The sequence below is a fragment of the Myripristis murdjan genome, chromosome 6 (genome assembly GCF_902150065.1).
Source record: "Myripristis murdjan chromosome 6, fMyrMur1.1, whole genome shotgun sequence".
Lineage (NCBI taxonomy): Eukaryota > Metazoa > Chordata > Actinopteri > Holocentriformes > Holocentridae > Myripristis > Myripristis murdjan.
In genome coordinates, this window is record NC_043985.1 from 6624233 (window position 1) to 6736136 (window position 111904).

At 41.5% G+C, this 111904-nt stretch overlaps 1 protein-coding gene across 1 annotated transcript; it reads right to left on the reverse strand.

The window, feature by feature from the left end:
* Window positions 1-15317: 15317 nt before the first annotated feature.
* On the reverse strand, window positions 15318-97831 carry spon1b (spondin 1b). The gene is given in 17 exon segments (XM_030053678.1): window positions 15318-17878; window positions 19205-19292; window positions 19295-19461; window positions 20287-20445; window positions 21396-21563; window positions 22109-22279; window positions 28075-28257; window positions 29325-29400; window positions 30201-30341; window positions 33884-34085; window positions 36254-36318; window positions 70391-70539; window positions 71098-71220; window positions 72191-72264; window positions 83463-83596; window positions 95746-95852; window positions 97250-97831. Coding segments are annotated over 17 exon segments (2394 nt in total). The 5' UTR covers window positions 97473-97831; the 3' UTR covers window positions 15318-17714.
* Window positions 97832-111904: the final 14073 nt, after the last annotated feature.

Consider the following 111904-nt stretch of genomic DNA (forward strand, 5'->3'; position numbering starts at 1 on the left):
TGTGAGTTATTGTCATTTTTCAAAATTTCTCTGTTGTGAGATACTAATCATATGGTAAACACAAAATGTATTAAGAAACTAAGGCAGACTGTGTAAATTGTCCATTCAGATGTTGTTAATAAATATTTCTATATATAGCATGGATTGATTTATGGGGGACTATAAGGACTGTTGGGACACTCAACCAGGCAGGCAAAATATAATCCAGTCTGAAATATTTATAGTTTGGAAATGTTTTGAACAGAGCCAGAGAGAGCGAGGGAGAGAGAGTGAATGAGACAGATATAAACATAAGCATATCTCCCATCAGGGCTTTCTTCATCACACACCTGTGCTGGGAGATCTCCCACCAGACGCCTGTGATTGAAAGAGCCGTGAAGAGGCGCTGACAACAGTGGAGGCGCACACACATTTTCTGAAACACACTTAACATGCACACCTTCGAAACAGTGACACTGATGCAGGGCCTAGAGGTGGTTGGGGAGGAAAACGTGTGTGCATATGTATGTGTTTGCGTGTGTGTGGCTTATGAGTCACTGGGATCTTGTCCAATCAGCCAGGAGGACAGCACTGATTAAGAGACAGGAGGGGGGGAAAGAACAATATAATAATCTCCCAGAGGTTTTTCTCATGCAGACACTAATCAGACTTCTGACTGTCCACAGCCTCGGTGGTTTTCAGCTTTTTGGATTGTGAACTTTAAATAGCATCTCCTTGCTACCTGCAGCACCCTGATATGAAAAGTCAGCAGACACGGGGCTAACAGTGGCACCAGATAATGATTTTTGCTTTGCCTGCTCCCCTTGATTAATTACTTGCCGCAGCCATAGAGGTTGAAAAGCATCTCTGACAAATTTTATGAGCAAGTTTTCACTTTCTAATTTAGTTTCAGCATTTTTCAGCAGACTGCTCTGCTGCTCAAACCTGGAGTCAGGACAGTCCGAATGTTTTCACACCACACTTTTTGTTTCTGAGAAATTTGCCTCAGCCTCCTATCAGCATTTGTTAGCATTGTTAGTGCATCAGTTGGGTATGAAACCATTGCTTTCAAAATAGCATGCAAGCCAAGTTATGTGCTAACATAACTGAAATAATGATAAGTACTTGAGTATTGAAATGGTTTGCATGCAGTTTTGGAAGTAACATCCTCAGCTTGAGAGAGAGCTGTGAAAAAGAACTAAAACTTAGAGAAAAAAATCTGCATTTGTTTGATGGCAGAAGGCTGCCACCAGTGAAAATAAGCAGTAAATTTTTTGAGAAATTGGTCTGGAGACCAGCCACTCAAGAGACAGACTGAACCAAAGACATCAGAGACTCAGGAGCATTGTTGAATATTGTATATGATTGCTTATCATATACAATATTCACATGGTGTCAGCTGATGGATGAGACAAATTAAACAGGGACGAGCTCATCTATGGTGATGGCACTTGTCAGTCAGTCATTCTCCCACAAGAGGAAAAAGTCCCTCCTTTAGTGCACTGAGTACTAACTACAGTCATAACAAGTTTAATGTTGAATGAAATGGAATTTATTATAAATTGCCAAAGCATGACACAAATAAAGATAGACATATAAGTGGAAAAACATATACACTGTGAAAGTGAATTAAAGGCAGACAATACAACAAGGAAAGGGCTCTCTTTTGGGTGACACACTGTATCTGGTATGAAATTCATCACACTTGATATGGATAAACACAGCTCTAGGTAAAATGGATCTAGATTAAGATGCATAATCTATAAAATCTCCCTGATACCAGTTTTCAAAGCATCCTACACCCACAAGTGACGGACACACAAAGGAAACAGGCTCATCATCTCACATATGACACTGAAGATTAGTTCATAAAATATCTGAGTGAAACAGAGCACATTCCATAAAATTATTTTTACCGCTCCTAAAATTGCTCCCATACAGAGCTGGGTATTCTGTTGGGAAGATAAAGTACAATGACAAATAAAGGAATACACTGAATATCAGTGAGCTCTTCCCCTAATTTATTGAGTTTAATAAGAAAGGAGGCAAGGAAGTGACTGAAATGAGTGACGCCACATTTCATAACTATAGCATATCTCCGATCTCTGCTGTAACTGATGCACCTAAGTATCAACAGTCCTTGGCAGTGTGAGTCATCTATGCAATCTTTTCAATCTATGGTGGAAATCCACCTTCCGCCTGTTATTTTGGATGAAGGAGGGGAATATGATTCTCCTGTCGGGAGGCAGCTCAGCCAACATCAAGGCCAAAACCAGAAGAGATGTGGAGTCTGAGAAGTGCTTAGGATAATATTCTATCTGAAGCTTCCTGCGATGCAACAGGGGTGACACTTCACATTTTGAAATGAACCAAAACACCAGGGGAAAAGAGGAGTGCTTTGATGATGAGGCTACTGTAGACGAACCAGCTAAGAGAGAGTGCTAACATGGTGTTTTGTGTTTTATTCTGCCACTAACAACATCCGTCATTAAGAGTTTACAGCCTCAGCAGAGACCATTGAGGAATTTGTGGCTGATGAAAAAGTACTGGGCATTAGCGCATCGTGAATGCAATTCGCTCATCAAGAGGTACTTAAATGATCTGACATACCAGTTTTAAAATAAAGTGAGACACCTTCTGGCTGCAGGCTGCCAATTTTCTGCCTAATTTCTCCCTCTTGAGCTCTTGAATGCAATTTGCAAAAGCCTGCTGCAAAGCACTTTTGGAGAGGCGTGTATTGCTCCGTGGATATTTTGCAACCCTCCTTTGAAGGCTGCTGTGAGCGCTTATTGGTGCTTTTGGTGAGCCGAAACCTCATAAAAACATCTAAGATCCCTAATGTCCCAAGATGGGTCGAGTAGCCTTGCAGTGGGTTTACCTTGTTTTGTTCAAATTTTCCTCTTTAAACTGCTGCAAGGCACATCGCAATGACTGCTCTCTTCACCACTGGTCATTTCATGCCCCTTTTCCACCAAAAAGAACCTGGTGCTAGTTCGGTGCTGGTGCTAGAGCCAGTGCTTAACTGGTTCCAACAAAGAACCGGTTTGCTTTTCCATCAGCCAAGAGCCAAGTCAGACCCACATCATTATGTCATCATAAAACGTGATCACGTGGGTGTATGTGTGCTAGACGCTCGCTCGGAATCACAATAACCAACATGGACGACAAATGGACGACCCATCGTAGTGCTGCAAATATTGCTCATGTCTTTACAAGCCCACATTGCGATCCAGAGGCGAAAAACGCAATTATTTCTCGCTACCCGTCGTATTCGTGGTCGGAACAGACGACGACTACGATTAGCTATATGTTTAAAGCGTTCGCTGTTCCCGTTTGGGTCTGTAACCCCGCCCACCAATGACGTGGTGGGTCGCGTCATCAGTTCTTTCTCTGGCCCCTGTTTAGCCCCTGTTCGAGGTTGGTGCTTGCCTGGAACCAATTTGGAACCAGTTTGGCCGGTGCTTGGGTGGTGGAAAAACCAAGAACTGGTGCTAAGTCAAGCACTGGCTCCGAACCAGCCCTGGAACCTCTTTGGTGGAAAAGGGGTATCAGAGACATGAGTTTGGTGCCATGACATGCCAGCTTGCTGCCACTTTACCACATTTGACGAAGGCCCAGCAGCTGTAGCCACTGCAGCACTAAAGCAGGACAAAAGACAGACGCCACCACAGCTGAATTAAAAGTTTTCAGTGTACATCGATGGTGGAAAAAGAACTTGAATTTGAGGCTGTAAGTGATTGCAAGTAGTCTCTAGAATGTATAAGGTAGCTGCTACAGCGTACTAGGGCGGTTTGAGAAAGTTTCTAGGTAGTTGCTTAGGTGTTTCTAGGTGAGTGCTAAGGTGCACTAGGGAGTTGCCAAGGTGTTTCCAGGTAGTTGCTTGCATGTTTTTGGGGGTTGTTTGGGTTTTTCTAGGTGGTTGCTAAGGTATACTAGGGTGTTGCTAGAGTGTTTCTTGGGTGTTTCTCTATACCATTATGGAAAAGTATTCAAAAATGTTACTGTAATGTTAAATATGAAAAATATAAACTAGTTACTGTAAAGACTGGTCTTTTACAGGCTGTTAAATTATTGCTGCATTAACCTGCAACAAGTTTTTTAATGTTGCAGCTCCAACTGCTCCACTTCCTTTTGGCGAAATTATGCTCTAACAATGCATCATATTTTATGTTTCCGCTAAGGTACTACTAAATACAGATAAATGTAGTGCTGTAAAATGTATTTCCTTCTGCAGTGTAGTGCCGTAAAAGTCTCACATAGTGCAGATACTGAGGTGCTGTCACGTTAAAACGGTGCAAATCAGCAAAATAATACACAGTGTGTTTTTCTGAATCAGTCAGATTGTGCTAACGCGCACACTGTATGTTGTTTGCATTATATTGTGTGCAAACAATCCATTTATTTTCTGTGGCACATGTGTAGTCTGCGTGGTGTGTGGGAGACTTGAAAGAAGCGTAAAGTTCAGGTCAGGAGCCATCTAGGTCAGGATACAGCAAAGGGGTGGGGGAGGCGGCATCAAAGGAGAGAATAAATCAGAGGACATGGACATCAGCTGCTGCTCATCTGTGTTCCATGCGAGGGGTGTGTGTATGTGTGTGTATATGTGTGTGCTCAGATGTGTAATATGTGCCTCATCGTGTGGGCAAAGAGGGCTTAGGGTTAAGTTGCTCCTGAAAGTTCCCATCCCAGTTACATCCTAGATGTAAGGATGTGCCTTAATATTTCAAGGACACCACAGACTTTATTCCATCATTCTCTAACTTTGTGCTCTAGACTTTATTTCAGCTGCAGAAACAGGAATCTCCAAATTTATTAAGCAGCATAACACGCTCTCCATATTTTGCACTGTAAACCCACACAACCAGCAGTGGCTTCTGATGTATGGGAATGTTAACGCATGTGAAGTGGGGGGTGGGAGAGTTCGACTGACTCTTCAGCTGCACCTGTTATCTCCATGCTCAGCCCATGTTAGTGGGTAATTGCTAGTTCATTAGCACAGCATGATGATTTTGTGCTTTTTCTGCATCCACCATTTCACTGAGGATTATTGTACCAAGCTAACACGCTCACAAAACACTTCAATCTAATATGGAGGTTTAGCGAGTGGTGGGGAACTAAAGTCCACCCCGTCCTGCTGCCCCTGAAACTGGGTTTTATTACAGTTCTTGACTCTCAAATCTTGGTCAGTGCCTCTTTAAAGGGTTAATTGGGTTCTCATTGTAGTTTTTAGGGGCTGGATTCAAGAAATCTTCTTAATTAAGTGAAATACTCTCAAACTTTTTTCGCCCTTTAGTCTTTAGGGGGGGGAAAACTGGTAACACAACACACAACAAACAGTTTGTATCTCAATTTTATTCTTATTTTTCTCTTTAAAGAAAATAAAGACATATTCTTGAAATGTGGTCTTGCTTATCTTTGTCTTGAAATCCCCACAGTGAAAAGTTCAGCCTCATAGGTACTTTTCAACAAATTTCAGACAACTATGGGTTGTAGTCTTAATTTTACATTTACACTTACAGGCTTTAGCTAAAGACTGCAACCACTATTTAAATCTGTTCCTATATTTACTTGTTTAATACTGAAAACCGCATGTTATAGTTGCCTTGAATTGTTTTTCTCCCCATTTTTTTTTTTTGAAGATGGAAGTACATTGGGTTGCAGTAAGAAAAGAAAATCCACCAAGACAGCTGACAGATGGAATCGATCCACTTACACGTCCTTATCATGTACTGAGACTAAGCTGAGACTATCACCTTCACTTCCTCTATTAACTGTAATTAATTCAGCAAGAAAAATTAAAAACATTCTTAAAAAATAAGATTGTTACCAATAAATATACTGAGGACCTGCATATAGGATACTAAAATTTCTTCTTATGCCATTTCAAAATCTGGCCCCAGGTTCACAGTTTATGATATACGTGATCTGTATTTTATGCAATCAATGGGCAAAAACTCAAGAAAATGAATCATCAAAATGGAAAATGAGAGCATGCTGGGTAAATTTCTCCTACAGATCACACCTTGTGGTGCCAGTTCTGCTTTTCAAAGCTTGCCTCCACCACGCAGATACACCAGTATTTACATGAAAATATTTTCCACATATTTTACTTGGAACACATGAAGACACATATGCAATGCATGTAAAAATGCATAATGAGACATGTCAGCCACAGGCGCAAATGCCCAGCACAAAGACTCTTAAAGATGCATGAGAATAAGAGCAGGAATGACTTTGAAGGAAAGCAGAGGGAGGAGGTTTTACAGGACAGAGATTCCCAGGACAGTTTATGGCTTACCGGCTGATACCGCCCTGACTGGTGCACAGTAGCAAACCCTCGCTGCATAATATTAATACACCTTGTAAGAAATAATAAAAAACTAGGTGTGTGGTCGCTGTGCATTCCTAAACTAATAGTTGCATACTCTCAGTGGGGAAGCACACACAGTAATGCAAGAGTAATGTTCAAAGTTTTACTCAGCACAACAGCCGACACATCTAAAGTTTTGGGTTTAAAGTCTTCATTAGGGTTGTACTGTCAAATGAACTAATCTGAACCTAATTCATAACTGAATGTGCTTCCCCATTAGGAAACCCAGCTACACTCTTATAGCAGCCATTTTACTTTTATGGCGTCATTATGTCACCAAACCTCCAGAGGAATGCAGAAGGCTGAAAAACACATAACGTGAAATACGTTCAACACTGCCTCTTAACAAAGCAGAACAACAGAACAAGACTATGTGAACCTACTGCTGTCGTGCTATTCAGAATTAGGTGCAAAATGTAATAATTTGCATGCTCAAATGTGCATTTAACCGTAACACAGCACTGGGGTTCACAAGTGCTCTTGTTTTATACCAGTTTCTCTACTGTCACCGTCACGACTGCTGAGATTCCCAGCTTTGAAAAAAACAAAAAACAAAAAAAAACAAGCCAGTCCAACTACATCACGGGTGCATCACGTGAGATGCAAGGCATTTTCTGCATTTCCATTCTTTTTACACTTCTGGTCCATGTTTGATGAAGCCACTTGTGTATGTGGAGAGTGGGAACACACTATTCTGACTTTTGGATGTGCTCAAATGGAAGAAACAGGCCCATACAATGAAATGTCTCAAATAATTTAGCCAATATTTCATTTTCCCCATCGAAACAATGAATAAATGGATACCCAACAATTAACAAATGTAGTGTGCAGGCCGGTCTGGGTATAATTCCAGTTTTGATTTTAATAGTTTATGCTAGTCCATCTATGATTGCAACATTTTTTAAATTTGTCTTTATCTAATAGTTGCTGTATTCAGATTATTTGCCTATTTAGTGACTACAGCATTATGTTATGTTTCATTGTGCTAACATACCATGTGATCAACTCTACATGAAAAAATATGAATACAAGGACCATCACTGGCTGAGGAGCTTGAAGATGCGACAGCACAGGGAAGAATGCTGCTTTGATGCCTGTTGTGATAAGAGGTGATAAATGGCTGCTCTCCCAAGTATTATGCAAGATGGTTTTTGTCCCATCGGCTTTCCATAGTAGAGAAAAGTGAGCAAGAGCCCAGATGCGAGAGGAAGAGCTTGAGAAAGTGCAAAGACAGCGCCCACACAAGAAGAAGAAACGATGCGAATACAGTTCGCAAGAACAAAGTGCTTACTGTGAAGTTTACTGTGAGGCGTGCTATCACACAAAGTTGGGACGCTTGAAAAATGTGTCTCTCCAAGTTATTTTGTGTGGTGAAGGAAGGACTTTCCCCAAGGTTTGATAAGTCCTGTTCAATGGCCATGCCTTTATTGTAGTGTCTCACCTTGTGTTGGCACTGTCTGTGTTCCAGCACTCTGCACTTATCTTTGTCCTCCTGTGTCTCGTCCTGCTCGTTTGAGAGCTCTCACAGACTTTGCTCAAATCGGACGCTTAAGACAGGCTGTATTGCACCTGATGCAAACTACAAAATTACCTCTACTTCTGCAGAGCCCGTTCAAAACAGCAGTCACTGCCTGTTTGGAACGGGCCGATCGCTTGGCCTGGTGTTGCGGCTTGCAGCTTTCTGGAGAATCGCACATCCAGACAACTTCACACTCGACACTGCGCTTCCTCGTGTGAAGTGTGACGCTGATCAGATGAATGGTTGTTGAGGACAGACACACAGACAGGGAGTCCTTCCATTTTAGCTTGATTCATAGCATATGTGTGTGTTTATGAGATTTTAAATGAGACAGTGGGCAGCGGAGAAAGCAAAGGAGTATTTGAAACTCGGTCCTAAACTCTGTCAGCAACTATTAGGCTTGTTGTTAATTCTGCTTATGCAGACGTGTAGGTGGGCAGCTATGGGCTAATTTGAATACACTCCCACACACTGTTGCTTTGCGCTGTATACCTCCCAGTTCCCATTTTATCAGATCACTAAGGATACCACATTGACTCAAAGAGAGAGAGAGATCTATCTAATTCATTCAGGAGGGCAGAAGCAAACATCACATGGAGCAACAAGCTCAAGAATATCGAGCTTTTATAGCTGGACAGAGCCCTCGCCTCAAACCCTCTAATGGATGCAAACGAAAACAGGCTGGGTCTAATTATTGTTTTTCAATGAATGGATTTTCCTGATTGATCTTTTCAAGTGCATGTGTGTGTGTGTGTGTGTGTGTGTGTGTGTGTGTGTGTGTGTGTGTGCGTGTGTGTGTGTGTGTGAGTGTAACCTTACTGTAAGTCAGATTGTGTTCCTGGTCAATGCACTGGCTGAAACAAGGGTTCAAACAAACCTCGAGCTACACGAAAAAGCAGAAGGTAAGGACTGATGGAAGGAAGGAAGAAAGAAATGAATAATATACAAATTAATGAGGCAACAGACAAAGTAAGGACAGAAGGGATGAGAGAGCAACTGTGCTTAGGTTTCCATTCATTCATTCATTCATTCATTCATTCATTTAGTCACTCTTTCATTCATTCATTTATTTGTTTGCTCTGTTTGGAAGCTCATCACCAGAGGAGAGGAGAAGCACTGCCCCACTTTCACCATCTCATTTAATGGAGATAGTATTCCCTCAGTGTGAGCGTGTGCATGTGTGTGTATGTATGTGTGTGTATTTGTGTGTGTGTGTTTGTGTGTGTGTGTGTATGTTTGAGAGAGAGAGATCGAGAGAGAAAGACAGTATGTTTGATCTCAAGCAGAACAAGGAGAAAGTCAGAAAATGGGGTAGGTGGGTGGGTGGGTTGTGCTGGTGGAAGCAGTGTGTGTGTGTGTGTGTGTGTGTGTGTGTGTGTGTGTGTGTGTGTGTTGAGGGGGTGGGGGGTATTGAGATCATCCCACCGGCAAGAAGCACTTAGTTGAAAGTGTGGCAAACGAGGTCACTTAGGCTGCAACCACACCACCGCCAAGGGGATTCCAACAAGCATCAACTAAGATATACACCATGTACACACACACACACACACAGACAATTACTCTGACTGTACTGCTGCATACTGATGGCACCACTACGTAGCTGTAACCTCCTCCTCCTGTCATTGAGTGGTGAGTTACTGACTTGTTTGTGATCTGGAGGCGTACATTTGCATAAACATGAGTGAGATGTACTAAAATAACAAATGTGCTGTTACTGAACATACAGTGAACGTACTGAAAAATGACTGCTTGTCAACATAATGTGAACAACACCTTGGTAGCATCCTGCGGTGAGATAAATAACCCCCACTGTCAGGTTCACACAGGTAATGCATGCCTTTAAAATGCCTTTCTAATTCTTCAATAACATCCAACCATATATGATTTTTAGTCTGGTTAAAAACAAACTTCTGTTAAGGGTGCATATGCAGCATTTTCTCACCCATGATGCAACTTGTTTGTATGCGAACACTTTGCAACTGTTTGCCTCTACTCTCTTCCTCCAAGCGCTCCCCACCTCATTAAAGCGGTACGGATGCCAGCCGAGGACAAACTTCGCTAAGCTCTGTGCCTGCAGGCCCGGTGACAAATGTAAAGGATTACTAAAGGGAGCAGCAAATAAATCTTGCAGGTTACCTGTCTCCTTTCGCCATGCATTTCCCCCACAGACAACGTTCAGCCATTGTGAAGTTTCAGCCGTCGTGACGTCTCAAAAATGGGAGGGGGGAGAGCTTGTATCAAACAGCAGGAGAAGCAGTGGGAGCAGCTTAATCAGGTGCTGATTTTAGCAAAAAATATTGTAGAGGAGGAGAAAAGGGCTGAAAATGGCAACATAGCTGGTCCACCTGAATCGACCCTGGTTTATATCGTGTCTCAAAAAAAGTCTCCACACAGCACGTACATTAGTTTTTGGATTAGGGCAGGTTTGATTTTTTACATTAAGTTATCTTAATAATGTTAAAGGTTGTCATTGTGTCATATCTCACAGTGCAGGTGTAGCAAAATTTAGTTTAGTTATTAGATCAGAACTGGACTTAGACTTGCTCAGCTCACATCAGTAATCTTTTAAAATGATTCCATCATTCCAATCAAACATTTTTATTTTGCTTTTATTTTGTGGAACGTTATCTTGTGTGTTGTTTTGTGTAGCAATTAGCAAGTTGCTGTTTTGCTGCTTTTTTGCTCAGATCACAGTTGAAATTGAAATTTTGAACCATAATGTGTTTTTTACCTGGTTAAATAAAGGGAAAAAAAATAAATAAAATAGCAATTGCGTTATTTCCAACACAGGTCATGCAGCCACCAATTATCATCATCTAGCCAACAGGAATGCTACCACCAAATTTCATGTCAATGCAAAAACATTTAGAGATTTTACTGTGTGGCGTTAACAATTTGACATGTTGGTGGTATTAGTGGGACAGTCATTGAGTCTTCCAAAATCCAGGTTTTATGTCCTATAGTCAATATGGCTGTTGTCACAAAATTTCAACTCTGGCAACCACCATTTCCTGTCTAACAACATTTTGACCTGCAGGTGATGCTACAGGAAAGGTCATGATCACCTACCCAACATGAATGTGGTGTTAGTGTGCAAGACTAAAAATGTTGCCTGCTGGTGGCACTAGATGGAAGGTCACAGGTTCACCAGACTTGACAAATTTCAGTTGGAGGTATGTCCAATGCAAGATTAAGATATTCACCTGCTGGTGACGCTAGAGGAAAGGTCATAGGGTCACAAAAAATGACATATTTTATCCTCTATGCAACATGAATGTTGTCACCAAAGTTCATGGCGATCCATCACATAGATTTGGAGACCCTTTTTGGAGATATGCCCCCCTGGACCAAACTCCTGACCAGCCACAGTGACGTATAGGCCCCCTCCTCCCGAAAGAGCAAAAAAGGACTGATCATGAAAACTGAACAGCACCTACACAACTGTAAGTTGCATTCTAAATTTCCAAATACTCCAGCGTTTACATCACCTACATATTGCAGACATCCTCCTGATATTGAGTAGCAGCTCCTTTTGCACAATTCACATCTCAGTTGTCTCAGATCTTCAAAAACAGTCTGGAGCTGCAGTGCTTCTCTTTATTTACATGTCCTCCTGCCTGATGGCTCTAGATTTAATAAGTGAAATCAATAAAGGACAGTGGCTTTTACCTGAATTCCCCTCACCAGTGTACTTCATGAAAGGTAAGTGCCCCTATTACCTCGTACATTCAGCATAGCATTAAAAAGTAATGCAAAGACAGTGACATGTCATGTTCTACTTTTTAAGCCTGACTAAACATTCTGAAATCCCTCATATTTGCTAAAGCACACACCTCTCTTATTTAGCCATCGCCTAAACATGACTAGACTAACTGACTAGAGGTCATCTTCTTTCTGTTTATACAGGCTTAAAGAGGAGAGTCAGTTACATCCTCCAAATGGTTTTTCAGAGGCCTTTCTACTCCACCAAGACAAATTACACGGCAACAGTCTGAATTAGCCAGTAAACCATTCATACATCCATTAGTCTACACACCATGAATCACTCTTTCAGTCATTTTGATTCACTTGCTTACTCAATTGGTCATTAGTAACTACCACAAAATCACTGGGAGGAATTCATATTTTTAGAATATGATATGAAAGCGGCTGAAAATAGAGACTGATTGAGTTGCATAGATGAGATCATGAATATTTCACATGTGCTGGGAAAATTTGTTACTGTATTCTGTGAGCAACACACTTCCAGCTGTCCACCAAGGCTTGCAGCTGAACTAGCCAAGGCTGAACCTTCAGAGACCAGCTGACTGAATTTTCTTGAAATTGCATATTTATATGTATGTATTCCGCTGTATGTGCCTGTGTATGTGTAGAGACAGGCTGTTGGAACTGTGCTTTACAGCTGTCACTGTTTTCTTGGAGCTCTGTACATTTTTTTTTTTCAGTTTGTTTTGTTTGCATTCCATAACCCTGAACAAAAACACAGGCACAGAAAAAGAAAGAGCGACACAGGAATATGCAGAAAAATTTGTTTTGCCAGCCTGTATCACATAGTTGAAGAGTAGCACAGAGGAGGGAAGTTTCCCGTCCTCCCAAATGAACATATTTGAGCTGCCCTATCTGCCCAAATTAAATATGAACACTGGCGGGGAATTTTCTCCACACAAAGGAAGTGACAAACTGAAGCCCCTCATCACATTCACTCCTTCAGCCACCAAGGGAAAAGACTTAGCTCATATCACATGATTTCTGCTTAATGAACTCCCTCAAATGTTCAAAAATTCAAGTAATTTTTTTCTATTGTCACTTGGGATCACTAATGTGCAATGTCACCTAGTAGTGCTGCTTTATACAGGCTTTCCCTCGCTTAGTAAAGCCTTCATCCAACCAGATATTCATTTGTACAATTTAAGTTGTAACTTTAGTAGAGTGTTGGATTTTTATCATTACCTTGGTGTTACCTGAATTTGCTCCATGCTCCTCTGGGCTGCTAATTCAGAATAATGTACTTCTCTCTCGCCATTCATTTTATGTAGCTTCCAAAAATAACAGCCCAAAATAACACTTTTAATGCATAAACAAACGTGGAAAAAAGCAGAATATGCCAATTAAAAAAGCAACAAGTTCCGGTTCCCATTTTTTTAATTGTTATTTTCTGTTTGAATTGCTGGAAAATAAACTGGCAAATAGAGTCTGCAGGTAACCTTGTGCCAGGGAGAAATTAAATGATCGGATTTTCACAAATAATTGTAATTACACACATAGAAAAAATTATGAAGAGATAGAAATACATGACACTATGGAGAGATGGGGTATTGCAGATTAGGAGCCCACTGAAGCGTGGACTCATACCACCGCGGGAACTACACAAGCCAACAGTCTACCAAAGTTGGATTTTTGGCTTAAGTATTTTATATTCCTCTAATTTCTGCATCTCTCAGTTCCCATCTCCCTCTCTTTGTTTCAACCTCAATTTATGCTGAAACATTTCCACATCGTTGTAAATCTTCATACTGCACACACATATTTTCGCGTTGTTACTTTATAATCCACCTACTTTACCTTTAATCCATTTATTCCATTTATAATCCGCTTAATCCACTTACTTAAAAAAATAAACATTGTAAGGTAAACATAAGTAATCATTTTGAGTATATCCATACTCCCATAGCTCCTACACTGCATGTTCAAATAGGCTGCGTACGCTCATGAAACCCTTATTGTTTATATTTTTATATGTATATGCTTTTTTCTTTGCTGTATCCTATTACCTTTGATGTTGCAACGTCCCAATTTCCCCATGGGGCTCATAAAAGTTTCAGCATATTTTATCAGGAAAAAAAAAAAAACAGAACACACACACACACACACACACACACACACACACACATCGACAAGCAACCTCAGTAACTAAAGTGATCGTCATTCTGGGGCAGTTTTCTCGATCTGTTGTCTATCTATCTGTCCCTCATCCGTTCATCCTTTCATCTATTCATCCATGCCACCAGGGCATCTTACCCTCATCGATGGTGCCCACGTAGGACTACAAAATAAATCTTTTTTCTATTTCTACCATACTGACTGTGAGTAGACTATAGAAGCTGGCAAGGCATCCTGATTGTACACAACACAGGAATACCCGAGGGTCATTCCAAGGGACGGTATCTTTGATACTGTCCTTTGTAGTCCCTGGAAAAGTCCTGGTAATACAGTTTGGTGTGCAGAGGCAGCAATAAATCAGACCCAGGACTGCAGGGATCAGAGGGAATTATGGTAATAAAGGAGACAGAGATACATGTGGATGAAGGACAGACACAGCAGAGGACCAAAAGAGAAGGGGCAGCAGTGCAATATAGAGTATAAAGAGAATACACTCCTGCTGGAAACATTTTATTCTTACAATTTTTGCATCATAAAACTGGTTTGTTGTATGTCATTGTTACGTTTTTACCCTCTCTGGCCCCTGTGAGCTCTCTAATATTCTTACAAAAATAATATAATAAATATGGGCTACTGGCAGCATTAATACAAAATATCTGCATTGGTGAGCAATGTTCAAGCAGAGCGAGAGAGGAAAGGAGCAGAAGGAAGAGAGGAAGCGGTTCCAAACAAAATAGCGTGTCTAAAAAGAGCTCCACTACATCAGGACACACTTCTCCGTGTCCCGAGATAAACTTTTCAATCTTGTAGGTTTTAAGGGAAACGGACAACAGTCATTATCATGGGAACTGTTGCAAAGTGCTTCCATCTGATGCTCAGTAGAAAGTTGAAAGCATGTCTGAATTGTTACTACTGCTGTGCGAGCTGAAATGCCATACCCGCAATCCAGTCACTGCAAAACATCATTCAATATTGATCATTAGCAGATAAAAAGCTATTGTACTTTGTTGAGCATTCATTATTCATGATGATACTTTACTCATGGCATGAGGACTTGACTTGGTGTTTTTCAAACTCTTGTGATGAATTAGGCATGCAGTGTTGAATAGCTGCTGAAGAGGCCCAAAATTAACCTCACAAACAGACTGCCAGTGAGACTCAAACATACAGTGGCTTGCATCTGGGTGGTCCAAATTAATGTGAATGGAAGGTTTTATGGAAACATTTTTAAGATTTAACTTACTTGACCTTTCAAACAGTGCTATTTTTTTGTGATTACTAAATAATAAAGACGCACCATGAACTTTGAATGTGGCAAGCTGCGTACTGTCACTTCCAAGCAGTGCCGCCTCACAGCTTTTTCTCTGTTCGTCTTCCTCCATCTAGTGGAGCCAAAGGGTAACTACATTTTATAAAACTAACCATTCCTAAGTCTGAGGAAACAGACGGACTTTGGGCTTGGATGCCGCCACAACAGATTGCCACACCATCATCTGTACGAACAAATCCTTTACTTCTTTCAGATTCATGGCACCATAAATGGAGATGAAAGCATCGAGTTCAATGACATTGTGTTTTTCACATTTACTCTTTTATTGTAAAGGTGGTTTATTACAAAATAGTCACGTGATACAGAAGCAAAGAAATAAAATAGAGAGAGAGATAAGCCTAAAACAGAAAGCATGAGGGAGAGAACATCTAAAGAGGACTTCAGAAATGACATACTTATCAAAATACAAGGGAAAAAAACGCATTTCAGGATAAATGACTACCTAATCCCCACTCCCCCAGAAAAAAAAAACAGGTAATGTCTACAAATCACTTTCATCATGACAATGCAATAAAAACAACACATTTCGCCTTGATAAGCAATAAAGCTTGGAGTGCCTCATCTTTGTCCTATGAGCATTTTTCTCTACCAAACCGGGTTAGTATAAAGCTCTACTGTTAATTACGTTGGAATAGTTTAACTCACAAGATTTGATTACAGTCAAATAAGTGTTACATTAAATAAAAACACTACTCTGTAACATGGAAGAGTGCTCGTTTGTGTGGAGTCACTCTGGGTGGGTGTGAAGTGTCGTGGTAAATACGATGTAGGAAAAGGCCTATTTGTTGCTGTTCCCCTGTAACAAATTCCCGGCTTACCCTTATTCCCAGCGCTCAGGGTGGTGGGACTCTCTATCCAGAAGACTGACATCAAATATAGTGTTGACTCAACACTCGAGTGGGTCGTCAGAATGCAGATAACACTTGTCAAATCAACTTGCAATCTCAGGAGCATCTCAGTAATCTCAGTAATCTCAGTATACAGGCTTTATTACAGTCTAAAAAAACTATACTTAGACATATGTTTTGCTTCATAATGCGAACCTCTTGTAACATACTGTAAGTTTGATTAATTTGTTTAATATGTTGCTCGGTGGGAAAATCATAGTTTTGTGATTTTGAGCACTTGTATAATGTGAATCATAATGTGCATTTTGGTACACAGCACTAGCCATAACTACCATAATAGCTGTTCCTCCATTGCAAAAAAGTGAAACTATTTTTTATACCGTAGTACTAACAATTAATTATATTTACCATACAATATCTTTTAAAAAACATGGTAGTACTAAGGTTATGGTTGCCTTTAACTACCATGGCAAAACAGTGGTAATACCATGACTAGGAGTATGGTAATCATTGTGAATCGTTGTGAAACTGTGGTTACTACATCAAAACCATAGGAAAAGATGGTGAATTTTGAAAAAGGGTTGTTCTTCCTGGCAGAGTTCCCCACCCTGAAAATGACAGAACTTTAGAGGAGCCACACTGGGAGTAAGATGGGTTGTAACTGAGGCCTCAAGAACGTGTTTGCTGTTTTTCAGCTGCTCCGTCCTGCAGTTTCCCAAACAATTTCTTTTCCGAGTGGAACTACAAACCGACAACATATTGCAGCACATGTGTAAAAGGGGACCTCTGTGGCTCCGTATGTGTTTCCAGGAACCGGCAAATGGCATACGTAGTCATTTTTCTGTCTGTTGAAAGACGACAGCTACGACGGGGAAAGCATAATGTCGAAAGAAAAGTGATCATCTTTACACATGCTGAAATGTTCTGACAGAGTGAGAGAGGGCTATCATAAGATTAGTGCTACATCAGCTGAAACAACAGTTAAACAGCAGTACAGTATATAAAGACTAATTTATAACAGTATAAACCATCTCCTTTTATATCTGTGTATTTGAGAAAGTGTTTCTGACTAATTACATAGGCCTAGTAGTGTCATTTTATAAGTGTCGGTTAGATAATAGTTATACATCCATAGGTCTAAGACTCCTAACTTGCTGTGTTATCATCTGTGTCTTGCAAAAAAAAAAAAAAAAAAAAAAAAGAAAGGAAAAAAGAGAAAAAAAATCCTACATCTTCAGTTTAGATAATTTGTCATTTTTGGTGACCAGTTTATATGTTTCCAGGACTCAAACTGAAAATACATTGTAAAATGTTAAAAAAATGTGTGTCTGTCAATGGTAAACTGGTCTGATTTTGTTGAAACTCAGATGTTTTTGCAGGACACAGACGTTACTCCAGTACTTCCATTTTGGTCAATAGTTATGTCAGCCCTGTCAGCTACTAAATGTCTACAATGGCTTCACTAGACAGCACATCATCCTCTCCTCCTGTCCGTTTATGTCTTCTGGGTTTCGTCTTCATTGCCATCCTGTCCTCCTCTCCTGGCTTCTCTCTTCACCTCCTCACCCCTTCCTCTCCACCCTCCTTTCTCTCCCTTAAGCGATTCGCCTCCTCCTCCATGCCTTCTTCCCTACTCCCTGGTGTCAAACCGACTCTTTCTCTACTCCTCAGCCACTCTTATATTCAAGTACATCCCCATCAGCTTCATCATATAAACCACGTTTTGAAAACTTATAAGCGTATACTTAACCTCCCTCCCTCCCCGTGCCCCTGGCTCAGTAGTGCCCCCTAGCAGGGATGTACGTTACAGGCACGGATCTCCTTCCTGTCCTTGCAGCTGGTCAGCGGTGGGCTCTTCACTCTTTTCCTCACCAACATGAAGCGCTCCTGGATCCCCCCTCCGCAGGGCTTGGTACAGTCCGTCCAGCTGGTCCACGGCTGCATCCTGCAACCTGCTGGAGTAAACATCACAGAGCGGGGGGGACAGGGAGGGTTCAATCAATCAATCAATCAATCAATCAATCAATATATAAGATTATATAAGTGACTACCAGGCAACAAAAAACTTTTTTTTAAGTTTGATGCCATGTTTCTGACCAATCAAAAGTGCATAACACACTTGGTGCAGTGCCAGAAAAAGATAAAATAAATTTGACTATTTAACACCTTTAAATAAAGATGTGTGCATGTGCATAATTGATTGTTTAAAGACATATTTTACTTTCATATTTGTAGCTGAACAAATGGATTATAATGTATCATAATAAAATTAGGTATGACACTGTAGTAATTAAAGGACCATACCAGTGATGAATGTTTGGTTTGTTTGCCAGAATTTACCCACATTTTACATTGCAGCAAATCATGTGGGGTTACTCAAGATTTCACAACATATAATCAAAACCCCACAAAATAGATTTTTTTCGTTGAAACAGACGCCCTATGATGTTCTACTTCTGCAGCTAATGAAGTCATCAGTATTCATATCATCACAGAACTGATAATTGGTCAGGGACTTTTTTCCTTCAGAGAAACCGTTTCACTCCGTCCAGTTTCAAGTCATCAAAACCCAACAGTGCTGCTGCTTTTAGGAAAACTGATGTGGAGGGCTTTATTCTGGTGATGGAATACTGCTGTGAAGAAAGTCTCTGAGAGTTCATTTTCATATCGTAATGGAATGTATGGAAACCAATGGCTGGAGAAAAAGGAGGAAAAATGTTATCAGAGTTTTAATATCTGACTGCTTGCTTTGGGAAGAGATTAGCAGAAACATGCAGTATGGACATTTTGTAGATATGCTAAACATGCAAAATCACTGCTACGGTCCTTTAAAGATGCTTCATGTAGGATTTAAACATCAAGAAATCATTAATTTTGAGATATTGGTTCAATTCCTACAAACAAATGGGACCATCGCCTCTGTGCTGCATTATATATATCGTCTTCCACCAGACTGGACTTTGTGGGAAATGTGTAGCATTACTTCACAGCACGCTAAAATTTGTGAGCGTCTCAAAATGCCAGATGGTGGCTCGAGTGAAAATCCAGTGGAAAAATCAATTCTAACATATATATCCCCTTCAGCGAATCCAAAACGAAAAGCTATTCCTGGAGAAAGCAACGTCTTCTTTGCATGTTTATGGGAAAAGTGGTGTTAATTTTGTCCTGTCAATGACCTCACCTGATAATGAGAATGGTTCAAGCCATTCACCCTTTAATAAGTTAATGCTGTTTAGTCTTGTGGTAGCTTATCCCCACCCACCTGGCTGTTCTTCCACCGCTGCATCTCTCCCTTGCTTGCCCCTTCTCCTTCTCTTCCCACCTCCTCCTCCTCCTCCACCTCCTCCTCTCTCCTCCTTTGCTTTTGTCCGGCACTTCCTGATCTTGCACTTCTTCCTCTGGACGGTCTCGGGACAGGGGCTGCCCCCAAACTGCGGCTCCAGCTTGACCATGCGGGTTCGAATGGTGTGCCCTTTACCGCACGACTTGTTACACTCCGACCACTCCGACCACTCCGACACCATGCAGTCGATGGCTGGATGGGAGGAGAGAGGGAGGGGGGAAGAGAGAAAGAGAGAATGAGGGCCAGAGAAGGAGAAAGGAAAAAAATAAAATATGAGGATGATATGAAGCGAAATATCTCACAGCAAAAAAAAAAAAAAAAAAAAAAATCTTTATCTTGACGAGTCATTTAGTCTTCATTTTCAGTTCATATTCATATTCAGTTTTAAAAATGTTGTGGAAAAAAAAACAAGTGAGAAAATCTGCTAGTGGAATAAGCTACAGTACCATTTTTGCTGAATAATGCTGAAACAAGGCAGAATGGGCATTACACTGTTTGAAGAAAAACAAGATTTTGTTGAATTCAATTAAAAAAAGTCACTCAGACTCATTAAAATTGTGATTTTTTAAAATTTTTTATTTATTTATTTTTTTTGCAGTGTAAAGATCAGGGGGAAAGCTTGGGTGGTTTGGGCACACTTCTCAGTTTGGGCTGACACTGGAAACAGGTCAAGCTGTGATTTGACAGACCCAGGCCAGGGAGAGCTTCTGCTTCAGATTTATATTTACTGCTCACTTAGTCACAACTGGATTGAGTGGAAGAAAACAGGTCATTTATCACTTTCCCAAACTATGTTTCTTCCTATTAAAATTATATATGCAAAAGGTCATATCAGTGATGCTGGAAAATCGATTTCTTGTGTTTAAAGGCTGCATTCTGACATCTTTCACAAGCGTTTAAAGTAAAATTAAACTAGTCCTCATTTTGCTGAAGACCCCACGGAAGCCTCTCATATTTTTTCTCATGTAAAATATGACCTACATGGTGTGAGTTTGAACTTTATCCTATCGCACTTACGACATTCGGGCAGCATGCACTTCTCCGTCTGCTCCAGTTCCTCGGTGCACTCTGCAGGGTCGGACTTGAGCATCCTCTGGCGTGTTCGGACGCCCCTCCCGCACGTCACGCTGCACTCGCTCCAGTCGGACCACGGCGACAGCATGCACGGTATGGTGTCTGCAAACACACACGAGGGCTTTCAGAAAATGTACATCATGTTTTCTTCCCATTGCTGGGATTCTCTGGCTCATTTTTGCATTTTTCCTGGAATAAGTGAAGATGCTGCTTGCTGTCTTTTATTATTTTACTGTAGCCAAAATGATTGCTGTCTTTCCTTCACTATGACCCTATGACCTGTTTTTACACTGTTAACTGGTTTTACTTTTTTAACTATTGTATTGCTCTGCTTGTTTGTCCATTTGTTGTCTATTTTACTCATAATTCAATTAATTGACCAATAATAAACCCTTTTTGATTGTGTAAAGCACTATGTAACTGTGTTTTGGAAAGGTTCTATATAAATAGTTATTGTTATTATTTATTTAAATACTTATTCCCAGAAAAATTCCTGAAACAAGTGAAAACTGTGTTGGAAACAAGTGGGATCATCTCTTCCCACTAACAGATTTTGACAAGTTTTTTTTTTTTTTTTTTTTTTTTTTTTTAAATATGACACTAAATGACTTGTTAAAAGCTGTTGATTGCTCTCTGTCAGGATGTATTTCTGTATTTGAAGTAATTAAGCAAGTACAATAAATCATCAATTGATACAGAAAAATTGTTAAGCGATCTACATTCATACTAAATACTTTTGGGCAGTCCATTGATAAGTTTGTTCACTTCACAAGAATGAAAAAAAGTACTGCACATTAAAGAGTAACTAAACCCCTCTAGTGGTGAAGTGGTGGTTTATCATGGCAGGTGATGTCACCACCTTGGTTTTCACTGTATGTGCTAAGGCTTCACAAAGAAAGTAGGATCAACCAACTCAGTGGATGTCAGGCCTTGAACAGATTTGAGTTGGTTTGGTTAAATTAACTCACTCAAGTATTTTCACAGCCATGTTAGTCTGACAATATGCATTTCTGCACCTATAATATCAAAAATAGAGAACAATTCCTACTCACGGCAGTCTGGCATCATACATTTATCCACTTCAGCCACCTCAGCTTTACACATAGATCCATCTATGGGAGGCATCTTCACCATGCGTTCACGTCTTCTCATGCCTAACCCGCAGGTGACACTGCAGGGGTCCCACTCCCCCCACTCAGTCACCACACAGCTACTGGGGGCTGTGGGAAGGATAAAATAGCACATAAAAATAATATCAGCAGAAGTCATGTCAGAGGTGAGATCAGTCTTGAGGGAGTCAGAAGGCGGGACATGTGTTTGATGTGGTGACGTCAGCATGTCAGGTTCCAGGTCAGAGACTTCCAGTTTCTGCTTGATTAGACCCGTCAAGATATGTCAAGTCAACGCAGCTGCTTAACGTCCAAAAAATCAGATATATGAAAATCTCTTTTGAGAGGATAAAAGCCATGTGTAACAATGCAGGTTAAATGAAGTACCAGTGAGTAAAAGTCACACTTGGAACTAAAACTGATCAGACACAGTGTGTTGACATACAGTTTGAATGGACTGTTACATGCAAAACAAGGATCTGACTGGTGCTCTTTCTGGTTTGGCCACTTCATGTGGTCATTTTGGAAAATTCCTCTTTTGCAGGTTCTTGTAAATATTGTGCTGAGCAGCTGAACTTGCAAATCACAAACTCCTGGAGGGACTGGCACACACACAGAGACACAAACACCTACGCCAATGTGGCATAAGGACTCACAGCATTCATCGTTGACTATACACTTCTCTGTCTCCTCGGTGTGGAGCTGGCAGAGGGAGCCGTCCTCAGGATACTGTTTGACGTAACGCTCCCGAGACCTCATGCCCATCCCGCAGGAGACACTGCAAGCGGACCAGCTGATCCACTCTGACATCATGCAAGTTGACGGCTCTGAACACCAGGGAAAGGGGAAAAAAAGACTTTTGTTCACAACAGATATTATTAGAAGAACTTCTCGGCATTTTTGAAAATATTGTTTCTCTTGGCCATATGGTTGTCATATCACTGGGATAAAAATCTCCATTTGCCCTTGAGCCTCCTTCAAAATGTTTACATTGCAATGGTTTGCAGGTGCAGCCATATTGCGGCTGTTTCTCATTATAACCAACAACTCCTGCTGGAGTTAACCACTGATTTCAGGAGCTTTTGTGGGAGTAAATTCGCCTGTAAGTGCAGAAGCTTCTCCAGATTTCGACTGGTGTCTTGTGAGAAATGAAAGAAGAAGAAAAAGATTTTAAAAATGAAAGTATTCCCTACAGATCTTGAGATGAACAGATGGCTGCTGTCATAAAAACGATGTGTTCTTTGTCAACTTGCTTGGTGTGGATCTATAGATGAAAACAATAGAGAAACAAGAGATGGAAAGAAAGCCAAAGAGCCAGACAGATGAAAATGTAGAAAGAGAGAAAGTAGGAACAAATGCCTTCAGCCCAGAGCCTCATTTACTGCAAACTCGTCATGATCTCCATGTCTTTGGATGCTGAGGAGAGTTTAAGAATCTATTTCCGAAAGCTCTGTTTCAACTCTTGCTTGATGAGGCAAGTTGATTGAGGGGACAGTCCTATTCACAGCATGAGCCTGTTAGTGTGAGAGTCAATATGTCTGACCGTGGCTTTTGTCAGCTAAAAAGTGAACTCCAGGTTCTCGGGCTTAACGAGGCTCCAGTAGTCTATATTCTATCACTATTAGCCGGCATGGCACCTCCAGAGTCCCTCATCTCTCATTTACAGCGGGAGCCACTGTCCCTCACACATCCACTCTGCACTATCACTGTAATCTTTTCCAAACACGTCTAATCAGCATGGAGTAATGGTGCAAAAAGTATATTAAATGGGGAAAAATGAGAGTCCACCAGAAAGAGACTACTGTGTCAGAGCAGACCTTGTAAATAGATTTTTTTTTTTGTTTTGGAGAGATAGATGAACTTTGAGCAACCTACCGTGGATTTTTCTTTCTCTCAACACATTTTGTTCTCTCTTTCTCCCTCGCCTCTTGCTCTCAACAAACTGTAGCCAGCACTGCTTACCAGCTGTAGCCTAATAAAGCAGAACTAAGCGAATCATTAATAAAAGTTACAGGTATCTCCAGCCCAGATGAGGCTTCTGGAGAGCCAAAGTGTTTCCCAGGAATATTAATCAAGCGCCGCATCAGCCCCTTCCTGCCCCAGCCTGAACCCCACAATTATCAATCTCCCGCTGAACGCTAATGGAGCACTAAATGAAAACAAAGGAGAGGAGCTCAAGAGCAAAAAGCTGTCCATGTTGCTGTCTGATAATCGATAAAAGGAGCAATGGAGCGTGTGTGAGAGAGTGATACAGAGAGAGAAGCTCCTACAGCCTTGAACAGTCTCAACTTGACTCATTTGACAACTGGTAGACATCCTGGGAGCGAGGGAAAAAGAGTAAGGAGAGAAAGACAGACACTGACTGCGCTGCCTCTCAGCATTTGTTCCAAACTGACAACTTCAATGGAAATTGGACAAAAGCAAGCTCCCAGGGGTTTGCGCTCATGTGTGCTTGCTTTGCGATGGGAGATGTAACTTGAAGTAAAACAGAAAGAGCTACAAGCTGACAACTTTGATGGCAATTGGACAGGAGAGTTTGCTTTGACAAACACGCGAGACAGAGGGACTCAGAGAGTCAGAAACAAGAGAGATTGTGAGAGAGGTGGGAAGGAAAAGAGTGAGAAGGCCTTGATGCTAATTTGGTTAAAATACATCTGCCATCATGCTTTTGTATTTGGATTATTACTGTGAACTCAACCGCTTGGTTAAATTATGTTTGCGCCTTTGCATCTGCTCTCTGTCTCAGCTTGATTAGCTTCCTGAGAATATACGCTACTTCTGTTGATCCTATTATCTTTGAGATGATGGTGAAGCCAAAGTCTGTTGATTTCTCCGAGTCAAAGATAAACACAATCAAATCCTGGTTTAAGCATCTTGGGTGCAGGAGTTCAGTCAGTATTAGCAGCTAATCCTCACAATTATTTATGTTTCAGTGAATTTTAGGTAATTAGAGCAACCAAACACCGGTGTGTGCTCAGAGTAATTAGGGATTTACAGTCAAGTCCATGAGTACTTGAACAGTGACACAGTATTCATAATTTTGCTTTTGTACACCACCACAGTGGATTTGAAATAGAGTAATAAAGGCGTGATGGAAATGCAGACTTTCAGCTTTAATTTAAGGGGTTGACAAAAATATGGCATTAACCGTTTAGGAATTACAGCCAGTTTTATACATTGTCACCCCATCAGAGGCTCAAAAGTCATTGGACAAACTATACATAACATACATAACTCTAATTATAAGGATTATATTCAATATTTGGAAGAAAATCCTTTGCAGTCTATGACTTTCTGAAGTCTGGAGCCCATGGACAACATCACCAAATTCTGAGTTTCCTCCCTTGAGACGCTCTGCCAAGCCTTTACTGCAGCTCCTTCAGCTGCTGCTTCAGTTTGGCCCTTAGTTTGGTCTTCAGCAGGTGAAAAGCAGCTCAGCTGGGTTGAGGTCTGCGGACTGACTTGGCAGCAGTCACATCATCAGTAAACACATGTGGCCCAGCTCCACTGGCAGCCATACATGCCCATGCCATAACACTGCCTCCACCATGCTTAACACATGATGTGCTCTGCTTTGGCTCCTGAGCTGTTCCTTTCATTCTCCACACTTTGCTCTTCCCATCATTCTGGTACAAGTTCATCTTTGTTTCATCTGTCCAGAGATGATTTTTTTCAAAGTCTACTCTGGCCCTCCTGTTCTTGCAAACATCTCTTGACTGTAGATTTGGACAATGATATGCCTATATCCTAGAGAGTGTTTTGGACTTCCCTTGATGTTGTGAATGTTTTTTTTTTTTTTCACCAGGGAAACAATTCTTCTGTCATCCACTTTAGATGTCCTCTGTGGTTTTCCAGGCCTTTTGGTGTTGCTGAGCTTATCACTGCATTCCTTCTTTTTCAGGATATACCAAACCATTGATTTGACTCCTCCTGAAGTTATTACTATCTGTCTGATAGATTTTTTTTTTTTTTTTTTTTTTTTTTTTTTGAGCCTAATAATGTTCAGAGTTCTGATAAACAGCTACCAAATGCAAATGCAAACACTTGGAATGAACTCCAGACTTTTTATTTTTGTAATTTGTCATGAAATGATGAGGGGAAAGGCCACACCTGGCCAAGAAACTGCTTTTTATTCGTGTCCAATGACTTTTGAGCCTATGAAAATGGGGTGACAATGTATAAAACTGGCTGTAATTCCTAAAAAGTTAAAGGCATATTTGTGTTCAACCCCTTAAATTAAAGCTGAAAGTCTGCACTTCAGTCACGTCTTGATTACCTTTTTTCAAATTTCAAATTTCAAATCCACTGTGGTGGAGTACAAGACCAAAATTGTGTCACTGCCCAAATACTTATGGATCAAACTGTATTTTGTCACATTTTCCCCTGATACCTGCAGTAACGATACTGCCTTCAGATCAGTGTAAGAGCACTGAGTGGAGCACTGTGGGCTGCAGCGTGTTGTGCTCAGGTGGACACTTCGACAGGGAGCGACACTGCCTTACAACAGGGTTTTAATCCAGTGAGCTTGTGGCTGCAGGACACATTTTCTATCCGCTATTTCTCCTTATCCATCAAAGCGTTTCAAAGTTCCTGGGATTTGCTCTGGGAAGTTGGTTCATGAGAAAAACAAGCACATTAGCAACTTCTGTACGCACATTTCCACCGCACCCCAAGAGCAAGGAACTTTACGCAAATGAGGATTTGCAAAAAAGATTAAACATTGAAGATATTGAAGCCGTCATTATCTCCATGATGATTTACTAATGTTTCACTATGATGTTGCATTTTGTTTCGAGGAAGAGACGCGAGAAGTTCGAAAATGGGATTGAGGGCACTAGAAAAGCATTCTTAATTACTAGACGAAAGATGTCTTGATAGAACGATCTTCTGAAAATTTGTGTTTGTGGTTGTTAAGTTCATCTAGAAGTGGTGTGTGTGTGGGGGGGTGTACTTTCATGCTGCTTGCGTCATATATTTAACCAACCAGGAATGTTCAATGCTAAAACTCCAAGGCTCAAAGGATCTTGCAGAAGACTACATTGGTGGCAAGGACCGATTTAGGCCCCAGAACTTAAGGGTTCCTGGTTCCTGTGCTTATAGGGACAGTTCCTACGGTGGAAAAGGGGTATAAGCTGTCCTACTGCCGCCTGCTTGTTTCTTTCACCTGTTTCGCCAGAGTTTGCTGTCACACATCTAATCTGTCACTTCACAGCACCAACTTCGGCTCTTGCCGAACAGCTGTAAAATTAAATTTTGAATTCAAACAATTTCACTAAGTCGTAAAATATGAATGAGGCAGCAGCTTTGTATTTTCATGACAGATTCCATCAGTCTGAACCAAAGTGAGCTATCCACAATCGGTCCATTTGTCAGGATGAGATAAATGCCTTGGCTTTAATCTGCTTATCATTTTCTGGGTTTATTGATTGCCTCTCTTGTTGATAGGAAATGAATGTCATTATGTAGGAAACGCTGAAAGGATTAGAACATAGGAAACACAATCTCTGCTGTTTGAAGCTTTTTTTCAGTAAGGAACTGCTTTCAGTAGCCAAGGATAGCAACGTGCTCATACTCGCCCTGAGTAAGATAACATTTTGAAAGGACTTTACAGTTTAACAGAGTTTGAACACCAAAAGTTATAGCATATCTCCTAATGAAACAGCAATGAAACAGCACAATGAGCTAAGCTGTGTGTTCACCCACCTTGAACTTTTGGTTCAAGTGTGACTTGTCTGAATGCATGGAAACAGATGTGCCGAGGTATGTGTTTGTATGCATACTGCGAGGAAAAACATGTTTCATTATGAGGATTTTCTGCACGCCTTACAGAGTTTTCAGCTGAGTAATGCAGTTCTTGTTGACAGATAATTAAATATGTTGTGCAGTTTGTTCATTTTGGTAATTGTTGTACTAATACTTACAAGTTACACGGTATCAGTTGTCATGAGTGTTAATGCTCCTCAGTGAGATAAGGGTGCTTTCTTGGCTCCGTTTGCGAGTATTAAAGAGCACTTCATTCCAATCTAATGAAAGAAATAAAGACTTATCTGCCCTTCTTCACCGGCTGTACTGCTGGAGGACTTTTCATGCTTCAGGGGAAGCTTAGCAGTAGTTGTCAAAGGAAGGGAGTGCTACTAAAGACGGTGGTGGGTCCTTCAAGGGCTTTCAGGTGGTCCTCAGCTAAATAAGAAAGAGCTGATTTTCACTGTTTCACTATGATGTCGACATCACTGGGAGTCAGCTGCCTCCACAAAGTGTTTGCTTTGAATTATAATACCTATTCTGAGCATCTTAAATCTTGACAAATACCACCCTTATAAGGATGATGATGATGATGATGATAATAATAATAATAATAATAATAATAATAATAATAATTCAGAACAATTTACAACAATTAAAAACTAAACTGAAACAAGCTAACCCACACTGGAAGCTACAAATAAAAACGAAATAAAAACAAAAACTAATGAAAAATACAAAATTGTAATAACTCTAGTCCGCAGGCTAAGATGACTTCTTCAAATGGGGGTAATGAAGGTCTATTTCAGGGTCCGGACTGCTGCTGTCTCCATGCTGCAAATCCCTGTGTGTGTGTATGTGTGTGTGTGTGTGTGCTTACCCTCCAGACTGCATCCTGGGCCCATGCAGGGCTGGAAGTCCTGAGTGTGTGGGCAGGGCACGCTGAGGTCCAGCTGGGCCTTCAGCATTCTCTGCCTCATCCTGCGGCCTTTGTCACAGGTCGCGCTGCTGCACGCGGACCAGGGAGACCAGCCTGAGTAGATGCACGTCTCTGGAGTGTCATCTGACAATCAAAGAGGGAGGGAGGGATGGAGAGAGAAGAAGAAAGGCTGACATGGATTATTCAACATTTTGTCCAAAGGCGATTACTGCAGGTAGTGGACCGCAGGGGACCAGGGAGGGACATCAGAGTGATAGAGCTGCAGGGGAAAGAGAAGAATTTGATTTGTGAACGTCTTGTCCAATTATCAGCACTAGCAGAGCTACAAGGCATCCAGAGGGCAACTAGCTTAAATTAATAATGGCTCTATGGAGGGTTGAGTGAGGCAGAGAAAGAGAGCGCGTGAGAGAGAGAGAGAGAGAATGAAGAGACCTCAGGGATGAGCCTGAGTGGATGCACTTCTCTGTAAAGACAGAAAAAAGAGAAAGGAGAGGAAGTTTGGCCGATGGGTGAGTGAAGGCAGTGAAGCTCCAGGCAGACAACAGGGAGCAGCCTGAATAGATACTTGTTTCCACAGTGTCATCTTACGAAGAGATGAGGTGAAACGACAGAGAGAGAGAGAGAGAAAGAGACAGACAGGACAGTTAGAGGAAGGAGAGGGAGCAGGGAAAGAAGCAAATGGTTCATGACTGAGTGTGGAGGGCGTTTATTAGGCGGCATGAGATCCTTATTAAGAATTTTGCAGCGTGGGCAAATCCTGCACCCTACCCCAGGCTTCTTAATAACAGGCGCAAAGTGGGCGAGCACAGAGCACAATGCAAACAATGTCATGCACCCGTCTGCTCTGCTTCGCCCCGTCTTACTGGGTGGGGAGGATAAACTGCCCCGATCATGGGTTTGATCCCAGGAGCAGCCGCTGAACCCTGTAAGCAGCCATGAGTCCGTGAGGACAATGAGACACTGAAGGCGGTAAGCTAGATAAGTCAAAGAGACTGTTTAGCAAACACAGCAGGAGCTGAGAAAGTTCAAAGAATGTAAAGGAATGCAATCTCATGTAATGACAGGGTGCGGTCGCTTAGTTAGACAGCCTCTATCTTGTTCATCTGTCTTGTTTGGGGTTTTTCCCTAACAAACTGACATCAAGGAAGTGTGTGTTTGTGTGTGTGTGCATGTGAGTGTGTGTGTTATACCTTCCTCCTTCTCCTCCTGTCCAATGTCAGCCACGATGTCATCCACTGTGTCTGGCACCACGTTACACTGTTCTCCCTGAAAGTACGGGATATTGCAAATGTTGTAATTTCCTAGCTATAAAGGCTTCATAAACAGATAAGGGGATGCAAATTTTTGAATTTATTTGACTGTTGTAGCTGTTCTGTTATTTGTCTCTACCTGCGTGGCCATCATATCCACATCACTAATGAGCGTTTATGAAAAATCTTGTGAAAGTACCGATGGTCACCCCTTCAATAGCATCACAATATCGTTATCAAGGTATTAGGTCAAAAACAGGTGATTCTGCAATATGCGATATATTGTCAGAGAATCAGCTATGATACCCTTGAAAAGGCAAAATAATTTTTCAATTGGTCAGGACAGGAACAAATATGCCTCATAGTAGCTCAAATGTAAGTATAACACTCTACTTGTCACATATTTATCATTGCCATATCATGATATAGAAAATGATTGAGATTGAGGTCAAAAACATTGTGGTATTTGATTTTGTCCAGACCTAAAACAAATTCTGCAATATGCAATATATTCTAAGAGAATCAGCTATGATACCCTAATTTTTCAACAAATACACCTCATAGCAGCTCAAATGTGTTATCTGTGCAAATTAAGTGGAAAACTCCAATAATCCTATATGCCTATATCGCGATATAGAAAATTATTGCGATATATTGCATAATTGATTTATTGTTCCACACCTAGTACAAACACTAAATTACTAATGCAACCTGCATTTTAATATTGTAGACTCTGTTCTCAAGTGATCAAAGGTCCTCTGTTCTGCACTTTTTCCTCTCCCTCTGACGCACAAACACACACACAAAGTACAGTACCTTCCTAGCAATGCGTTCCACCAGCACCCGGGCCACAGGGGTTATTGGCCCTCCCTCGGGGTCGTAGAAGGGGCTCTGAGGGTGGTCTAAACTCGTCAACGGTCGGATCTTCTCTTGAGGGTTGGTGGGCTTGTTGGGAGACTAAACGAGGCCCAAAGGGAGGGAAGAGTTCGTAAGCAAATTAGATCAAAAGTACATTCAAAAGTTAAGTAGCATATATGTAGGAAAGTTGCTGCCTCTGGACCATTGCAAGCCCTCCTGGAAGTGAATGATGTTTTTAAGCAAAATGAATCAAAGCTCTGCCCACCGGGTGAACATGAATTTATTACTCTGCAAAAGGCGGCCTCACATCGCTGGAAATCCTATCAGGGAGTTTTAGTGCCTCTTGGATTTTGCTGGCACCTCTCTAGGTGTTAGGCCCCACGTTTGTGATACGATTGGGGAATGAGGGGGAACTGCCTCTGCCTCATCACACCTTTCTCTTTGGGTTTCGCTCGGCTTTTCAAGGGGCTATACTGTAGAAATACAATGGTTAGGTGAAGACTGGGTCATGATTTACCCCCACAGTCCCACATTAGCATTAAACAAATCACGCGCTTGGTGCTGGAATGACAGGTGTCCCAAAGGAAAACATCTGCTCTGGTATTGGGCTTTGAATATGCCTACGGAAAGAGAGTCTTACTCTGCCACTGAGGAATGGTTAGAGTAATCAAAATTTAACAGCAACATTTAGGGCATGGGAATTATTTGTAGGACAAGAATACTAATCTAGCACGAGCACATGGGTGTCTCGCACAGTGCAGGCAAGCTGAAAGAGACCACAACATTTTGTGTGTATCTCTTCTTGTACACACGATAATTAATATAAATAAATTCCTCTGTGTTGGCCAGATGTACATTATAATCTATCATGCCCCAAAATGCTCAGTTGAGGAAGTTATGTCAACATTGAGAGCAACAGCGAAGGCCTGAGAGACTGATTCACCTGTTTCTCCCAACCACCATCTGGTCCAGGGCCTCCTGTCTGTTTGATCTCACTATGCATCATTTATCAACCACCTAAAACCCCTTTAATAAGAGATCCATGGCATTGTTTCCAGGTGTGTGTGTGTGTGTGTGTGTGTGTGTGTGAGAGAGAGCATGCATTCCCCGGCATGTGTATCCATGTATTGCTACAGCTTTAAAAGAAAAAAAGAAAGAAAAGAAAAGAAAAGACAGAAAAAAATCAACAGGGGAAAGATTAAACAAATGACAAATGTTAATCATTCCCTTTGTTGTCTCAAGTTTGCTTAACTTTGTTGTCTCAAGTTTCGGATCTCGAACCAATTTTTGATTTAATACATTCACAAGTGATGAATAAGATAACAGGAAGACATCTACAAAGAGATTATTAGAGGGATATGACGCTGGATCCTCCGCCACTGTGCTGTAGACTATTCTCTTTGTACTTACAAGTTCACTTAAAGTTTCCTCTCTGACTTTAGGTTTGAAAATATTTTGTAGTGCTAAATAAGGCAAAGCAGACAGCACATAAGAGTTGCCGGAGACGATGAGAATCAACAGCCTCACTTAAGCTATATTTGTTATGTGTTTATTACATTATATATGTATATTGTATATGCATATTTGTTGTTATGTTATATTTTAGTGTAATTGTAGACAATAAAGACTTTGCTGACGATTTGCAGAACAAAAAGCATATCTCCGCTGTTCAGAGGGAGGTGTACTTGCACGTCTCTGCCTGTAGGTGGCAGTCATTCAATGTCTAGTGTGCAATACACAGATGCAAACAGTTTCTGACTGGTGGGGGAACTGGTTTTAATACTTACATGCTTTGAGGATATGAAAACTCTTTCCAGCATAAGAGGACTGCAAGCACTAGTTTGTCAACAAGTAAACAGTATAAATATTGCAGCAGTGTGTTTCAATGACTTCTAAAGACCAAAACTGCTGGCAGTAGTGGTGTCCGGGCAGTACAAGGCTGCAATTTTGTTATACTTTCCAATGTGCTCATATCCAGGAAACATATATTTACAGGTAAAGCATGCCCATTCTACCTACATCCATCAGAGCACACATTAACGCAGGTAATCGTGTTTTATAATGCATAAATTGCATTCTTTATGCCTATATGTTGTTCCCTGTTCCCCTTTATGCTCAGTAAGATCAAATTGGCCATAATGACGTACCTTATTAGTTTCATCGCTTATAATCAGGACATTTTATAACAGACACACTGCACATGCTGTACAGAATACGAATAAAACCAGCATTGGTGTGATTGTGAAGACTAAAGGAAACCACACTCTGTGCTACCTTCAGTGTACAGTACACAGCACACAACACAGGGAACAGGGGAACATATCCACCTTCACTTTTGATTGAGGCCACACTGAAAGACGGCTGGCTTTAGGTTGGCAAGGTTTTTGAAAGATATTTGCTGCCTCCCCTCAACGGGACAGGCTCCTTGCTTATTCATGAGGTTGTAAACTATAAATAAATAGCTGTAGCCTCAAAACAGGACGTGAATGTGGATGAGCACCTTTCATTCCAACCACAGGAAACGATAAAGTTTGTGACACGAGTGGAATTGATGTGCGTAGAGATGTGAACACCGATGGATAAATTATGCTTCTTTGCACTGGTAGTGAGAGAGTCCAGCTGCATGATATACATTTGGGCGGGGACGATATGCTTATAGCTCCTGATATGTATTGTGATTCTTAAATATCGAAATTCTATCAGTATTGCGATTCAATATTGTGATTTACTGCAATTTTTGAGTTTTGAATTATCCTCTGGTTTATACAGTTCCAAAAAATGGTCTCACTACAATGAAATGGCTACTATGGGGGCTAACATCATCACTCGTGAATAAAATTTGGCTCATTTAATCCACAAGAGTCTCAGCTTTCCAGTCATACCAAGGCATGTAGCAAATGAATGTAGCAAACTAGGGCCTATAGTATTAACATCACTTATTTTATTGGAATTGCAATTTCCCCGGCTTGAAGTGTTCATGTGCACTGGACTATACAATAAACCCAACACCACATGATGGGACATAAGCCTCACGAGTGTCTGAGTAGGGACTATAGAGCTAAATACAAGACAGTTTTGTCAGCCAACCTGGGATTATCAGACTTTTCACTTGATAGGCCAAACTGCTTTACCTTACAGCAACACCAACAACATTTTTCAGGTATTTTCATTTTCTTTTCCAGTTGTTACATAATTTGTTATTATCCGTATAAAGCCAATTCTCCACTGGACCGCCACGATCATGATGGCTCTACTTATTTGTACTTTTTGTATATTGTTGTATATTGTATACAGGTTGTTCATTGTATATAGGAATGTCATATATTCTTTCTATTTTATCTTTATTTTTATTTTATTTTATTTTATTTTACTTTATTTTATTTTATTTTATTATCGTTATTATTATTATTTTTATTTTTTATTTTTATTTTTTACTTGCACAGTGCTGGAGTTGTTGCAATTACATTTCACTGCTGCTGTACCTGTACATTCATGCATGTGACGAATAAATCTTGAATCTGAATCTGAATGGCTTCTAGGAAATTTGCGACTCATCTGCAAAACTTTTATACTTATTCAGTGTCGCACCTTTGGACTCATGATGATCTCTACCACAATCCACGCTAACCAGAACGGCGTACCTCATACGTCACACCACTGTCAGTGCCGGCGTCCCAGGGTATGAGGTCCGTCTCCAGCCTCTGGACCCAACCACACTCCTTGGTGCAGAGGTCCTCTCCCGACAGGCCCACATTCCAGTCTGGGCTGGGCCCCAGCATCGTGAGGAAGGACATGAGGTGCCGCGTCCGGTCCACCGAAAACTCTGCTGATGGTGCTGCTCGTCTGGTGAGTGTGGTGAGGAGGAAACAAAGTAAGGTAAAGCCAGTGCTGACAGTCAGCTCACTATGTGGTGATAAAAAAACAGTTGCTCAATATAGTGTCATTTAGCGCTGGGCAATATATCAATGGTATGTTGATACTGTGATATGGGACTAGATATCATCTGGGATTTTGGTTAATGGCCATCATATTCACCCCCACATTATAGTCACAATATCAATATTGAGGTATCCAGTCAAAGATATTGTGACATTTGATTTTGTCCATATCGCCCAGCCCTTGTATCATTCCACTAGTTAGTGATTTAACACTAACGCTGACCCCATTTTAAAACCAGACCCTCTCTCTAACATCAAGCCCAACCCACACACTGATCACACCAACTCCTTTAACTCTGTAGACTTTTTAGTGACACATGATAGTCACTTGATAGGAAGCTAAGTGACATCGGATCATCCAAATAGAGGGTGATGTCCAACACATTCCCACTTTCAGGTTAATTCTAAAATCATTATTATCATCATTCCTGCTTTTAATTCTAAAATACAGTAAAAAGTGAGGAGATCTGAAAACAGTGCAAAAACTCACCTTTTGACATTATAGCAAGGAAAAAAAAAATATAAACTCTGCTTTGGAAAAACAGATTTGAGAAAGATATTTAGGTCCTGATTCCACCCAACATCTCAGGTAGTGCCCTGGAAGAATTGCTCATATATCATTAGATCCCCATTTCCAGAATGATTGGTTAATTACTCACCTAGTGACCTGTGCTGAAGCCATGGCCTCTAACCCCAGTAACAGCTGACTGACAGCAGATGGTTTATTTTCTGCATATGCAATGAACTATCTCATTAGCCTGAGAAAATTACACAGCTCTTAATGAGACATTCTCTTTGAATGGCCAAACATTTACAGTAGAAAAGAGGAACCGGTGTGAATAATAAGATCATTTTAAATGTGTCAAAAAAAAAAAAAAAAAAAAAGCTGTAAAAAAAACATCTTCAGAAAAATCATAATTACAACAACGTGTAAATATAAAAACAATTCTTTTAGAGCAATCTGGCGAGTTTGCATATAAAATTGGACAAAATGAGTTTATATTTCAGAGCTGGAGTGTGTGTATGTGGCTCCGTGGGCGTGCATGTGCGCGTGTGCATGTTCTCATTAGTAAAAATAATAGCAGTACAATATATCGCAAACGACAGACAATGCTAGGAGGGGGTAATTAAACAGATGCTTGGTGAAAGATATGTTAGCGTGTGTGTGTGGACCCATGCAGGGGCTGAAGGCTAGAATTGTGATAAGTTTCTAATTGCTCTCCAACTACTTCCAGAGAGGACACAGGACACCAGTGTGTGTGTGTGTGTGTGTGTGTGTGTGTGTGTGTGTGTGTGTATTCAGACAAGCCACCATCTGTTTTATGAACAGCAACAGGGGAGGTCTCTAAAATGAAAACAATTTAAAAGTAATCGTTAATTCTTACAGTAAAAGCAGAGTGTAAATTATTATTTGCAAAATACAGTATCTGTCAGAAGGCAGCTTTAAAGTCCTTATGCGGGCACATTACACCTTTGATTAAAGGACTGTCCTGATATCTTTTTTTCTGGAAGAATAAGAACAGGTGCCACATATTGTTTCCGCTGGTGCTTCTCTATGCCCCAAATCATACTATTTCGGCTAAGAATTTTTAGTTTTACCTCCAGCGAAAAATACTCTATTCCATTCTCAATCTCTGAAATGCAACTATCAGCCGATGGGTAAAGGAACTCCCTCACTCTGCACTATCCAGCGTGTCGGGCAGAAACCTTCTATTTCCAAAATGACAACTTTTCGGGAAAAAAAGGTTTCGTGAAGCCAGAGGCTGTACAATTTGAGGACGTAATCTTTCAAGTGAATTTGATAATTGGAAAGCACCAAATTGGAGTTAAAAGGTTTTCACCTGAGAGCAACTAATGAACTTGATAAAGGACAATTACTCCCTGAAGACACTGTGAAATAATCACCAGCATCTGTATCACATGGCTCTTTGATGTAATGCTCATGTACCAGATAGATAGATAGATAGATAGATAGATAGATAGATAGATAGGGGACTATCTAGCAAATTTATTTTTTGAATTTTTTTCCAATAATCATGTGTCCTTCTAAAACTGACATGGAGTGATACTCACAGGTTGAGTGGCTGCCACGCCGGCCACTGAGCCTTAGTTTTAATGACAGTCAGCACGTCATCTCCCTGTGGAGAGATAGACCAAGAGAGAGAGGGAGAGAGAGAGAGAGAGAGAGAGAGAGAGAGAGAGAGAGAGAGAGAGAGAGAGAGAGAGCAATTTGTCACCAAATGGACAGACCATAACAGGAGAAAAAAAAGAAAAACATTGACAGAGAAAAGGCCGAAATTGACAAATTGACATGACTGAGGGTGAGTACTCTCATCCAAGGACACCACAGTGTATTCCACTTCACTGCAAAAGCTTAAGAGCCTGGACAAAGTGTATCTCTTATCAGGACAAAATGGGCCTTGCGCTGTTTTATAATGGCAGTCTGTCTCTCTAAAAGAGAAGCTCGCTCCACGCTGACCGCACGGCACCCGGCCCGCTCTATAGCCTCTCTGTATGGCCACTTTATTGACTGTACAGCCCATTTTCTATCATAATGCAATGGATGTAATTATTCAGCCAAAAGCAGCATAGTAAGTGATGGATTCAGTGCGCTGAGACTTGATTAGAATTGAATTGGACGGTCTGAATGTGCCCTTTCCGATTTAATAAGTGCCTTATTGTGTTTTCTCCTTTTTCCTCATTCTTTTCTCACCCTCGCTCTCTCTTTCTATACACTGACCTGCACACAAACACACACACACACACATATATAACACACAGCAGCCTCAGTTTGGGATATGCCCAGAAGTCTGACAAAAAAAGAGAAAGAAATCCTTTTTTCTGGTTGACTGAAGGTTCCACAGTCGCCTTGAAAGCCTCCACTCTTCCCTAGGGCAGTGTGTGTGTGTGTGTGTGTGTGTGTGTGTGGATGAAAACAAGTTTACAAGTCAGTGTCCATCTCTTCCTCAGCGCAGCCAAGGGCTCTGCGGCCTCTCTGGACTCACCTCACCACGTCCTCGCACAAACACAAACACACACACACTTGCGGATGGACAGATATAGAGGCGTGTGAACACAAATAGAGAGGCAGACACACAAAGCCAAACGGAGAGAGAAGAAAGACCTGAAAAGAGACAGAAGGACAAACAAGCAGATGGAGTGACAGACAAATAGCCGGGCAGGTGGAGCGGCAGGCAGGGAGACGAGAACCAGACCGGCATAAAGTGACACCTGAACTCAAAATAAAAGGTTCCATATTTGACCTTTTACTTTTTTTAGTGGTGTCTTTAAAAAAAAAAAAAAAAAAAAAAAATCACCAAAGTCCAAGTTCTGTAGTGCATCCCAGCCTCCTAGTGTTTCTTCTGGTTTTCATGGGTGATAATTGTCCGCTAATAAACCTCTGCTCTGATTGGCCACTTGATCAGAGGATTCGGCTTTCAGCTGTGATGACAAACGCTGGAAAAACTTCTTTATTCATATTGGAGCAGGAAAATGCGAACTGCCATTCCTGAGTGATGTCACCAAGCTCTCCAAATCAAAATGTTTGGGAATCGCACTTTATTTGGGCTGTCGAATGTTTATATCCGACTGAATATAACCTCTTCAGCTCTGTGACTCCCACAGGTGGCTTTGTCACTGCTGCTGCCAAGCTTTGTTCAAACCCAAACAACTTTATTTGAATTTCTAGTGGAGGTCCCAAGGTTGCCAAAGCTACCAAATATGTCTTGCTGAATTCCAGGGAAATGCGTATAAAATGATGCAGAAGACATGGAGATATTTTCTATCTGATGTGATGCTGCAGCCATAAAACATTGGCAACATTGGTTTGTATATTTCACTCAGTATCAGTGTGATGTAGCTTCAATGAAGTGCTGCAGCCAGCAGATACACAATATGGATGGGACATTGTTGTACAATATGGAAAAACATGTCCTTTCTAACTCTGAAGCTACTTAAGGGGAAATTTAAGGGAAGTCAGTGTAGACAGAAGCTTAACTTCATGTCAACATGTGCAGCATAAATACTTAATACTTAATATTGATGGACTATCAGCGAACTTTGCATTGGTTAGGGTTTGGCTGATACTAAGTGAAATATTAACACATGATGGAACAAATAAATTGTGACCTGTTTTTGAATAAGGAAACAACAGCAAACAGGAAGTTTCAGAGTTCACATTTTCTGTCAAAACATGCCTGTATCTACAGAGGGACTGGGAAATATTTCATTTTATACAATACCTTTTACTGCCAGAAAGGAAAAAAAAAAAAAAAAAAAACTTCTGTAAAATGTTAATTGCTAGGTTTCTGTGCCTGATCAGCATACAAAATCAATGGAGCCATGGCCACAAGGCAAATTTCAAATTAGTTTACATTTAAAATAAGAGCAAAATTAAGCATTCTGCATTGTGCTGCTATGTCTTGGCAGATCTCCAAAAATGTCAGGGTCTAAAAGGACACTTAGCGACCACATGATAACCAGATTATACAGACGTCCAAACCCTGCAAAGCTTTTTTTTTTTTTTTTAGGTTTTCTGTGACCTCTGTCCAGGGTCTACTAATCTCTTGGAGTGTCTAAAAACATCTCCGAAAATGGCCACAGGGCTTCAAGATCCGCGGGTATACAAATTATTTATTAAGTGACTGAACGACACTGTCAACCACAAGGTATCTAGGATGGAGTCTCCTAAAGCCCCTACATGCCCAAATACCATCTGAAACCGAGACCAAACTTGAATCAACACCCACAGAGCAGAGTCACACCAAAGAACTAAATAGCAGATGTTCATCTTTTATTTTTTTTCAATAGCTGCCTCAAGTAAAAAGACAAAAAAAAAAAAAAAAAAAAAAAACAGAAAGAAAAAAGCACAATACAGTGGCATGCAAGTATTCCACAAGGCAAAAATGCATAAAAGTGAAAACTCGGCCTAAGACAAGTTGTTAAATATAACGGAATATAAAAAGTGCCCGTAAGTAATAGATTTGTGGCATACTAAAAACTCTCAAGACAAATTCCTTTTAATATTGAAAAGTTAAATGAAAACTGAATGAAAAACTGTGTTGAAGCAGCAGGAGAGCCAGAGATTGGTGTCGTCGTGCCAGACGTTGAAGCAGTGTCGCCTCGCCACCGTGCAGGACGGCGCTTTGCAGGACACACACTCCAGCCCAAGTTCCTGGATGGACATAAAGAGGCTATGGTTACTCACAAAAGCAAACAGACAGGACCATTTTATTAGGTCTATTGACTCTCAGGGATATAAACCTTGGTGGATTATGAAGATCAGAATCCACAGTAATACTAAGAAAATCCATCTTTTAACTTGGTTTACCATCCCCTTTCAACATGTCTCAAAAAATGATACATACCTACTGTAATCCTTCACCACTGGGATGGGGATATCCAAGCAGCTCCACTGTCTGTCACTGCCCTTCATACTACTCTGGATGGCGTCTCCTCCATGTGCTTGGTGTAGGGTGGAGCAAATGTTCACCTCCCTAGTGTCCTTCCATTGCACATACAGCAGCCCTTTGTCTGGGATCCATCGCACACTGCCCCTGGGAGCGTTTCTACACAAGCAGTTCACCGCTGTCTTTGGGAAATCAGGCGCGCTCACACGAATGGTGCCGCGAGCATAGATGCTTTTTTGCACGTCTTTTGAAAAGTGTGTAGGCTGTGCCTCGCAGCTTCACATCAAGGAGTGCCATGGCAGACTCACAGCTAAGTGACTTGACTTCATTGTGAAGGGCTTCCCCTCATGCACAAAAAAGTTCAGTGTGTGGGCAGAACAGGATTCTGCAAGCACGAACAGGGTGTATCCCTACTTTTTTTTTTTTTCTTGATTCCAATTCTTACCTTAGATGCCACCATTCTCTCATCTCATCAATACGTTCTTTACAGGTTGGAAATGGATCGTGCAAGCTTTCTTTGACTTGAAAAAGATGGTCATAGTCTGGTGTTCCCCTCTTTTTGTCGTCCTCTGCATCCATTTGGATCTTTGAAATGGAGACCATAAGTCATGGATGTAAATTTCCTGCCTGACATGATTTGGGCGGGTGGTGGCATACTGTAGAGCTGGGACTTCTTCCAGTAGTTGGTCACCGAAACCACTTTAACCAGATCCATTTAAATCACAAGAGCCAGGTCTGAATGTAAGTCTTTAATGGAAATGTCCTGCCACAGCCTGTCTTTGCCCTCATGGCACCAGAGGCATTTGTGTGCACTGCAACTGTGTGCCTGAGAAGAAGAGCTGGGACAACTGCAGTGGAGAGCATGAAGAGGTGGTTGACAGCTGTGGTCCTGGTGTTCTGGCAGACCTGAAGGTTGGCTGTAGTAGTTAAACATCTTCATGCTCATCTATAATATGTCATATCTCCTTAGACGTGTCTAGGAAAAGCCTGGAACAGGACCTGTAACAGCCTCCTTTGCTTGCATTCCACTTTAAACTTTTGTTAAGACTAGCAGGGGAGGTTGGAGAGAACCCCTGCTTCTGAATGTGTTGTGCTGGCCAGGTTCTCAGCCTCTGGCTCCCAGTCCTCATCAGATACCTCATCATCCTATGAGAAGCTACTGCACAGAACATGCACAACAAAAAATATTTTTAAAAAAAGGAGAAAAATGTATTAGGCATCTAGTTTATGAATGCACTGGTTTTCAGAGTGGGCTCAGGGAACTTCCATGGGTCCTTGAGGGTCCTCCAGTAGGTTCTCAGCAAAATAAAGAGTATTTTAATTCACTGCAAATGGTCACAACCCCCCAAAAGTGATTATTTTAACACTGTTCAAGTTTAACCACTTTGAGTCTAGTTTTAATTGTTCAAATACAACACGGAAACAATTTAATACTTAACAAAAACAAACAAACAAACAAACAAACAAACAAAAAAAAACTTTTCATTATAGGGTCCATGTGGGCAAAATCAGTTAAAATGGGCATCTGTGGCTTCATAAAATTCACTTGTGTGTTATGTATTTGAAAAAATAAAGCATTATTTACTATGTTTAAGATGGGTACCATTTTTCTTTGGTAGTATGGTTATTATTCTGTTACAAATTTACTAGACGTGCCTGCGCAGTGATATGATTGGAATTTAAACTCAATGCTAATCCATAGGGATATCACTTGTCCTGAACTACTGAAGCATTTCTATAGACTCCATGACTCTTTTCCCCCATCATAACCCAATACATCAACGCAGCATTTCCTTCCATTGTTTCTTTAAATGTACTTTGGATATTAAAACATTAGATTCAAGACATTTAAAAGTGCTACATTAATCCTATGGGTTATTAGTCTTGGTATTAACCTGATGGTTTTTCCTCTTCTTCTTCTGTCTCTTCCGTCTCTTCTCCTTCTTTGGGACGCGTGACATAAATCTTGTTGCATTAGCGCCCTCTACTTGTCACTGTGCCACAATGATGGGGCATGGACTGGACTCACTCAATACTTGACCAGATTAAAGCCACTTTCTATTAACTCAGTGTTATTCGCAGCTTCTTCATTGTTGTGTCATTTCTTTTCTTTTCTTTTCTTTTCTTTTCTTTTCTTTTTACCGTCGTCTGAGTTTTTGTCTTTCTTCTTTGTACCAACTGCATCGGAATAAAATAGGATATCTGTGCTTCCTGTCAGTGGAAGCCTATAGGGGACTACATTAAAACCTGAAAATGAAAATGTGCTCCCACAATAGCATTATAATGTCCTACATATATATGTATTATTTGAGTCTAAATTAAAATGCTAATTCAACGATCCAATTTGCATTCTCTGACCATATTGAAATGAAAATGGGAAAGCCATTGGATGTGTAATTTTCAAAGACTTACCCTGCTGGATGGTTAACAATATTCATATGTTATTTCAAATTTGAAAATTAAAATGCAATCTTAATTATATCACCTTTTTTCCCCCTTTTATGCATGCCATTATTTAAATCATATTTAAAATTAAAATTGAATGAAACATTTCCATTTGAGAAGTCATCGGCTTCTCTAACATTTCATTTCTGACACTTCATTTTCAAAGACCTTAGCCTTCTGTATACTTAAATGTTAATTCAAAAGTAAAGATGAAAACATATCCCATTCATTTGCAATGGCATTTCAATGCTCTTCATGCACTTGTGTTTTTATTTTCATGTTCTACTGACCTGTCAGTCATTCTCTGAGGGTGGAACAACACTCAAACCGGAAGCAGCAGCTCCAGGTAGAGTTACCTTATCATTTATTCATCACCAGAGCACAGGGTGTAGGGGCTGGTTTGGGATTGGGCCAGTGTTTTCATTTCACGCACCCACTTCCCCCGCATGACAGTTTGGACCTGGCAGTAGCCTGTTCATGGAACATGGATGCAGCTGTTATGATTTCAAAGTCGCAACAACATAATGGTTCTGGGACCAGAAATTTAAATCATTTTCCGAATCATTTACGTAACCTCAGTGCATTTTTTCAGGAACATAAGTCATATTCTGAAATGCAACTATATACCCTTAAATCTCCGGAGTATCTGTAGATGTTTTTATACTATCATCGCCTCCTACCTGGCCTCCTCCCTATCAGAGACCCTGTGTCTATCCTGATGAAAACGCCTATGCACATGTGTGTGTGTGGAAATGTGCAGCACAAGGTCAAGGTTTGGGGTTTTGAAAATATGGTCGCCGTACTGTTACCGCCGTTGCTTTTACCTGGATGATTTCATAAAAGCTTGGACCCATTCTTGCAATTTGTCCAGGAACTAAACTGGAAAGTTCTGCTGTCTTCTGTTTGTGTGCAAATGAATTGGTTTACTGGCATAAAAATACACCATCAGCCTACGTTATTCTGTTATAGCAGCAAGAAATTTGATTAAAAAAAAAAAAAAAGTGAAAAACTGATTGCTTTTTGTCAGTGACAAAAAAGAAACTATGAAACACACATGTTTGATAGTGTTAAGGTATGAAGCATAGACAATGTTTAGCCTGAGTTTAAGCTTAGTCTGGACCAAGCTTGTTCTCAGGGACTGGACAGCAGGTAAACGTAGGTCCTCATGGGTTTGCTCTGTGAAGGTTGATTTATAGCTGCGTGTCAAAATGCCACCGTAGCGACGCCATCGGTGTCTGCCCCCTGCGTAACCCACAGAGCGTGCCGCCGTAGCTTACAGGCACCTCTCCAAAAGTGTAACTTCACCTGGGGTGATGCGAGACTGCAAGGTCTGTGATCCATTAGACCGCTTTGTACTTTCGTGATTTATTTCTGCAGACTAAAGCTGTATCCCAAAAGCATGCCACATACTAATACCTATGGCATGTGAGAAAAAAAGAGAAAAAAAGGGGGGAAAAAAGAATCTCAACAGATATTTTGGATTATTTTTGGTTTTCATGAATTTCTCATTTATTCTTTCCTCCTGAGTAGCTCTTCCCTTTCCACAACCCACTGCATTGTGGGATCAAAACACTGAGCCAGCTGAATATTTGCATTGATATTATTGAGTAAACTCCATGTTCATACTTTCAGCGTGTGAACACAGTTTTGAGTATGTATACATACTCAAAACGTGCGTAGAATGAGTACAGAGTGTGCATTTGGGACACAGCTATGATACTGGGTGCCATCCCTCTTCAACCAGCTTGAACTGGGGAGGTTAATTCAAATACCTTCTGATGTTGCCAACCCATCCCCACATTGCACAGACTGCAAGGTGGGACAAAATTCATGCTGAGAAATTGCTTTGGACAATTGTCCAAGTGGGACCCTAGTATTCATTCAATCAGTTTAAAGTTCTGAAATAAAAGTCTCTGACTTATAAGGAAAAATGAAAAAGTAAGCACATCAAATTTCTCTGTTGTTGGTAATGATTTTTTTCATGTTAAAATGCTCCATGCAGCACTATTAATTTCAATGTACACATCATTAACTGAAAAGTAGATTCTGCACAACAGCTCATATGGTCCAGTCAACATTTAGTTGTGTGCCGCCATGTGATGTTTCAGATGCAAGCCCTTCTTCAGACATTATGAACTCTGTGAAGTTTGTGCAATGTATACTTCATTCCCATAAATGTTCAAAGCACTTATTTTGGCTGAAAAAGGTGAGGGGGAAGGCAGCGTCAGGGAAGATGGGCAGATGAGGGAAGAAAAGGCAAGGGTAAAATTGTAGAGGGAAGGGGGGGGGGCAATGACAGGCATGACTACACAAACTAAGACAGCGAGGAAGAGAGGGAGGGTAAAGAGATGGGGGAGGAAAAAGTGAGGGCCGCACAAAGAGCAGTCGAGTGATAGGCAAAGGAATCAGAGGCATGAAAAGGTTAGATGCAGAGGGAGGAGGAGCGCGGATACCAAAGATAGAGGGATCACAAGCCTGTGGAGGAGGATGAGAGAGAGAGGAAAATAGACCTGGAAGGAAGAATAGTTTGGACGGAGGCAGGAACAAATGCAACAGAGGGACAGTGAAGGCGAGAAAATGCCAAGAACATGTAAGACTGGAGAGAGAGGCTCTCCGAGGATGAAGCGGAAAAGGAGTAAAGAACCGGAATCTGAGAGGGAGGAGAGGAATGGAGGATGGAGGACACGATGGCAACGCATGCAGGAGCTGCTGACCATCGACCCTGCTTACAGGTCGCAGTGACACACACACACACACACACACACACACTTGTACTTCTACAGTTATGATGACCCTCCACTTGAGTACATTTCCTCCATACTCCCCAACATGAAGAGGAATCCTCACCACTTCTTTCCCTCCGTTTGATAAAATAACCTCAACCGGTTCAGCTCGGTGGGTTTCTCATCACAAATGCATGCTGCTGTTTCAAATCCACAGAACTAAATTCTAGTAGAGATTTCAAGGTGTCCAATGATACCAAAAATGCCCTGATGAGTTACAGGGAAGCACATGTGCACACACATGCACACACACACAGGTCAAGATATTCCTGTGGGATTCCCGCGGGATGGGAGATTATTTGACAATTCCTCGCATTACTGGGATCGAGACAGGAAAAAAAGAGCAGATGGGAGAGTCATAATAACAAGTTAGTTTTTATACAGGAATATGCAGTTTTAATACAAATAAATGCTGTTTTCCTTATTTCCAAAGTAAAGCTCTTGTCTTTCTTATTCTCTCCCGTCTGCTCTGGCCGCTGGCTGCTGGTTAGATGCACTCACCTGACCAGTGCATGACATGTGTAGATTGATGACTGCAGACTGTATGAAGCTGTGGGCCAACCTGCTGGCCAAATGATGTGAATCGAAAACTGTCCTGCAGAACACACGTGGCGTGGGACGGGAGTCATTCTTCCAGGACTGGGACGGTTCAGGAGTATTTTTGTGGGAGTGGGATGGGACAGGAGTGAAAATCCACTTCCATGTCATCCTCTAACACACACACACACACATACATCTCTCTACCGCTGAGCAGTGTTTGAGCTCTTGCCACAGTAATTGGATTCTGCTAAGGTGATACTCCCTCACACTGGAGTGACTATTTCTCTTTTAGCGGTCTGCTGCCACTCTTTCTCTGTAAGGCACAGCGTGGGCAGCAGCAGGCATGACACAAGGCAAAATGAGCAGGGAAAAGCTGAAGCCCCGGATTCTTTTTTTTTTTTTTTTTTTTTTTCCAACAAAGAAATAGCACGTATTTGTAAGCAACACTGCCTGTCAGCACTATATGCTCAGGTGCACACGGGATAAAGACGCTCAGGCATGAAGACTGCTGGGTTTCCATCCAAGCTTAGTTGTTTTTTTTTTTTTTTTTTTTTTTTTTTGTAAATTATGATGTAGTGAATTAGAAAGGCTGAATAGAAACAGCGACAAAACAAACTGAGAAACAAGAAGTCAGTGAAGAAACTATGTTCTAAATATGATTCGAACACATTTTGCAAATGAATTTCTGAAGTTGGCGTGGTCGGCCTGGCGGACGGCTCGGTCTCTTTGCACAACAGTTAGAAGTGGAACTGGAGGTCTGAAACAGCCTCCAAGAAATCTCAAACATGCCGCTCCGTCCAAGTTTAAAGTGCCCGTGATGGTTATGCAAAAATTACTTGATGCATTAAAAATATTGCCAAGTACATTTCTTTGTTTTGGTCTTCAGATAAAAGCATGAAACACAGCATTACCAACAATAGCTAAGCGCTAAAGAACAATAACAAGTTGCCAGATATTAAATCATTTATTTGCTTCTGCCCAGCAAATGGAAATGTGCCTAAGTTAGATTTTTTTTGTGACATTTCAAAAGTTTCAAAAGTAAAATTCTCAGGACAATAAGATGGAAACATGGCTGGCGAAAACAAGAGAGAGAGACACAAAGAGCGTCTCCAGCAGTCCTTCTCAGTCCCTCAGTGGTCTCTGCCGTGCCCACTTATCACTCACTCACTTTGGAATGAAGTCTTGCCTGGTGGGACTTGGTGCACGGCAATGTGAGGCACTGTATTGTCTTTCCAGAGCCGCTCTAATAAAGGAAAATGAGCCTGGGGACTTTGGGAAAAGGTGTCTAATAAAAAATCAACACTGCACTAATGCAATTACAATTGCATAGGGGCTGTGGAACAGACGGCCGTCCGGGCTACTATGTTGTTACTCAGACAGATAAAACTCACGGCTTAGGTCAAAACAAGGGAACACACGCGCGCACACATACACTAACAAGCACTCACTTACACCCACACGCTGTAGGGGTGATTACATGGTGAAGAAATCTGCCCTTATGGAAATATGTCTTAATTTAGCTCATCAGCTAAGACATTTGTACAGCATAACTGTGTGTTCATTAAATCCACTTGCACATACAATCTCTCTCTCTCTCTCTCTCTCTCTCTCTCTCTCTCTCTCTCTCTCTCTCACACACACACACACACACACACACACACACACACACAGTTGCTCTGCACTGCAAGTCATTTATCAACCACCTGTGACACGGTTATGAAGCCAAGAGCCGTGCTGTATCATCTGTCCAATTATGTTGTAATTTACTTGTCCCTCTGGCGAGTTGCTGTAATTGTACAGTACAATGTAACAACCTGTGCTCCCTTATCGCTGGATCATAAACACAAACTTCAACTGAACAGGCCTGAAATCCTCCTACCCTGCAATACTAAGTAACTGTGGATCAAAATTTTACATTTCATAATCAAACATTCAATATCTGGTATTTGTTATTTCAGTTTCACTAGTTTGAAAACTTGGCTGTTGAAATGCTGTTTTTAGTTCTTGTAATAGTTTGGTAATTCCATGAATTTACCACTGGAGGTATGAGTATGTGCTGTCTCTCCTTTATAGAGTGGTGCTTTAATGGCGTATATACCAACAAGAAGCATAAAAGTGCCCAAATTATGAAACATAATGTTATTACAATCTATCAGTTATGACCAAAGATATTCCTCCTACAAGAGCAGGTGGTTCTACCTCCAGGGGGCGACGCAGAGCGCTAAAACAAAGTCAAATGAACAGTGCTCAGTGGAACTTTTCCAGAAAATCAGCTCTGAAAATGATATTTTGGGTGAAAATTATACACAATGGTGGTTAAGATAATACTTAAGATGACACTTTTGTACTTTATGCTTAAATGAATAAAATCCGCAACCATTTAGGGCAAAAAAGGCATTTTCTCCTATGGTTATAATGCTACTGCCACTAATTTTGTTTGTATTGCATCATATAAGAAATGCAGCTCAAAGTGCTCTGCGATACAGAAAGACGTGCTTCATATGTAAACAGAGATACAATGAGCATAAAAGCAGGGATAGATTGCCATAAGTAATGTAACATAAGATGGAAAATCAGTGTGTTTTTCTTTAATACTGCATCCCCAATTAACAACATTGAGGAGCAAGACAAAAATCTCTTATAGTATTATCACAGTTTTAAAAATAAAGTTTAAAAGAAGCAATACGCAGAATGCCAAAAATCAAAAAAAAAAAAAAAAAAAAAAAACTTGCATAATCAGTAAATGCAACAGCAGCATCACAAGTCTCCATAATTTTAAGCAAAAACTCTGAAAGTAGACGTATTTCGCCGCGTGTGCACAGTTTTCGGTTTGTGCAGCCGTAAGCACAACAGAGCCTCCCTTTCCCGATGGACACAGATTCACCAGCGGTACTGATCAACCGAAATGAGCCCATTTCAGCTGATCCCAGAACGTCGGCCCACAGGTTTACCCTCGCCGCGGCTACGCAAGCAGTCGATAGCACAGCTCAAACTCACGCACGGCCCCCCAGTGGCCACGTGACTGTACTGCACTCAATCTGTCAACAGTCATGGTTCAGCTTTCTCACTTTCAAAACTGTAACTGTTTTCATACAGCAGGATATGACGGCATATGGGTAAAATAGGAATGTCAAAGTATTAAGATGTGGTGTTTTATTGAATGTGATTGATTAAACCCCTGGAAAACAGAATAGAGAAATAATGCCCCAGTGATTTAAGATTTGCCATACCTTCAGTATTATTATATTATAGTCTCACATCTGCTGCTACACCAAAACATGAGCGTGTGTGTGTGTGTGTTTATGCATTGGTTTCCTGCATGTATTGATATGTCTGCAGCATGTCCTCACATGCATGCAGCTTTTGCGTACATGTATTCGCAACCATACACACCCTTGTTCTTGTTTTGAGTTTTTTTGGTTCATGCACTTTCACGTGTGTTTCTGTGTGCGCAAAAATTGATAGCGTGTCTAAGTGTGTGTGTGCGCTCCCTCCAAGATATTGTAACCCGGGGGCTTGGTAATCCATCACACCGGTGTCAGATGTAATATGTGACACATTCACCTGAGGAAACATTGTCACATTAGTCAACACGGATCACTGACTGTGCTTGGTCTTGACAACCTCCTCTGTTTGTTACAAAGCATCAAACAGCTGCGATTAATAACAGCATTGTTGAAGAATAAAAATGAGATATCAGCCTCGTTTTTTGTGTGTATGTTTTATGCTAGGCTTATCATAAAGCGATGTGGTAGCACACAAAGATGCATACAGTCTCACAGCTACAAACAAACACGAGCACACACATGCATGCAGAACATCTCTTTCTTGGAGAGAGAAGTCATCTGAGCATGACGGACACTTTTCCAGCTCTTCTGCAGATCCTCTCCCTCTCACTGTTTTTGCACACCTCTGAACACTGTCCGCACTTGTTCATTAAATAAAATGTTTTATATGACCGCGTCTCCGTCAGCGACCTTCAGCAGCCATGCTCATGAATGCCTCCTCTTTCTAAAATGCCAATATACTTCTTAATTGCTGATTCTGTTTACAGGTTTGCCGAGCCATTTATCTTCACGTTAGCTTTGGAGGAGGATGGCTCCACTGAGTCAGCACAGAAGCAGTTTTCATTAGTAACATAATGGAAATGAAGTTGTGATAAGAAATTAGAGTAGCCATTACAATGAAGTGAAATCAACTGACATAAAAGACCCATTTTTTTTTAAAGTGGAATTCACTGTAGAAGAAATGTTGATGCTTCTCAAAAAAAAAAAAAAAAAGCCTTTTGAATTTGTGCTTGAAGTGGATTTGAAAAATGGAGCCTTTTAAAGACTGCTATTCAGCAGACTGCAGCCACTCATCCAAAACACCTCAAAGGCTTTTGGACCACGCGTTTCGGGTGTAATTATGAAAGATAATTATCATCTGCGCCTTCCTGAGGGTTTGACAGGAAAGGGTGGGTGAAGACAACAGAAGAGAGAAGAGAAGAGAAGAGAACAGAAGAGAAGAGAAGAGAAGAGAAGAGAAGAAGAGAAGCACAGGGAACAGCAGGGGGGAGATCATTTACCCAGTGTGATGCAGTGCCTTGGCCTGTGTAATGGGGGTTTGTAGCATTAGCTGGCCACTGCGCCCCGTCCCGTCCTGTACAGCCTAAACATAATTGATCCAAACTGGGAAGAAGGGAAAATGCTCAGCTGTCCTTACAGAGAGCATTTATAGCAGGTTCCATTATTTGGACCTGACCTGGAGTTCATATCTGTGTAAAGTTGTCAAGCCGGGGAGGCGGGCAGTTACAGGAACTGCCTGTGACCCACCTCCCAAACGAGGACAAAAGCAGGAGAAAAGCCGGCCACGGCCTGGTGTTTGTCCTGTGCAAAGCAAACCCAGACCTGTCCTGTGCAAGATAACCCAAGTAACCATTTCACGTTACAGCGACAAACATTCCTCCATGTATAAATAGCGAAATATCAAGCTAGAAAGTTAAATATGCTTTCTGCTTTCTTGTTGGCGGCACTGAAATTCACCAAGCCAACAACTTGCACAAAGCTTTTTTTTTTTTTCCATTGGTTAACTTGTAGTAGAGCCTGACTTACGCTTGATTACAGCTACAGCGTACAACTTTTGGTTACTTTTTGATTTGGTCGAACCCCAAATGAGCTCCCACAATGATGATAAAGCCTATCACCCGCAGATAAAACCCCCTGCATGTGGCATTATCGCAGATATCGGAAAGCTGGTGTTGAGTTCATGCTGACGTTTCCCTGCTTTTGCACAGCTGACCTTTAGTTTTTTAGATTTTTCTTTTTTTTGTCAACCACAATTACCTCATCTTGAGATTCCACTTCATTCTCTCAAAGACAAAGTGTTTTTTTCTCCTGTTTTTCTTTGCGCATGAAAATTGAAAGGCACTCCCCTGAGCAAGTGCACTTTCCAAGCAGCATTTAATTTACTGGCAGAGAAGAAAGACATATCACACATCACAGAGCTCTGCCAGCTCAGGTGTAATGTAAAGCTTTGTAAACAACGCTGTTTAACTCCATTCTTACATCATCCCAACACCTTATGTATGACATGGCTGATTATTATTTTCGGTATGTTGCAAAATAACAGCAATCTCTGCTAAGCCTCGAGGGACTGTGAAGAATACACGGTGAGCAGTTGCCATGGTAACGAGGGACTCAATGGTACGGTTAGAGCTGAAACTCTAGAGAAAAAACGCCGCCTATAAACGACAAGCTGGGGAGGCGTTTTTAGAGGCTTTAGGGGCTGTGAGGCGGACGGGCTTGCACCTGCAAACTGTCCAGGCACTCAGTCAGGTGTCCCACTTCAGCCCAGCTGTATTTTCTTCTGTTTTGTTTTGTTTTAAGGCATTTCAGCTTTCACAAGCATTTAGTCCTAAGCAAATTCACTTGATTTCTTTCAAAAAAAAAAAAAAAAAAAAAAAAACTAGACACGATTAAAAGAAAATCCAAGGTCATGACAAGAAAATTGCCAGAAAGTTGGTTTAGAAAATGGGAAAAGTGCAAAAATGTATCAGAGAATTACCAGAAAATAAGTAAATACATTAAAAACAGCAAAAAAAAAAAAACCCAAAAAAACAAAACAAAACAAAACAAAAAACAAAACAAAACAAAACAAAACAAAAAAACAGTAGGATAGTGGAGGAAATAGTGAAAAAAAACTTACCAAAATAAATAAATAAATAATAAAAAGAAATTTGCTTTCAAAAAATGGAAACTAAAAAGAAATGAACAGAATTTAGCAGGTTTGGAGGTAATTTCATCCTCCCCCAGTAACTTTGGGGCAGTTTCATTAGTAGTTTTCTTGCCATGTAGGCCTCTGGGAATTATGCCTAAGGGGAGAAACTTTTTCATGCAACTGGGCACTGGTCTGCAAGACCCAGAGTCCTCATGGTCTTCATTCTAGTAATCGAATCGGGGACTGATTTACACAGGAAATGTCACAAAATTATTCAAAAGGATCTACTCTCAAAAGAAAAGAACAAAAGCAAAGCAGAGAAAGGCAAATAAAAGAAAAACAAAAAGCAGAAGTCAGTGACTGGGGCAGGAGAGAAATGGAGTGACAAGGGAGAGGGAGTGGGTTCAGGGACTGTTATGAGGAGTGGAGTGGAGTGCAGAGGAGAGCAGAGGAAGGGGACAAGACGGAGGTCAGAGCGGGAGTGAAAGTCCAGTAATTGCTTTGACCTTGAGCCGAGCCGAGGTCTCACTCAGTCAAGGCTGCGGTGATGAATTCCATGCCCTCGGCCTTGTCCTGGGAATAAAGTTACTGTTCACTGGGATTTCTCTTTATGACCGCTGGAAAAAAAAAAAATCCAGGGGAGAGAGCCTCAAGGGGAGAAAGGAGGGAGACAGACAGGCCGGAGACAAGCGACAAGAGCGTCTGGGTGGGTAGGTTTCATAGCCTCCAAGGGAAACTGTTAAACGCACGAGGTAACTGGAGGCTTAAAGGCCAAACGGAGAGACAGGGAGATGTTGTAACACGGCCGGGGCAGATGGGTTTTACACCCTTTGACCTGTCACAGCGCCGCTATTTATGACAACTGATAGACTGAACACTGAAAAAGGACGCGGGGGTTACTGTAGAGGTTGGATTAATATGGCTTTTCTTTGCTCTCTCCCCATGTTACGATGTGGTTTCCCAATAAAAAAAAAGCACTTGAGCAGGTTTCCCCTGCTCTTTAAACTGTTACACGACTTTTTACCAGCTACAGGAAAACATGCAATATTCTGAAACGGCTTGCAATATGTGAACCAGCGTGGAAAGAACAGCTTGAGGAGACTTTAAGGGCTAGTTTATTGGAGGAGGACCTGTGTTGAGGCTCCAGCCAAAGGAAAAAAAAAAAAAAAAAAAAAAAAAAAAAAGGGCTACTAATACTAATATATGCTCCAAAATGTAATCTGTAATATATTCTGTTACATTACTCAAAGTCAGTAACTTAATGGCTGAATTAAATAAAACAAATTGTCTTAACCTCTACTTTTGAATTTATGTTACATTTATTTCCAGATTACCTGCAGTTGCTAAGTACTGCCACTAGATGTCATTAATATTCGTGACAGCAGAAAACATCAAATTGATATACAGTGGTCCCTCGCTATAACGCGGTTCACCTTTCGCGGCTTGCAGTTTCGCGGATTTTTTTAGTGCAATTTTGCATGCTTTTTTTTTTTTTTTTTTTTTTTTAAAAACAGCACATTGTGTTCTGCGTCCTGATTGGCTAAAGGACTGTAGACCATTGTCAATCAATGTTAATGCCTGTCTGAAAAAAGTGTATAAAGTGTGTAGTGAGGGGTTTTACAGCCTTAAAACATCTATATTAATTGTAAAAAATAAAGCTGACTACTTCGCGGATTTCGCCTATTGCGGGTTATTTTTAGAACGTAACTCCCGCGATAACTGAAGCTATCTGAATCTATCTCAGGAGAGTGAGCATTAACCCAATAAAAAGACGACTCACTTGAAGTTTGTTTGAGTCTTTTGATGCAGAAGGAAGCATCACAGCTGGCTCACACAATTTGCACTGTGCTGTTAATGTCTGGACCATTTTCTTCCTTGAATATAAAATGTTTGCGGTGTTTCCAGGCAGTAAAAGCATTCTGCTCCATCTCTCATGTGCATCTGTTTACTGGAGTGCTGGGAGGAACGGCATGGAAAGATTCTGGCAGAGAGATGGATGCACGAGCGGATTAAGCATCGATCAAAATATTTTAAAAAATCAACATTAAATGTCTAAGCAATCTCCAAAATAAACCAAATATTTAAAAAAATATTTAAAAACTATAATCTGATGACCGTCATTTTAAACCGAAACCATGACGGATTACAGTTATTCTTTTATCGTATTTTAAATATGGAACATCATTACATGTTTACCATTTCTCCCCAGCCCTGTCTGGGTGTTCACAGCACATCATGTTTTTTTATGTTTTTGTTGCATGAGGGCTCTAAAGGCTGAATTATGCTTCCGCGTAGGAAGAGCGGACTGAGGTTGTGCGGAGCTTACGGAGGTTGTGCGACCGCCGCAGGGCCTTGCCGCGCGCCTCCCAAAAATTGTAACTACGCGGACCCTCCGCAGCCCCACAAGAGCTGTGATTGGTCCGCCGAAGTACACTATTTCCGGCATTTCGTTGCAACCGGCATCACATTCCTGTTGTTGTGCCGTCAGCGCCGTTTTTTTTTTTTTTTTTTTTTTTTTAAAACTGTTGTGTCTCTACTCGTCGGTTGTGTTTGAAAACTTTGGAGAGTGCCCGCACCTATACGACTCGTCCACTCGCCACAGAAGAGCAGCGACCATACGTCACAGGGTCTACGTTGGTGGCAGGAGAATTGCTCTGTGTGTTTGCAGAGGTATGTTGGACACACACGCGCTGCGTAGGAAATGCGTGCTTCGCACAACCCCCGTACGCTCTTCCAACGCTGAAGCATAATTCAGCCTTAATGATCTCATGAACAATAGTAATAACAACAATAGTAATAAAGTTTATTTGTCTTGCATTGTCAAAACATAAAAACACAACAATAAAATACACAGTATTTTTTTTTTTTAAAAAAAGGAAGGCACGGGGTATAATAAAATGCAAAAGGTGATGGATGATTAAAAGCTTAAATGATAAAATAAAGCAACAAGGGTTTAGTGTAAAAACACCAGGAGAATCAAAACTTAAAATGGATTTAAATTTAAAATAGAGCAGTGCATAAGGGTTTACAATATAAAAAATGAAATAATTAACACTTCTGAGGGTTGTGAAGCGCTCCTGGATTTCTGCGCTCACGTTGCTGATGTCATCTCCACTTCTGCCTTTCCAAACGCAGCCACAGAGAAGCCGGACTAAACTGAAGGAGTCCGTCAGGTAAACTGTAAGGCATGTGACTCAGAGCCAGCACCTTGCTGAGCTCTGTGGTCCTTCCCACCGCCCATCCCCCTGGGGACCGACTGTAATTATCTTGTCATGAGGCTCGAGTGCTGTGTTGAAGACAACTGATTACACAGCCGCTGATTGGCACAAACTATAACCGGCTCTAACATCCATAATGAAGAGGGATGTGAACTCATGTCAAGCCGCTGTCACCCAGTAACTAGCAATCCACCTGTCAGACCTGACAAAGGTACCGAGGTTGAGACCGGGGCCTTGAGTACGCCTCATCATCCAATATCCGCCTGTATTAATCAAAGGCAAAGCGACAAGAATAACAGCAAGCAGAGGAGGTGGGATGGAAGGAGGGAGGGTACAAGAAGAACAAAAGATGGCAGGGAGAGAAAGAGACATAGGAAGGAACGAAGGAACAAAGATAAGGGGGGAACAGGGAGGGAAGGAAGGACTAAGGGAAGATAATGAGATAAGGTGGCAGGGAGAGAATAAAGGTAGAGGGTGATAGGAGAGATGGAAGTAAGGAAGGAAAAGAAGGAAGGGAATAAGGACAACAGGAAGACATGAACAAGGAAGGAAAGAGGAAGGAATCAAGGATGAAGAGAAAGTTAGATAGGGAGGAAGGAATGATGATAAGAATATAGAAGCAGAGGTTTTAATCCCTTAAACTCAGATTTTCCTTTAAATGTACCCTCAAGTAGCTTCAAAGTTGAAAATCTTTTTTTTTTTTTTTCCCATATTGTACGACAGTGTCACATACCTGTCCTGTATCTACTGGATGCAGCGCTTCATTGGAGCTGCAGCACACGTATGTCGAGTGAAATATTCAAACCCAAGATGCCGTTGTTTTCACATCAAACAGAAGAAGATCTACACGTCTCGTGCATCATTTTAGACACATTTCCCTGGAATCCTGCAGGATGTATTTGGTACGTCTGGAAACCTTGGGATCTCCTCTAAAAATTCTTTGCCTTGCCATAAAGGAATGACAAATTAACAGACTGCGACAAACTAACTGCGCATGCATGACTGATGCATATTGCTGTGACTCACTTTGATATAAAATTCCATTTGTATTCTTTGCATTTGTATTTTTTATGTATATTGTGTGTCTGGCTCTCTGTTTCCTCTTTACGGGTGGATCTTTTGGGTATTGGCGGCTGTTAATTTGACACAAAGCGACTCTCCTGTCGTTGTTGCCTGTGCTGCATGATCAATAACCACAAAAAACAGCGAACAAATGAAATAAAAATACAAAGGAGGTTGGGTGGGTCAAGCCAGAATCTGTCTTGTGTCATGTGATTGATGTGTGTGTGTGTGGGGGGGTGAAGGCTTGGGTCCACATGAAAGGAGCAGCCTCATTACATAGATACATATTGCTACCTGCCATAGCAGAGTGCAGAGCTAACAAGCACTCCGCTCTTCTGCTTGTCATTCGTTGATGTGTTTCTGTCACCAACGATAAGAGAACCATCCCTCTCACCTACACACACACACACACACACACACACACACTTACACCCTCTCATGCACCTAAAGCTTCTTTCCTCCCAATGCTAATGAGATGCAATGCCAAAGAATAATTAGGATGACGATGTTGGGCAAGAAGTGCAATAACAGCTTTATTAAAAAAAATCTTTTCGTTATTTCAAAAAAGCGGGAGACAGTCCTAGCCCGAGGGCAGCAGCTCGGGAGCTAATTGGGAATGCACAATGTGATCGTGATTATCGATGGGAGGGGACTTGGCCACTGTTAATCCTGAACCGCCTCCAACAAAGCCACCGTCGGCGCAAAACAACAGGTGTGGACTTGCATCTTAGTGTTCATCCAGGGCTTTTAATGAATACAAATTCCCAATTAAGAGCAGATGCAGGCACAGGCGCAAACACAGAAGCGAGATACACACTCATGGACATTAAGTCTCTGCGGAATAGAAACCCTGGGTAATTTGCTGAACTAACAAGGGGGGAGTGAAAGTGAGCCATAATTTTTCTCCACCTTTCCATAAAATCGTGATTGTAATATATAATAACTTGTGCGAACACTGGGGGGGCTGTCTACCTGTAAACATCCCACACAGAACAGTGTGATGTCCTGGCACGGGAATACAGTTCTGCTTTAAGTACCGATCGAGCAGGATTGTGCTCACTTCACACACTGGCCAATCATCTTTCCTTTCCCTGTGTCTCCTCCAGCTTTTTCCCCTTTTTTTCTTTCCAGTCAGCCTTAATCCTGACAAGGAAAGTAAAATGACCAAACAAAATAAAACAAAGAAAGACATGCCAAGGACAAGACAGCCCCCGCGGTGCCAGCCCGCCTAACAAACTGTCTCACCACAGCCTCAATCTCTTCTATTGATTTGCTGACAGGGGATCTTTAGCCTCAAGTAAGAACAATCCATTCTGGACACCACTTTCTGTCAGCGCTGTGCATGTTGTTAAACTTTTATGATTGGGCGAGAGTTATTACCACCATGATTCTATTAATGTAATTCATCACCTATACACGACCGGTTTATTCTGTTGGCCCCCTCCGTCACATTATCATTACAGACAGACGTCCATTGCTGCCAGAGGAAAACAACAACAACAAATATATAATAGGCTGGGCCTTCAGCCCTCAGATTATAGACTAAAAATAAGCTTCATTTCATAGCAGATTATATTTGATAACATATTTAAGCAGAAAGTTGAAAAACAGTGAGTACCAATTAAGAGGATAAAGGCAGCATTTGAGCCTCCTGTCATCTCCACGGAAAAGAGGATGTGATGCAAGTACAACGATTGAATGTAAAAACTCCCACAGCACATTTCAGCCTTGACCGAAAGTGAAATCCCACTACAAAGTGAACTGTCAAAGCCTTTCAATATGAGACGAAAGAGAGACATGAGGGGCTACAGAGAGATGAAGGATGTTGTCGTCCAACACACCAGAATTTAACTCTGATGCACTGAATAGGCAAAGCTGGTAGGCCTGACTGTCTTAGTCCATTGTTGCCAATAACAGGTTCTAAAAGCCTATTTCACACCAGCTTGCAATGTTCAGGATTAAGAATCAATTTGCAAGAATAAGTGTGCTTGTGTCGGGTAATCATGCCAGTGAGAGGTAACAAAAATATGAACATCAATAATTCATGTGTACCGGTCAATGTTTCATTATACCAAAGAGGCAAAAGACCCAACATTGGTGAGTTCTGCTTTCTTTTGATGGAGTGGACAAGTGTCCACACCAAATACCAGAGTTTGATTTGGAAAATCAGGGTTCGGGTTCACCTGCAGAGTATCTATTTGAGGAACAGGATGCTCTCCCTGTTGTGGGTCCAGTTTGTATTTTCGACTGAAAAATCTTACCTGGTGCATCTTTAACCCTCCTGTTATGTTCAAATTTACTAACATCTTTTATGTTCACAGTCAGTTTGACCCCAGCAGTTTAAACCTCCACAAAATTATTATAATTAAAATTGTTACCAAGTTTATTTGTCAGGTACTTTATGTTTCTTTGCTGACGACCTAAATAGACCTTTAAATAAAACATAACTCCCCCACCCCCACTTATACATCCAGTATGACTATTACATGACTATGGAAAAATATGCAAATCACCATAAAATCTCACTGACTGACCTAAAATTAGAAAGAAATATCTTTTTGGTGTTTTAATGGTTTTATATTATTTCTAAGTACAGATTTTTGTTTATAACTGATGCGTACAAAGTGTGTACAGGACATTGAAAACATATCATCATGTGAATTTCATGTTTACCCAGTAGTACCCATTACATTAGGAAAACTCATCAAATATGAAGCAAAAAAAAAATCATTTATTTAGAGAGACGTTAAACATTGAATGGGGTCAAATTGACCCCAAACATAATAGGAGGGTTAAACAATCTGTGCCCAGATCTAAACTGGTCATCTAAACAAAGACAACTTCCTTTCCTTCACACGTGGAATTCAAGAAGAAGTTGTCTGATGCCTGTTTGTTCAGACGTGGCCGGGCTGCTGCTTCTAAGCATGGTTCATCAGGACAGGTCAACAAATCTGTAATTCAGATTTCGACTGCGCAGCAAGCAGCCCTCCCACTTCGCCAGCCCCCTTTTGTGTTTCACATTTGCCTTTGTGCCCTCCCTGTAGGTGTTGGCATCTTTGCCCTTATCTTTTTTCATCTAAGCAGTAATAAAATATGCTAGAGCCGCAATGAAACTCTATGTAAGTGATAAGTGATAATGTACTGTCAGCTTTCAGGAGGATACAGGATTTATTTTCTGCAGCTGTGCTTTAACCCCTTTATTGCACGGCTACTTAAGACACCAATAACTCACAAAACTCTAAATTTGAACATATTTTAGTTGTACCATACCATTTTTAGAGTGGGTGGACTTTCATCAAACACCAACTTGTTATTCAGTACCTTGTCGCTCTCACCCACATGCTGATGTACTGACCAACTAATGAGCTGTAGCTATGGTAAGCTAAGATAAATTACTGTAGGAAGGCTAGGCAGAGTATATATTTTTTTTCAGGCGAGGTGAAGCAAGCGTGCATGGCAGCACCAGATGTGATTGGACAGAGACCACGACCATTACTTGAGGGGATTAATTGATCCCAAACAGAAAGTATGATATCTGGAGGACCTTTCTTCTTCAAAAGTTACTTAGACAAGCTTGAAAGACTCCTCTCAAACAAGAGAGACAATAAAATAGCGGTTAAATTCCACATATTGCTATAATCAGAGCAAAATGTAAGCGTATTTCACTGCCTGCATAAGTCCAAATAAAATTAAATGTTAAAACATCAACAGATACTTTCATAACAATTCCATTGTTACCATTAATGATGAAGGCCGCCATGTTTAACGTCATCACTGACGTCAAGTCAGATAAATCGGAGATGAATCGGAAATTTAACTGCCGAGTTTGACGCTGTTCGACTCATTTTTAACTTGTAGGTCATTTTTCCAAGTTATGAGCTGTCTTGAATTGAGCATTAGAGCTCAGGTTTTAGTATTTAACACACCTGTGGAATCATTTTAAATAATAATCATTAAAATCACTGAGCAGTTCCCTGATAAACAAACTTTACTCCTGGGGAGGAAGCAGATGAAGGTGAAGAGGAACCTGTAGGATTCAGGGTCATGCATGTTCACTGTTGCAGCAGTTATTTGGGAGCAGTTGCTGCATGTACTTTTACAGCTACTGCCACTGCGACTCCCAGCTGATGCAAGGTTGGAATCATTAAAGGGACAATGAGGAAAATTTTTACTGACCCATGCGCTTTCTAGGTCACTCACTTTCGGGGCTGCTGGAGCAGAAAACTCCCGACCCACTGGAGTGTGAAGACACTCCCACTCACCCCCGGAGCTCATGTTGATGACGAACATAAAAGTGGGAAGCTCTTCTGAATTAAGTGGTCAACAGACCTGGGATATGTTCATAGCAATATGAAAGCTGTGAGGAAGCAGGGCTGATTAGTGTGTACATTATCAGAGATGCAGTTAATGAGCGGTACAAGAGGCCTGAGGTGCACAGCCGAAGTAGCTAACAAATGTAATCTTAAAAAAAAAAAAGAAAAAAAAAAAGACAGAATATATCTCAGCTGCCACTGTCTTTATCCTCAGCTCCATTCGTCCAGTTGTCTCCTTCCATTTTGCCCGGCTGAACCTCTCAGCCAATTAGAGTCAGTCGTGAGACGCTGTCCGTCTGTCAGAGAAGCTTTCCGAAAATCCCCCAGGAGTGACTCTGGGAGTGTGTGTATGTGTGTGTGTGTGTGTGTGTATGTGTGTGTGTGTGTGTGCGTGCACATCTCAATGTCATCAGCTGCTTCCCCACTTAACTACCCCTCAGTCTTTCACAGCGAGAACTCAAGATAGCACTACAGTATATTACTCCCATGTGGGAAAGGCACACACACGCACACACACACACACACACACACACACACATAAACCAAATGTTGGACAGCGCCGACTCTCATTTTCCACCCACCTCTTGCTCTAAGAGACAAGTGAAGTCCAAATATAGTTTAGTTGACAATACCCTTCATAACAGTGATGTGCTACAGGACCGGCTTGACAAACACTGTCTAATCAGCCCGAGGCCCACATGCAGCGTACAGCACAACACAGGAACAGTGCAATGTGTGTGTGTGTGAGTGTCACATGATTTAAACATGTGAAATATGTGAATAAACAAGCTAACCACTGTCTTCTGCAGAATTGAGGTTAAAAGGGTAATATTATTCCATTCCATTTTTTTTTTTTTTTAATGAAAGATGATATGTATATGGATCTGATTAAAAAGAGATGCCTTCAGGCACAGAGAGGAGTACGGCATCAGGCTCACTTACAGAGGCGGCGTGAATTCATCAAGACACTGACAAACAGCAACCACAGGATGAAAATAAAATGATTCCAGATGTTTCCATCGAGGCTCGGTGTTAGCGTCAGTATCTCATTATTTACAGAGGCGTGAAACGCGCCTATCTCCTCCACTTCTGCATGTGATATGGCATAAACAACATGCACTGGCAAGGTAATTTCAGATGCTTCCACCAGTCACTGTTTTCCTGACAGAGATTACAAATGAGGGCCAAAAAATCACGTTATCACTGCAGTGTGACACCCGTCTACCATACAAATATCTACTTCTCTCCCATTCCCTTCATAAATTTCAATAAGCAGAGAAATATCAGATGAAAAATATATGTACGTGGCAAAAGTCAGCATAATGGTGTTATTTTTTAAATGTAACTGATGACTGATTACTAGTCACCCTTTAAAAAGTGTCATAATGCAATTATGTAATTATAATGTATAGAATAATAAGGTAATTATTTTGATCAATTAACCAAAGTTATGTAATATATTACATCTGATTATTTTCCTGACATATTTTAAAGCAAGCAAAAAGGTGTCAAGTCATTTAAAACAAGATGGCATAAACCACATAAGATTAGTCAGCACTGGTTATTGTTGATCTTTTATTAAGAGTGCTTCAGTATAACATGGATCAAGTTTGCTTTGATTTTAAATCACAATCAAAGATTATCAGTAGTATTAGCAGTAATAGTAGTCATTATCCAAAATCACCAGCCCGTTAGGAACAGGCTCCACTGCCTTGAATGATTTCCGGCGGCGCCTATGCACTTACCACGAGGGAATTTTGTACAAGGACTCAGCCAGAGGCAGCTCCTTGCTCTTTTGCAGTCTGGCCAGATTAGCCTTAGCGGTGTTGTGCTGAAATGTGCACTATGTTTCTACGCAACAGGTATGCTACTCTCCTGCTGTTTTTGTCTTTCCGCTTGCAGCATAATGTCGAGCAAAGGATGCTGTAACACTACACATCCACTATAAATGAAACTGGCTCCACCAGGTGTAAGAATAGCATGTAAGTGGTGTGTATGCGCCCCCTACTTTCTTCACTCCAGTCTTCAATCACCGGAATAAAGTCGTCCACATTAGTTTTCCTAAAAGCAGCAGCACTATTGTGTTCTGATGATTTGAAACTGGGTGAAGTGAAGCGGTATTTCCGCTGGAAAATAGTCCCCGGGGAAACATTTGCTTTACACAGCCTGTTATTAGTTCTGTGATTTGTGAGTGATGACGACTTTGCTAGCCACAGATGCAGAACATTAGACTTACATTAGGCACATTGGTTATTTCAATCAATAATTCACATTTGGAAATCAAGGGATTTTGATTAGATGTTGTAAAGTCTTTACTATCCCTGCATGAAATAAATCTGGGTAAATTGCAGTAAATGGCCCAAACCTGTAAATCACTGGTACAGTCTTTTAGTTACACACGTAATGGTGATAATTAACCTGATTTCAGAGCTACTTCCAAACTATCCAAAGGCATTTAGCATGACGAAAGGGAGATTTTGTAAAGTGTAGAGATGGACCAGCAGGCCACGTGATCACGAGGAAGGCTTTCACCCTGGATTTTCGGAAAGCAGAGATGGAGTGTGAAATGCAAACAGAGAGGAAGAGAGACGGAGCCCTGGAGGAGCCGGGAGCTCCCGCCTGCCTCCTCACTGCACACCTCCAGCAGAGACTCTGGCTGAACCGACGGAGAGACAATTTCCTCCAGCTGAGACGCTTTGGAGCAGCGCAACAACCGCAGCATCCCACAAAAACACTCCTCTCAAAAGGCTGTTGACACTGTGACGGCTTGACAAAACACCTCCGAAAGCGGGGATGGGCTTCTGAACATGCACAGAGAGACGTGCGGAGACAGAGACAGAGAGACAGGGGGGAGACAGAGAAAGTACATCACTTAGCACTACTTCCTCCCCTTTTAATCTGACAGGTGTCAGCGATGAGAAAAGACTGGGAGGGAGGCTTTGGAGCGCTGCCGGATTGCCTTGTGTCTTCTCTCTGTATTCACTGGTGAGATCCGGGCCTATGCGAAAAGCAATAAAGATGTAAGGAGTGGGATGTGTGTGTGTGTGTGTGTGTGTGTGTGTGTGTGTATTTGCGAGTGTGTGTGTTTGCCTGTCTGCCTCTTTGTCTGTCTGAGGGAGGTCTGCAGCAATTTCCTGTGAAGTGTTTTGAGTGCAGAGATGAAAGTGAAGGATAGTTTGCCTCGCTTCTCTCTTCCTCCTCCCCTCCCTTCTCTCCTTCATCTCATCCTGCCATCCCCTCAACCTCTCTCTGACAATCTGCCTGAAATAAGGTCTTTTCAAAACAGATGGAAAATTTAAAGAAATGACGAGAAAGAGAGCGAGAGAGAGAGAGAGAAGCAAAGGAAGAAAGAGACAGACAGTAAGAAAGGAAAGCAGGAAAACTGATTTGCTCGTGAGAGGATGTGAAAAGCAGAGGTTTCTGTGTTACCAGGAGGAAAGGAAAGGAGGATGGAGGGAGGAAAAGGAGGAAGAGAGGAGCTGGGGAAGACAAAATGGAAGCAGCATGGGAAGGACAAAGGTACGACGGCAGGAAGGAGGGAGAGAAGGAAGAATCCTGGAATGGATGGAAGAGTGAAAGAAAGAAGGTAAAGTAGGGTATGGCAAAATAAAAGGAAGGAGGAATGGAAAGAAGGAGAATGGAGGGAGAAAAGGATAGAGGGAGGAAGGAGAAGAGAAATGGGTAAGTATAAATGGATAGAAGGAGTGAAAGATGGAAAGATGAGGGTAAATGGGACGGAAGGAAAAACAGAGGGGCATAAGGATTAGTGTGGATGGAGGGAAGTAAGGGAGAGAGGAAGGAAAGAGAGAAAGAAGGAAGGAAAAATGGCAGGAAGGCAGAGGGCCAAGGGAGAAATAGGAGAGAGAGAAATGGATGGAAAGGAGGAGGGACAGAGGGAGGAAAGGGAGGAAGAGAGGGACTGGAAAGACAAAATGCAAGCAACAAGGGAAGGAGTGAAATGAAAGAGAGGTAGGAAGAGAGAGGGATGGGACGAAGGAAGAAAGTAAGGAAGCAGGGAAGGAAGGAGGAATGGGACAAAGGAAGGAAGAGATAAACGGTTTCTCCATTTGTCCCTTGGAAGAAAGGGACGAAGGAAGAAGTGGAAGCAAGGGAGGAAGTCATGGAACAAAAGAGGAATGAAGCAAGGAGGGAGGGAAGGAATGAGGAATGGAGGGAGGAGGCAAAGAAGGAAAGAAAGAGGGAACAAAGGAAGTATGGAAGACACAACGGCGAGAGCCAAAACACCAGGAGCTGTGACGACGAATGTAGATCCGTTTGCGTATAAAGGTCACAAACAAACTATTTAATGAGGAATTTAGGAAGGAAAAAAATTAATAAATGATTCTGTGGAATCAGATTAAAATTTTCAATTTCGTCGACTCAAACCCCCGAAGCTTCCGTCGACACAAACTGGAGTAAAACTAATAAAATTCAAATAACTAAAAAGTGACAAAAATGCAACTAAAATGCAACAAAATCAAAAGTGGTCGTCAAAATGAACATTTCACTGAAGCAGGGATTTTACCCGGGACCAGCGGTCGAAACACAAAAGAACTCCCAGATGTGTCTCCAGGCCCGGTGAAGGTCACACTGACACACGTCACTGTTTCCGCACATGTCACGTCTTTCAAACAGTGAATTTCTAGTGGAGGAGGTGTCGCTTCCACATAGAGAGGAAAACCACCTGCGGCATTAACCCGGGACCCCTGACAGGTTACTCGCCCCGGGGCTGCGTGCAGCTCGGGGCAACATTTGGTGCGGCGTGGCCACCGTGCCTCCGCAGTCCCGGCTTCTTTTGAGTTTTCAAAGGGAGCGCGCGCGATTCTGGCTGCTCCCCGCGGTGCTAAAAGCGGCGAAGGGCTTTTAGGGCTGCAACTCAAAGTTAAAAACGTGTTAAGGTTTGGCACAAGGGGTCAAACGCCGCCTCAGTACTCGATGATAGGCATTTCCCTTAAGGTTTTTTTTTAGAGGCGAACCAGAGCATCCAGTTGCTTGAGCTTTGGTTCACGCTGTCATTTTGGTTCATTCAGTTCATTAAACTATAACTGACTCAGGCTATGATCGCACTTTTCCCCTACAAAGTGGATACAAATGGCTTCTTGGCCGGCAGCTCTTGACATTTTGCTTTCTGATCTAGGCAGGATCACACCTGGATGAGAATTCGTGACATTTCAGAGCAAGCAATAATTAGGTGTGCTTTTTTTTTTTTTTTTTTTGACCGGTGTCAGTGTGCCATGGCATTAAAAAGGTTGAGAATTTACTCCTTGGGCAGCCGCTCTTCACATTTTACTACCACCACTTGTGTGATCATTACATAGTCTAGGCCTTATGTGACATTTCCAAGCAATCAATAATTAAGTGTGCCGTGTAATTTTGTTTCTTGTGTAAGTGAGTGGTGACATTATAAAAGATGGAAGAAGTCTCTCTGGTCTCAGGCGACATTTCTTTGGAGTTCATCTTGACAAAGAGGTGCAAATCTGGGTTTTCTTGACCTAACAACACTATAGACGGTTCAGTGTGAAATGATCTCAGTCAACTTTCACCTGGATAAATAAAAACATTAACAGATGACACCAGTGATTCTGAATGTTTGGCCTGTTTACTACAGTTTACCCACATGTTCAACCGCAACACACTATTTTGCAAATCATGCAGGGATACTAAAGATTTCACAACAAATAATCAAAATCCCTCAATTTTTAAATATGAATTTTTGGTTGAGCACCCAGCTCATAATGTTCTGCTTCTGCAGCTGACACATTTGTCGCCATTCATAAAGAACAGAGTTGATTCTTCCCTGATAAAAGTGACAAAGCAGCGTTCTGAGTAAGTTATAAATGACAGCTATTGTGGCGGTTGGATAACACAACACAATCGGTGATACGGCACTTTTTGTTTCTCGTTCTGTTTAATTGACAGGTGTAGACTGATGCAGCAGGCGGCGAGTTGATATAAAAATAGCTGGTTGTGTCTCCATACAAATATGGCTAATTAGGGGAAGCTTGTGCAGTATATGCCCGCAAAATCCTCAGTGATCATGACAATGTTGACTCAGTCCGTCAACAGAACGTTAAGAATAACATTATCTAACCGATTTTTGCAGCTTTTGGAGCATTAATACCCACCAGTGCACACCTCACTAAATACGTGCATATACTTTCAAATGTATTTTCAAATGTGGACACATATCTCTATCATACATTACTAAAATGTGACAATATGCTGTTTTCATATATGCACATTCATAAGTTACATCTGGAACGCACACGAGCAACACATATATATCCATATCCAGAAAGGGGTGTATATGTTTTGCTCCTATTTTTATATGACTATATATATGACTAGAGATAATAGATTTCTATATGTATTTCAAACTGAGATGTCCACTATTTTAAATGTTGATGTACAAATACATTAATTACTAAAGGAAGCTCCTTTTCAAAAGCACCCTGCTACAAACTCAAATGTCCTTCCCATATTTTTTTCATATTTATTTTATATGACTGTATAGATTTCGACAACTCGGTGTGTTGATATTGTATTCCCACCTCTCCTGGCAGCCCGAGTGAACTGACAAAAGCAGTTTGGGCCTTTGGCGTGTTAAAACCTGTACCTAGTGCTGTTAAGTCAGTGGTGCCAGCATTCAGAGAGATCCGCTCTCAGGAATGAGCTGGAGCCGCGGCTCTCCACCGGCGATGCACGCTGTGTGCGGTGGTGTGAGATGGAGTGCGCCTGGAGGTTTTCAAATGAGCTTTATCACACATATTTTCCACCGGCTTATGCATGTTGGGCCCTGTCCAGCGAGGCTTTGTGCTTACGTTCGTACTTGCTTCCCTGCGAACGGTGGAGGGATGGCGGCGTGCCAGGGGTGGCCAAGTTCAACGTAAAAGCAGATGAGCAGAAAAAGTTTTGCAACAGGGATGATATAGGATGATCAAATTTGATTTTAAAGCAGATGCTGTGTCCTTTAACGGAGAGACAGTCGAGTGCTGGTTTCAAAAAACTATGCAGGTAGCAGCTATGAGAGATTTTGAACAATGTTTATTTACCGTCTTTTACAACACCGGGCTGTATATGAATTTCTCCGATGTCAAATGTTTTTTGAGTTGCTGTCCCGTCCTGTTTACAGAGCTACAGACGCCGTGATGTGTCTCTCTCTCGCTCTGCCAGTCTGCCTGTCTCGTGTCAGAGCTTCGGGCCCTGTTAGTTACGAGAGCAGAGGCTGGGCTTGTGCTAGAGAGGTCGGTCTTGAGGCTTTGTGCACACATCACCACAGCTGATTGCTCCTCTGGATGGTTGGGATTCTCGGCTAAGACAGGGATTACTGACCCATGTCGGCTTCCCACCTTTACAGCAGCCTCTTCGATGTTCACCCTGTCTGAACCTGGAAGCCACAGAGAACTGACAAGGAGTGTGTGTATGTGTGCCCCGGCGTGTGTTTTTGTCTGGGTCTAAAGCCTTGAAAAGATGACTTTAATATCTCTTTTGGCAGACGAAGAAGGCTTTTGCAGCTACTGTATTTGTGTGAAGACACGCATGCACAAATGGAGGCAAGCACGCAAAAAGGCATCGACAGGCGAGCACACACGCACACCAACACACAAAAAACTGTCTGAGAGGAAGAGAAAATCCAGTAAAATGTAGTAGGCCGATACATGTGCATGTGGTTTATTTCCACTGATGTATCAAGATAAGCGAATGATCTCTTTAGAGAGGGGCAGCTTAACCCTCCTGTTATGTTCACATTTTTGAACATCTTTTATGTTTGGGGTCAATTTGACCCCAGCAGTTTAAACCTCCACAAAATTATTATAACTAAAATTGTTATCAAAGTTTATGTGTCAGGTACTTTATGCTTCTTTGTTGATTACCTAAATAGCCCTTTAAATAAAACATAACTCCCCCCCACCCACCCCAACTTATACATCCAGTATTCCTATTATGCGACAATGGAAAAATATGCAAATCACCATAAAATCTCACTAATTGATCTAAAATTGGAAAGAAATATTAATTTTTGGTGTTTTAATGGCTTTATATTATTTCTAAGTAATGATTTTTGTTATTTATAACCAATGCGTTACAAAGTGTGTACAGGACATTGAAAACATATCATCAAGTCAATTTCATGTTTACCCAGTAGTGCCCATTACATTAGGAACACTCATTAAATATGAAGCAAAAAAAAAAAAGATGTTAATCATTTATTTAGAGACGTTAAACATTGGCCTGGGTCAAATTGACCCTGAACATAATAGGAGGGTTAAGTTGTGGGATTTGGATGTTGTCATGAACGTGGATCATAAGGCAAGACTCAAACTTTGGATAGAACAAAATCCAAGACCCCGTGTTTAAAAATCCTACAACTCAATAGCCGGCGTTTCAACGTAAGTACAGGACACAATCGAGCCGTGTCATTCTACAACTCAATAGCTAACATTCCAGTCTACGGTACACAATCGAGCCATCCCATTCTACTATAAAACGGCCTAAAGTCTCCATTGTGTCAGGGCGGTGTTTAGTGCCAGGGACAGACAGGGCCAGCCAAGAGAGGAGTTAGGCCTGTCCTTCAGCCTCTAATGTCTCCACACAACAAGCTAAACCCAAACTGACAGGCACACACCAAACTGACAGCACACTAAGAACACACTATTGTTCGCCTGCAAATGGCTAGGATCCACCTTTCAAATGCCCAAGGGGAGAGCGTGGCATAGAGAAGACACACGGAGACAGGCAGCAGGGCCACACTCCGACCGCCGCACATGGACGACACGCACAAACACCAACAGACATGCGAGCGCTTGACTCGCACATCTATCTATTCTGATATTTGTTTTTTTTTTTTTTTTTTTTTTTTTTGCATATGCTCCAAAGTCCTCACACGCAAACATTCACACACTTGGAGCTCAGCGAGCGAACCCGCCCGCTCAGATTGGAATCCAGCGGGTGCCTTCCAAAACCGTCCCATCCCCTAAAGGCACGGTTCGCTCAAAAGTAGCTGGCTGATGCTTTCAGCGCAATCTAATTTCAAGCTGAGTGCCGGCTTCAGAATATCAGTAATGTGCAGCCTAAATATGCAATGCAGCACCGTTCAACATATGCGAGTGGCTTAATGAGAACGATAATGAGAGGGTGAAAGTGTGGGAATGCCCCGCGCCCGCATGTAAATGCCTTGCCCCACACTGTTTGAGGAAATGAGAAATTCATCCTACTGCTAGTTCATCCACTGCCATCTTGACGGGAAAATTAGTCTGTGTGTGTGTGTGTGTGTGTGTGTGTCGTATATTTTCTATTTCTTCCAATTTCCATTTCTCATAGCTGCAGACCTCTCATTAACTTCACACTGTGCTCTAGCAGCGTCCAACAATACACACTATAATGGGAATGGGTGGGTGCACGGGTGTCTATAATGATGATCACATCCACACTCTGTATGCATTGAGGGCTGCACGGTAAACACTCGGTGGGTGTATATCCCATTGTGTCTTATTTGTTTTGACACACAATCTTTATTCCCACAAGTGTGCAAGATTTTCGACCTTTTTTGACAGGTGACTTAATATAAAAGTCAGAGTCCCCAGGATTTAAAGGGATAGCTCACCCATTTTCATTTATTTGAAATTATTTCACTCCCCCCCAAGGGGTATGCAGGGCACTCGTGATGCTATCCTCCTCTCATTGTTCCTGCGGGGTTGGATGCTGGCTGGCCCACAGTGTTAACGATGAGCCTATCATTTGGAAAACAGAGCTTTCTTTTATTCAGAGCGATAGTGTTTGTTAACTCTGTTAAGACAAATGGCTTCCACTGATTTTTTTCAAGTCATTCGGTTGTTCGCTCGCATGCATCATTTGCTCTCTGGATGCTGTGTAAAACTTCCAGTTGGTGAATTATGCCTTTAAGACATGTAGGTCCACACCCTAAAGTTCAGACGACTGATCCTGCAGATTAAAAATGAGTGTCGTCTGTAAAAGAGAACCTCCTAGAGATCACCTGACTAGAGATTGGTCAGTTTGCTCACCAGGTGCATCCAAACCTGCCCCATCATACTGAAAGAAAAACACGCTAAAACAAGAGAACAGACTATTTGAAACCTCTGGAACAAGTGCAGCATCCCAGACTTAAACTCGGACTTCATCCTCTACAACACAACAGGGAACCTCTCATTCAAGTCTCCAGCCTCCAGCCCATCTCATCTGTTGAAACGGAGCGAGAGAAAAAGCAGTCACATGTTGACCCCACCTTCTGTCGAATCTCCTCCTCCATCTTGATAGGGGAACCGAGTTCAGCGACCTGGCGCACTCCCTCGCTGGCGTAACCTCCGTACTCCCACAGCACGTAGCTTCTGGAGTGGGACGCGCCGATCAGAGCCGACCAGTGGTTGGCTCGTCCTGCAGGACGGGAGGAAAGACACAGACAGAGAAATGTGGGCTCCATCAGTTCATTAGTTGAATTGAATTGCTAGTTTTGATGAGTGATTGAGTGAAGAACAAAGTCAATTAAAAAGCTAGCTTACTGACTTGGATGAATGTCAGATTTGTTGGTTTTGCTTTTAGTGATTGTGATTAAAGGTATTTCAGTAAACTGATCTTTGAAGTTGGTCACTCAACATTTTATTCTTCTATTATTCTGATTTTTCCGAGGGAATCCCTTCCCTCTGACAGATTACATATGGGAACAGGGAGGCATGTGCGTGCGCGCACACACACACACACACACACACACACACACACACACACACACACACAGGCACATGAACAGAGCTAATCGGCTTAAGCACATCACAGTTACGTCACTTTAATATTTTCTTGCAGTGAACTTGCTTTCTTCTTTCTGACAAAGACAGAAGTGATTTTACTCTAGATCTCATTGTGTTGGATCTAAGTGTTCATGTGTGTATGTGTGAGTGTGTGTGTGTGTGTGAGTGTGTGCCCATGCTTTGAACTCACTTGGGTAGTCTTTAGGATGTACTTTCTCAGACCAGTTGCCATAGAAGGTGAGTCTGTACTTGGCTGTTCCACAGGCACAGCACTCCAAGGCGGGGCTACTGGTAGCTTCACCATACACAGACTCTGCAACACACACACACACACACACACACACACACACACACATAAGCCTATAAGACACATGAGCTGAGCCGCTAATAGACTCACTCACACCATTAGAGATGTACTCATGCACAGCCGCATATGAGCAAGCTTGAATGCAAACACAGATGAATTAGCAGATGAATGACTGCAATTTGTAACCCCAGCTAAAATATCACCAAATAACACACCTACGATAAACTGGTAATTTAAATCACACATTAACCCCGACACTGACTCATAAATATTCAAATATTGCCCTCGACCAATTTTTTTGCAAAGATGGGTCAAGGGGAATTTGAATTTGAATATTTATGAGTCACCAAATTATTCTGAAGAAATTGGAATCCCTCGCTTGCAATCTCATGTTTAGTTAAAGTGGGATGAGGAAAAATACTGAAGGCAAGTGTGCCAGTGACCTTAAACAGGGTAAATTTAGCTTTATTAGTTAGCGTAAAGCACAGTAGCCTTTAAATTAGATTTAGGTCAGGGGAAGAAGTTATTTTCAAAGTGAAGTCCCCTGGAATAAAGTTTGAAAGCCACTTGTCCACACTCTGGTCTTTATTGTACAATAAATGTGTGCATCAGAGCTGCGAGAGTCCCGCTCCCTCTCTGCTTTACGACTGTTTATCTGGGGAGCCTACAGCTTTCCAATTCTGGACTGGTATTTTTCTCTGCTGTAAAATCACAGGTGATCTAAAAGCTCTGGTGTGGCTCTGTGGTGAAATACAAAAGAATATTTAAATTCCACAGCAGACTCCCGAGAGATCCATGACTCTTCCTCGTGCCTTTTGGCTTCATGTTTTTTTAAACATTATATGAAAGCCTGGGAGGTGTTCTTGAAAGAGAAAATGGCAGATAGAACAAGAGTTAATGGAGCGACGATAAGTAGTCAAGGGTGAAAAGATGAAAAGAGGAAAAGCGAGGAAACATGATGGGCAGCTGTCATTACCTTTCTCGCAGAGGCGAATGGTGAGAGAGCCCTCATCCTGGAAATAGATGATTCTCTTCTGGACAATACTGGCCCTGCCGAGAGAGAGAGAGAGGGAAAGAGCGAGAGAGTGATGGAGAAACAGTGAGAGTGAAAGGGAAAGAGAGAGGAGGGGAGTGAGAGTTGGATGGGGAGAGGGGGACAGAGATGGTATTAAAGAGATAATACCACAGTGCTTTTGCTCAATACCAGAACCATGTATTTCTCGGCGAGAGGAGAAGGTAATGGGTTCCTGGGGGTTTCATAATGGACATGGACTACACATCTTTTCACAGATGCTGCATTGTATTCTCCGAACCCCCTGACACAATAGCACCACTGCAATATGAAATGTAACTGAACAATCATGCCCTTGGACAGAAGAAGGGGAGAAGACAGATTGGTGAAATTAGGTGGGAGGCAGGAATACAGATCTTTTCACAGACTCTGGAAAGGGCTAAATTGTAATTCATGATTTAACAGTGCTTGAAAATTAAACTGTCCGAATAAAAACTGAGTTGTTTCACTGATACAGTCAGGCCTCTTACTAAGTAAAAATGCAATACACTTCTCATATTACACAGATAAATCTGTGATGTGTTCTCCTGTGGAAGCCCTAAAGTGACGTAGTGGATGAAAGAATTACGGGGAAAAAAATTAATTTGGAGTAGCCTTTGCTTGTCATCCTTTATGTTTCCTTGTAGTAGCGGTGGTGCATAGCTTTGAAGTACTTTTAAATTCTCTTGCAATAGTTTTACATCCCCTTGAAATAGTGCATTAAATTAGATTCATATTCCATGCATTTGTCAGTTGAGTCTACATGGTCCTAACAGAAATCATCCCTCCTCAATTTTGATTATTGTAGCTTTAAATTAATAGCTGTCACATTCCACAGTGGATATTCCAGTATACTCCACTGGCAGCCAAGAATGGGAACATGACAATTTTTATATATGATTTATTATTAAGAAGTGTCATTTAATTTAGAAATATGAAATGTATGATGTAGTATTACTAAATGTGCTCTATTAAATATATATTTAAGCTTAACTATTTTTTCAAATTGTGGTTCTAATATACTAATTACATTTAATAAAATCTACCCGTATAATTTCCTGTATATCTATATAATTTTGTGAAACTTTGCTTGAAATGTTGGATTTGTCTCTAAATGAGGCCAACTGTTCTGAATTGATTTATGCCATTATGTTTTTAACATACAGTTCTCTTTGCCGTTCTGCATTGTCCTCTGCAATGCAAAGCTGTGGGGTACCTCAAGGCTCCACCCTGGGACTCCCTCCATTCCTTAAGGGACCTTTTCCACAGCAGCCATTGTATGACAAAGGTCAATTCTGTTTTCTGTCTAAATGACTCCTCCTCCTCGGTTAATTCTGAGACATAACATTTCTTTTGATGGAGAAACAGCAAGAGTCATGCAATTTAGTCCTTTGGCAGTTATTGCACCAGCTGATACACTAACATCACATTGGCTGCTAGAAATCTCATTGCTGTTTTTCTCTGAAGTATGAGAAGCAAATCGAAACAGTTGTTCAGTCTCATTATTTATTGAGAAGTATATCTTAAATTAGATCATGTCCATGCTCTAGTGACCTGGTGAAAGTCGTCTATGTGTTCTCGTATTTTCTACTGTAACGCCCTGTAGTCACGTCACTGCTGCCAGGATTTCAACTAAACTAAAAATGAACTAAAAGAAAAGATCATATTAGTCCCATTTTAGTCACCCTGCACTGGCTTCCTGATACTTGTTAGGAATTATTTTAAAATTCTATTGATTACTTTTAGAGCAACAGATTGCTTGGGTCCAGCTTAGATTTCAGAGCGTCGGCACTGAATGAAATGCAGTCTTAGATCAACAGGCAAAACACTTTTGACTGATTCAAAGACAAGGTTAAAGACTGACGGAGATTGCCGACCGACTGCCTAAACTTTTGAAAAGTTACACAAAGCGGTACAGAAAACGGTACCAACTATTTTTATTATTATTATTATTATTATAAATCAGCCAGTCCGTGAATGGTGCGTGCTGCATGGTCTTGAGAGTCCCTGCACCTTGTACAGTGGAGGGACATAAAAAGGAAATGAAAGTGAACAGAGCAACACTCACTCTGGAGACAGAGGAGGGACTGCCGACATTAAGTAGGAGTTATCGCTTATATTGCACCTATAAATCTTAGACAGACTGAATGGTGCAGTATACTCTGCAACATAAGTTGACTGCTTGGGCATGAAATTGAAAAACACCAGTGAAATATACAGACTATTATTGTGTCGTCCTTGATAGTTTTTACGAAAATGCTATTATTATTCTGAATGATGGCAGGGAAGTGGTTGGGTGGATTGTCCTTACTTTTGGAATTATCAGGTAAATTAATCGATATATCAATACGTGGACTCCTTTGAAACTGGTGAAAATGTTACATACCTACAGCCCCACATATAATGTATTGCCTGCCTCCTGTTACTTGTGGATTATGTGAGCTCTTTACAGTGGGCTTTCACATGATAATACTTTGAGTATGTTTCAATGAGACAAAATCATTCCGCTTGGTTCCAGACTGAAAACATTTAACAGGGCAAGTCCTAAAGAGGTCATAGGTAACTTAATATTCCATTAAGAGCCATGTACAAGCTCACTGGAGGAAGCTATGCCTTAAAGTGCAGTGGAAAGTGAGGACAGGGAGGTCAGCGTGCTGAATGGCTGTCTACATTTATTTCAACTCAACTGCTAACCCTACTAACCGAACAACCCGGGTTCAGTTCCTGACACAGGACACGATGTTTTCTTCTGAGTGAAGCATTAACCTCTTTAGCCCTGACTGTCCCATCGGAGGGTTCAACGTTGCTGTGTGGCCAAGTTTTGTTCAAATCTACAGAATGTTATTTTAAATTCTCGTGGACATCTCAAGCTCTGTACCCAAGATTACAAATATGTCCAAGGGAAATGTGTATAAGACATCTAGATCTTTTCTATTTGATGCAATGCTGCAGCCATAAAACAAAGGTATCTTGGGATCGAATATTAATGAATATTAATGATATTAGTGATGTAGTTTCAGTGAAGCTAATGCCACTAGCAGATACAAATTATGTATCAGAGAAATTGTCATAAATATGGAAAAGATGTTTTATTTAAGGCGACATTTACGGGCAATTTATAGGGGTTCATTTTTAGCAAAAACATTAATCTTGACCATATAGCAACCAAAACTTTGATGTTTTAGATATCAAAGCCCAACCCTCACCTTAACCCAAGTAGGTACAATATCACAAAATTGATGAATCTAGTCCAAAATCACCATTTCCCCCTGTGGTGCCTCAGCTTAAAGCCTGAAAACTGTGTAAACCTGTAGCCACAAAATGAAAACGACAAACAGCAGTGGTTTCCAACAGATTAGCGCACTGTGAATAATCAATTCTTGTAATCAATATAAAATGCTGGCATCTGTTTATGGCCGTTTCGAGGGAGAAGAGCAGCGTTCCAGTTGTCAGAGAGTGTCCCAGAGGCCTGGTGGTTAGACTCTGTTGTCAGAGAGCGAGCAGGGGACCGGTGGCCTCTGTCAGGGGCCCTGCCAGGCCGGTTCTCCCATTCACCCCACCAGAATACTGATCAAAATAACAGAGAAGAAGGGGGATGTGAGGTGAAAACGTGCTGAATAAAGGGATGAAGGGCAGCGGACGGAGCAAAGGAAGTAATTTAAGTGTACGGCTATAGAGAGTAGATAACAGGACAGAGCAGCAACACTTTCCGGACAACACTCTGACTTTGCTTTGCTCTCTGTCACCCTGTCTGTCTCGCCCTCTCTGAGCTCCTAGATACTCGCCTATCTCAACCCTCTATGCTCCCACCACCCTCTCTCTCTCTCTCTCTCTCTCTCTTTCTCTCTCCCTACTTCTCTTTCTCCCTTCGCTCCAGGAGGAAACAACTCTGAGAAACATTTCAGGAGTTTCTAGAGATTGAAGATCAGATTTGAGCTGACTTCATCAGACCTACCGCAAGGACCGAGGTGACCTGGGGTGGAAAAACAACAACAATGCAGACCCACACACACACACACACACACACACACACACACACACACAGAAATGCATAAACACCCACATGCACGTGCGCGCGCACACACACTCACACACCCTGGGGAGTTTGCATACAGAGTCGCATCACGTCCGCATGAGATAAAAGTCAAAACAAGACAGAAATTTGAAAACCTCTCTGCTGGAAATCATCCTCATAACACGAAGCTGTTGAAACACACTGATACTTTGAAGATGGAGAAATAAGGGGAAATGTGTGGGTGCGTTCATTGTTATTAAAGTCATTTGAAGTGATTTGGAGGTTTTACCTCAAAACAGTGACAAACACAAACCCTGCTTCTACCTTAAATACAATTTCAAGGCATGAACCAAACTGTTCTTTGTCAGCTTTTTCTTCATCAGCGACAGTGATTCTCAAAATCCTTGGGCTGCAAGGTAACCATTTTGGTTACTTTGCAGCCAGGCAGGCCAGGGGGAAAAGCATTCTAATATAAAAATATTGTTTAAAAAATATCTTGGTTAAAGTGTTAGTGAGTGTTTTTCCTGTGAAATAATGAATATTCTCGGCCTTAATAAGTGTTAGGGCTAGTAACTTTGCTTTTAGAGGATCTCCAGCCAAAATGGTTGTGCTATTAGTTATTAATGAGCAGTATAATGGTTCCAAATGATGTATGACATGAGCTGCAACACTGTGAAACAGTTCAGTGGAAAAACCTCAGTTCAGAGGCATTTAACAACTTTCATGTCAACTGTATAATGGAAAGAACAGGAGTATCATGGCAGCAGGGATGTACATATTCACAAATGTGGGCATTATCATCAGTCTGTCATTGTCTGTGACCCTGTGTGTGCATGCCTAAATCCCCTGTGCCTCAAAATTGGCTTTTCACTGATGTTTTGGTGCATACAGTAGAACAGCCGGCAGTGAGTGACTGTGGCTCGTGGCGAGGCTAGCGGCCACAGAGCAGAGAAGCCATACAACAACAGAGGGAAGCAGTATTGTGTAACTACATGTGCAGAGATCAGAAAAAATACCATTAACATTTAAGACAGATAGATAGAGATAAATATAGATACTGATGTAGATTTTTTTTAATTGACAATTGCTTGAGTTCACCATCTTCTGATCCTGTGCATGTGAAGCCTCAGACAACATGTTGAGTGAAAACTTGACCAGCTGAGGCAGAGGAGGGCAGGACCAACAATGCACTTGCTGCCTCAAGGAGGAATGTTACATGTCCTGAAGCCGTTGCTAGTCCGTGTGCCACTGAAGGGTGAGACAAAAATTAACATCGGCACACGTCCAACAGCGTTATTTCCAAGCTAAGCTGCCTGCAATTTTCGCTCTCTAACAAGCCGATGAACATTTTCAACAGCTGACTTCATACAACATGTAAATAAAGAATGGGGTTGCTCTGTTGCCTTAACAAATGCAAAGAAAGGACTCTGGTGCTGTGCCGGTGTGACGCTCTGTGATCACCAGCCTCTAAAGTATCTTACTTTCAGTCAGTCAAGACTGGACAGTTGATTGGGAGACTTCGTTGCAGTAAATCTGGCTTTTTACCTCCACACTTCTTAAATTTAAATGCAAATCTTTAGCTGATCTGGCAATAAAAACAAGTCTGGCTATTTATGCAATACAGCTGTCACTAACAGCTTTGCAACCCCCCCCACCCCAAACACACACACACACACACACACACACACATACACACACAAAAAGGAAAACAATTTGCATTGATTTTGAAATAGCAGGTGTTGGACTTGGCATCGATTTCAGAAATCCCACAGCATTGCACTGCGAGTGAAAGGACCAATGAGATTCCATTAGCGAGAGAAGAAGACTGGAGCGCTCCCAACTGTTATGGAATGAATATCACGCTGTATCTCAAAACTGGAAAAACAACCTTCAAACGTCTGAAACTCACTGTCTGAAAGCTTGAAATCTACCAAAAAAGATTTTGCAAGATTGTTACATTTTTTTTTTTTTGCAAGTTATCACGGCCTGTATAACATTGTGATCGGCTGACAAAAAATTAAAATCTCTGCAAACCTCATTGTGTATTTCAGTTTTCCTTCTTCACAGCTGCAGCTCTCTTTTATCATGTTTCTCCAAAAAGAAAATTTCAGTTTCGGATTTGTCACCGTTCTTCCACTACATTTGTTTGTTCTCCAGGTTTGACACCTTGTTAATGGTGATCCAAAACAGGTTTTTAAACCTTGAGACATGAATTTCGAAAGGGCGAACCTTCATTTTGAAACTTTTGCAGATGTACATTTGTGCTCATCGTGCGGACTGTTCTTTCAGCGCTGATTTAACAGCACCCACTTTTCAGAGATCTGCCCAGACATTTGCAGGCTCGCAAGTCATGTAATTTCTGCCAGTGCTGTCTCGCAGCTCTGGTCTGAAACTCTGTAACTCCGAGTCCAAAACCCCAAAACAGGTGGTGTGAAGAAAAATAAGTAAATATATAAAATGCCGGGATCCTGGAGGCAGGGGCATTTGCTCTCCGCTGAAGTAATGTTCAGTAATATGTCACATTTGCCAGGAAGAGTAGGATTAATAGACTGCTCTGCCAATGAGTACGTTTACATGCACACCATATACCGATTTGGGTCAATATTCTGGTTAAGGTAATATTCTGAATAAGGTGTTTATGTGCAATGCAGCAACTGGAATATTCCGTTTACATGTTGCTTAGCATATTCCCATGTTTCGGCGTATTCCACGCTCTTATTCAATGCAACACTCAACCTGCGGGGGGCAGCAATACGCCTATAGGAATCTGGTCTGTAACCATAACAACAAAGACGCCCCAGGATTCCTTGCAAATCGAGCATGCACAGACGTAACCAAATATTCCCGTACGGGGCATTTTCCGATTAAGGTGTTTACATGCCACAATATTCTGGTTAAAACAGGCATAGGCCAGGGGTCTAATTCTAGAGGCTAGACAAGTTAAGTTAAGTTAAGTTAAGTTAAGTTAAGTTAAGTTAAGTTAAGCTTGATCAGAAAGAAGTTGCTCACCTCTCTCCCAGCACATCCTGTTGTGCATCCTGTTAAAAATAAAGGTTTGGCCTTTCAAAACTCACAAGTTTTCAAAACCTTTTTTCCGAAACCTGAAAAACGAACTAATATACCGGCAGAAGTACTGTAAAAATGGAGCCACAGCTGTGAAGGAGGAAACCTGAAATGCACTATAATGTTTGCAGAGATATTGCAGAGATTTTCTCAGCCTATCAAAATGTTATACAAGCTCTTCACAACTTACTTTCAACCTTGCAAAATCTTTTTTTAGTTGTTTTCAAGCTTTCAAACACTGGGTTTCAACTATTTTAAGCTTATTTGCCACTTTTGAGATATTCATTAAGTAAACTTTAACTTGAGTTTTTTTTTTATGCCTCTTGGAGCGAGCTGAGAGACATATGTTTTACATCCAGGACTGGCAGCGTGGTCTAGCAGAGCGCTGGGGACAAGACACAGACAGAGAGGTAAATAACAAGTTGGGATTCTGATCTGTCCAACAGAGTGCATTCGGGGCAATTTCTTCCCAATTCCGAAAGAGGATTGTAAGAGATGTGTGAAAATTCACAGCTTTGGTGTGAACATTCATACTTGGAGTTCCATTTTCACAACAATACAACTTTTACTTCCTTTTAATTAAAAAGTGCTCAGTAAAAACCGCGATGACTCACAGACTTAGATATTCTGAGAGTCAATGGTAAATCTCGATCTCCACGCTGACAGACGCAAGTGACAGCAATACGAGCTGAATTTGCATAGCAGATGTTGCCCTATGAAGGGCTAGATTTATTGGACTAACAAACACCGGGATGGCGATACGCCATCTGTCATACAGCAGCAGCAGATAAATTAAAAGTAACAGCTGTGAGGATACTGTGGAGGTAAGAGCAAGTTAGAGCATCTAGAGCAAGAAAGGAAAAGATGCATGTCAGGGAGGTTATTCCCTTTGGGAAGTCAAATGAGGAGATGGAGAGAGCGAGAGCAAAAAACTGACGGAGCAAAAGCAAGAGATGGAGGGAGAACGACAGAGGGAGAAACATTTTCAGAGGCAAGCTCACTCACAGTTATGTGTTGTTTATCATTTGTATTCTCTATTTGTCAAAAAATCGCTGGCGGATACAGACTGTGGTGAGAGAACACATCACTATGCCAATAGCAGCCCACCTAAGATTTGTTTGTGCTTATTGAGCTGGCCTGAATTACACTTTGTGCTTCATAAAGTATTAATAAAACTAGGCATTTGTAAAGCAACAGCTAATTGCCATCAGACAACATTATGGTTGTAAAACCATAAGTCATTGTCATCCTGTATAAAAATCAATCTTTTACAAGCACTGGCAGCTGTGAGTAATGTAATCTCTTATTTCTCCCACTCGCTTTCTTATTCAGTCTTGTATCTTCTGTCTCTCTTTAGCCTTCTACCTAACGATTTTCTTTTGATTCGACTCTTGCCTGCGGTCCCGTTTGTAAGAACAACATTAAGAATTAATGTGTTCATCTCACCATGACCGTCAAAGTATTGTAGTCCAGGGGCTAAACACAGAGTTCGCCGCATTCCACCGTGTTGCAGTCAAATTCAAACAAAGCCATTTTTGTTTCCACCATAGGTGAGATGAAAGTGCAGAGGTTGAATATAAATATGCAAATACAGATGCAATTCCAGCTAAGTTAAATATTCATTGATTTGCTGGAGGGGGGAAGGGGGAGGCATAAATAACTTTTTCATTATGGATTATTCTGAGAGCAGCTTTTGTGTTGCACTGAAAAAAAAAAAAAAAAAAAAAAAAACACTGTTTGGATTCATTTTTAATGTTTTGTTTATTTTCCATTTTATGTGATGTGATGCTGCATAAATTGCCGCTCTGGAGATATTTGAGTGTGCTTACATTAAAGCATTAAAGCTGTGATATGAGTCCGCATGGTGGCAAAATATCTTGATTAGTTGCTCTGTGCTCCCCTGGGCTGGTCCATCCATAATGCTGTATTTATGTCTCTCCATTCACTTCCATAATGCAGCAGAACAGCTCCCAAAATAACACTTTCAGCACATAAACAAACACAAACAAAGCAGATAATGCCAATATAGAAAACTCCTGGTACCCATTTTTTCTCCATGTAATCACAATTACTTGTGAAAGTACCATCAGCTCGCATCTCCCTGGCGCAAGGTTACTATGTGGACATTACCTGCCGGATCTATTTTCCAATTCAAATACAAAAAAAAAAAACAAGGAAAGAGCCTTTTAATTCCCTCAAAAAATGGGTACCGGGATTAATGTTGGCATGATCTCGTTTGTTCATGCTTGTTTATGCACAAAAAGTGTTATTTTGGGAGTTGTTTTGCCGCACTATGGAAGCGAAATGAGAAAAACAAATCCAGTGTTGTGGATTAGCAGCCCAGGGGAGCACAGAGCAGCTAATGAGGAAATTTCACCTCCATGTAGACTCATAAAACGGCAACTATACAACCCAACCCCACCAAAGTTCAGGTTTGTTTTTAAGTCTGCGTCTATAAATGTGGCTCATTTGGTGGAGTGTGTCGCACTTATCAAGGCCTGAGTCTTTATCGTGGCAAACTGGGTTCAAATCTGAGCTCGGGCCTTTTGCTGCATGCCGTCCTCTCTCCCTCTCTCCCCTGTTTTTCCTGTCTCTCTCTACTGTGACTGTCAAATAAAACAGAAATGCCAAAATCTTTTTTTAAATGTTACGAGCAAGGCAAGGCAGGGTGACGACAACCACAACGTTAATCTCCTTGGCTACCTTCGATGTATGTTGCTCATTTTGAGAAGCGATAATACTGACTAAAGGGATTATAAAAGTCAAAAGGAGACACAACACCAAGCGGTTAACAGCTCTGCCAAAATGTTCCCAGGTGAGAAGATGAAAACTCGTGCGTCCGATAAGACGTGGAGAACAGTCTTCCGGGGATTTGGAGTTTCAGGGTGTGCTCAGAGTTGCTGCAGTCATTTCAACTAGTCGCATAAAACTAAGGTTGTACATCAGGACACACACACACACACATAGCTCTTGAAATGACAGGACAGGTTTAGTGTCACACCTGCTTCAACCACAAACTGCCCCGGCAACAGTCATCTGTCTCTTTGTTGTGGCGCTGCTCCTTTTATATGAGCCACATGTGTCACGGCTTCTGGAGGAACACCTGGCATTAGCTTACTTAATGTCCTGCCTATAACCGATAATGACCGTCTATAAAAACAACATGATTATGCGAGGGTGTAACATTCACTGGTAGGGTGGCTGTCCAGGGACGAGTCAGGAAAAAGAAAATCTTCTCAAGTGCCACTTTTTCTTAAATTCTTAAAAAGGAAATATGTTGTTCACCAAACTAGTTAATATCTTTTCTTAACTTTTCTTGTTTCTTCCTAAGAAAAAACGTACAAATAAATGGTATTATTGAAATGAAAGTTCTCAAATTTGTTCTTAAATTTTATTGTTTACTCAAACACAACCCCTCACCTGTCTTAAAATTGCTACAGTGAAATGCTAAGCTACAAATTTATAAAATTTAAGCAAATTTTAGACAACTATGTTAGATTTCAAAGTCATCATAGATTTTGTTACACTTAACACTACAATTAACATTTGCTGTACAGATTTAGTATGGACTCAAGTAGGCCAATGTTTCATGTATATTGAAAATAAGCTGGCAAATTTTACAATTACACTGGCTTTGGCCAAAGTTTATATTTTTTTCACTTATGTAAGTAAACCATGACTTGGATGGATTTAGTGAGGCAGCGAAATGGATTTGTAGCCTAATATATCAAACAACTACTACCAAATAGAGACTAATATTGACAAATATGCTTATTTTAATAAGTGAAAATTTAATTTGCGTCTCCTATTCTTAATAGTAAAAACACCAACCACAATAATTAATTTGGGCCCTATTTTGAGAAGCTTGTGAGGTGAAAAATGTATGCAATTCATAATAAATGAGATATTGAGGAATTGCATTTGAGAGGACTCTTAAGAACTTCCTAAAATTTCTTATCGTGTCATTTCTTACAAGAATTTTCAACAGATGGACGTGCACCAGTACAAGACCGTCTGAATTAAATGAGGCACTGAAACTGAGCTACCAGACATAGTGATGCCATATTAAAGCTCTAAAGAGATAAGCTTATCTCGAAAACAAGATCATAAGACACCCACTTCAGTATGACACAGCCGCTGCCACTAGGGGGCGCTGTCCAGAGGACCTGTATCCTGGTGCGTCGGCGAGGCGTGCTCTCCGTCACTGCAGGGGGGCAGTTGGTCATGAACTGCGTGTCCTCCTCATCGATGATCTGCACACAAAGGAAGGATACAAAGGATTTGAATCAACAAAAGGAACACACTGCAGCAAACTCTCGATCATATCACTTTGGGAAATGTCAGCCGTCTGGAAAGTGTTGCTAAGATATTCCGTGCTCTTTTCCGATGTCTTTTGTCCTGAAAATGAGGGTCTAAAAACTTTTTGAAGTTTGTAAAACTTTACTCGTTAACAAAATGCAGTCTGAAAACAACCGTCAAATTGCCAGAAAATTACAGAATAATTCCAGCCAAAAACCAAACATAAAAAGGACTGATGTGAATTTTGTCCAGAAGGTGAGATTAAACCTTTCAGAATAAAAGTTCTGAAATCTGCAGGCTCCAGGGATTCACTGGGTTAAAGGGAAACCGTGGGATTGCAGTGACTTCTGCACATATCGTCTGGGATTTGATTGGCTTTCGGGGGGCCACCATCAGTGTCTCAGAGGTCAGCATGTGGCCCACAGGCCGGACTTTGACCTACACTTAGAGAATAAAAGAGTACAGGCCACTCAGGGAACAAGGCAGATTTTCCAGCCAAAGCCACAGTTTGGAGGCGGCATCACCTGCAACCTCTGACTGAAACAGAGCCAACCTGCTTGATATGTGATGCCCGAGCGCTGTGAACTCCGCTACTCTGAGACTGAGTCTGAGACACAGCTGCTCAACTGGCTGACGTCTTCATCCGAAATCTTCAGACAACATCGAGAGCGGTTCAACGAGCAATCTTTGATTCTGCTTTGATGACAGCGCTAATGATAGTTTTCTCTTCAGCGGATCGCAGCGCAGGGACCGGGTCCGGCTTGAGCCAAAGCCAGAGCTGAGCAGGGAGGGGCGATTCTCAAAGTCCCTGAGCGGGGCTTCGGATAATAGCCGTCCTGTGTATTCAGACGAGTCTAGCCCAGTCCCCGTGGTACTCGGGCCTTGTCAGACACTTTAAAGGCCAGTCGTGAACGAACACACACACACATATGCACACACAACCTCTGACCTTGTAGTGAGTGTTTTCCAGCTGCCTTGGCTCAACAATAACAAATGCCTAACAGCCAGCCTCTTTGCACCCTGATAAGACACTGTAACAAATGGCTCTCCATCTTTTCCCCACCGACTTCTCCTTCCCTTCTTTCTTTTTTACTTTGTCTTCCTCAATCTGAACTCTTTTTTTTTTTTTTTTATGGCTCAAAATGCCCCCGTCGCTTCACACACTGCCACACACACATGCACCCACCTCCCCCACCCCCCACCCCGCGTCTCTGTATTGACTTCCCCATGCCTCTTTCCACACAGGGCGGTTTACTTTGTGTCGTCAAAGACTGAACTTCTGTCAGTCAAAAGTGGACACAGACAACGAGCAGAGAAAGGAGAAAGTGGAGAACGAGAGAATAGGAAAGGAAGAGGAGAGAGAGATGGAAAAAAGTGACAAAGAGAGAGAAAGAGTTTGACTTAAAGAAGAGCGACAGAAAGCGTTAGTGTGTGAGAGAAGGGTGGCGACCAGGAAATAACTTAAAAGCAGAGCTGCTTTCTAGACATTAAAAAAAAAAATCCTGCTTTGTTTCGGTAACGATGCTGTCAGCTTGGATGTATACACACACACTTATCAACAGCAGCAGCGACGCAACGCAGATAGAGTGTATGAATGGGAGGAGTGTCCATTATTTTCTTGGCTCAGACGCTGCATTTATCACTACACACTGTTTCCCCTCCAGCTGGCATCCAAATGACAAATATCATAGAGCGGCATGGACTGACGTGATAATCATTTGGACAGAGCATATATATATAATAGATAGATTTACATTAGCATAATATCAATAACACAATTATTATTAATGTTGTATTGTTGTTATGATTAAGCTTTAAAATGACATTCGTTTGAAGATATACTAAAAAAAATTGCTAAGGGTGGAATGATGTAGGCGCTTTAGACCAGACGCTGCACAGGAGGAAAATTTAGGCCCTAGTCACTGACCCGGCCTGAGCCCTAAGGCTTTTAACAAGTCTCAGCTCGAGCATATTTTAACAATTTTATTGATTTATTTATTCATTTTTGCATTAGGTTAGAGAGGCCTGCTGTGCTTAAAGAAATTCAAATATGATAACAACACTAACACAACACTTTCTTCACAGCTGCCATTTGCGGTCTGTGTTGAAGCTTTTAAAAGGCAACAAAAGACGCGCTCACTTATTCAAACTGGCTTTTGTCTTGCCTCGGGATGTGTTGAGCTTTAATTTAGGGTGTTTTTAAGTTCTTTTTTTCTTTTCTTTTTTTTTTTTACTCCTGTGAGACACTCTGTGATATTTGCTCTGTGAAAGTGCTATACTAAATAAACTTACAAAGTAACAAACTCACTGAAAAAAAACAAAAAACAAAAGCATTACCAGAGTTATATTATGTTACTATGCGTCATTTCAAGTAAGTAATAAAGTAAAACAAGCCGAAGCTAACAAGCTGATTTGGCTGTGGTTCAGTGTACCGCAAACACTGGAACGGCTACAGAGCAAAACAGGCGGGCTTGACTTAAAGTTACTGTGTGATGAACATGAGTTTAGCATTGGCTAAGTCTCTTTGCATCAGAAATCTGCTAGCACTGAGCATGGTTGTGTGTGTGTGTGTGTATGTGTGTGTGTGTGAGAGAAAGAGCGAGATACATGCTGTACATTTTTGCTTTAGAATATTTTTTACTGATTGTGTTGAATTGATAGGTCTTTGACTAATATATCTATTAACTTACCCCTCCTCCCGCCACACACACATACACACACACAAAACACACGAAACAAACAATCCAAAAAAAGGGCCAAGCCTGGACCAGACCCAAGCTAGTACTATGGAAATTTGCCCAAGCCTGGCCTGAAGGCCCCGTCTGGCTCGGGCCGGGACGCAGAGCTCTATTTTAGGGTTAGGCACTGGAACTGACCTCCTGGTTTGACTCATTTGATGCTGAATTCCATATTGACTCAGCTGGGGATATTTCCTGTAACAGTGCCTACATATAGCTTTTCTTGTCTTTAGCACCTTTAGTTTTTAGATCCAAAATGCCTCAGGACATCTTGTCTGTGGGCTTGATGTCTTCACGTCAGCAGAAGGACTCCCCGCTCCGCTATTGTTGGTTCGTTCATTCAAAACATGCACTGCCGTCAACTGAGATTCCATTCAGGCACTACAGCTAACAGCCACTGAAAAAAGATTAAAAGATCAATCTCAGGATTTTAATTGTTCAAATGAAGATCAAGATTATTTGGGAAACCTGCTATACATTCATCTGTGCACTGTTATTTGGATTATTATTATTATTGCAATTAAACTAATGAAACAAGTGACTGGGGTCGCTGCATGTTAAAGTCGCAGGCCCTTTGGTCCCGTCACTGCTACACAGGACAATGAGAGAGGGAGAGACAGACAGAGAGAGAGAGAGAAAGAGAGGGAGGAGAGGGGGGAAAGCTGGCAAAGGAGCGTTTGTTTTCACTGCAATGGCTGGCATGTCTGTGTGTGTCCAGGGTTTGTCTATCTCTTTCACTCTCGCTCTCTCTCCCAATCTCTCTGTGCTGAGACGGTAAACACAGATGCTTCAGAGTGCCTGCACAAGCGAATGCGGAGCCCTGTTCAAACACAGACACACACACACACACACACACACACATAAAGAGGCAGAGAGAGGGAGACAGACAAGGCAAACCCGGCTTGAACAGACACCGAGGATCCCAGGAGAAAATTGACAATGGGAGTGATATTAACTCGGTTGTGTGTGTCTGTGTGTGTGTGTTTGTGTGTCTGTGTGTGTGTGTGTGTGTGTTGGATGTGTTGGCTGGTACGTCTGCAGGTTTGTAATTAAATGCAAAGCAGTTACAAAGCAGTGAATACAGTTAAAACCTCTGGGACTCGAGTGCGCGGATGAAACTTTTCGGAGAAAAACAGCGGCAGACAGACGGCTAGATTGAAATGTCACGTCAACGCTTGAAGATGAGCTTATTTCAGAAAAGTAACACAGCTCTCTTGTCTCGATGAAGACCTCCGAGGCGCCGACATTTTGCCTTGAGCCTTCCATCAATCAAAGCCGCACTATTACTGCAGAATACCACCGAGATCTTGGGGCTATCACCAGGATTGCATCACATTACATTTTGTGTCTGATCCACCCAACCAAGGCGACGGTGAAAATTGACTCTGTGTGTCTGTAGCTCGGTTACCTTGAAAAAAGGAGCCAATATTGTTGCTTTTGGCATTTAATTACAGAAAACATTAGAAAAGAGCAAGCGCATTATTAATTAGTGGACTTGAGTGTAATCTGGCCCTAAGCTATATTTAAATCAGCTTAGTTACATATAAATATATAGAGTCTTATAGAGGTTAATTGGACAGAAAACTTACCAGAATTTACATTTAAGCTTAGCCTGAATTCAGATTCGGAATGTGTGTGCATGTGTGTGTGTGTGTGTGTGTGTGTGTGCGTAGTCACGGCTTCATTCTCCTTCCTTGCTCATGAAGAAAAGTAAAACGCCCTCTCTCTTACTCCTCTCTAATTTTGTCACGTCCTTTTCCCATCTCTGATATTTTTCTCGGAGAGCTCCAGTGTTGTCACGGGCCTGGTGTGAAAAGCTCTGACAACAAGAGGCATGTCTGTCACCTTGGTTCAGCAGCAGAGAACGGGATAAGTAACACACACACACACACACACACACACACATGAAAAATATATATGTGCAAGATGGTCAAGAAACACATGCACTGATAATTATGTCCTTAAGCAACCTTTTTCTACCCGGGCAAGTCACTTAGCCACTTCTGCCATGTTTCAGGATTTTTTTTATGAAACAACATAGAAGACGGCACATGACATATGATTCAAGAAAATTGTGAAAGAAGTTGATTGGCATGGGAAACAATGCCACTGGTAGATTATTATTTTTTTTTATCATTGGTTTAACAAAAACAATTTTTAAAGACTAAACACGAGACTCAATGACATGTTAAGTTAGAAATGTGTCGCAGCTGTATGAATTTTGCTGTGTTATTCTAACCCAGTTGAGGCGTGTACACGTGTCCACCACTCCAAAGGAAATTATTTGTCTTCTCACACTGACGGTGAGAAGACAAATTCACACTCGCACACAGTTAAGGGGACTATTTTGAGCTCACCAAAAAAAAAAAAAAAACATGTCAGCCAGCAGAAATGTGCTTTCTTTCCTGTTTATTACCACATGAAAAGCCAAACTACAGTCGGCTGACAGCTTGACAATGTGTGCACTAGCCACTGTTTTCATGAATTTTCAAATCATGCAACAAACTATAATTACATTCACCTCTTCCACTTGATGGCTTGTTGGTCTTCTCTGCACCGATCCACTGGACGTTTGGGTGCTAAAAGTAATGTGCCAGTCCCCAGTCAAACAGTGACTGGGTCATGGATCACTAAACCTTTTTCTACTTTGTGGATGGATCGTTTCATCTGCAGACAGGAACATTCAGTTAACGTCTTTATTCATGGCAACAGAAACACTCTGCAGGGGATCCATGGTTCATATGAATAGTTTAACCTTATTAACTGACGATAATAGCTGCATTTTCCAACTTACCAGTACGTGTGTGTGCATGTCTGTCCCTGTGTGTACCTGCGTGCCTACTTGCATTGTGTGTGTGTGTGAGTGTGTTTTTCCACCCTGCTTTTGTCCACTCACGCTATTGTCAGTGAGCACAGCGTGAACTAGAAGAGTGCACTAGGTAGAGTGCAGCTCTCCGCCGGGCTTATCTCCCCTATGTGCTGAGCAAAACTTGAGAAAGATTCAGCAGCCCAGTGCAATGTCAAACACTTTTCAGATTTCAAATTAAAGTACTGTATGATTCAAATATAATACAGTACAGTGCAGAAAATATGCCATAAAACCGCCAAAAGCCGCTTAAGTTTAGCTGAGCGTGTGGCTTGTGTGGCATTTCTGGCTCTTTGACAGAGATCATATGGCTTTTGACTGAATCCACATTAAAAAAAAAAAAAAAAAGAAAATGGTAAAATTAAAAAGTAAGGTCTCTATCTCTCACTGTATCTCTCTCTCTCTCTCACACACACACACACACACACACAGTAAAGACCTGCAAAGATTAGACAAATAGTCCACTGACATGTGAAACTGATTCATGCAACATTTATTACAGACGTGAGTCATGGGGTTATGCAACCTGTTTCACTCTGACATTGCTTACAGTGTTTTCTTTCCTGTGTTTCTGCTCTGGGTTCTGTGGATTTTCTTGTCAGCGGTGTGTAAAGTCATCCAAAAAACACAACGCATGTCCTGGATTTTTTCAAAAAAACAATAAAAGCAATCACAGCCACAACAGGATAAAAAAAAAAACGAGCGAGGTAGACAGTGAACAAAGTGGGAGAGTGGCGTACAGCGACCCTGTGGGCAATGCGAAAAGAGAGAGAGAGAGAGACAGAGAGAGAGAGAGAGATCACCAGTGGTGGTCGAGCGAGCTAGACAGCGAATGAAGAGAGAGAGTGGAAGTAGTAGAAAAGATGTTTTGCAAAGGTTTGCAAAGTTTCCTCATCATGCAGGCATAACTCTGCAGTAGTTTGTGAAATTAGCCACGGACAGGCACACACACACACACACACACACGTACACACCGAAAACACGATGTCTCCAGCAGCCGCCTGGTGGAGATAATAAACTGGACAGAATCCTGGTTCGACCGAGGCTGAGTCACAGTCTCAATCTTTTTGGCTTGCAACCACTACAAACAAAGGACTTTTCTTTTTCTGTGACACCAAACAATAGTGTTTATTTTATCCAAGCCAATTCACTTGACTGATTATTGCATTACACACCACATGCTCATTATTTCACAGAATAAAACAATTATCCCAGTTATTAATTACACAGCGATGTCTGTCTAAAGAAGTAGATCTTTGTTTTCTTTTTTCTTTTTTTTTTTAAATTTTGTCTCTTTCTTTCATGCTAAGCGATCATTTCTGCTTTGTTTCTGAACAGCATTTCCCAGAGATCAATGCCTGCCTGCCTGTCTCTTTTTTTTAAGGAAGTCTCCCCAAGTCACCCAACAACACCATCATACTCTGAAAACCACGTCCACGGAGGGGAAAACACAGAGAGACTAAAGTGACTTGCTGGGCCTGCATACCCAGTATTCTGACTCGAGGAAGACCCACCCCTCCTCTGCCTCTGATTGGCTAACCCTAACCCTTTACCTCACCCAACCCTGACCTTAACCAATCTAACCAATGAAGGCAATTTTGTTATCCTGTTTTCAGTGTTGTATCATGTAATTTGTGTTCCATTATGTGCTCTCAACATCCCCTGCGCGGCTGCAGAGGGATCCCTCTTCTGTTGCTCTGCTGAGGCTTCTTCCTATTTTTTCTCTTTTTTTTTTAAGGGAGTTGTTCCTCATCCGATGTGAGCGTCTAAGGACAGGAGGATGCTGTACTGCTGTAAACCCCCGCAAGGCAAATTTGCAATTTGTGATATTGGATTATACAAATAAAACTGACTTGACTCGACTTGACTTGAACGAATGTCTACCCTGATGGGTGAGTCAGGTAATAATAGCTAATTTACCTGCAGTTATGAAGTCAGCTAACCCTCAACAGCCGTGTTACTCTTCAAAAATGTAATTCAATAATGCTATGGCAAAGCTATCAAACTACCAGATGAGGCTCAACTGCTCGACAGTTTTTGTTGTTGTTTCAAAATAAAAGTACATGGCTATTTTCTGAATTGCTTTTTCCAATTTCTAGACCTGTGACAGCAGGTGCAGTTACACGTGCATCAGATTAGATTATCTCTTCACTGACATGAACAAACTCCTCAGGTGACATCACTGAATGCTACAACTGCTGCTTTGGCAAGGAGGGCCACCTGGAAATGCACGGACTCGCCATGAACCAATGGCCCATGCTGATTCTGCAGAGTTTCTACAAACATCTATGAAAATGTTGAGGATTACTACTTTCAAGATCTACTGTGTTCACTTCCTTACATCCTTTTGCAGTTTTACTACGGTGAGATCTGGGCCTTGAGTTACAACTAAATACTGAAAACTCCTCCACTCATTTTCTAGCACTGCAAAGCACAGCAATATTTATGCAATACTTAAACCGCTGTACCAACCAGCCGACCAAACATAATGAATAAAAATTGAGTAAACCATTTGCTCAGGGTGGAGGAAAAATACCAGGAGTTCCTTGAAGTAAACACGCATGAGGTTGATGCCCTCGCCGGCCTACTGCAATCAGGAAACATGAAGGAATACGTGATTGGGGCTGAGTCTTGTGGTGTTTATCCTTCCTTAGGGAATTACTGTAGAGAGACGATAATTACCTTAGAATCACATTTTAGCGTGATTATGCTACGTATCAGGTCACCATCGTTTCAACTCTGCACACATTTTCAGTATTTCTCTTTAAACCCCTCTAAGCATTGCCACTGCTTGGCTTATGTAATGGGCTCTATCTGAAACCTATGACTTAGCTGTGGCACTTTAAACTGATTGGGTTTGTTTATCCCCGGCTAAACTCAGAACCCTTGATAATCTGTGTAAAAAGAAGATAATATCTCATGTCTGCTCATCTCTCCCCTTATCCAAACAAGCTCCATTTGTCTCCCTGAGCAATAACATGTCGCTGGCCTAGATAAATATGACCCTCGTCCCACACCAGCACGAGGAGGGGAGACGGAAGCCGGGGAAAACACACACACACACACACACACACACACACACACAAATACAAACACAGACACATGCATAAGCCCACATGCCCGGTGGATGCATGTACACAGAAGCCAACAATGAATGCACACAGACGCACACACACAAACAAAGACACGCAGGTACGATCTCCAAGGTATGAAGCAAGACAGAAGTCCTGTAATGGCTCTGTGTAATGAAAACAAAGACCAGATTATTGCTTGGGGAGAAGAACAATAAGCAGCAACACTCAGTGGCTGTAAAAACCAACGTGCAATTTTTTTTTTTTTTTTTTTTTTTTTTGGTGGTGCTTTAGTGAAACTGCAGGCGGGCACATTCCAGGACGGATGCCAGAAACAACTGAGAACCAGAAAGCGAGAGGAGGGAACAGCTGTACAGGGAACCACAACTGTGTTCATTTGGCCGCTCTTCCCACTGCACAATAACAGTCATGACATCGCAAAACTGGCCGCATGATTAAGTTTTGGAAAACACGCTGTCAAGAATATGTATTGTTGTATAAACTTAATTTTACGTAATTATTATTATGTAAACCTCTGATAAAAGAGGTTGAGTTTGATGGATTGAGGTCATTTAGATAAAAACCCCACACTCGCTCTCATGCTGGGGCATGCACAGTAACATCATCTCCTCTTATCGATCCAATAATATGACTAGGGCACAAAGGACTGCAATTTGTAAAAGACATTTACACGACAAAAAACACGGGGCTAGATTTCTGATGGATTTGCCAATATGTATTAAATAAACTGCAAACCCAGACTGACAACTTTAATTTTGTCCAAACCCAACCCACATTGTTCCACCTTCTGCTCACTGCTCACTCTTTGTCTCAATGGAGCCTCCACCGAGACTGTAATCCACTGCGCTCTGTGCAGGGAGCAGAAATCGAACGGAGCCGAGTGAGTTGAGATGTTTGAGTTTGAGCAGCTTAACCCAAATGATCCAAGCAAGTCGGCGGCAGCGCATGACTGTCCAGCTGATTTCCAGAGGGGACGGGCCACAATTTCAATCTAAACTCACGAAACTGAGGCCCGTACTGTTAGCTTTGAGCACACTGCACACTGTAGTATTTTTAACTCCACACATCAACGCCGTATCTAAGAATTAATCTATCCTCACGCTGGGACCGCCTCGTCCACAAACCAAAGAACAGAGTAAAAACAGCTGTCTATACTTTTTCCTTGGCTTCATGTCGAACTGCCAGGGGAGGCTAGGCTGACAAAACTGCTCTAAAAACGTAAAAACACACAGTTTCAAAGACAGATACAGTACAATTTGTTTCAACACAGTTTATGATGACCTCTAGTCCTGTTTTCACTTCACATCTCACATAATTAACTTATCTTTTTTTTTTATTTTATTGTTTTCAGCATTTAAAAACGATGTATAATACAAATAAATGTGCTTAAAATAAAGTGATCAAGTTGGATAAGATTTGAAGGGAGCCTAGAAGCTGGTTTGAGATGCAGAGACAGAACTGCAGAACAATACAATAGAGGCTGAAATACGGCAGAAAGTGAAGCGAATGAATAAACTATCAAAAATAAATGAATGGATGTATTAAAATTTCTGGTACAGTATGTATAATTAACGCGTAGGTATCACAATGTTGCCAGAGTCACGTGTTCTGCTCCCACAACTTGTGTTTGCCTTGCTTCTATTTAGCATCGTTTGAATCCTCCTATATTTAAACAAAGTGTGGCAGTTAGGCTTGAAATAACAGTGAAGGGAACTCTGTGTATGTGTGTGTGTGTGTGTGTGTGTGTGTGTGTGTGTTTGTTTTTGGCTATGGTTGTTTGCAGTTGTTTTTCATAAAAGCCTGTGTTTATGGTTAAACAACATCTGTTTTTCATAATTATAACATAAGGATGTGAGTTTAATGCTTTAATTTCTCAAACGCAGCAGCAGTGATTGCACGGCGAGGGGTGGGGGGGGTTACATTTCAGTCTAAATGACACCCACTTCTGGTTTAAAGGTGGAAAACTGTTGATGTTTGATTGAGGCGAGGACTGTTTGGGTTCTACTGACTTAAACACCGAATGAGAACGTAATTTATCAGCAACAAGGAAAACCACGCAGACCCAACCACCGAATTATGTTCTTATTCCACATTTTCTGTCTTAACGGTCCTCACTTAAATCTTGTATAGGTAACTTTTTGGTCCCAGTTCTGACAAATAACCATCACACACAGAAGGTCCAATCCAGACCTGATACACTGAGAAAAATGCTCCTGCGGCTGGAATCTCATTTGTTCACAACCTCAGTCCAATGACATCTTGTGCACACAAACCTGGAGGAGGTTCTGAGTGGTAGACAGGCCTTGTTTGACCTATGTGGGTTCAAATTTTTTGACGAAAGTCCGCCCACTCTAAAGAGTCACCTAACCTCGCTTCAAATTGACCCTCGTCATTTTTGTGTAGTGCACCTTTAAGCCCCACCTACTTTTGAACATATCTGGCTACAAATAATTTGGTTGAGCGGACAAATTAAAAAGAGCAGCATCACCGCACAAGCATAAGCAGCATTAGGAAGGATGTCATTTTGGACATCCACATGAATGAGGGAATAATTAAAACATAAATAAAACAAAGGCTCTTGATATTGGTGTACCACTTTAAAAGAAACAAGTTGGTTACTAAGTTGAATTTTAATGTTCAGGCTCGTCGCCAAATGATCTCATCAAGAGACCGGCAGAATCAGGAGCAACACTTATCTCCTTATTACTCTCTTCAAACTGTTGTCTACATAAAAGCCGCCTCCCGGTCTGTTCGGCGAGAGTCTGGTTAGCATCAGCGTGTGGAGGCACAGCTAGAGATGTGTGTTCCTGTTTACACTGAGCGGGAGGTAATTGAGGAAGTCTGTCTCTCTCCTCAGGAGCTCTCCTCCGCTCAGTGGGAGCTGTGTTACTACTGAACAAAACATCTCACATCTCTCTCTCTCCCTCTCTCTCTTTCTCTTGTTCTCTCTCTCCATCTTCATCTCCATCTCCTCCTCACGTGCCTCTCTCACTCTTCCTCCTGCTCTTTCGCTGGAGGAAGTATCTGCTCCTCGGCGGGAAACTACGCCGTGTCTTCCTCACCCTGGAAGAACTCCACAAAAGAGGCAACTAGATTCTCTTTTCATCCCCCCCCACCCCTGCCCCCCCACAACAGGAGAGCTCTGTTGTCGAGCTTCATCCAGGGGAGCTGCGTTGCGTCTGTCAGCAATACCTCCTTTGCCCTCCTTATCAGAAGACGAGGGGGGGGGGGGGGGGGGGGGGGGAGTCGCTGAGCTTGACTCTCGTGTGCATTAAAGCATGCAAATGAGCTCATCGGTGCGAACTTTCCGAGAAATCTCACAGCAGGTATGCAGTGATTACATTTTCTCAAAAGCAAGAAACAAAAACAACCAAAAAAAAAAAAAAAAAAAAACTGCTTTGCTTTACCTGGAACTGCCCGGCGTAGTGTTCGTCGGTGGTGCCCTCTCTGCCCTCCTTCAGTGCGATGAGGGTGAAGCCTCTGAAATAAGCAGGGCTGGATGCCAAAAGGATCACTGTATGCAGAGAGAATAAAGAGAGAGAGAGAACATGTTTTTTTTTTTTTTTTTTCATGGCATTGGGTTACTGTGAAAAGACGTTGTGCATAAAAGAGGCTTTCTAATTACACTTTATGGGGGCAGGCCATATGAATCAGGGTCACTCTGCATGATGCATTTGAAACATATTGAGATGCAAAAGGAGACACAGCCTCGAATCTGAGCATCACTGAGATAAGAAAGAGTGAGAGTCATAAACAGGAGCTTTGCACCTCACACTTGAGCATGAAAGAGTGCCTATAAATCTGATGCAGGGGGTTCGGTATAGAGAACAGGCCCGAGAAAGGAGGGGTAATGAGATGTGGGTGGAATTTTATTTGGTGGGGCTCACCCCAGCGCCCCCCACACACTGCACTCTCATACCAGCCCATTTATCTTCAAACTTGCTCTTGGCACTGACAAGGAAAATGTCAATAATTTCAATCTTATCCCACTTTAACAAGCATATTATTCTGCTGCTTTAGACGCTGCGGTGGCTTAGGGAAAATAAGTTTTTTCCGTGCGTGGTGTCCTTCACAGGTCCCTGATAGCTGATTTGAATTTAGCCCTGGATTGCTAAATGCGCCATCACAGCCAAATTTGCATGATCTGAAAGAGGATCTTGGCGGGAAGGCTTGAAGACAAGGTGACATTTGATTTTCAGTCTCGGTTTCAGAAGCCCGGGTATAAAGCTGTGGCATCTCAGCGCCCGTGACTTGCTTTAATGTTGATTCACGAGCTGGGCAACAGTGTCACTCTCTTAACTAAATGACTGAGCTGTGGTTCAAGGGGAAGTAGAACAGAGTTTGTCAGAGGGTTTTTTGAGTTACAGTGGGGTTTAACCTCATCATGAATATATGTGAGTGGACATATATTTATACGGCCTGCCCTGGTCCATTCGGGACAAGGACTTTAAATTTGTAGGGGTCAGCTTAATTGGAGCCAGATGTCTTGGTGTGTGTGTGTGTGTGTGTGTGTGTGTGTGTGTGTGTTTGTGTGTGTGGGTGTGTTTTGTCCACTCGCTGACAGGAAGAGGAGAGGAAGTAAAGAGAATATAGGTCAGACATTATAACACTAAGTAGCCCTAACTCTGGGGGGGTGGGGGGGGGGGGTCAAATTATGACTTGTGTCCCTCAGCTGCCTTTGCAAGTACCATTTGCTCTATATAACTACACGTTACCTCTTGTAATCAATCCCATGTGAGATGTTTCATGTTCAAGTTTGAGCACACCACTGTCATGCATTAGCACGGATATGCAGCACAGAAGGTTACGCTGTGGATTTCCAACTTGATAAGCAGTCCATTTCTTTATTTTGGTGAAAGTTAAGGCACTGAATGTGCAAAAGGACTTTAAAAAACAAACTCTGTGGCCTACCTCTGTAGGTGCTCCCGGGGGTGTAGGTCTCCGGGTCCCCTTCCACTCTGAGTCTGAACTCATGGTAGCCGTCCCTCCGCGTCCCCTGGGTTTGCGCCCGGAGGATCCTCCCGCAGTACCCGTCCGACCTGCCAGCGGAGGGCTCCTCCACGAAAGCGACGGCGTTGCACACAAAACTCGAGACGAAAGACTGCAAGAGCAGCAAATGTATATACATTCCCATCTCGGAGCAAGCCGTCGGAACAGTGGTAATGCAATCCAAAAAAGCCCTCTGGGAAGGCGAAAGAGCGGACAGAGAATCAGTTCTAGCTCCTGGCGCAAAACTCCGAGATCCCACCAAAGTACAGCAGCGGGCTGCGCAGCGTCACTGACAGTCAGTGGGAAAGGTGAGGGGAAGGAGACGGAGACGAGTCCATCCTGAACTGAAGAGCGCGTCTGGGGCGCACCACGGTAAAGCGCTGCTGAGCGGGGCAGAGCTGTTCCCAGATCTGTCAGCCGTGTGGAGAGGGAGGGGGGGCCGGAGTCAGCGGGGGGCCGGGAAATAACCAAGTGCGAGTACACAGACGCTGTCTCCTTGACTTGAGGCGAGGGAAGGGCCAAAGTGAAGCCTCGCACTTTAACAAAACCTAGACACCCCCCACCTCTCTCTCTCTCTCTCTCTCTCTCTCTCTCTCTCTCTCTCTCTCTCTCTCTCTCTCTCTCTCGCACAGATACAGGCGCTCTGTGTGATAGTTGATAACACAAATCAATTATGAAGGCTACCCTGCCTCACTGTAAAAAGAAGGAAAAAATGCATCGGCCTATATATAATTATCATGGGAGATGAAATAAAGGCCCACCAATGTAAACCAAGGTCAACTTCAACATATTGGCTAAAACACAATGTTATAGCAGCCTAACTATGATTTTTTTTTTTTTTTTTTTTAGTGTTGTGCTTATTTTACGTATTTGCTGGTCCATTACGGATAACTCCTCGCTTTGACGAAGACAGGCGTTGAAAATGAAACAACGCTTCACAGCTCTGGAGAACAGGCACGGGTGTTCTGCACTTGTTTTATGCTTTCTGGTGACAGAGGTGAAGCAATTCAAGGACAGGTGCGCTGTGCGGACTGTTCCTAACACTCTGTTAAAGGGCACTTTGTTGATGATCAGACTGATTGGCAAAGCTTCTCCTCCCAGAAGTCAACAGTGAACTTGAGAGGCTGATTGATGACTCCGTTGTCAAGTCACGGTCTAGCAATTATAAGTGTGACAGAGGCTGGTAAAATTCCACACAATGTCAATTAAAACATAAGCATAAACATCCGGTGCCATGTGTGAAACCACATCCCTGCTCCCCCCACAGCGCCTCAGAATAAACTGAAGAGGTGCACTTTCGCTGAATTTGACAGACAAGCCACAACGACACCTGCCGGCGTTGGCCAGCAGGTGTCGCAAGAGTGTTTTTGCACCTTGCGTGGTCACCCCTGTGTAGAGCTGCTTAGTGAATGTGTCATTCTTCTAACCACTGCCACAGCTTTACTCTCCCATCCTCTCCACTTTTATTATAGCGCAGAGAGGAGCATAAGGGATTATGGTAAACAGGTTTTATGGCCCAAATTAAATGTGTAGCTTGGTTGTAAACCAGCAAGTTGAAGGGGGGGGAGACTTTTTGATAACCCACATTTTCAGTGTTGGCTTTTTTCCCCTGTATTTTGCAACTCTCCTTATTATGGATTTCACATAGCAAAGACACTTGTATAACTCTGCCAAACTTTGGCTTTACATTTTTCCGATCAGTGAAAAGCACGACAACAAACAGAGCAATGTCCATTTTTTAGTGGTTGGTTGTGTGTGCGCATACATAAAGGAAGGCAATTTGTGTGTAAATCAATGCCCTCGTGGAGATGAACACAATCAACTCAGCTGGAATCAAACTGATCTGCCTTTGCGTGTGTGTCTATGCGACAGCACATCATATGTGTGTGCCTGAATGCGTGTGCGTGTGTGTGTGTGTGTGTGTGTGTGTGTGTGTTTAAAGCTGGGGTGTACTATCTAACTGAAAACAGTTCCCGATGCTGGAGATGGTTAAACTAAACAGCGTCAGCCTCACTGTGTGATGGATCCCATCTGGAGTGACTGTGCACTATAAACTGTCTGACGGATGGCTTACGTCTAGAACGTACCCTTGACCCAGATGTTGAATCAAAACAACCCGCTGACCTTTCTGAATGAAAACAATCTGGTAACACACCAGCCAGCAACATTCTTCAATGAAAACACCCCAAAAAATTTTTTTACTTAGCAGAAATCAGTTGAGTGTGAATGTGAAATAATCTAGTCTGCCCTCTAAGACACAACATGAAATGGCCTGAAATAGTTTTCTCTTCTTGTGCAATATTAACTGTTACATATATTTTTTAGTTACAAGAAGCCAGTAGTTTCAGTGTTAAATATATTAGTTTATTTTCTGTGTCCAAAAATTAACAGGTCCGTCCATTCTCATGTAAGTTTTGCATTATGAATGAAACCTTGTAAAAAAAAAAAAAAAAAAAAAAAAAAAAAAAAAAAAAAAAACCTTTTCTCTGTAGAAACTCCTTGGTGTCTCCAAGTTCTGCAGGCAGTCTGCATATAATTATTCGTCTTTAGTCAACCTGCCTGCAAATAACGGTTTTATGGGGGTAATAAGGCTCTGAAGCAGGGACTTTAAGCCAAAAGGGTGTATTAAATATGAAAATAGCACTAATCTTAGACTGTGGATGTCATTTCCTCTATCAGAATATAAGGGCTCTAAAAAGGTCCTCAAACATTGTACTCAAGTGTCTAATAGAATTTATAATCATTGTGGAAAGTTTTTTTTTTTCTATTCATAGAAGACATTTCCTCCGTCTAAGTCCCCGTTTCCATGTCAAGTAATGTGAACAGATGGAATGAGCTGTGTTCAAGTGCTGATTGTCGAAAGAACGCAGTATACATTTTGCCTTCTGTTCTCACAGAGGGAGAACAGAAGAACCACTGGTCTAGTCGAGGGGTCTGTCTCAAAATGTCTCAGATTCCTAAAAAAAAAAAAAAAGCTTGAAAAAAAAAAAAAAAAAAAAAAAAAAACCCAATTGCAGTTCACCTAAAATACATACAGTTTTTCTCATGTAAAGTTTTGATGGTTTGACTGCCACAAAAGAGTACCTATCCAGGCACTTTGTACTGGGGTGATGAGAGACAGAGAAGATAAAGACAGACTGGAAACCTCATCAAATCACACAGAAAAAAAATCCAGATATACTGCACGACAGGCACATGAGATAATTTTTTTTGTTATATTATGGATGCTGACCCGTTCCTTTAAGTGCCTAACTACATCCAATAAGCATTAAAGTACTTCACTGACTTCTTGGGAGATTCACCCGCTGGTCACAAGGCAAGTCAACATGTTACGCTAAGTCAACCAGCATCATCCTAAAAGGGAGAAAATGAAATCTTGTAGCAGCTCTGAGGTTGGATGATGAGTGAGTTTTCGTGGTGTGTCTCAAACTTGTGTGAGGGAGCAGAGAAAAAGAAAGCTCTCTTTCTGCCTGCAGATTTCGTTTTCTTAAGTTATGAATCCACAGGCAATAGAAAAAATTGCCAGCAACTTTGGAGTGACATTGTATGTGTTAGACTTTAACCGTGCGCACCAGATAGATCTCCATGTGGTGTCAGGTTTATCGTATATAAGTTTCCCAGCAGGAACGTGCAAATGAACAGCCCATCAAGCAGTACAGTCAAACAGGGTAAACAGACCTTTTTCTCAGTGGCCATTTTAATATGAAATAGCAGGGTTACTAATGATATTAAGGATCCTGGCTCCGTTACACCTAAATGGAAGGGAACCTTAATTAATGTCATTAATAACACCTGTGTTTACCCTGCTATTTCATGTCAAATGGCTGCTGGGAGAAAGGTCTACTGGGATTCTAGATGTATCATGAATTGGCCCAGTTATGAGTTTCAAAATGGCTGCCATTAGCAGTTTCAGGTTTTCTGTGAACTGTGAGAGATTGGTTCTGATAATAACAGGCCTACCTCAGTGACCCACGGCTAAAAATTAAAAATCTAAACAAATGTTGGATACATGCAGTCCCCAAACACTTTTCTTTGATTGTTTTCTTTAAATAAGAGAAAAGCCTGTGCTTGTTGGCTAAAGCTACACTTGTTGTTTGTTTCCGAATTCAAGGCACTTGAGTACAAATTTTTACACCAAGCTTTACAAATGTGGAAGTGGGAGTGGAAAAATGCTTGAGAAGTAACAAAGTACAAACTTTAAAAAATGTAGCTTCACTCTAAATCTCCACCAACACACAAATGTAGTAGGCTACTGAGGGTGGTAACATAGTCTTAATTAAGCAAGTTTCTTCACAGCAGGTGCATTTCAAGTACTGTGGGAAGGTGCTAGCTATTTGAACTTCAGCTCCATAGTGACTTTCCCCACTGTAATATAGGATATAGGTTTTCAACCTTATCCAGTTAACAGCAGAGGGCTCGGAGCCAGACGGCCATCAGAGACAAATGAGATCTATAAATCAAATTAAAGCTCTTGATGAAATCTACTGTATCTAATAACTGAAGGCAAATTGCTTAAATCATGGCCAAAGTTGAATTACAAGAAAAAAAAAAAGTCATACCTGAGGAAGATGTAAGTATATTGGTTCTCCTGTATAAAGTTAGTTGAAATGTAATTTGTACCCTTTTGGCCTCCAGGCCTTCCAGCAAACTCTGTTATCTCTGCTGTGTTGAAGTGATATCCATCAGACCTGTCAGCATGTCTTTGTTAAGGACATCACACTGATGTACTCACACACACCCAACCCACCCACACACACACACACACACACACACACACACACACTAGACATACTCGACAACTGCAGACACGCATGCACACATTGGCAAATGATCACTGATGGTATCGCAGCAGAGATAAGAGGACATCAGACAGGTGCCTATCAACCCTGAATATCTCACATTAATTAGAATGTTGTGGATTTCTCTGTGTGTGTGTGTTTGTGTGTGCAGCTTTTATGTGCGCATGTGCAACTGCATTTGTGTGTGCATCTACACGTGTGTGCCTGTGCTTAGCTGTGTAAACACTGTACTGATAAGCGGCGCGGTAAGTGTGCTTGAATCTTACATCGTCTTGCACACATCATGTCACTGTTAGGCGGACACCTTGTGACTCCAGTTTGGGCTGATTTTTCATTTTTAACTTCAACTGAAGGATTATGACTTTATGCACTGAGAGAATTCTACAACCTTTGGGTTTATGAAGCCTTTTCAAAACCAGTGAATGTAAAATGAAAAATGCATGATTGTCAAGCTTAAAACATTGCTTTTTTTTTGTCCCAGAGAAGCCGACTTTTTGGAGACGCCAAGTTTTCACCCGACAACGGCGAGGATGTGCACACTGCACTGTAGAGTTCTGACATTCTGAGTGATAGATTTCACAAACACGATGGGGAGGAAAATGAGATGGAGATGATTTGGAGCTTGGTGCTTGTGTGAAAGCATACAAGATGGAATTCCTGAAATTCTTGTGGAATTGGACAAGACGATATCTCATGAGAAAATGCTGCATCCCACCGAAAGGATGAGATGTCCCACCGAAAGCACATACATCAATAGGGACACACATGAATGCATGCAGAAACACTGTGACGCTTGTATACAGCCACATGCACACACACTCACACATTAGAGGCAGTTTCTGTTCCGCTGGCTGATGTCTTCTCACCGGGGTGGGAGACGACAGGAATGCCTGATTGCCATTCAGCAGTGTGTTCTCCAAATTACATGGACTGAACATCTGTAAATTCAAATGCATGTATCTTAGATGGCAATAATAAATCACTGCTGATGTATTTGTTTCCAACAAATCAAATTCAAAGTATGAAACATAAATTTTATGCACTCAAGTTTCCTAAATTTGATCATTCATGGAGAATCGGCCAACAGTCCAACAATGAAGCTGAAAGCAAATATATTGATATTACTTTCATGCAGTCCCCATAAAGCGGGGATCTCTGTTCCACTCCCAAACCCACACTGCCCTGACACTCACCACAAATATCTAGGGCTGTCAATCAAATTTAACAAGCTAGCGATGGAGACTCTGTTAGTGGCGAGCCCCACAAAGAGAGAGGGGAAGGAGTGAAAGTGAAGAGGTTCAGAGGTGAGGAGAGTGGAGGAGTGCTAGAGAACTGAATTAAAGCAAATGCAAAATCTAGATAACTGTATTGTGGCATTGTGCTGTATTCATTGTGCGTTGTCAAAGGACCAAAGGTTCCACTTCAGGGTGTTCATGTCTATCTCCAGTCCACTCTGTTGACCAGTAAGCACTGTCACGTCAAGTCCAACACACCTCAGAGTCTTTCTGTAGGGTTTGAATGAGCAGTAGGCGGAGGTGAAAAAAAAATCGCAGACAGCTCACGATGTTAAGAGGAAGTAAATCTTCAATCTCCAAATGTGTGCAGACTTTATCAAAGCTAAAGGCGCGATTACTCCGGGCATCATTCAGCATAGGATAGAATAATTGAGAAGACGTTTTGGAGAAGAAATAGACACTGTTGCAGTTTTACTGTCGTCTCTTTTGTGCCTTTTGAACCAATCAGCTCAATTCAAATGATGTGTTTTTGATCCTTTGTCTTTCTCCACTCCCTCGTGCTCCTTTTTCCTTTCTCATCCCACACTTCTCGCAACACCCTCACCAAATAAGAAACCCCAAAGCATATCATTTGGGGACAATTTAGGTAAAAGACCGCTCTGGATGTGAAATCACGGCCATTAAACTGGAGCTCATCTCGGTGCATATAATGATAGGCGAGATGATATTTTGCAGAAGTGACACCAGGTATGGTAGCTTCTCTACAAGTCATTCTGCCCTATTAACACCTTACACCTTGACTTCTCTTTGGCAAGCCTTGCTTTGTGAGCACAAATATGTCCTTTTGCCAGGAGCTGGTGAGCCTTCCTGGGCTGACTGGTACTGAAGGTGAAGTGTCTTTTTGCAAAAGTTACATCACCTGATTGACCTTATACAAATGTCATCACCCACCAGCTTCTCCATCGTCACATTCTATGTGTATCACTGGCCTCCTCGACTCAGTGAAAAGTATAGTGGTGCTGAACTTTCAATACATGGCAACCGTGTCTGGAACATCGCATTGAGTCTTTTATTCAGCGGCTCTGGTGCGACTTTACATCATAACAGAGAGACGGCCGGATGAGTCAGTGAGTCCATGAAAAAGTGCTTTTGCTCCCTTTGATCCTCTCGTCCTTCCTTATCCACTTCTTCTTCCTTCTCATCTTCCTCCTTTTCCTCCTCTCATCTTCCCCTGCCCTTCTTTCCCCCAATCCTCTTCATTCTCATCCTTTTTTTAAAGACAAAAAGAAGTGAAAAAATGACTTTTTCACCTTGCAAGTTAATTTTCTACCTATTCAAAGCTGCACTTGGCCAAATCTTTACGAAAAATGCGCACATTTTATCAGCTCCAGCTGGAGCTGTAACAGAGGGAGGCAGGCCACCTCTACTAATTGGGAGTCCAACATGTCCAAATTCTTGTCAAGTGCCTGATATGGTGATTAATCAAAAGTTGCAAAAATCCAAAAAAGTTCAGAGAAAGCTGGACTCAACAGTGATTGATCCTGCTGGCAAAAGATTATTTTTTATCATCTCCTCTCCTAGTAGACATTAAGAAAAGGCCATTGCAGTTTATTTACATTGCATTCATTACATTCTGGGTAAAGAAGTCTTTCAAATCAGTTCAGTTTATAAGTTCAGTTGAGGTGAGGACCATTTACACTTAACTGACAAAAAAGGTAACACTTTGTAATAACCATCATTAATAAATAAATTGGTAGTTAATTAAACTTTGGTTAATTGTTTCCTACAGTCAACAACAATGAAATGATAATTAACAATTTGTACTTATTACACAGTAAACTATTTATAAACAGTTTATTATTGCACAAATTCTAACATTTTATACATCATATTAAGTAATTGCTAATGAATACCAAATGAATTGTAAACTTTTAAGAAATCATTTTGTAATGGGTAATTAATGGTTTGTGGAACCCTGGAATTGCTGCTTTCAGCTTTATTGATTAACTAATTATTATGAGCAGTAGTTGCAACTTTATAATAGCCATCTAAGCAATGTTTATAGATGGTTTACAAAATCAATTGTTACCCATTAAGAGAGCGTTTTAAAATATCTGGTCCATCTATCTATGTGATGTTTGTTGATCTTTTACAAATGATTTCTTGGAGATTTTCAATTCATTAGTTATTCATTAATTTATTAACAAATAGTGTGTAAAATGTTATAATGTGTGCAACAACGAACTGTTAATAGTCTATTGTGTAATAAGTAAACATTATTAATCAGCATTTTGTTGCTTGTTACCTGTAAAAAAAAAAAAAAAAAAAAAATACACAGTCAGCCAACTCACTGATTGATTAAGTGCTTTTTGTATGTTTTTTTTTTTGTTTGTTTGTTTGTTTGTTTTTTGTCAGCTGAGTCTAAAGGGTTCTCAGTTCAATTGACTGTCAGCGATTTTGTTTCATGCACCTTTAAAACTTCGGCTGCATTGCCCCCTAGAGGTTGAAACACGCAGGTATGTTGCATGTTCTGGCCACACCCAACCAGCGATGTAGCAGCAGGCGTTTTAGCAGCTGCCAATGACAGAATAACTGAGGCTAGGTCACTGACTGGGTGCAGCCAGAGGTGCACGGCGCCTGGAGGTTCAGCCCCTAGAGGGCAGTGCAGCAGGGGTTTTCTGCCTCATGTGATTCAGTGTTGAGTTACTCTTTAACAATATATGCCAAGAAATTCACTTACAACTGGTTTCTCTTGCATTTTTACATCGAATCTGCATTAATCCTTCTGCCTAAAGACTGTTCGGGACAGCATACTACAGCCTGTCGGATGGAGTTTTCATGCTTTTGGGTCAGTTGGAGAGATGGTGCTGCAAAATGTAATGTCACAAGAGTGAATGGTAAATAAGTGTAAATGGTGCTTAAGTAACCTGTACATGTTCACCAAGTGAAGCCGTCTCTGGAGTTCTTTCTGCTTTCGCTGCTGAATTAACGCAAGGTTCATAACCTGAAAATAAAAACAGACAGGTTCATGGCACCATAACTCAAGTCCATAAAAATGCCTTATATCATCACATCAGCATAACTACAGCAGACACACCTCAAAGTCACTGATACACACTTGGACAACTGGACATATATACATAATTACTCTCTCTCTCTCTCTCTCTCTCTCTCTCTCTCTCTCTCTTTCTCTCACTCTTTCACACACAGACACACACACACCCACACACACACACACACACACACACACACACACACATTTAGACTTTACCTTATATTTTTTTCCGTCCTGGTTCTCACCTACAAATTGAATGCCAAGTTGCATACATTTGTGCAAAGTCATGATTTTATAATCTATATTTCCTGCAAGAATGCATGTAAAGATTTTGCTGCCAACAGCACATAATTGGTTTATGGGATTTGAGGTAATTTTTGTCGCAGTTCAGTAAAAGGGTTCACAATCCATTGTTGCAGCATTAGCAAAGATTTCCTCAACTTGGCTGGGGTCATTGCATGATGAATGGAGCTTAGGAAAGTCACCCCTTGCGCAAAAAAAAAAAAAAAGAAAGAAAGAAAGAAAGAAAGAAGTTTATAAAGCACAAAGGCAGAAACTTTAACTGAAAACTCTTTTGGAGTTTCTCTTATAAGCACATGGCGGATAAGTTCCAGTTGCTTGTCCTGAAACTGTGTGGGTTTGATTTTGGCTCATGCTGCACAGTCAAATGGACATCATCATAAATAGTGTGGGTGGTACCGTGACCACCAACCATCCCTTGAGGTACCAAATGACATGAGGAAAAATAATTAGTTGATATTAAAATGTTATTTTATTTGGCACAATTTGTAAACAGATATTTCAAATACAAGAGTTATCTTTCTGAAGCCTCATTTACACAGCTGAAGATTATTCATGATCAGTTTCTACAGGCAGCTGCTCAGCTTTTGACCCTTTATGACTCTCTTTACACTGACGACGGGGAATTCATCGCTATCAGTGTAACTTGTGAAATGACAAACATCACTTATCGTGTGGTGGACTGCTGTGTGATATTGCCAAAAACAAGCTACATAGATAGTTGAACATGCTTCATTTGACATTTCTTGATTTGCTGGCCAAACAGCTTGAGACAAAATCAAAAAGCTGTTCAACTGGATATGCGATTAATTTCAAAACCAAGTTGGAAATTCTACAAAGACAACAATATTATCAGCAAGGAGGAGCAAGGAGTTTGAAAGAATGCATTAGGAAACTGATGGTAAAAACGCTTTGGAGGGGCTCTGACAGACCAATCTGGCAGCAAAATCATCCTGAAGGGGATGGATTCTGGACGGGTATATGCCTGGAAACTGCTCAGAAAAGCACTGGGTCAGCACTGCATATAAAAGAGGAATCTTTGTTGAAGTTGACACCCTCTCACTCCACTGTTAGAGAAAAAACACGCACACAAACAAACTCCAAACAGGCAACAAGAGGCAACTAGCAGCTTTGTGGCTGCCTGCCACTTTGAGTGAGTAAGAGGAGCGAGGATAAATGGATCACTGACGATGGCCTCCTCTTTCTCAAGGTGGTAGCTATCCCCATCTACAACATACATTAAAGAGTAAGACACAGATAACATAAGTAAGCCTATACAGTCAGATACACGAGTTAATATTAATATTACACACATTTCACTGGGAGTTCTGAGTTCCTGGGTCACGGAGACAGACAGAAGTCCACCACATTTTTTCACAGCTAGATTTCTTTTGACAACACTATTAAAGAGACAAGCCTAATTTAATCTGCTTGTCTCTTTTATAGTGTTTTTTTATGCTTATTTATGCTTATTTATTCAGTCTGTTATGTGTATGTTTTTTTTTTTTTTATGATCCAATGGAGAACCAAGTAATTTCGTTGTACTGTGCAATGACAATAAAGCCATTGAATTGAATTGAACTGAATTGAATTTGCTGCATGCGTAGTTGTTAGAGTGAGTTTCCTAAACCTATATCGTTTTAATAAACAGGAATTTCAGTCATCATATATTTCTGTGTGGTTAAAGTCCAACAATTTAGAAGAATGCCACAGTGGGCCAAACATAAAGAGGTAGAAATCCTTTGTACTACAGGTAGTGGCAGACAACTTTTTCTGGTGTGTAGTGTGGCGAACCAGGGGAAGCAGGCACAATGCTGCCTCGGGGCGGAGGACAGAGCCACAGGGAGCCCCGCAGGCCAGTACCTGCAGGGCCACTTCAGCACCGGGGACAGCTCCCACGGCTCCAGTTGGCTGAATGGAGAGAATGCAAGCCAGCTGGATCAGCCTTAAGACAGAATAACAGTGGCTTTATTTATGTGTCAGGTAGTTCGGTAGTGTGTTGCAAGCTCTGTAGCTTGTGAAACTCTTAACAATCAATATCTATTAAACTGGGATATGATAACAACTTGATATAAGTGTTGATGTATCGTCCCCTATCAATAAGGTGGAAGTGAGGATATGATTTTACACGCTCAGCTTCGGGGTTGTTGGACTGTAAAACCTGTCATGAAAACCTGCCTCACTCTGCCCTTAGGAGCTGCTAATCCGCCTAAAGAATTTCATTAGGCTGGGTATCAATGTAGAGTTTTTCAGTGTCACATTATGGCCTTAATGCTGCCTCAGGGGCTTTTCCACCCCCTGAAGAATTGTGAATCAAAATAGTGAATTTCAGTGCAAAACAGCTTATTGAACAGCATCAGCCTTCAAAAATCCACATTTTGTCTAACCCTAGAGATGATGTGAGAAGGAGGCAGGCCGATAGCAGAGAAAACAGATTATAATACCCTTGCCAGTGCACCTGGGAGACAGTAACATGACTATTGTGTGGGTTGTTACTTACAGATATGGCACCGACAGAGGATTAAATGACAGATGTTGTTCATACCTAACATGTTCAATTTTCATAGATCACTCTCCTACTTCTTTCTTTTACCTTTTCTTTTTAGTCTAGTTACCAATATAGATTGTACATAAAATAGAAATGCTTGATTCAACATCGTAACAATGCCATGTCAATTTTTGCATTAACTTTAACTACGTGAAAGGCATGACAGAGAAAACAGAGTGAATAAGAGCATGAAAAGCTAACAGCAACGCAAGATCTTTAATATACAATCCTGCAGATTAAAGAGGCGTGCATTGTTCCCTGATGAAAAAAAGAAAAGCGTGTGATATGCTGGGCATGTTTGTTTTACCAGTATATGGTAGTCTGTACTCTGGCTGTTGCATCAGAGAGGGCTCGCTGTTGTCTTCGTCACTGCCCTCCTCTTCATTAAGGTCATTATCGCTGTCATTTTCCCGGCATGTCTCACACCAAACCCTGCCAGGGCTTCAACAGCAGTAACAGGAGCATTTCCCCAGCATGTCACACTGCTGATGCACTGGTTCCTCTGAAGCTGCTATAGTACTGGACATTTAAAGACACTTACTTTAAAAGCTTACAGTACATGAACACCTGCTTTGTAGTCCCTTAATGGCTGTTTTTATTTTTATTTTTTATTTGTATCTCTTTTCATTTCTAATCAGTTATAGCTGCATCATCTTGCTATCACACTAATTCTCGCTCCTCTTGCTGCTGGCTGTTGAAGTCTCAATAAGCTGTTATTTTATTGTTGTAAATATATAGATTTGTATGTGATATATGTTGTTATCTGCCCAGTAGTTCCAATTTTTTAACACTTTCTCACCTCGATTAGACCGATTGTTTGCTGCAATCTGGCTGACAGTCCCACGTTGCCTTCAGGTGCTGTAGCGCTTGTTGTGGCACCAGATTGTTAGTGTGCATTGGCTTTGTGCCTGCTCCTCTCCAATGTCATGAGATCGGTCAGACTCACATTATTTTAACCCTCCTTTCCTCTTTTTTGACACATAGTAATCAACCTTGCTCCTCCATATCAATCTGCTCCACCATTAGCCTGGTATTAATGCCCTGCGCTAAGACAGCTTAAGAAAATCCTGTATTTTGCTGTCTTTTTCATCACTCCAGCTGCTTTACACCAAAGCCTTGGCAATTTCTTCACTATAGAGACAGTTATGGCTTACTTGCCAGGGTGTATGGTTTTCCAATACAGTCCCATGGGGGCCAGTGTGGACAGTGTGACTTCATTTTTTTAATGACATGTCTCATTACATGCTCTCTGCCACCGGTGCCCTGCTGACTTGGGTGCAATGTTGGGGGAATGCAAGTATTTGGAGAATGAGTTTGTAGAAGAAGTCAGAACTGACTGGGTTCATCCTCTGGAGTGCATGGATGTGCTGTCCAAATTTCCAGGCAATCCACGCCATAGATTCTGAGATATAAAATTCAACATTGTGGTCTAAGGGTGATATTAGGAGAAAGGTAATGAATGTGGTCATCAAAATCTGGTGTTGTGGGTGTTGCTAGAGGAAAGCTCATGAATTCACCAAAGTTGAGAGGGTTCATTCTCTGAGGGCCCTGCCTGTACTAATCAAAAGTGATGGCCATCTGCCCAATACTGCCCAATACTGTGACACATCAAATGTTGAGCATAACAGTGGCACTAGAGGAAAGGTGATGGTGACATGAAAAGTGACAGGATTCGTTCCCTGGTAACGATAACTTAGCTCTGTGAAAGTCATGGATCTACCTCGATTAAGAATGACAAGTATAAATGCTGTCACCTAATTATGGAGGACTAAAAGGGACAAAATGAAATAAATGAATACATCTTTAAATAAATACTTAAAAGTGTCATTAATTAATTAAAATGGGAATTAAATAAATAAATGTGTCATTAAATGTGTCATTAATTCATTAATATACCAGTTCATTTAATGTAAAAAAAAAAAAAAAAAAAAAAAATATATATATATATATATATATATATATATAATTACTTTACTATTTAATTAATTATTTCACTATTTAATTAATTATTTCATGGACCGGTGTTGCAGTGCTTCATGAATTAATTTGATCTGTCAAACTCACCCATCAAAGTCAGTGGGCGGGACTAACGTGAATCTAGCCTAATCGATTGCTTAGGTCTGAAGTCTGGAAGTCTGCCGGAGCCGGAGGAGTTCTGCTGACTTGCTCAGTTAAAGTTGCTGCTTCTCTGAGTAGTTCTGGGCAACTTCTCGACATTTTGTGGCTGCACCTATCTAGCACGCGTCGCGCACCCGCAATAACATTTGCCCCTGCAAGTCCCCCACTTGCTTGAACCGAGTAAAGGTTGCGCCACCCAGTGTGTCAGAATATCAAAACAAATCAAATCAAATCAAGCTTTATTGTCATTAAGCTACACATACAGCAGTAGTGCACACAAAATGACATAGCGTTTCTCACTTGGGATCCCCAAGTGATAGTAAAGTCAGCAGTTAAGTCTAACAGCTTTCTGGAGGAAGCTGTTGCACATTCTGGTGGTTTTGTTTCTCATGCTTCTGAACCGTTTGCCTGATGGCAGCAGCTCAAAGTATTTGTGGAGCGGGTGAGAGGGGTCTCTGACAATGTTCAGTGCTCTACTCCTGCAGGGATGGGATGTTTCCATGGAGGCATGTCTCTGCAAAA